The sequence below is a fragment of the Leiobunum rupestre genome, chromosome 1, assembly GCF_980474605.1.
Source record: "Leiobunum rupestre chromosome 1, qqLeiRupe1.1.hap1, whole genome shotgun sequence".
Taxonomy (NCBI): domain Eukaryota; kingdom Metazoa; phylum Arthropoda; class Arachnida; order Opiliones; family Sclerosomatidae; genus Leiobunum; species Leiobunum rupestre.
The window spans coordinates 62,307,962-62,452,140 of NC_143384.1; the positions used below are offsets into that span (position 1 = coordinate 62,307,962).

The 144,179-nt window shown below is 35.7% G+C and overlaps 7 protein-coding genes across 23 annotated transcripts; 3 read left to right on the top strand and 4 right to left on the bottom strand.

Moving 5' to 3' along the window:
• The first annotated feature begins 9,929 nt into the window (after nt 1-9,929).
• Nucleotides 9,930-36,746, top strand: MICU3 (Mitochondrial calcium uptake 3). 4 transcript variants are annotated; one of them, XM_090180637.1, is made up of 13 exons: nt 9,930-10,247; nt 10,381-10,516; nt 13,269-13,379; nt 13,489-13,536; nt 18,340-18,422; nt 18,879-18,959; nt 24,332-24,412; nt 26,914-26,943; nt 31,994-32,097; nt 32,721-32,898; nt 34,494-34,602; nt 34,795-34,952; nt 35,916-36,746. In XM_090180637.1, the coding sequence occupies exons 1-13, from the start codon at nt 10,020-10,022 to the stop codon at nt 35,982-35,984; spliced, it is 1,416 nt and encodes a 471-aa protein (XP_090036763.1). In that variant the 5' UTR covers nt 9,930-10,019; the 3' UTR covers nt 35,985-36,746. The 4 variants fall into 4 exon arrangements, with proteins under 4 accessions (XP_090036763.1, XP_090036776.1, XP_090036768.1 ...); XM_090180650.1 differs by lacking the exon at nt 18,879-18,959; XM_090180642.1 differs by lacking the exon at nt 26,914-26,943 and having other exon boundaries at nt 35,916-36,745.
• A 279-nt stretch (nt 36,747-37,025) lies between these two features.
• Ctr9 (RNA polymerase-associated protein Ctr9) lies at nt 37,026-50,564 on the bottom strand. 3 transcript variants are annotated; one of them, XM_090180671.1, is made up of 19 exons: nt 50,415-50,563; nt 47,576-47,674; nt 46,220-46,459; nt 45,678-45,767; nt 45,242-45,616; nt 43,941-44,168; nt 43,770-43,886; nt 42,934-43,699; nt 41,797-41,945; nt 41,620-41,736; nt 41,409-41,554; nt 41,083-41,154; nt 40,786-40,921; nt 40,602-40,727; nt 40,384-40,532; nt 39,671-39,880; nt 38,775-38,903; nt 37,988-38,715; nt 37,026-37,148 (listed from the first exon to the last, which is right to left on the bottom strand). In XM_090180671.1, the coding sequence occupies exons 1-19, from the start codon at nt 50,454-50,456 to the stop codon at nt 37,084-37,086; spliced, it is 3,984 nt and encodes a 1,327-aa protein (XP_090036797.1). In that variant the 5' UTR covers nt 50,457-50,563; the 3' UTR covers nt 37,026-37,083. The 3 variants fall into 3 exon arrangements, with proteins under 3 accessions (XP_090036797.1, XP_090036804.1, XP_090036809.1); XM_090180678.1 differs by lacking the exon at nt 43,941-44,168; XM_090180683.1 differs by lacking the exon at nt 37,026-37,148 and having other exon boundaries at nt 38,594-38,712; nt 38,771-38,903; nt 50,415-50,564.
• A 772-nt stretch (nt 50,565-51,336) lies between these two features.
• Nucleotides 51,337-68,955, top strand: LOC149964374 (uncharacterized). Its single transcript, XM_090170782.1, has 7 exons — nt 51,337-51,357; nt 51,722-51,819; nt 60,665-60,848; nt 65,161-65,286; nt 65,981-66,037; nt 68,489-68,644; nt 68,737-68,955. Exons 2-7 carry the CDS (start codon nt 51,734-51,736, stop codon nt 68,947-68,949), a joined length of 822 nt encoding a protein of 273 aa, XP_090026908.1. The 5' UTR covers nt 51,337-51,357; nt 51,722-51,733; the 3' UTR covers nt 68,950-68,955.
• LOC149964375 (uncharacterized) lies at nt 55,535-57,427 on the bottom strand. The gene is made up of 4 exons (XM_090155950.1): nt 57,379-57,427; nt 56,675-56,778; nt 56,215-56,266; nt 55,535-55,731 (listed from the first exon to the last, which is right to left on the bottom strand). Exons 1-4 carry the CDS (start codon nt 57,425-57,427, stop codon nt 55,535-55,537), a joined length of 402 nt encoding a protein of 133 aa, XP_090012076.1.
• A 1,350-nt stretch (nt 68,956-70,305) lies between the features above and the next one.
• On the bottom strand, nt 70,306-77,515 carry LOC149964376 (damage-control phosphatase 1-like). 4 transcript variants are annotated; one of them, XM_090170793.1, is made up of 7 exons: nt 77,420-77,515; nt 77,099-77,272; nt 73,927-74,000; nt 73,051-73,156; nt 72,755-72,990; nt 72,270-72,447; nt 70,306-71,130 (listed from the first exon to the last, which is right to left on the bottom strand). In XM_090170793.1, exons 3-7 carry the CDS (start codon nt 73,965-73,967, stop codon nt 70,375-70,377), a joined length of 1,317 nt encoding a protein of 438 aa, XP_090026919.1. In that variant the 5' UTR covers nt 73,968-74,000; nt 77,099-77,272; nt 77,420-77,515; the 3' UTR covers nt 70,306-70,374. The 4 variants fall into 4 exon arrangements, with proteins under 4 accessions (XP_090026919.1, XP_090026913.1, XP_090026923.1 ...); XM_090170787.1 differs by lacking the exon at nt 77,099-77,272; XM_090170797.1 differs by lacking the exon at nt 77,099-77,272 and having other exon boundaries at nt 73,867-74,000; nt 77,420-77,510.
• A 14,304-nt stretch (nt 77,516-91,819) lies between these two features.
• Mocs1 (Molybdenum cofactor synthesis 1) lies at nt 91,820-110,980 on the top strand. Of its 9 annotated transcripts, none has more exons than XM_090180728.1 (12): nt 91,820-92,388; nt 92,472-92,617; nt 92,873-92,975; nt 96,174-96,341; nt 97,241-97,467; nt 97,872-97,943; nt 98,014-98,166; nt 104,328-104,438; nt 104,504-104,624; nt 110,349-110,497; nt 110,588-110,660; nt 110,728-110,922. In XM_090180728.1, exons 2-12 carry the CDS (start codon nt 92,501-92,503, stop codon nt 110,799-110,801), a joined length of 1,368 nt encoding a protein of 455 aa, XP_090036854.1. In that variant the 5' UTR covers nt 91,820-92,388; nt 92,472-92,500; the 3' UTR covers nt 110,802-110,922. The 9 variants fall into 9 exon arrangements, with proteins under 9 accessions (XP_090036854.1, XP_090036870.1, XP_090036861.1 ...); XM_090180744.1 differs by having other exon boundaries at nt 110,562-110,660; nt 110,728-110,850; XM_090180735.1 differs by having other exon boundaries at nt 110,562-110,759.
• A 30,914-nt stretch (nt 110,981-141,894) lies between these two features.
• On the bottom strand, nt 141,895-142,398 carry LOC149964378 (uncharacterized). Its single transcript, XM_090167057.1, has one exon. The coding sequence runs from the start codon at nt 142,396-142,398 to the stop codon at nt 141,895-141,897; it is 504 nt and encodes a 167-aa protein (XP_090023183.1).
• Between the last annotated feature and the right edge of the window lie 1,781 nt (nt 142,399-144,179).

Here is a 144,179-nt window from a genome sequence, read left to right on the forward strand (position 1 = left end):
AACCTGACGCCAAGACATTTTGTAGCAACGAATAATGATTATATAGTCTTTGCTTAAGCTTCAGCCAATCAGCAGCCATTCATTAATTACGGCAAGCCGCTAGCGCCATAACATGGCGGTTAAAAATAGTAGAAGCTCAGACGATTTTTACAGGATCCATCCGATCCAAGCTCGCAGAATTCCCATAGGTTTTTGCTGGAATTTTTTCTCATGAATCACTTCAACGTTTTTGGATTTTTATTTAATAATAGTGGAAAGATTTTTTTTACTTTTTGTTTTGTTTCATATTTACTTATTATAAGGAATATTTAAATGCCATCGTGATGAAGATAAATTTAAATTTCGTTTAGGTTCACTTTGAAAATATTTAAGTCTAGGCCTGACATGGGCCTAAATTTAAGTAAAGAAACAGTCTACCATATCACGGCCCGCTGCATGCGCTCACGTGAGCGCGTGCAGGGGGCCGTGACTCGATTGACGTGGGCCAATCACATGCGGGTTCTTAAGGTGACGTAATCTAAAATCGAATTATTATTTTCAGTAACTCAAACTAGATGGCAACGAGTCGTTGCCGTAATAACTCTTTCAATCGTGATTGGCTGATAATGACGAAACCTCCGAAAATGTAATTGGCCCATTTTGTATTTAAACGGAATCATTCTATGTTATAAGATTTCTATGGTTCGCGCTATAACAGGCTTTAACAGCGCTCTGTTCCCCGCGCGCGCGCTTGCTCCGTGTGCGGTCTGCGGAGGGAAGGCGAAAGAAAATGGCAGCTCGCTTGGCGGTAAATTTCGCTCGTTTAAAAATTAATTTCTCGTCATTAAAAAAAGATAAAATTTTGCGACTGATATTTTTTAGTATATTTAAACATGATCTTTCAAACAGACCCAAGTTTTACCCAACCTGGACTTTTCCTTTAAGTCCTAGCAGTACCAGTGGTACACTCCACTGGTAATTTTGTTTTCTATCTTGTGTAAAGATAAAATAAAATAAAATATTATTATTAGTATTGATGAATGATGATGCTGTGAGGTTTATTTAACGCTTTGATTAGCTTTTGAAACACACTAGTGTATTATTTCACAGAAATATTAGTGTTATCTTAATATTTACATGCGCTTAAAAATAGTTGGTGCAATCGGAGCCGACTCCTGGCTCGGGCTCCGGCTTCGGCTCTAGGATTTTGCATCCGGCTACGTATGGCTTTTTAGGGGAGCCGAGTTTTGGCTTCGGCTCCGTCTCCGACACCTCCTCGGAGCCGATAACGGCTCCGACTCCGACCTTGGATCCGGATCTGCGGAGCACAACTAACATATAAAAAAGCTAATTGTTTAAAAGGGAACACTTGTTGCATACCGTACAAGGGAAAAGTTTCCATTATTCAAACGAGCACTATACAGGGTGTTTCCTCAATGGTGGTAGGGCCGAGCGTCTACGGGTTCGACAGATTACTTTAAGACGAAAATGTTCTATGGCATTTTTCCGAATTAAGGGCTTTAAAAGACACTATATGACTTAGGCCTAAGGTGGTGCCTTGGGTATTAGCCTAGCTGATTATCATTATTATTATTTGAAGTTACGAAACAATTGATGTATGGACGAGCCCTTAATTTAACAGAACATTTTAATACCTTAACTTAAATCGGCACGTGACCGAAATAAAAAAAATCTCACTACAAAATCATTTTGTTATAACGCGAACACGCTATTTTTTCGTTACCATGGAGATTCTCTGTTTGGATTTTTTAATAGGTTAGTAAAGTTTACTTTCCTAAAAGAAAGAAATAATCGTCATGGTAACGAAAAAATTGCACGTTCGCGTTCCAACAAGATAATTCGGTAGTGAGCGCGTGAATATTTTATTCTTTCATAAAAAGTTACATTCGCCGAGAAAGATTTTTTTATTTCGGCCGCGTGCCGATGCCAGGAATGAAACAGATAATTTACGTTAAGGTATTATAATGTTATGTTAAATTAAGGGGCCATCCATACATCAATTGTTTCGTAACTTCGAAATGGTGGCCTAAATCGGAAAAATGTCACAGAACATTTTCGTCTTAAAATAATCTGTCGAACCCGTAGACCCTCGGCCCTACCACCATTGAGGGAACACCCTGTATAAATCATAGAAATAGAAATGAGACTAGAAGCACCATTAGATTGTGGTGAGATGTACGAGTTATAACGCTGCCATGAGAGTGGAATCACCAGTATTCTTTGTGAGAGCACGCCATCTATTTTATAAAATTTAAAGTTTAATTTATTTTAATAGATGGCGCACTCCTGCGTGGATTAGTAGCGATTCCACTCTCACGGCAGTCTTCAAGTTTGCTCGTTTTCCTTGAGATTACCGGATAGCGCAGTCGTTCTAGTCTCATTTCTATTTCTATGATATGAATAGTACTTTGCAGGTCCTGGCTCTCGGAAATATAACTTCTTGGCAATTTCCTTGATGATGTTTTATTGAAGTTATCCCGCATACTCATGGTTCACAGTGACCGTTTCCCTTAAAAAGCCGTATGTGGTGACAAAACAGCTTTACTTACCTTCAATGTCCAATGAATGAATGTCCATTCCTTTGAACAGGTTTGCCGGTAGGAATTTGAGTGTTACATTGATGATTTCTAAAAGCTCTATCGGCATTTCAGCGTATTCTGTCAGCTCCGATATTAGTGAGCTCGAATTAACGATATCTTGACAAAATATCTTGAAACGGCCGACAATAAGGCTCTCTTTGCAATAGCACGTGCTATTTCCGTTATCTGGGATGCATTTAGCATTTTCGCTTATACTACTTTTCACATTAATAAAAAACAAAATTGCAAGTGCCTGTAAAAGAAAAATATGAAAAAGTATTACCAGGAAAGTATACACTTGGAATGAATTATCGAAGACATAATGGTGGTCATGATGATTCTCATAGAAACGGGCGTGGCTGACAACGGAGATTTCGCTCGTGTCTTGCTAAGCTAGACCATGGATTAACAATAACTCACATCCATGGCTAGACTCGGCGAAGACTCAGCATATCCCTTACGAAAATGGTGGATCAAAACTTGATCCAAATTTCATCAAAAATTGGACAGATCAAACGGGGATCCAATAACAGACTTCTCTGGATTAAATTTTGGATCCAACTGTTATCTATTTGGGATCCAAGGGTCTTGATCCAATGAGATTCGGATCAGCTCTTAATCCAATGATAATTGGATCCAGTTGGGATCCAATTAGATTTGGATCCGGTCTTGATCCAATGAGATTTGTATCAGCTTTTGATCCAATGAGACTTGGATCCCGTCGGGATCCAACGAGATTTGGATACCGACTAGGACCAGCGTTATAAGTACAGAATCTAAGTGGTAATCAACACTTCGAAAAACGAGAATTTTAATGGCATGAATTATATTTCAATAACATTAACAGCAGATACTACACTTCACTTAACCGTGAGAGTAATTCACAGTGGAACATATTTGACAATTAATCATAGCCAAAGGACGTAAGCGACGCCAAACTCTGTGGAAAAATTTGTTACATACATAACAAATCATGCCAAGAAACGATCAGGTACTATATTGAAAAGCTAATTTTTAGGCCAAAAACCTAGGAAACCTACGATATCTGCCATACGTCGTCTACTTTGGCCTAAAATAAAGAAACTGGTCAAAAATCGGCACGTGCATCACGTGCTCCAAGTGCTCAAAACGCGGTAAACGAAAATAATTGAGGTAAATATAACATAAAAATTAACAAAAACAATGAATTATATCCCCACCCAAATCCCTTATTTTTACCCCTGGTTCCGCTTAGATGGTAGATTAAATAAAACAAACCAATGTAATTGGCCAGAACCGAGTGACGTCACTGCAACTTTGAGAAGGATAACTATTAGAGAACCGACTAGAGTGTAGAAGACAGGGAACCAACTTAAAATGAGACGACGCGTAAACCAAAACCACCCAAACGAGGCTACCTTTTATAGCCTTTTTTACCAACCTTGGGCGAAATATCAATTGGATCCAAATTTGATTCAATTTTATTTGATCAAATTAATTTGGATGAAACTTGGATCCAATTCTTAGTTAAAAGATTTTTTTGGATTTAAATATGATACAATTTTATTTGATCAAATTAATTTAGATCAAACTTGGATCCAATTCTTAGTTAAAAGATTTTTTGGATTCAAATTTGATATAGTTTTATTTCGTCAAATTAATTTGGATGAAACTTGGATCCTACTTGGATTCAATTCTTAGTAAAAGATTTTTTTGTATCCAAATTTGATACAATTTTATTTGATCAAATTAATTGGGATCAAACTTGGATTCAATTTTTAGTTAAAAGATTTTTTGGATCCAAATTTGATACAATTTTATTTGATCAAATTAATTGGGATCAAACTTGGATTCAGTTTTTAGTTAAAAGATTTTTTGGATCCAAATTTGATACAATTTTATTTGATCAAATTAATTTGGATCCTATTTGGATCCTACTTGGATCCAATTCTTAGTTAAGATTTTTTTGGATATAAAATTGATACAAATTAATTTGGATCCAAATTTTATCCAATGCTATTTGATCAAAACAATTTAGATCAAACTTGGATCCAAATTTTATCCAATGCTATTTGATCAAAACAATTTAGATCAAACTTGGATACAAATTTTATCCAATGCTATTTGATCAAAACAATTTAGATCAAACTTGGATCCAATTCTTAGTTAAAAGATTTTTTGGATCCAAATTTGATGCAGATTTATTTGATAAAATTAATTTGAACTTGGATTCAATTTTTATTTAAAAGATTTTTTTTGGATCTAAATTTGATACAATTTTATTTGATCAAATTAATTTGGATCCAAATTTGGATCCAATGCTATTGGTTGGATCAAACCAATTTTGATCAAACTTGGATCCAGTTCTTAGTTAAAAGATTTTTTTGGATCCAAATTTGATAAAGATTATTTGATCAAGAAATAGTTGATCCTTATTTGATCCCTTCAGGATATAGCTTGATACAAATTGGATCCAATATCCAAAATTGGATCAAGTCATTTTCGTAAGGGATTAAGCTTTGTCTTCAATAGAAGTTAACTTATCTTCCGCACTTTTTATAAACCGTCAAAATACGTGATTTTACTAGGAACTAGATCAGTTTCTTGAAGGACGTGACCAATTCTCCAAGATCTTCAAGTGTGTGAAAAAATCGCGGTTTTTGAGATTCATTTTTTGCTTAGTCTATATTCCGAGTGAGTGCCCTTCATTTTCAGCCAATTAATTTGAAAAAAAAAAAATGTAGTCTAAGTGTATACATACATATCACAATAGGTATTTATTCCATGGGTGGTCTTGACAACGAGTATTGTTTCCATTGGTAGTCTTGACAATGGGTAATTATTCCATGTGCGGTCTTGGCAACGAGGATAGTTTCCATTGGTAGTCTTGACAATTAGTATTTCTTCCATGGGTGGTCTTGACAACCAGGATTGTTTCCATTGGTTATCTGGACAATTAGTATATATTCCATGGGTGGTCTTGACAACGAGTATTGTTTCCCTTGGTAGTCTTGACAATGGGTAATTATTCCTAGTGTGGTCTTGGCAACGAGGATTGTTTCCATTGGTAGTCTTGACAATTAGTATTTATTCCATGGGTGGTCTTGACAACGAGGATTGTTTCCATTGGTAGTCTTGACAATTAGTATTTATTCCATGGGTGGTCTTGACAACGAGGATTGTTTCCATTTGTAGTCTTGACAATTAGTATTTATTCCATGGGTGGTCTTGACAACGGGGATTGTTTACATTGGTAGTCTTGACAATTAGTATTTATTCCATGGGTGGTCTTGACAACGAGGATTGTTTCCATTTGTAGTCTTGACAATTAGTATTTATTCCATGGGTGGTCTTGACAACGGGGATTGTTTACATTGGTAGTCTTGACAATGGGTATTTATTAAATGGGTGCCATTGGGTGGTCCATTGGAAGTCTTAATTACGTTGGTTTTTTAAAAATAAAACCCGCACCGTCTGCGAAAGTGTCTTAAATTTCATTGGTTATTTACATTGAGTAAAGATAGAGCGTAATTTGAATTAAATATTTACAGAAAATATTTATTTGCTTAGTTATAAAAGTAAATAAATTCTATTAATTTATTTACATAATTCATTGACCCCACCATTGTTTTCTTATATTATTCACGAGCAACTATTTATCTGCAATAGAAGGCACTGATAAGAAATCAATCCCCGTACTTCACCCAGGCGGGGTATGAGAAAGTCTGACTTATTGTGGCACACGCGATCGTTTTCCAACCTGCTAATGTTGAATAACCCTGGTATTATCATAGTGATGCCAGAAGTATTAGTGCATAGTTTAAATTTTGACAACCGAGTTTTAAATTGAATCTATGAAAGCTGTCTACTTGTTAAAGTGTCTTTGTAAAGCACCTGAAAGTTTCAACCTAGAAATATTTAAATCCAAAATTCTTTCGCTATTTAATAAAATAATAATAATCAGCTAGGCCAATACCCAAGGCCCCACCTTAGACCCAAGTCATCTAGCGACTTATAATACCTTTAAACAGGTGGCCGGGTTACAATGCGTAGTAGGGTGGTGGCAAGCCCTTCATGCCACGCGAGTCCACAGCTCCCTACACTAACTATTACCATTAACCTCAACAAGTTTTTATGGAAAGAGGAAACCGAAGAACTCGTGAGAGAACCCCTTTAACCAGCGGGGAGATAACTTACAAATTCAACGCAGAAGGCGTTTTTCCGAGTTTTCACCATCGAACCCAGCTCCTCTTGCTGCGAGGCGAAAGCGCTAACCAGTCCGCTAACCCACTTTCATCTTATGTATAAACTAATATATAATCCTCAATGTTTGTGTGTTTGTGGCCCCCTGTCCGCCGTCTGTCCGTGGACCGATGTTTTCTCCTATTCCCTCTCGGTCTGCGAACGGGCGTTCGTCCCCCTAAGATTTCTCCCCCCTCGCTCTCTCTTGAACCCGTTCCGGTTATCCCTTACGTTTTCGCCCTCCCGCAGCCGCTAATTAATCCCCGACCAGCGTTGCCAGACGTACGATAATTATCGCACAGTGCGATAATTTAATAAAAATTTTTAGGGCGTACTATAATTTTCATGGCGTACGATATCGTACCTTTATTTCGATAATTCTGCCTCAACGTACTATAATGTACGATAATCTTTAGATTTTTTTAAAAACCTACGAACGATTTATATTTTATTATTAATTTATATAACTTTTCTACTTAAAAATGAATGATATACATTTTCTGTACGCGTAGTCCAGAGTGTGAGTTTATTACTCCTAGCTATTACCGCATTTTTTAAAACATTTTTAAACATATTAAGTTCAGTTAATAATGATAATAGACATTTTGTTTATTTCCCTGAAATAAAACTCCTGTAGTGCTTTAAAAAATCATCTAAATTCAACGCATTTATGTATGAATTAAAATTTATCGCCAAAAAGAAATGTACGATAATTTTCCAGGAAAATCGATAATTTTTTGGCCTAGATACGATAATTTCAGATTTTCGATCTGGCAACGCTGTCCCCGACCAACAATTATAAAGGCTCCAAAGATAACAAAGTTAGCGGGGAAAACCGCGTATGGAAAGTTAGCAAGTTTTGCTTTTCACGTACCGTATTATTTCTCGGTAGTCTTTCGCGTTTTGAAAGTTAGCGAGTTTTGCTTTTCGCCCGTATTCTTAACTGTATTATTTTTCGGTATTCTTTCGAGTTTTACTTTTCGCGTACCGTATTATTTTTCAGTATTCTTTCGCGTATTGAAAGTTAGCGAATTTTGTTTTTCACCCGTATTCTTTGCCGTATTATTTTTCGGTATTCTTTCGCGTATTGAAAGTTAGCGAATTTTGTTTTTCACCCGTATTCTTTACCGTATTATTTTTCGGTATTCTTTCAAGTATTGCTTTTCGCGTACCATATTATTTTTCGGTATTCTGTCAAGTATTGCTTTTCGCGTACCATATTATTTTTCGGTATTCTTTCAAGTATTGCTTTTCGCGTACCATATTATTTTTCGGTATTCTTTCAAGTATTGCTTTTCCCGTACCATATTATTTTTCGGTATTCTTTTGCGTATTGAAAGTTAGCGGGTTTTGCTGGGTTTTTAAATCTTAGTTAGCATTTCAGTCGGCTAATTAAAGAACAAACTCAAAGTTAGCTCTCCCAAAAGTTATTAGGAAGAATCGTCAGAAGGAAATAAAAATACGAAGTCTTCTGAAGACGGTTTTGTTATGGTGCCGTACTTCTATTACGTACAAATCAAAAAGACCCCGGGCGAAGCCGGGTATTAAAGCTAGTAAATATATAAATCTGCATTCCGTTAATAGGACTAAATAACCCTCAGTGACGCTGCTCAGGGGGGGGGGGGGTGTTTGATCGTAACGTATGTCACCTAGTGACCGAACTGAAAAAAGGTAATTCATAACCGGATATAAAAAAAGAGATTAACCTATTAGGTTTCGCGTCTCATTTCAATTTTCGCTCGCTAGTAAAGTCGATTTTTCGAAGAATCGAATAGATTCATTGCCATCTCTAGTTACAACAGTGGCATAGCCAGGGGGGCACAGGGGGCACATGTCCCCCCCCCGAAACGTATGGTCGTACGTACAACTATTTTTATTTTTTTACTTTTTTTTCAATGGTGTGACTCCCCCCCCCCGAAACAAAATCCTGGCTACGCCACTGAGTTACAAAGGTCTTATCAATGATAAAGCTGAATGTTGCTCTAAGATCTGGGCGTAAGACAAGCGTCCCTAGTTAAATAGTATATATTTTAACCAAGTCTTCGCCGAGTCCTAAGTAATGAATATCTTTAAAAAATTGTAATGACTCACATAATTTTTCATTTCGTTTTAAGAAATAGGAAACAACTATCAAATACTACCTTCAAAAAGAAATGGACCCCACATCCGCACATGACCCGCTATTACGGAAAGTATATTCCGTGTTAGATGCTCATTTTCAAAGCCGATTAGGAAAGATGCTAGACATCGAAAAGATTTACTGATGATTATGTTGCGCATTAGAAGCCTTTACTCGAAGCTGAATAAATAGGCATACGTCACTAAACAAAATTATAGTAGGACTACCGGTGCACAGAATAATCGAGGTTTATAATTAAAAATAAAGAAAAGGCTTCGAGATTATAAAATATACACGAGCCATCTGTTCAGTGGCGTAGCCAGAAAACTATGTAAAATACCTAAGAGGCGTCGAGAAGGGGTTAATTTTTGGTCTACAGCCCCATTTTCATGCTCGCTGGTAGCAGATAAAAATCGTCAAAATTCGCTTCCGCCACTCGCAAGCGTGAAAATAAAGCTAAAATATCTGTTTGAAACAGATCGACGCGGAAAGTGGAAAAAGTCTATAGCTGAAGCGGATTTTGTCGATTTTTACCCGCTACCAGCGAGCATGAAAATGGGGCTTAAGTCCCTGCATTTGTTGCAGATAAGATAACCACTTTTTGGAAAGATTGAAAAGCTTCCTCTCCGCACGTTCTTTGAAGAAATCGAAAAGAAGTAATATTTCCGAGAGCCAGGACCTGCAATAACTGTTTATATAGTGCTTGTTGAAATAATGGAATCCTAACACCTTTCTAACTTCAATGATTGCGGCGAGATTTGAAGTCATCTCCCTCAAAACACTCAAAAGTAGCTCAAAACTCAATATTGAAAATTTTGCGTCTAATGCTTTTCAAGCAAAAGGATTGTGATAAGCTAACGGCCAATTTCGGGCTAAATGTTTATTTGAACTAAATGTAAAAAGTTTTTGTAGTTGCTTAGCTCCGGACAGCTTATGGTACGCCCTCTTTATGAATTAACGAATGGTAAAAATGAAAAAATTGTCGTCTGCTTAACGTTGGCAATCTTGACATCTTCGGATTCTTCGCAATAGTGTTTTCTTGAAGAAGCTTGTTAAAATGTTTACAAACATTTAGTTTATTTCCATTAAATTTTATAACCATGGGGTTATCTAGACCTACAATTTTCAACATCATTAATAGGTATAGGTCATCTTTTCGTTTTATTAAACCAAGTCACAAGGAAGGCTTAATATCCAGTAAAATAGCCAGACAAACTATAATATCTCTCGGTGCTGCTGGAACTATCGGGGTTACAGGACTAATCGTTTGGAATAATTTTATATCTACCGGCAGTTTTGGAACCATATATGCAAGGCAGCGGCCCACTGTAAGTAGCGTTAGATGGGATAATTTAAAATACTCTTAGTGCCCTTTTGGAATGCCCTACCTTCAAACCCCACCCAAGCAAGAACCTTCGCATAATGGTCAACCTATAGGCGTTTTAATGTTTTCCTTCTTAGATTGAAGAACAGCAAATTACACAACTTACCCCTCGAGAACGCAGGTTTATCAGGTTTGCGTCTGTCGAGCATGAAGGACAGCTTTATATGACTCCCCAAGATTTCTTAGAATCTGTCACAGATTCTGAGCCTAGACGTGAGTTTTGGTCACAGGAGCATTTTTAGTTTTTTGTGTTTGTTGGAGAAGAAAGGCTTGATTAAAAGTATATATAGCTCTTGATTAAAAGCAGTGTTCCTGGGTGGTAAATACCACCTGCCATTTCTTGTGGCAAATAGTGGCAAAAAGTGACATGGCAAATAATGATTTTTAGTGACAAATTGACATATATTGGCAAATATTAGAAAAAGTAAAAATACTAATAAATGTTTCGTATGAAATACCATAAAAGCATTTTAGGCTATTTTTGTAATTATCCTACGCGGGGTTGCCAAGAATTGGGCTATTTTTTATATTTATTTTATTTTATTCATTGCTAAAAGTCATAGCAAATAAAGTGTTCTAAGAGTACAAAATTTTTTGTTTCCCCTATTTGTCATTATATGCCATTATTTGTCAAATTTGTAATTATTTGTCACTATTTAAGAGTGACATGGCCTATATTCGAAAAAAGTGACATTTTAGGAACACTGATTAAAAGTATATATAGCTCTTGATTAAAAGTACTAATAGTGCTTGATTAAAAATATTTATAGCGCTTGATTAAAAATATTTATAGCGCTTGATTAAAAGTATTTATAGCGCTTGATTAAAAGTATTTATAGCGCTTGATTAAAAGTATTTATAGCGCTTGATTAAAAGTATTTATAGCGCTTGATTAAAAGTATTTATAGCGCTTGATTAAAAGTATTTATAGCGCTTGATTAAAAGTATTTATAGCGCTTGATTAAAAGTATTTATAGCGCTTGATTAAAAGTATTTATAGCGCTTGATTAAAAGTATTTATAGCGCTTGATTAAAAGTATTTATAGCGCTTGATTAAAAGTATTTATAGCGCTTGATTAAAAGTATTTATAGCGCTTGATTAAAAGTATTTATAGCGCTTGATTAAAAGTATTTATAGCGCTTCATTAAAAGTATTTGGCAAACTTAAAATACAGCTGCTTTTTTTCCTTATAAGTTTGACGTGGAGATTATGAGGGGTTTTTTTTGGCTGCAGATGAAGATTTCATTTTTTAATTTAATTTAAACATTTCACAATTTTAGGTTTTTTGTTTCAATTATTTTTGTTGTGTATTCGCTGACACCACACTCTTTTTAAAAATGTTGTTTTTGAACAGTTTTTAGGGGTAGTAAGTATTGACGCCTGACAGTGCTGCACGTTCGCTACGCTCTCGCGCCACCCCAGCCCCATACTTATATTACACTGATGGGCCATCTCGAATCGTACCTACTAACATCTTAACTATTGAAATTGTAAAGAAAAACCTTTATTCGTAATACCTAAGATTTCAATAAATCGCAAGACCAGGGCAACGTGGGGTATGCAACGGGTAAAAATAATAATTTTAGTTTTAAACTGTGATGCCACAAGAGCTTCTTAGTCGCCTTAGTGCAATAATTAATTAAATTAAAAAATTAAATCTTCATTTGCGGCCATAAAAATAAATACCCACGCTATCTATGTGACAAGGTCTACCAGCCGCAAACCAAAAAAATTAAAAAGCAATAAGGCCGCTGTAGTTTACTTCACCCAAAATATTTATTATAGTGCTTGATTAAAAGTTGTTATTATAGCTCTTGATTAAAAGTTGTTATTATAGCTCTTGATTAAAAGTATTTATAGTCCTTAATTAAAAGTATTTATAGTCCTTAATTAAAAATATTTATAGTCCTTAATTAAAAGTATTTATAGTCCTTAATTAAAAGTATTTATAGTCTTTGAATTAAGTGGTGGCTCCGGTCTAGTTGTATTCACTCACTATATGTTGTTAGTGTAATAATCAAAACAAGTTGAGTAAGCATCAAAATCTATCCTAAAAGGTGTGGCTAATTGCGAGCTTCTCGTGTTGATTGGCTTTTCGGAATCATGTGATTATTAAGTATTTTTGGGAAGCCAATAGATGGCAGACAATTTGGCTCTCGCTGTAAGTCCCTGAAGGTGCTGCCACTGAGAAGCGCCTTAAAAAGCATTTTTCTAAACTTTTTTGTAACTTTTTTTGATAGAGCCTCCGCTTGCTTAAAAGTATTAAAATCTAGCCAAAACCTATAAGACATTTGTAGTTGTTGGAAAGGACAATTTCTGTTGAAAAACTAGTTACCTTAAAGGCACTATATCACCGGAAAAAAATTGGTATTGACCTAACTTGTTTTCTAAAAAGTGATTCCATATTTACGTTCTGCATAGTGGCGACCTCGTATTTTTGCGGGAGTTTTCAAAATTACTTTCAAGGTTAGGCAGGGTGGGAAGATTGGCCGGTTTTGAAAAGGGACAGCATTTCTTGAAGATACCGGAACCGAGATATCGAGAAGTGTTCCATCCAAAGGGGGATGAACTGCTGGAGGGTAGAAACGAAAATTGGGCTATGAAAGTTTTCGACGGTCGCGCAGACCCGAGCGAAGAGGGACCCCTAGAGAGATAATCCTTTTCTTAGTTCCCTGGACCGAACAACGAGTAACTCTTCCCTCGTCTAAATTCATTTCGGGGAATTTTTAAAACTAGCTTATCCCCTATAGAGTCAAATACGAACAAAACTATAGGAGGTCCGTTTCTACCCTGACGCCATCTAAAAATGGAACTACAAGAAAGTTTTTTTTTAAATAGGTCGTGATATAGTGCCTTTAATGAGCTACAGATTTATAAGTTTTAATTTTGTACCCTAATTTAACTAATGTGTGCCAAGTTGTATGACCAACTTATTTTACATAATTCTTAAAATTCTTTCATTAGCAAGGGTGAAAAGGAAAAAGTTAACGAAAAAGGATCTGGATCATATTCATGATAAAACACCAGCCCGAAAGAAGGGCAGCATTAAGCTCTTCCGTTCTCTTCATGACATAGGTATCTACAATTTGACTATACTCTGAATTCCTCCAAATGTTTCTACGCTATTTTTTTTTTTGGTTTTTAAAGAATTGCATTAAACTGCTAATTTATTATTTTCTAACAGGTATAATTTCGTATACGGAGTACTTATTTCTACTGTCAGTCTTAACAAGTAAGATAAATTTAATTTTTTTGTAGTCTTAATTGTTTATTTTTTATATCCCTATTGGGGTGAAGTGAATTACAGCGGCCTCATTGAATTTTATATTAATTTTGGTTGCGCCTGATAGATCTTGTCACGTAGATGCCGAGGGTATTTTTTATTTTGGCCGCAAATGATTATTAAATTTTTTTTAATTTTAAAAATTTCTCATTTTCATTAAATTTTACATTAATTTTTGTTGAGCCTGATAGACCTTGTCACGTAGATGACGAGGCTATTTTTTATTTTCGCCGCAAATGATTATTTAAATTTTTAATGTAATTTGAAATTTTTTTCATTTTTGGGCATTTTCACATGTTTCATTGTACTTATTTCCGTCGTGTGTTCGCCGACACCACAGTTTCGGTGTCCTAATAATTTCCACGTGATATTCCCGTACTTTATAAAATAAATTACAGTTTTTGTTCATTTTCTAGGTGTTTTGTATTTTTGGGCCACAAACGCTTTTTTCTTGTTGATATTAAAAGTATATACTTGATGCGTAAGGCTTGGTACTGTCCTCTAGGTTGCTTTATAGATGGCCCATCGCTTTTTTGAGCGAAGTGAGTGCGCGGCGCCGTAGGCGCCAATACGGGGAATTTAGTAACGTCTTTTTCGGGTTTTGGAAGCAAACCTGTACTCATTTTTGTTACTATTTAAGTTGATACGATTTCACTAATTACGATGCCACTAGGTACGATTACAGAAGGCCTACTGTCAATGCTCGGAATGGGGCTGGGGCGTGTCAAAAAAGTGGTGTCGACGGATACACGACGGAACTATTTTTTAGAAAAACGTTACTAATCCCCTAAAATGACTACTTTTTAAAAATTAAGTTAATCAAAAAATAATCATTTGCGGCCCAAAAGCAGTTTCGTAATCTACGCGTCAAGTGCTACATTCTCCGTTAAAAAAATAAAAAACGGTAATTCCATAAAATTACTACTTTTTTAAAATTAAGTTAATTAAAAAAATTATCATTTGCAGCCCAAAAAAATTAGTTTTGTAATCTACGCGTCAAGTACTACATTCTCCACCAAAAAAAAAAAACAAATTACATGAGGCCGCTGTAGTTCAATTTTGCCTAATATTGTATAGGCTGCTAAAAGTTAAGAAAATGTACTGTAAAAACAAGTTGGCAAGCCTAAATATACCTCTCCTCGGAAGAATGGTCCCTAGTGGTATTAATTTCTAGAGACGACCCTTAAAGATATCTCTGCAATTCAGAGTTATTTACTAAAAACGTAATCTCGGTTCAATCCCTGCCCGGTATAAAATTTTTATTTTTATTTAAATAATTGAGACGAAACAACCGAGTTTAATTTATTCAGAATATTATAAATTAAGTAGTTACAACAGCGAGTTAGACTTACTAAAACAATGCACAATTGAATTTAACCCTATTTACAGAACAAGTTTATCAGTTAAATATAATACGAAGCAAATTTTAATGAAAGAAATATCTACAGAGGGTATTTGTATTTTTCTCGCTTATGAAATACTTGCCGCATCTTTAACGCTCATTTTATTTCAACACTCGCCCTTGATGAAGATACCGCAGAATAGCTATATTCGATATCTGGTAGTGGACGACTCAAAGATTTCCTGTTGACGTTGTGACACATACCGCATGAAAAAGACCAATACCATCCAATTTCCAATATCATATAATGACTCGCACACCCAGGAAATCAATGACTGCATTAGGAATCTTAGATGTCCAAATATCTACACCAATAAAAAATTTATTAACAAGAAGCGAAAAACTTACCATCTCAAAGCACAGAAAGCCACTTGACTAAACCACAGCTCATTTATCAATAAATGACCGTAGACGGAATAGTTAGTGCGACACCTTACCATTAACAAACGGGAATTTTCGATGTTATTATCATGAAATCGGATAAGCTAAACAACACGACCTACACACTATAAAGTCTCCTCCAAAACTGGACGTTTTAGTGGAAACAAAATAATCTCAAAAAACCAAAGATAAAAATATAAGATCAAAGAATAGACAAAAAACTACATTATCTCGATTAGTAAAAATAACATACGACCCTTCCTTTGCCTAAAACCAAGATACATATTATATTACAAAAAAAAAGAGTATCCGAAAAAACTAAACCTACTGACAATTAAAGAGTTTAACAACGTCATTGAATAATATATTACAGATTTATAACACAACGTAAAAGGAATAACACAGCGGCAACGAATCGAAGTCCTAAAACCGCGCTCCCGGTTCAATTCCCAATGAAATAAAAACAAGTTGACAAAAATTAAAAAACAAAGTTCAATAAAATATATCCACAGATATTGTATTCATCCGTTTAGTAACAAAACCCGCCTTATCATAATGGTTCCTTTACTTTAATATGTTCCCTAAGGAAGTCAATGACTCGGCGGTGAACTATTAGCATGGTAACAATGCGACCCGAGTTCAATTCCTGATCACGATCAAATTTTACATTTAAATATTTAATTAAATATAAGATTAATATAATTTATAAATATTTAATTAAATATAAGATTAATATAATTTATAAATATTTAATTAAATATAAGATTAATATAATTTATTAATATTTAATTAAATAAAAGATTAATATAATTTATAAATATTTAATTAAATATAAGATAAATATAATTTATAAATATTTAATTAAATATAAGATAAATATAATTTATAAATATTTAATTAAATATACGATTAATATAATTTATAAATATTTAATTAAATATAAGATTAATATAATTTATAAATATTTAATTAATATAATTTATAAATATTTAATTAATATAATTTATAAATATTTAATTAAAATAATTTATAAATATTTAATTAATAAATTAAAATAATTTATAAATATTTAATTAAAATAATTTATAAATATTTAATATAATTTATAAATTAAAATAATTTATAAATATTTAATATAATTTATAAATTAAAATAATTTATAAATATTTAATTAAATATAAGATTAATATAATTTATAAATATTTAATTAAAATAATTTATAAATATTTAATTAAAATAATTTATAAATATTTAATTAATATAATTTATAAATATTTAATTAATATAATTTATAAATATTTAATTAATATAATTTATAAATATTTAACTAAATATAAGATTAATATAATTTATAAATATTTAACTAAATATAAGATTAATATAATTTATAAATATTTAATTAAATATAAGATTAATATAATTTATAAATATTTAATTAAATATAAGATTAATATAATTTATAAATATTTAATTAAATATAAGATTAATATAATTTATAAATATTTAATTAAATATAAGATTAATATAATTTATAAATATTTAATTAAATATAAGATTAATATAATTTATAAATATGTAATTAAATATAAGATTAATATAATTTATAAATATTTAATTAAATATAAGATTAAAATAATTTATAAATATTTAATTAAATATAAGATTAAAATAATTTATAAATATTTAATTAAATATAAGATTAAAATAATTTATAAATATTTAAAATGATGTAGAATAAATTATAGTACCTAACGTTATAACTTTGTAAAGGACATTCGCCAAAGCTGTTTTTTAGAAAAACACCGTAACTTAACAAGCGTTGGTGGCTGAGTGGTTAGAGTAAATCTCTTGCACGAGGGAGACCCGGGTTCGATTCCCGGCCGGCGCCAATAAATCGCAAATTGATACTAAGACGAATACCGTGTACAATTGGTGGAAACCCTGCCATTGGAAGTTGAGAGGTTGCATAACACTCAGCACTCGGTCCGTCCCAAAGTCATTAAGAAGAAGTTGAAGAGAAAACGCCCATACAAACCAACAAACGCAACACAACAAGCACAACAGACTCAACAAAAACAAACTCAACAGACTCAACACCCACAACCGTCATAACATAAACTCAACATTCACACCCTACACATAAACATTACAATAACGAAATTTCCAATCAAACTGAGTTAAAACCGTCACAACGGTGAGCGTTAACGAAAAAACACCATCCAAACCAAACCCAACCGCAAATTTATCCGTTAACGCACGGTGGTTTTGCCAACCCTTCGAGAATCCTAGCAAATGCGAAAGCAGAAATTTCGAGAAACGGCATACGCAATGATTAACATTTGCATGGAAAATGCGAACGCATTCGCAGGACAGACACACTGACACACAGACAGACAGACACGGTGATTGTATAACCCCTCCGAGGGGACTTTGCCTTTGAACATGCACAATATAGATATGGATAAGAACCGGTAGCCACATGTTGGAGCAGAATACATTTCCTCAGATAATTTTTATGGAAGTGAAAGAATTTATAATAATAATAAATTTGGCTTTATTTAACTATCATCAGAATTATAATTAAATACATTCTGGATAATGTACAGAATTATACCCATAAAAAATTATTTTAAATAATTTAAAAAAAATGAAGATGGAAAATTTTTAGTCTAGTCAGAGCCAGGATTTGTATCAGCTACCTGCCAATTCTCAAAAGCACTTTCTATAAGTAGATCATTACAAAAAATTACAATGCCTAAAGAAAGCGATTCTAAAGCAGTTATAAAATTCTACAGTGCAACTCTGTTGTTACTCTATTTGCTTTCATATTTATTATACAAAACTGAAATCTCCAGCTATTAGTGAGGTAGTGAAACAAATAAATATGTGATTTTGAAAATACTACTCCAACTCTAACAATTTTTTTAAAGGAGTCTTTGTAATGTAATGTTCTTTGGTTTTAATTTTAGAGCCCCACTCTGGTTTCCACATTGCGTTTAACATGTTCGACACAGATGGTAATCAGCGGGTTGATAAAAGAGAATTTCTCGTCGTAAGTTTTTTCTGCCTTTTAAAATTAAACAGTACTGATGGTACCTGAAACTGCAGGTAAATTTAATCTCATGAAGTAAAATATATTGGTGAAAATGGAAGTTAAGAGCCTTTATTAACATGCTAATTAATCCAATATTGTTGGTGGAGGAACTATCTCTTTGCAAAATTGGGCGTTTTAACATGCACTTTTTATTCACTGATCCAGTCATCCACATTTTTTGTTTATTTTTTTTATTTGTATTTTCAAACACCAGCTTAAAAGTTAAGGTCCCCTGTATTTACAACCACGGATTGCCACTACACCTAGCCTAAACCTGTACCTGTATTATGGAAACACCCTTGAAGAATAGGCTAGATAGATTCTATTATTATTATTATTATTTTGGTTTTTATTATTTTGAAATTTCATTCCCATTTTAATTTTTTTTGCATGAATTTTCAATTTGCACTTTAGGTTCTGCATGTTTTAGCATCTTCTTTCTTTAGAAAAAGTTCTGCTAAGATGGGACAGTACGCTGGAGTACCAAGTGAATTAGTAAGTTGGTCGTCATATAGTGAAAGTTTCCCTTAAATCCCTTAAACAATTCTCATCTCTGAGTTTTTCACCCATAACAGGATCATAAAAATAAATTTCGTTGACTACACCAAGAATTGATCTATTTATATAAAGAGAGAATGTTTATATTCCGTCAGTCGCGACCCATCATGAACAAGGGGAATCAACTATAGGGGGGAGGAAATGTAAAAGGAGGTGTTCTTATTTAATGCGTCACTCACGCGGATATTCGTATATTACGTCAATCGCGTCAAGAGGACGTAATAATTAGGGTGCCATGATGTGCCGCCTGGAATTGATTGAATTTTAAGGGGAGGGGCCAGGTTCTTATCCTAGCTGCAATGGGAGCGAAGGTAAAAATTGACGGAATATAAACATTTTCTCTATATATAAATAGATAAATTCTTGACTACACTTTGGTAATTTATTGTATAAACCTCGATCATCAAGTACACAATAAAAACTTTCTAAAATAGTCATTCCCAAAAGTGTCAATCTTTGAATTAGACCAAGGGTGCTTCGGTTTGCAGAAAATGGCTGACCACTCTTTTTTCAATATATCTGAAAATTATTAAATAGAATTTAAAATGATACATTTGTTCTGGTCAAAGCTGGCAATACCCAACACATGCTTTTATTGCAAATAACGAAATCGTAACTAGACCCCATTACATTATTCATCATCGTTTCAACTAAAACTAACTATTGATAATCCTGACTTAGGCTCATGGTGGGATTAAACTTATGGTCAAAGCACATGTATATGAGAAAATTATGGTTTAACTTGTAGTACTATCTGGGCATACCCAGAAATTTCTGAATTGCCTTCTCATTTGTTGGATGACGAAACTCATTGTGTCAACAACTTTAACCAGGTCGATGGTAGATAATTCCCATTTGTGTTGCAATTAAAATACTAAAAGACCATTATTAGTTTATCTTACCTAATAAGGCAACAAAGGTTGACCTATGAAATTGTATAAAAAGCCGAAGCGTGCATTGTGGGCAGTTAGTTGTTCAATGCCGTTCCAGTAGAGTGTTCTATTAATTGATGTTTTTAAACTGTAATAAACAAAGTTATTTTAATCCGAACCGGTCATTCTTTATGCGATGTCGCCGAACTAACATTACATGGTTTCAGAAGTAGTTGGTAATTTCGGGTCGAAGTAGTTCCGGCCTCGTTGAGAGGATTTTCATGGTTGACAATTGTCTGTGTACACGTCTTCCAATGACGACGGCAGAGACTGCTACTACTCTCTATCACATAACACCGGAGGCGTTCAATTTCAACAACCCATCTGAAGGGTGTCCCTGGAAGAGGAGATTTGAGCGATTCCGCCTTGCTTATGGTTTAACAATCCCGGGAGGAGCAAGTAAATTCGTTGTTATACATCATGGGTGAAAAGTCAGAAGGCATTTTCGATGCGTTCAAGTTGAGGAGAGAGGGTCAGCTGGATTACGTCAAAGTGATGGAGCAGTTGGATGCCCATTTTGTTGGCCAGTGGAATATCCCCTATGAGCGGGCGAGGTTTAACAATAGAGTACAAGCTGATGGCGGCGAAGGGGTGGAAGCATTTGTCACGGAGTTACATGCCCTTGCACGTTACTGTGAATTTGGAGCTTTGGAAGCTGATTTAATCAGATCGTTTTGTAGTGGGAATTCGAGATAAAGCGCTGTCCCAGAGGTTGCAGTAAGACACGGAGCTAACGTTTGAGAAAGTGGTCAACAAAGCCCAGCAGGTTGAAACGGTGAAGAAACAGCAAAATGAGATAGATTCAAAGTAATCCGGTTCAGCTTCAAGTACGATCAATAAGCTTCAATTCTCGTATAGCACACGTCAAAAGGGTTCACGGCGTAACCGATGACGGTCCCGTCTCGCCACCGATTCAATGAAGGGACAACCATCTTCGATTTGCACACGTTGTGGACGAAACGAGTCGCACAGTGCCCAACAATGTCCTACCATCTACGCAATTTGTCAAAAGAAAGTCCACTACCAGAGCGCATGTCGCACAAAACTACTAACTTGAAAGGGGTTACTGGAAGAGGTGGACGATCACAGAGACAAGACGATGCGTTCCTTGGTGGGATGACTGAAGGGTCTGTTGACAATCAGTGGTTGGTCGACGTAAAAGTCAATGGTGTAGGTGTCCGGTTCAAAGTAGATACTGGAGCCGAGGTAAATGCTGTTCCAGAAGTGCAGGTCTGGGCGTTCAGAACCAAGATTCAACCTATGGATAGAAGGTTGTATGGTCCAGGCCAGGTTGTTGTGGTCACGATGGTGTACGAGAAAACGGTGATTGAGGACAGACTACGTTTTGAAAAACTTAAAAGATCCTCTTTTAGGACTACAAGCCAGTCTAAACCTAAAGGTGGTCCAGAGACGTCCGAGTAGCCGGTTGGATCAGTTGACAGAGGTTAGTCCTGAGCAGGAGTTCACCAGTCTTTTCAGGGGTCTTGGAAAATTCCTCAAGAGTACCGTATTAAGTTGAAACCTGGAGCTGTAGCGTATGCGTTGGCAACTCCAAGAAGGGTGGCCATTCCTTTGATGGGGAAACTGAAAGAACAACTAGATAAGATGGTCAGCGACCCAAAAAGTATCCCCCCATCAGGCACAGACGGCCCTGGGCCAAGACTAGGAGCCCACAAATGAGAAAAAGGATTCCCAACTGAACCCCGACCCCCCCCCAAAGATGAGCACGGAAGAAATGGATTATGTCCATTCAGCTCCGGCCGAGGAATCCTACTGGACAACCCCTGTACCAACTCAGTCAACACCCGGCAAAGATCAGCTACCGACCCACTCTCGCCCTGATGACCGTGAGATATGGAAGACCCAGACCGCCCCACTCCAATATTGTCAGAAACAGCACCCACCGAAAAAGTTTCCGAGGACTCAACCACATCCGCCGGCCGACCGTCGTCAACAGGTTTAGGAAAGATTGGAACTGGTCGTTTTTGATGTGATGTCACTGAACGAACATTACAACTGATTCGCTTTGTGTTAATTTACATTTCTAAAGTCATTGGTCATACCTGCTTCATTTAAGAAATTAATAGAGGTGTGCAAATACCATTTTTTGGGGGCCGAAGCGAGTATCAAATATTATTTTTTAAAGCACTTCAAATACCAAATTGAATAATTATAACGTCAAATAATTTGGTCGAATATTTTTACAGCAAAATTTTAAGCCAGTTAACTGATCAAATACCAAATAGTATTTCGAATACCAAATAGTTGGATGTATTTGGTTTTGAAATAACCAAATAGTTTGCATATTTGTCCAAAAAATAAAGTAATTGAAATCACTGTTCATTTTACTTGCAATAGTAAAATACTAAACCAAATGTATAATTTATGTTTTATTTTATTTAATAAATTTAAACTATAACACTAAACTTTTTCAAAATTTAAAATACACATTTTTGAAGTTTAACTACCCCAGGTCCAAGTCAGCTAGCGATTTTTATTTTTTACTAACTACTAACTACAATTAAAATCAAAGGATCTGCTGTATTTTTCATGCTTTGCAAACACTTCATTAAAATCTCGAATTTTTAAATAAATGTCAAACATGAAGGAGCAGATCTTATATTACAAATAAAAATATTTAATTTAATTTATAATAATTTTAAACCAATAATTTAGTGAACTCAAAAATTCCAAGACCGAAAAATCCAAAAAGTTACTTACTTCTAACTTTCTCCCAGTTATTAGTTTTGTTTTGAACTTGGTTTACGTTTAAGTTTTACTTTGCTATCCTAGAAAATTCCATAACAAAGAACACGCGAATAATCTAGCCAATAGGCGCTAGAATAAACAGCTTCTGCCTTTCGCTTAGAAGTTTTAATACATACGGTATGAATAGTGGACGCGCAAGTTACTCTTTATATGGTCCTTGCTGCTGTGGCCTAAAGAGAGGTGCCAGAAATAAGCACTAGTTCGGAAATTTCACAGCGTTCTCCTCTGATGGCCTTGAAACTCAACCAATTAGAAAAAAGACCCGCGGTTATTCGACCAGTTTGCAAACTATTTGAAAATACCAAATACTTTTTTCCTATCTTTTCGAATATTCGACTATTTGATCAAGAAAAACTAAGTGCTATTCGATTTGACGAATCGAATATTCGATTTGGTATTCAATCGAATTCTTTGGTCTAACCAAATATTTTGCACACCCCTAGAAATTAAGTTATCATATAAGTTAATGCAAATTGAGAACATCAGCTGAATGTGACTGGGGCATTCAAGAGACCAAATGGGTTTAATTAGTTCTACCCATCATGATTCATAAAGTTACAGCATTTAACTGTCTGTAATATATACTCAACCCCGTTTAGTTCCATTTTTGTTCCATCAATATACTTTGGTGGTAGAACGTGGTAATAAGTTAATTGAAGAATTAATCCATCCCAGAATATCTCAAGGATTTGTTCGATTATCTTCCTTTTTTCTTGCCTGAGATCAAATGGGGAATTGAGCACAATTCACCTTCAATTTGTTTTTTGGGAAGTACATTATCAGATTATTCTTTACATAAGCCCAGTTCAAAGTCAATTTTCAGTATAGGCTTCTATGTGGCCATATAAATTGAGGAAGTAATGGTATGGCCTCGTGGTCTGATAAAGTGATGTACTTCCACACAAAAACTTGCCAATGGTTTCCCCAGAATTACTCAAGAAAAGTAAATCTGCGAGTGCATGGGATCTCTTTGGTGACTACTGCTACAGCAAGAAATTAAACAACTAAGCTTATTGTTTTATAATCCCGATTCACAAGCGTCAACGCGAACTTCAGAAGAAACATCTCGGTTTCATCTCAATTTGTGACTCACTCATCTTAAAAATAAAGAGGAAGGTAGATACAAAAATTTTCGACGGTCAGATACCACTGATATAGTAAAACTAAAAACATGTTTTTGTGACACCAGTGCCAACTATTCTTGCATACACTGCCGGTGTTCTTAAATCTTTCAATCTATTTAATGATATCTGTGCTTTTATGTTGTTACTTTTAGTAATATAAACTTGGTTGTCATAATACTAAAAATAATATTTACTTCCTCTATACTGCCTATTAATAAATTTCCGAACAATAACAGCATGCTAAAATGAAAAGATATTAGTGTTTTTAAAGTGAGAATTTTTATGGTTCTGGAATCACTGAAACGGAGAAAATTTAATAGAAGATTTTGTTAAGATCATTGTTTAGTTGTGACCTAACTTTTTGTATAGAAGACAAAATCATGACATTTTAATTATGTTTGGAATTTTGTCTGTAATTCACACTTTTAAGAGCACTACTTCAATATCTAATATAAAGTGGATGCTTAGATTTTTTTATTTTCAGCTTGAAAAAATATTTTCAACTGTGGCTAGGAAAGGAAACATTCTTAGAGGGTCAACAACATCATCTGAAGGCAAAGAACTTGTATGTATTATTACTGTTCAAAATAATTTGAAAGGCGCTACATATTGAGTTAATATAAATATGAGTTTATAATATATATAACATCAAGAACTCATTATGGTTATTATGATTGTATGGGTCTACCTTCCAGGCCCACTAGCATGTACTATCTAAGCTCCTCTCTCAAGTAGAAACCCTTCGATTTTCCCAATTAATAATATCAGTTGTCACCAAGTTTTCTTTTAAAGGAAAAGTCCAGGTTTGGTAAAACTTGGGTCTATTTGAAAGATCATGTTTAAATAAACTCAAAAATATCAGTCGTAAAATTGTATCTTTTTTTAATGACGAGAAATTAATTTTTAAACGAGCGAAATTTACCGCCAAGCGATCTGCCATTTTTTGTTTCGGGGTGACGTTTTAGGACTTTAATCACGCGCTGTTCGTGCTATAACAGGCTTTAACAGCGCTCTGTTCCCCGCGTGCTTGCTCCGCGTGCGGTCCGTGGAGGGAAGGCGAAAGAAAATGGCAGCTCGCTTGGCGGTAAATTTCGCTCGTTTAAAAATTAATTTCTCGTCATTAAAAAAAGATAAAATTTTACAACTGATTTTTTTAGTATATTTAAACAAGATCTTTCAAATAGACCCAAGTTTTACCCAACCTGGACTTTTCCTTTAACTTTCGAGAACGCAAGTCAGTTATGGAAAAGTACGTGACCTTTTAATTAATTTTTTCAATTTAAATAAAAACTGAATTAAGTTAATTAATTAATCATATCAATTATTGTCTCAAGGAAAAATATTCGCTGACAGATGGCATTATTGTTTTACTCTGAATTGCAAATTTCAGACTGGATTAAGTAGAACTTCTTAAATGGGGGTCAACAAGTACATTCTAAGTAACCTAAATAAGTTCTGGATTTCATGTTGGATCAACAGTTTAAAAAGCACTGATGGGTACTGACAAGAAAAAGTGGAAGTCAGATATTTTTACCTTAAACCCTTGAATGGCTGACACAAAGAAAATAGAGCAAATTTACATAAGTGGGAGATCTTAACATTTTCTTGGTTTTCCCCTATAAGATTTAATCCTAATATTACACTATAACATCTCCTATACTAAATATTAACCCCTGAATTAAATCTTACATAGTTTGAATTGTCCCTTAAAGAATTTCTGTCTATGCCATTGTCAGAAACTACACTAATAATGTGTTTTCCATTTATGAAATGGCTCTTCTTTTGAGACTAATAACTGAAATTGTCCAAGTAGAAATGCTGAATGGGGTATACTGCATTGTATACATTTTCATTTGTGCGCGAGCAATGGAAAGCGTAACTTAAAATCGTGTGCTTATTTACTTTACAATCTTTTGACATGGAGATGTAAAGAAGTAAAAAGAGTTAAATTTGAGATAAAAATTGAGTTACACCCTCCCTGCGGCGCCACCTATGCATGAAAAGTTGAAAAATTTACAACAAATAATCTGAATGTAATTTTAACTAAAAAAATTCAAATTTTGTTTCACAGGTGATTCATTCTTCCAAAAGCATACAGATACTATTCAAAACAGTTTTTCTTCACACTTTTAAAAACCAAAATGTGCATATCCGTTAGGAGACAGAAATTAAAAATTAATATTTCAAAAATAAGAAATTAATAGTTTCAATCCTCTATTCCGAAGTTTTTTCAAAGATTTCATTATACCTGTATCCTTTGTTTTAAAATAGAACAGAAGTTATAGTTACCGAATAAGATTAAAGGCCTCTAGATGAATTATGGGTTTTTGATTTTTTACCTTTTTGAAGTGTTTTAGTCTACTAAATTTTGTTTGTGGTTTTTGTAGCGTGTTTTGATATTATTTGCTATCATGCTTTTATTTTAAAATAGTTTAATGATGTTATTGACAAAACGAATATCCATAGTACATTTTGCTAACTCGTATGGCGGTGCTGCTAGCTTGCATTGCGACAATTGCCTGAATTTTTGAGCCAAGGAAAATTAAGATATATAACTATCTTACTTAATTCTATCTGGACTATTAAATATATTTACTAAAAGAAATTATTATTTAAATCTATTTAAATTTAAGTTTATGGTAAGTAAGGTTTGTGTGATGAATTTATATTTTTTTAATTTTAGTAAAGTCTTTGAAATAAACAAATTAATTTCAAATTTCTTAAATATTAATGTATAAACATGTATAAACTCATGTTTTTAAAAGTGTAAAGCAAAATTAAGTTTTTGAATATTGAGGCTCTTCATCTTGTAAATAGAATATTTCTAGAGTGAAATTGTTTCTCCCAACAATATATTTGTACCAGTATGTGTGTTTTCTTTAGTAACGAGTGATCCTGTTGTTTATTTTTGGTTTGGCTACATGCCTTGGATTTCATCTAGTGTTCAGATGATAATATGGTGGTATTATTTACTTAACGGAACTTTTGTCCCTTTCAACTTATTTTTCTCCTTCTCACATTCACTTTGTTCTTATCTTTGCACCCTTTCCTTCCATTTATGTACAGGTTTTGTATTCAAGACAGGCCATGGCATCAGTAAGACAATGTTTTCACAACATATTTTCCTGCACACAATTTTTCTAATGCATGGTTACTCTTAAAACACGTTTATGAACTTCTATTCTTGGCACTCTAATTTGCTTTGGAATTGACTTGATATGTAAGCTATATTTATTTAAAAAATAACCGTAGGTACTTCCTTCCCTTTATTTTTTGTTAAAATCTAAACGAAACTAATTATTTTAACGGTATGCTTTTTCTCCTCCTTTACCTTTACTGCTGTATTTATAACAAGGTTTTTATAACAATGTTTTCGATTTGCTAGGAATTAAAAATAAATGCTGCCTTTTGTGCCAACTGAATTTGCTAAACATTAATTTTTCATATTAATGAGAGTATTTGATATCAATTTAAAAGAATAATTTTACCCAACAGTTCTGTTTTGGAATTTTCTACACACTTATTGGTGATTACCCTTACCAAAAAATAAGTGGTCTTGTAACTTTTTAAGTTGGTTTTAAGTTGGTATTTGGAACAAATGCCAACTAAATACCAACTAAAAACCTACTTAAAAACCACTTTACACCAACTTAAAACCAACTAAAAGCTTTCTTAATAAAGACCACTTAAAACCAACTTAAAACTTACTTAAAAAGACCTCTTAATAAAGACCACTTATAGCCAACTTAAAACCAACTTAAAAATTATAAGTAATTATCTGACCACTAAAAACCAACTTAAAACCAACTTCAAAAAATGAATATTTTCCAGCCAACTTAAAAACAACTTATTACCTCTTCAAATAGTTTATTAAAATATGCTGGCAACTTGAACCTACTTAAAACCAACTTAAAACCAACTTAAATGTGAAAACCTACTAAATACCAACTAAAAACCAACTTAAAACCAACATAAATGTGAAAACCAACTAAATACCAACTAAAAACCAACTTATTTTTTGGTAAGGGATACTTAGTTATTAATAAGGAAATTTTTAAATGAAAATTTTGTAAGTTGTTAAAAATTAAACTTTTCATTTAAATTGAAATTTAATAAATCAAAACTAAGTATTGATACACTTGTTTACAAAACAAAATCATGCAGCAATTGACCATGTCAATTATACTACCATTTAGAGGTATTTGCCATGTTTACCAGTGTATTCATAAGAACAATATTTTGATCGACCAACTGACACAAAATGAGTCGATAATATCAGTGGATGGTAACATTGGTTAAAACAATTGTTATTAAATGTTCGCATTACAATCCACAAATTCCTTACTTAAATTTCAACTAATAATATGTACGATAAAATTAAACACTAATTGAAAAGTGTTTGATCTAACCTCAAGTTTTCAATACGACCAATTATGCATAATGTGTTGTCTAATTTGTGGTTTTAAAATTAAGGTATGCTACAAATCTCTTGTTTCAGCTATAAGGGGAAAGAGTACCGAGAGTAATTGAAAAATTAGACTTTCTAATTCGAGTCAACTTCTATTTATTTATAGGAATTCTTTCGAAATGAATTTTTCTGTATAAATCAAACTGTTCTCTAGTGCTTAATATCATTTTGGTAATTTTTAGACCTATAGCTTAAATGTAGACCAAGAAATTAATAGAGTTGTTTAACTTAATTTTCTGAAAATTAGAAGTACCCAGGAGATGGCGTTGGGTATGTTTTTCCTCTTGGAGTTCGGGGTCAGGAGTATGTCGAAAGAGTGGATCGACTGACTTTGGAAAATACGACATTTTTTAAAACATCGTTCCAATCCAACTTAAGACTACCTAAGTAATATCTTATACCGCGGCATAAATATTAATTCTTACAAGCAATTTTATTTTAAAATGTAGACTATTTTAAATTTAATTTAAGGGAAAACTACTCTAAAATCAGCTTTTGATTTAATATTTACACCTAAAACTATATTTCCATAGACCAAACATACTGCTAGAGCTTAAGAAATAAATAAGGTTTTTGGTTGATTGGTTAAGTAGACAAAAAAAAACTCAACTCCTAGGGTTTTATAGCTAAGTAACTATTGAATTTAATATTGGCCAATCTATTTTGCGCATGAGATAAGGTATTAAAATTGATAAAATTAGCTCAGTCAACTTTGAATTAAAGCGAAAAAACATCCTTCATGTGCTAAATTTGACTCTTTTCTGATTTGATCAAAATCTAGTTGAATGTGTCTTGATTCTAGTTGGATCCGACTTTGGATCTAGTCATTTTCGTCAGGGATATAGTTATCACGGGAGGTAAGGTGTTACACTTCAACAAATCAAATTAAGAGTTAAATGTAAGTCAAGAAAACGTTAATGGTATCGCTGAATACACTTTTGAAATAAGCAAATAAAGTACAAAGGCTTGTTATATTACGGATTATTATAGCCTCGTAGCGAAAGCGACGGTACAAATTTTGTTATTTGTGACTAGTGACGCGAGTTGAATGTGGGATTCAACAAAACTGTTAATCATATACATTCTGATTTCTTTAGTATTTCTTTTATGTTATCCCTTACCAAAAAATAAGTTGGTTTTTAGTTGGTATTTAGTTGGTTTTCACATTTAAGTTGGTTTTTAGTTGGTATTTAGTAGGTTTTCACATTTAAGTTGGTTTTAAGTAGGTTCAAGTTGCCAGCATATTTTAATAAACTATTTAAAGAGGTAATAAGTTGTTTTTAAGTTGTTTTTAAGTTGGCTGGAAAATACTCATTTTTTGAAGTTGGTTTTAAGTTGGTTTTTAGTGGTCAGATAATTACTTATAATTTTTAAGTAGGTTATAAGGTGGCTTTAAGTGGTCTGTATTAAGAGGTCTTTTTAAGTAAGTTTTAAGTTGGTTTTAAGTGGTCTTTATTAAGAAAGCTTTTAGTTGGTTTTAAGTTGGTGTAAAGTGGTTTTTAAGTAGGTTTTTAGTTGGTATTTAGTTGGCATTTGTTCCAAATACCAACTTAAAACCAACTTAAAAAGTTACAAGACCACTTATTTTTTGGTAAGGGATGTTTTATTTTATTATTTCTCATAAAATATTGAATAATAAATAATTCCCCATACGAACCCTTACCAAAAAATAAGTTAGATTTCAGTTTGTATTTAGTTTGTATACACATTATTAGTTGATATTGAGTTGGTATTAAGTAGGCTCAAGTTGTCAGCATATTTCAAGTTACTATTAAAGGGGTAATAAGTTGTTATTCAGTTGTTAGGAAAATACTGCTTTTGCTAAGTTTATAATTAGTTGGTTTTTAGTAGTCAGGAAATTACATATTTTTAAGTTGATTTTTAGATTATTCCCTAGTAGGATTTAAGTTGCTTTTAAGTAGTTAAATGTAAATGTTGATTCTGGTTTAGTTGGAAATAAGTTGATTAATAAAGAGGATTTAAGTTATTTTTAAGTAGGCATTTGTCCCAAATACAAACTGAAAACCAAGTTGAAATACAAGTTGTCCTAAGTGGTTTTTAGCCAACTTATTTTTTGGTAAGGGAAAATTCATCGAATAATAAGTTGTGAGAAAAGAAATAATGAAGTAGAGGTGTAAAAATCTTGGCAAGAAAACTCTAAATTGATAGTGAGCCTGGACTAGCGACGCGCAAACGTAGAACGCTAATTGATGGGCTGTGACTCCTTTTATCAAATAAACTATACTAAGTTTTGTCCACTTTTGACCGCTGATACTGGACAAACTATAGAAACTAGGGATAAATGGCAATGGATAATTTTGCTCCTTTGATCAAGCTTAACAACATGGTTCAATTTGAAAAACAAATCCCATAGAAGAAGTGTGATGTCCTTTAATTTGCACTCTGTAGTCATTTAACCCTGACTAACGTGAGACCACTAGTAATGCAACGGTCAATTGTCCAGCGAAGAGGGAAGGTTTGAGGGTGGGTGAGCGGTAATCGTCCTTTGAAAATCAGAGGTGTGCCTATTGGCAGTGGCAGAAAAAGAGAGGGATAATCCTTTAGCATAAACCATGGAGGAGATCTTTGTGGTTGCTGCTGTACCACGTTGAAAAGAATGTAGCTGCTAGGGCTTTACCCACTTGAATAAAATTTACTTCAAATTTACGCCTTTGATGAGTGTACTAGCTGCCTTTTTGTATTTGAACCATCCTTGGAATATACCAAACATGGTATTTTAGAGGAAATATCCTAAATAAGCTACTACAATTTTTTTAGGGAGCAGGAACAAGGTGTCTGTCTTACTGACCTCTAGTGTCAAAGATTTGAAATTCATCAAGGTACTCTTCCCCCTTAATGAATGTACTTTTTTAGTAAATTAAGGTTACACTTCTTTAAATACTACCTCTATTTAGAACAAATACTTTTTCTTATCCATCATGAGGTAAAAATTTCATCGTACATTGAAAGATTTTATATTTCAAACTTTTTATATTTTCTGCTACACTTTTCTAAATTGCTGTAGGAAAAACGACCTTTGATAATAAAGTTAATTGATGCCATTTTATTTTTTTCTGTTTTTATCTTTCATAACAATGAGTTGCATGTAGTTTTTATTTTTTAAAAATTACAAAGTGACGAAAATGACGTAATTATGAAAGGGTCGATAGTTATTTGCAAATGAAATTAAAAATAGATATAGTGGCCTCTGGTGTGAATAATGATCAAGAACTTAGTAGGTACTGGACAAGGCCTCGTGCTCATTGAATTTTAGCCACTCTGAGGAAATGTGTGTCAGTATCCCATCAACAAAAGCTAGAGAGCATAAGTCTTGATAGGATCATTCAGTAGATCCTTAGCAATGGACATGAACTGACACACTTTCTCTAAATTTCACTTTTGCTATTGCGAAATTCTATTCATTGTGAATCTTGGCATGTGTTGTATTTTACACTTTTACTTATTCTTCAAAGTATTCCGTAAATAATTGTATCGAGTAAAATTATGACAATACGTTCAAAATGTTAAGGATCATAATAATTACTGTAGCATGTATTACAAATACATTTCACTCAGATTTGCTAATGCATTAAATCTTAAAAAAAATTTACATTTGCATGAATTTCTAAAGCTAAATTTTGTACATAAAGTAATAAAACTTCCTTTTTTATTTACTAGGATGCCAATGCTCTTATTCCAATGAATCCTGTAGACACAACTTTACTTATTCACTTGTTTGGTCGAAAAGGAAATGAGGATTTAAATTACAAAGACTTTTACAAGTATGTTATTTTTTAAGAAAATTTGTTTCTGGTGCATGCAGTTATTTATAAAGAGTAAAAATTGGGCAGATCACTCTCTATTATTATTAAATCTCATTAAAATCAAATCAGTAGCTATGGTTATAGTGAGATTAAAAATGATAAGTTTTAATCTTGGTTATTAGGATCTGTAAATAAAAATATGTAATATCCTGCCTAAATTTTCAGCAAAAGCAGTATGGTAAATTGATTGCATCTATATCCAGAATACTGGTAATCATGGACAAAAGGGCTTACTAAAGTTAATTGTTTATGGAAATCAATCAAACCCTAGGTTTTTTTTTCAATAAAGCCTAACAATATACTTTTAATTAGTGATTGATTTCTAAGGTCACTTTAAAACTTCTTTTTTCCAAACTTTTTTTTTCTGGTAATAGTATTTAATGAGAATTTAAGGCTAGAACTCCAAAATAAAATGATAAAATATTTAACATACTATACAGCACAACTCTTGCGATTTTGGACCAGATAATGTGGTAGCTTTTTAAAATGTTCAAGATTCATATTTGGTCATGAATTGGTATTTGGTGGTGAATTTACACAGATATAAACAAAAGGTACAATAAATTTTTATTTTTATTTAGGTTTATGGACAACTTACAAACTGAAGTACTTGAGTTAGAGTTCACCGAATTTTCTAGGGGGATGCCCACTATATCTGAAGTAGATTTTGCAAGAATTCTACTTCGTTACACTTACGTCCACAGCGATGATTATGAAGCGTATATCCAAAGAGTAGAGGAACGAATTCCAGATGAAAAGGTATTTTAATTTACATGAACAAATAAACTATGTTCTGTTAAAATATTTTGAAGATTTGTGATCAACACATGTAATTTCTTTGTATTCCTAAAACTTTTGCTTTGGTATAAAGGAATTTCAGGTATGGGAGACTTTGTAATGTAATTATGAGTTTAGTTAGGTTTATGTTTAGGTGTGTACTGACTTCATATGATCCAGTAGCACTTTTTTTCAGTCTCTCAAGGTAAAATATGGTATTTAAATGAAACCCATGATTGGGGATGTAAATCAAGATATTGGTCACTAACAAGGAGACTACCCGACGTGTTTATCTCCAATTTTGTTCGGGTGGTAAGTAGACCTTCATGTAACTTGAAAAGCCCTAAAAGGGTGAACAAGAATGGGCTTTCGTTTTGCCATGGCAACCAAAAATGTTTTTCACAACTTAAAAACTGATTACTCGTATTTACCCAATATATGTATATTTACTCATATTTACCAAAATTGACGTATATTGGTCCAAATGTACCAGATTTAGCCATGATCAGAATTATGTATCTAATTGATGAACCTTTTTTAATTTTTTGAAAACTATTGTTAGGGGGGGGGACCCTTAAAATCTTCGATTTTCCCATGTTAATTTTTATAGAGAAAATCAGTTTTTAAGTTGTGAAAAACATTTTTGGTTGCCATGGCAAAATGAAAACCCATTCTTGTCGATCCACCCTTTTAGGGATTTTCAAGTTACATGGTCTATTTACCACCAGAGTTTGAACCAAATCGGAGATAACCACCTCGGGTAGTCTCCTTGTAAGGGTTACATAGCTTTAGTCATTCTCTATTGGCCTAGTCACAAAAGCCAACATATTTTACAAAACATTATTTACCAACGCAGGTGCTAAACTGAGTTGCTCTTTATGAATGAAGAAAATATTTTCTGTCTTGGGCACGCAATTGCTTTTGTTGGCCCAATATTTTTTGACAAAGGCTTAGTTTCAGTTTTCGATTTAATTTTCATGCAACTTAATGAATATTAAATAACTATATGTAAATTGTAGTAGAGATTTTTTGAGTTATGAGTAATTTTTTTGTGGTTATCATGAAACATCTGAAAAACTTTCCATGGAGTATGTGAAAAAAATGCAATGTCTTTCAACAAACAATTTTTAATCTAAGTGGTGTGAAAATGTTGGCTGACGTGGACAGGGTGTTTTCAGACATTGCTCAAGAGTCATGACTTGAGAATATATGGGTTAAGGCTACGCTAGAAAACTAGTAGGTTGAATGTTTAGGGATAAATCTATGCACAAGTTAGACTACATCTACGATCCAAATTTTATATTGTATTTCCTTTTTATGCATTTTTTGTGTAAATCTAATCTGGAAAACATTGTAGAAATTTTTATAGCAATTTTTATTATAAGATTTTATAGAATTAGGTAAAATAATGGTTTTAATTTTTATCTTGCCACGCATTTCAAATACGTTTGTCTTTATAAAATTATTATTTATTGGCATTATAAAAGGTTTCTGAATCCACAAGGTGACATTGGTTTCATTCATACTAACTCATATCTGCCTGTAATTCAAATATTAATACTATTTATTTAAATTAGGGCATAACATTTGAACAATTCAAGGCATTTTGCCAGTTTTTAAACAATTTGGAAGATTTCGCAATTGCTATGAGGATGTTTACTTTTGCCAATCAACCAATATCACAAGGTAATGTTTTATGTGTAAATACTAGCTGGGTCTGAGAACTTGTTCGAGTATCAAGGCGAAAACTAAAAAAAATTTACACAACTTGATACTCAAATTTAGGGCACTCTAGACTCAACTTGAAAACCCAAAATCAAGACTTGTACATGACTAGTATATACCTAGTTGTAAACACAATAATTACATATTTTTCAGAGGAATTTCATCGAGCAGTAAGAATATGTACAGGTCACAGCTTAGATACCAACCTCGTGAACACAGTATTTCAAATATTTGATGAAGATGGTGATGGCCATTTGTCGTACAAGGAATTCATTGCTATTATGAGAGATCGTATTCACCGTGGATTTAGGGTAATTTTTCAAATATCTAATGTCGAGTCTATTTAGTTGGGTAATTAATTAATTTTAGAGTTGTTAATTTTACAGAAAATTAAGTGCAGCAAAATAAATATTGAAACATTATCTTTTAAGGGGAACATAGTTCTACAGTCACTACTGCACCCTTGGAAATAAGCCTCCGACACTATACTTGTGCTTTATTTACGCACTGTGAAAAAGACTTGACCTTGAAATGTCTAGACTCTAGACCAGTCTAGTGGTTTAGTTTTACTTTTGAATTTAACAAATGAGGCAAAAATGCTGTGAAATTTAAATTTGAACAATATTAGGCTAATTTTTAGGAAAATATGGAAACTTCCCTTACCAAAAAATAAGTGGTCTTGTAACTTTTTAAGTTGGTTTTAAGTTGGTATTTGGAACAAATGCCAACTAAATACCAACTAAAAACCTACTTAAAAACCACTTTACACCAACTTAAAACCAACTAAAAGCTTTCTTAATAAAGACCACTTAAAACCAACTTAAAACTTACTTAAAAAGACCTCTTAATACAGACCACTTAAAGCCACCTTATAACCTACTTAAAAATTATAAGTAATTATCTGACCACTAAAAACCAACTTCAAAAAATGAGTATTTTCCAGCCAACTTAAAAACAACTTAAAAACAACTTATTACCTCTTTAAATAGTTTATTAAAATATGCTGGCAACTTGAACCTACTTAAAACCAACTTAAATGTGAAAACCTACTAAATACCAACTAAAAACCAACTTAAATGTGAAAACCAACTAAATACCAACTAAAAACCAACTTATTTTTTGGTAAGGGTTTTCTGGAAAAAATTAGTCTAATTTTCTAGCTTACAATTCTTATTAATTTTCATAAAAGTAACAATCTTGAAAATGTATTCATACAAACTTATATTGATTTAGTAAAATTAAAATAACCAAATGGATTTTTTTCTACTTTACAGTCGCATCTTGTCAAAACTGAAGGCTGGGATGCCTTCAAATCATGTGTAAAAACTGAAATGAGAAACTAATGTTTTTAAGATTTTGTGTATAGTTTGGTCTTATCCAACACTTTATATGACCTTATTGTGTAGTTAAACATTTATTTAAAGCTAATCATACCAATTGTCAAGGCTATTAAATAGAAGTTTTAAGTCTCATTTCATTTAAGGCTATTAAACTCAATTCAATAAAATTTGCTTAAACAAGGTCACGAGAAAAAAACTGGTGCTTACCAGTTAAAGGACATAAAAATGGTGTTTGTGAAAGTTAATATTGCGATGGTGTAAACAAGTTGCCCCAATTTACCCCTTAAAAGGAAAATTTAATTGTTGCATGTTAGGCTACCCTGATTTGAATATATTTTTTTTCAATGCAAATTTTAAGTAGTAATCCTTTATTTGCTACAAGAAAAAAGGTGTTTCTATAATATAAAAAATAAAATGTTTTATCTGCGTCATGAGCTTAAGCTGTTTAGTACTATATTGATACATGCATTTTGTACGTAGACTCTAAATCCCTATCAACTAGAGGGAGTGTTCTATCTTCAATAACGATAGAAAAAACATTTACCCTCGGTATTTTATAGAAACACCAATTTGTCAGAAAATGTTTTAAAAGCCACTAAGACAATAGGTGCAAGTGCTTATTTGAAAGCAAAATGTTTTATTGAGAGTTTAAATGGAAATATGTGCTTGTGCCTACCTTGGGGAAGTTTTTAGTTCTATTAGTATAATATCCAATTTGAAATGAATTTACAAAACCATACTTTTTTGTTCTTAAAAAGTACCATTAAAAACAACTTTTAAAAATTGTAATTATCTGATTGTATAAATAAAATTGTTTATTTGTAGATGTCTTTTGAATTATTTTTCTTAACTTTGTTCTTTTGAAATGGTTTGTCATGCTTAACTATTGGTTACATTAAAGATGGCCATTATACTACTCCAAGATGTACAAAAAATGGCTTACGTATTGATATTTCTAGTTTCCACCCCTTAGCTGGTGAAATATTTAAATACTCATTTTATGTCAGGATCTTGTCACTGAATAGGTTAAATGAAATAAAAATCTGACAATTCAAACAATTTATTTCAATCATTTAAAATTAAAAAAAAAATATAATCCTATTTAGTCACTGTTTGAGTCTTCACCAGCTTGTTCATTTTCTGAACCATCCTTCTTTACCTCGATTCCTATACAAAAAAAATAAACAATTTAATGGAAATCAAAGCAAAAACAGGTAAATGAACTTCCACCATTACCAAAAACAGTGCCAATTTATTTGCAAAAATGGCATTTTCATATTTTTATAAAGTATTGCACGATATTATTTTTAATATAAAAATTACTTTGATTTGGATTATTCACCATCTGATCCTTAGTGTTTGAAAATTGGGGAGCAGAAACCATTTTAAATCCTCATTTAATGCTCCTCCAAATCTGCACATCTGTATATTACCATTTTGTTGCCCAAGTTTATCATGTTTATGCTATGAGCTTTGACATATCTTTGAACAAATTGACTAAGTTACGAAAAACGACTGATCGAAAAGACCAAATTTTGCATATCAACAGTGGCAAAAACAAAATGTGTTGATCCGAAATCAAAGATCCTTTAAATGAACTGAATATTTAAAGGAACTGTTAGCTCTATCATTGCCACTTGTATTATGATATGGCAATAAATATCAGATTCATCAAGACTACGACTTAACTAGAGCATGGTGCCATCTATTAATGGCAATTAAAATTAGCGAAACAATAACATAGAAAAAACGATTAATAATTATTATAATTAGACAACTTATACTCTACATTGTGGATTTTAACCTAATTCTATATCCCAGATGAACTATATTGTTAACAATTTCTATAATTTAAGATATTAAAAATTAAACGAGCCAATAAACATGAAAGGTACTTTTAAATCCTGACTTTAGGGTCAATATGTAGCTTAAGTAACTGGTTTTCACGCTAGCAACATCTGTTGAAAAAAAGAGCTACTTCACGACACAATACCCAACATTCTTACCTGATTCAGCACCAGACTCCTCAGATGCAGAATCTGCAGAACCATCAGGAGAAGCTGAACCAACTGGTGATCTTGCCTCTGAACCAGTTGCAGCTGGAGACCCAGGAGCAGAAGTTGATCTAGCTGGAGATGCTGATCCAGCTGGCGAACCTGGAGCTGAAGCAGAATGAGCAGACTCAGCTGGAGATCCCGAGCCTGCAGGTGATCCTGGAGCAGATCCAGATCCACTTGGTGATCTAGATCTTGATCTAGAAGGAGAAGCTTGTCTGGAACCAGCAGGAGATCCCCCCGATTCTGATGCAGACTTGGAATGGCTTCTACTTCTAGATTTCTTCCCCTTTTCACTACCACCGTCACTTTCATATCCACTTCCTCTTGGTCCTCTTTCGCTACCTGAACCACCACTTTTGGATTCAGAATTGCTTCGAGATCTTTTAGGAGAAGGACTTTTAGATCCACTTCTACTACGTGAGCGACTTTTTCTTTCTTGTCCACTTTCATCTCCACTACTTGCTTTCTTAGAACCTGCATCGCTTCCAGATTCTGAACTGCTACGAACCTTTCTTGTATTTTTCTTGCTCTTTTTCTTAGTATCAGATCCAGATTCACTCCCAGAGTTCTTCTTTTCAGCATTACTTCCAGAACCACTTTTTTCTTCATCACTATCGGAAGCAATTCTCCTACGCTTCATCTTCTTATCGCCTCCACTTTCTTCATCACTGCCACTGCTAAAATATTGAACAAGGTAATATATAAGCTGTACTTAATTTAATATGAGTAAACCTACTTCTCTTTTTTCGATTCAGCATCTGAACCAGATGCACTACTAATTTGCTTTCGTTTAGACTTTGTCTTCTTCCTAGAACCACTTTCTGATCCACTGTCATTACTGTTCTTATCTCCACTTTCACCACCACTATTAGAAATTTTACAAGATTGCCTAATTACTAAATTGATTAATTACCAATAGTAAATTTTTAAAACTTTTTGGTTTAATAGAGGTACCACGGTTTATACCATTACTAAAATTGTGTCTAACTAGGAAATGAACTGGAAACAATAGTTAAATTTGACTTATTTTGTGGCCTTTAAAATTATCTAAAACCAAATATTTTGAATATCATGACCCAGCCACCTGTTTATAGGCAATAAAAGTTGCTAGACGACTTGTGCCTAAGGTGGTGCCTTGGGTATTAGCCTAGCTGATTTATAATTATACAAAATAATTGCTGTGTCTAGAATACCTATCTTGCTAGAAAAACAGATTGCAGATTAACTATAAGCTGGGCTCTTGGATTGATCTTTATTAGGGTCCCCTAGTTTCCTAACCTTGCTCAAGCCTAGTCTGCTGCCCATGACCTTTCTTGGTCCCTAGGCTTAAACCAATTTAAACTATTGGTTAATCCACAAGTGGATTGCAATGTCACATCTGGCTCACTGAAGTAAGATTTTTAATAACTTAAAAATTAGTAAGTTAAGGAACATGAATTATGGCCTCCTATAGAAATTCAACAACCCTAATTATGAAACCTGGTTTGAATCTTTAAAATTCCATCAGATATTTGGCAAGTTTTTCACACTAAAATGTAACATACTTTCTACCAACGCTCAACTCTTCCAAATATTAAATTATTTCATCACATATACACTTTTGTACAGAAATTAAAAGAAAATACAATTCACCTTTTAGCATCACTTTTCTTGTCACTTTCAGAATCATCACTGGTTGAGATTGTTTCTTTAGATATTACCCTAAGCCTTTGTTTCGCATTCAGACCACTATCTTTTCCAGGTTTTTTGGCTATTTTAGTCTTCTTTTTCTTTCTTTTCAGATTTCTTTCATTTCCTTCCTCATCAGAACTTCCTTCATTTGATTTGGTAGATTTGCTTCTCCTATATAAATGCAAAAAAATTTAAATTGATATGATATATCACACAGTTAAAATAGTCTAGCTAAATTTAAACATTTGGGAAAATCTATTTTTGTCGCTGAATGATCTGCACTACCTAACTTCTAAGTTAGAAATCCAGATATTAAAGGTTATTGAAAGAACCCTAATCATTGACCCTCACCACACACTATTCTCGGTATAAGCTAATTCCTTATCAACAATATCTCTGCCTTTATATTTAATAATATAGAATGAAGCTAGTTGTAAGTAAAATGAAGTCCAGTTTCATTGTGAATGTTTGCCATTTTTCTTCACGGTCTCAACATAAATATCTCCTTTTAGTAAATCAGTATTATACCATTAGCATTTTAATGCCTCAATGTTTGGACTGAAACAAGTATCAGAAATCTGTTACAGTAAAAACTTCTAATATTATGTTAACTTTCACTAAATTAGTAAGATTCAAAAAAAGGTGCCACACAGAAAAATGAACTTTTCCCGAACCTTTTCTTCTTCTTTTTCTTTCTCTCTCCATCTTCGCCACCATCTGATCCACTGCCCTTTCGTCGTTTCTTTTTTTTTGGTTCTGCATTTTCATCACCAGACTCACTAGAGTCATCGTTAATGATATCATCATATTTCCCACTTCGACCCTACAATTCATTCGTATTTTTAACATGTAAAAGACAACCAATATTAAAATGATTCACAACAATTATTACTTTTTTACGGGGCTTTTCATCTGGTACATCTTGAAATAGTAGTTTTGTTTTACTCTTTTCAACATATTCTTGTCGTTTTTGAACAAGTTCCATTTCTTGCTTTTGTTTCAACTCTTCTTCCAACCTCTACGTTAAATTGTTAAGAGAAAGTGAGTCTTAATTTAATTAGTACTAAAAAACGTACCTGTTGCTCCAAAATTTGTTGCCTTATGGCCTCTCTCTCTTCTTCTTGTTTCCGTCTTATTTCTCTTTCTTCATCATCTAACCTTCTAGCACGAGCCACGTGGTACTGCGCTTGGCTCAACAAATCTTGGCATTGACTACAGAAAATATGTTATTGTATAAATTGTTTTTACAAAATTGCCTAACGCTTTTTAAGGAAATGTAGTTAAGATAATCAAGGACTGCCAAAAGTACTGAAGAGGCAATTTAAGTTAGAATAATTCACCACAATACATTTGTTGTACAAAAAAATATTTACCGAGCTTCTGCATTTGCCATAGCTAAATCATATTTCATCCTATCACCATGAACACTAAGGTACTTGAAGTAGCTAAATGATAAAATTGAATCATTTAATGAAATGTTAACATTTTCTCAGTAAATTTAAATTTTAAAATTCTGTTCCATGGTGAATATAGATTTAAAATCAATAATAAAAGATACTGCTACTTCATGGATTAAAAATATGACAAGTGGTCCTCCATTTTAAATAAACTTATCATATTTTTAATCCATCTTTTATTATTGATTTTTAAATAGAGCAATACACAATGGCACAAATAGGAATCAAACACAGAAACTTACTGATGCGCTAAACCAAGTTCATGCACCGCATTCAGCACCGTCTTTAAATTGCTTTTCTCATCTTTAAGTACTTGTGTAGCTAGTCGCTGTAACACAAGAGCAATGTTATAAAGCAGCGTTGTATCTTGAGGGGCAACCCTACGAGCCTGCAAAAAGTTCAATAATGTATCAAGTTATTGTAGTAATTATTAACCATAAATTCATAAAATACCTTAAGTAGCACTTGTTTACAGTCTCTAAGCCTACCACATCTAAAGTAGGCACGAGCTAAATATATCAAAATATCCAGATTGTGATATTTGAAAAACTTCTTTAAACAATTCTCATACTGAAACGAACAAGTTCTTTGTTATTTATCAAGCTAAGTTTTTATTCTATTTAATATTACCATTTGAATAGCAGCAACATACTGCTTTTGTTCCACATATATATGAGCTATATTTAGCCAAACATCACAAAAATCCGCAGTAGCTTCCCTAACTTGGGCAAAAACATCTCTGGCTTCAGATATGAAACCTTTGTGGGCTAAAACAGATCCTAAATTGTAAAACAAGTTATTAATAAACACCTCAAATTTCAATTATTTAAACACTTCCCTTACCAAAAATTAAGTTGGATTTCAGTTTGTATTTAGTTTGTATACAAATTATTAGTTGATATTGAGTTGGTATTAAGTAGGCTCAAGTTGTCAGCATATTTCAAGTTACTATTAAAGGGGTAATAAGTTGTTATTCAGTTGTTAGGAAAATACTGCTTTTGCTAAGTTTATAATTAGTTGGTTTTTAGTAGTCAGGAAATTACATAATATTTTTAAGTTGCTTTTAAGTAGTTAAATGTAAATGTTGATTCTGGTTTAGTTGGAAATAAGTTGATTAATAAAGAGGATTTAAGTTATTTTTAAGTAGGCATTTGTCCCAAATACAAACTGAAAACCAAGTTGAAATACAAGTTGTCCTAAGTGGTTTTTAGCCAACTTATTTTTTGGTAAGGGTTAGCTAATGTCAATTTCCACAAATAAGACCTAAGAGCTCACAGAAATTGCTCAAAACTCCCATGAGGTAAAATTAGTAAGTAAGTCAGTGATGGTTGATAACATTTAGTTTCTTTCCAAATACACGCCCTGTACTATACTAAATAAATTTCATTTTAGCTTTCCTGGTCTGCTTCAATGGTGTAGACAAGTGTCATTGAACCCCCTAAGGCAAAACTGAACTAAAATTTAAAACCTTGTTGAGCCCCTCTGTAATTTTAAAGGTCTCATACTTTAAGGGAGTATGAACTTAATAAAAAATTGTCTGCTGACACGCTTTGACAGGTTTAAAGTAATTAGCACCATTCATCCCAAACTTCTGTTAAACCTAGTGGCAGAAATATGAAATTCATTGATCCACCATAAACATGGAAGTTCATACTCCCTTTAATGAATTTCTGGCTATGAAACTGGTCTCTTCAAAATTAGCTAGTTTGGAGAAGCTAGCTAGTGGGAAAAAACTTTCTCAAGGTAAAACAACAAATCAAATTTTACCAATTCCATTTGCAGCCCAAATATTTCTTGGATCAAATCGTAACACTTGTTTATACATGGCCAAGGCTCTGTCTTGATGACGCTTTTCTTTTTCTTTATCTCTGGTTGGTTGATGAAGTGTCTGAAGCCAGACATTACCCAAAGCAACAAGAGAGTAAGTATCATTAGCTGTTGATGGTTGTTTCAAAATTCGCTCAAATTTCTTTTGCCCTGGACCCCATTCCTGTTTAGATAAATGTAAATTTCCAATTAAGGACCATGCATCTGGATGATCTTGATTGACTTGGAGGGCTTCCTTAAACCAATCTGATGCGTCATAAATTTGCCCTCTATCTCTAGCCATGCAACCCAGGCGTAAGTAGCAATCAACATAGTTGGGATGTTCTCTCAATATATCTTTGTATAATTTCTCGGCTTTGTCAAATAAGTGAAGAGACTCATAGAGTCTTGCTAAATTATAATTCGTTGTTACTGATATGGCACTATAGTAATGTTCATCGTGTCGCGCCTCTTCTCGAGACCTTTTTAAAGAAGCTTCATAATACTTTTTGGCTTCTTGCAAGTTATTCAAACGAAAATGTAAAGCTGCTACATTGTTCAAAATTTCTGGTGGAATGTCCGCTTCAACCTTTTCCTTTAAAATCCTGGTTGCTGTACCATACGCCGATAAGGCTCCTTGAATATCAGATTGTTCAAGAATTTGGGCGAGTTCAATCCAAGCTTCAACATCATCTGGAAACTGTTCCGTAACCTTCTTCAAATGAGTCTGCGAAAAATAAATTTTTACATTTTTAGATAATGTACCAATATAATAATGTTGGGTAGGTTGAAATTACCTTGGCTTGGTCTCTTTTTGACTGAGATGAAGAGTATGCATATAGGGATCCCAAGATTTTCATGGTTTCATAATTTCCTGGTTGTGATTTCAATACTTTCTCAAAACATTGAGCAGCCTACAACAAATGAAATTAAGTATCTTTCATAAAGAATTTCATTTATTTTCCTACATTTTCAGTATCACCACGATAGATGTACATCTGACCCAAACCAAAGTGAGCCAAAATAAATGACGGTGAAGCAAATTGAGTTGCTTGATAGTAGTACTGAAAACCTTGATCATAATCGCCTTGAGTGTGAAAAGCTCTAGCTAGTTGGTAACAACTTTCTGCTCTCATTGCTTCATTCTCTGTATTATGAAAAGCGTGTAATGCCAAATGTCTAACTTTTTCATAATCCTAAAAAATTTAAAATTAATAATTTTTTATTGATAGTCAGTGTATTGAAATAAATCAATAGACAGTAAAAATAATTCCAACAGCTCCCCAGCCTCATGACCACTTTGCAACTTCAATAGTCAATGAGGTTATTTTTATGGATACTAATGTCTATCATGATTCGTTTTAAATAATAATCGAAATTAATTAAATGAGCTAAATTTATAGTAAATGCCAATTTTTTCAAGCCTTAATTTGAATAAATTGAGCGGGCAGTCAAGTTATGCTGTGCAACATATGGCACAAGAGATCAAATTTATGTCTAGCTGCCATAGAAAAATGGTCTATGCGCATGTGCAAATATCAACCAATCCAGTGTTCCCTTCTACCTTAAGTCACGCTTTCAAGTAACAGCAATGGTTAAAAATTCTAGTCTCATTTATTTATTGCCTATTAAGTTAAAATTATCTACATGTCAAGTATCAAATAAGATTTGCTTGCATTATAATATCATTATTTTAAATTCCCTATAATTTTGTATATTTTTATAATACATAGTGATTACATAATTTTGGTCTATAAAATCTTAGGCAACATCTTTCTATGGTAATTGTAAAACATTTTAAACTTAAGCCTAAATTTTATTATGTATGGATTTCTGATGGTTGTTTAAATAAATTTTCAACATACAAGGTGATAAAGCTCGTTTTTATTTAACTATATACACCAAATCTGCAAGGTGAATTAATTATTAATAACATGAACTCCAGTAGCACCACCTGGATTTTTTATACACGTAAGAAATTTTTTTATGTGACCCCATAGATCTTATTTTGTACTTCAGAACCAAAAATAAACCAGTTCTGTTTTTTTTTTTAATTATTAACATAAATTTCCTTTTAAAGAAATCTGTGGCCCTTTCAGAAAATTCTGGCAAGCTACCTCAACTGACCCTTAGTGATGCTAAAGATACAGTGTAAATAATGCTCCAACAGGGCTCATAGCGTATTGAGGATTGGACATGGTGTATAAGAATACATATTTATGACTCATCCTCAGTGACCTTACTGATATAAACAAACAAAAATACATACCTTTTTAAAAAAGAAATGATTTGCTAAATGGTTTAGCACCATTGGGTTTGTTGAATCTATAGTGTAAGCTTTGGAAAGCATCTGAACTCCATTTCTGATAGACTCTTGCGTTTTAAGATTCAATTCCAATACAGCCAAGCCAACAAGTGCTCCAACACACTGGCTGTCCAAATGCAAAGCCCTCTCAAATGCCATACGGGCTTTTTCTATTTTATTCAATTTGTAAAAACAGTGGCCCATGCCAAGTCTAACTGCGGCTGGGCATTTTGGGTTAGTCCTTAATGCTTTCTTATAAAATGCTAAGGCTCCTCGATAATCTTTCTTATTGAAGGCAATGCAAGCCTTTCCCAATAGTGACGGAATGTTATTTGGTGCCTGAAATAGATATATAGAACTAAGAATATAGTTTAAAAAATAAAAATAATTTGTTTCATACCTGATTGAGTACAAAATTGAATTGGGCATCTGCTTGGTCCATTTTATCACCTTCCAACAAGCAAAAATATGCTCGACCCAATAAATGGTTCTAAAAAATATAATTTAATAGGTAGGGAAAAAAATTCTAAATTAGACACTTAACGTAGATTTTACTTGTCATATTAAAAATAATAATAATGGATAACATTCGCTATGAAAGATTTCTACAGTGGATGTTCTATTAGTTTATTATGTGGTGTTGTGAATTGAAACTGGGGAAAAATAAATATACTTGACAAAGTTAGATGCATTCTCAGTATTAATTTATTGTTAAAGAAAAAGTGGTAAGTTTAACTAGCATTTAAATGTATTGCTAGTTAAATGTAAGCATTGTAAATTTTAATTGTAAGTCCTGCTCAAATTTTCAAAATTCAAGCAAAGTTATGTTTGTCAATGCATTTCCTAAATTTAAATTTATAAACATTAAAATACAATTAAAAAAATGTATCCGAAGTTTTATACATTACAACTAGGAGAATTGCTTTAAAAAAAGACCTTTACCTGATCGTACATAATAATTTTGTCAGCTGTTGTGTACAATAAAGTCGCCTTTGTAAAAAGATCTCTTTTCTTATCCTTGTCTTTTTCCTTATTAGCGCTTTGGACATAATAAGCAGCTAACGTATCTAGTGCCTTCATTTGATCTCTCTCGAAATCTTGGTAAGTCAAATTTGCATCCGATCGTGACGTTTCGAGTATTTTCACAAAATCTTCGACTTTACCTTGCCGGTAATATTCAAGCTATAGGAAAGATATGTAAAAATTTACAGTAAATACAGTTGAATTCATAACATTTCAAAATGATCAAATATTCGAAAATGAAGTTACGTTAAAATTCTCAGATACATCTTTGCAATGATATAAATTAAAATAAAGATACATTAAACAGAAAGACATATTAGCTGCAACGCCATCTATTGGCTTTAAAAATAGCCATTAGGGTGGTACTTTACATAAAAAAAAGGGAAACCTAAACTGACATTATAGGGTATGGCATAAAAGTAGCACCCCATCAGCTTCTTTGCATAGTGCTATCTTGCAGGCAATGCTAGAAGTTGCTAAGTTACTGAACTTTCAAGCAGACAAGTGTTGTTTTAAAGCACAAACTGAACTTCTGACATTGGTCACTATATTGCACTATGGGGAGAAACAATTTACAACCAGAGTGATCAGCGAAAGACTGAAAATTTTAGAGGAAAAATAGGAATTTTAGATGTAAATTATAGTAAAATATAGGATACTCAATAGGAAAATATAGGGAAAAAAATATTACAATTATTGCACATCTATATGCTTTGACTCGAAAGAACTAATATATTGATAATTTTTCGTACACTGCTTTCTTGCATTATTGGATCACTTAGCGGATTTACATTTCAAGATTTTGTAAGTGGCAGTGTTTTCACTAGATGTCTTTCATTTTTAAAAGACCGTGAAATTATAGGAATCTATAGGAAAATCGGTGAAAATAAAGTACTGAATTTAAAGGAATTTAAAACAGTACAAAGAGAGATCTCAGAAACTCTTCCACTCAATTAATGGTTAATCACGATGTCTAGGATACAACAAAAAAATTTAACAGATGATCCCCATTTCCGAATGAACAGTGATGGGCACTGCTAATCTCAATTGAAAGGTTTTTTTTAACATTGTGCAAAATTGAGGGGGAAAATAAATTTTCAGCTCTCAAAATTGTGCGGAAATCACGAGTGCCTATTCTGGCTCTCTGAAAGGTTAATTTGTGAGAGATCATGAGCGGTTAGCACGCAAGAGACCACAAGCGGTGTGCAAGCTGAGCATTCGCTACCGTAAGTGCCCATCAGCCATCACTGTGAATGAAGATAAAAAAAAACTTACAGCCAAAGTGACCCAGACTGAGAGAGGTACTTGTTCATGACGCAAAATTTCGAGGACTTCATTTCCCTCTGGTAGTTGATCTAAGCTTAGCTCAATCACCTAAGAAAAGTGAAAAAAGAAGTAATCCTTAAAATAAAAATTAGCAACACTTAAAATTAGTATGAATTTATATCACACCATGAAAATTCAGCTAAACCATTAAATAGGTAGAGCCAAATTTGTACCACACTCCAGTAAAAATGAATTTGAAAATGTCATTTTTAGAGCCAGCCATAATTAAGGTTTTTTTTCCAGTGTCAACTGCTTCTTATACAAATTAAATTTAGTGACTTAACTTATTAGCAAGAAAAATAATGAGGATTGGAAAGGCTTTTCCCATACTGAAAACCAAGAATGCACTGCATGATTACTGTTGTATAAAATATTACTTTTACCATTGTTTATATAATTCAAGCATACTTAATAAGAAACCATCTATGTAACAATGCAAAATTTATTTATCAGGCTAGCTGATAAATTAATGTTTAACAAAAATACTGATAGAAAGAATTGAAAAACTCGAATTAAATTAATATTCATATGATATAAATTGTTAATATCTGCCCCTTCTTAGCCGTAATATTTATTTAATTAATATTCATATAATATCAATTGTTAATATCTGCCCCTTCTTAGCCGTAATATTTAAAGGAATAAACTCCGTTTTTTTTTTCAGTTTAAAAAAACTGTTTTTTTTATAATATATGTCCCTTTTTATTTTGTCTAAATTTTTGATATTAATGTTGAATAATAGTTAATTGATTCATTCGTAGTTACGTAAATGCTGCACGGGGCGGACCACCGCGTTCCACCCCCTCTAGGTACGCCACTGTATTTAACCTAGTCTAATAAGTGTAAGCATAAAAGTATGCCAAGCAATTTACGCAGTTTACGGTAGCCGTTTCCAAAATATTTGCTTTAGTTTAACTACCAAAATAAGCTCCATCTAAAGTATTATGTTATTTCTTTGCAATTTGACTCAGGCCTTTTTAATTCTATAACAATTGTACCAAGGGTTAACATTCCAACGTCATTTTTGTAAAATAAATATTATAAATACCTGGAACGTTTGTCTAACTACCAATATAAGCTCAATCAAGAGTCCTACTTTACCTACTCTTTGCCATATCCAAAATAAGCGCTATCTAGAGCAGCGGTTCCCAAAAGGTGTTCCGCGGAACCCTGGGGTTCCGTAAAACCCTTACCAAAAAATAAGTTGGTATTTAGTTGGTTTTTAGTTGGTATTTAGTAGGCTTTCACATTTAAGTTGGTTATAAGTAGGTTCAAGTTGCCAGCATATTTTAATAAACTATTTAAAGAGGTAATAAGTTGTTTTTAAGTTGGCTGGAAAATACTCATTTTTTGAAGTTGGTTTTAAGTTGGTTTTTAGTGGTCAGATAATTACTTATAATTTTTAAGTAGGTTATAAGGTGGCTTTAAGTGGTCTGTATTAAGAGGTCTTTTTAAGTAAGTTTTAAGTTGGTTTTAAGTGGTCTTTATTAAGAAAGCTTTTAGTTGGTTTTAAGTTGGTGTAAAGTGGTTTTTAAGTAGGTTTTTAGTTGTTATTTAGTTGGCATTTGTTCCAAATACCAACTTAAAACCAACTTAAAAAGTTACAAGACCACTTATTTTTTGGTAAGGGAAGGGTCACAGGGGTTCCGAGAATTCGCAGCGTGGCCATCTTTGTTTGTGTCAAGAGTTTAAGATGAGTAAAAAAAATGAGTTGGGGTTCCGCCAGAATTAGGTGGATAATTTAGGGTTCCATAGCAAAATAAAATTGGGAACCACTGATCTAGAGTACCATTTACGATAGCCATTTTCAAAATAATATTTAATAAAGTCTATATTTATTCTAGTCTTAACTACCAAAATAGAAAAATGCTAAAAGTGAAAGGGCCAATCATCGCCCGAGTGGGCGATATTTTTCTCTATTAGACAAGTCTTCCCTTTTCTCCCGTCCCGAAAAGCTCCGTCACTCTCGAGCCGGTTGTTTTTAAAGCGAAGAAATTATTAACTGAATTTGTATTCGATGATTTACTAATTAAAATTAACTGAAATTGATTTGATACATAGAAAAGGGCGAGGAATGAAATGTCAGGAATCGAATGGTGTTTTCCAATTTCACCTACGATAAGTAGTTTGTTCTCTAGACAAAAGTGTCGAAATCCGATCTTCTTGCAAATTTGAAGTGTAAAATCGGGTCTTAGCTATCTAATATAGCCCAATGCTACACGATAGGGTACGGGATAAACAGCCAAACGGGGATGGAGTGGAAGGCAGGAGTCAAGGGTAAGAATAAACGAATTTATATAATTTAATTTATAATCAAAAACTTAATTGTCACAAAGTCATTAAAATGTGAGATAAAGTTTGTACCAAAAATTGGGGTGAAAAGAAGACTCAAAAATTGGGAACAACCATTGATGGTGCAAAACTATTAATTGGTGCCATGGCCATAGAAGGTGCAGTGTTCATTTCAGTTCCCATGACCCTGACCCTGCTGATACAGCTCTGCAATGTTGTTGATTTCCTGGGCGGTGATTTGACCATTGACTATACCTACAGACTTGGCACGATTTAGTTTTCATACTGCATAAAGCAGCAGTTAGGCTGCAGCTTTCCTCATTAAATTCCACAAAATAAAAACTAGTCACGTTAATAGGAAATAGAACCAATAGTTGCAGAAGACATGTAGCAGACGATGTTTTGGTACAAAAGTGTAATCTTACGTTAGGCCTAACCACAGTGTATTAATTGGGATTACAGAAGAGAGGATAAGAAAACATGAGCTATTATTTACTTCATCGTTCCCACGAAGTGGAATCTCAATAGATTCCGCCATAGCAACAAATTTAGATAATTTTTTTAACTCTTTAGTTAAAATGCGATGTAGTATCTCTTCACTGTAGCATATACCATCTTGAAACCTGGGTACGCGACGGCTTGTTCACTTTCTCATCGAAACGCGGCCAACTTTGATTATAAGTAAAGTTGGATTGGATATTTTCTACTTTTGATAAAATATTTTACAGAATTCTGCTAGTGCTACTATTTTTATTACCACGATTTTTATAAAGAGCAGCCTTATTAAAATGTACTTATTTAGCAACACCATTCTGTAAAGCACAACAGTATTCAAAATGTTTGGATAATTTCTTATGACCCGCCCATCTTTAATTCGTCCGTCTGCTAGGAATGTTTCTGCTCGAATTTTAAACTTTAAATAACTTATTTTTTGTAAACTGTGAAAATAAAAACACAAAAGGTAAAATGTATATGAAAATATTTTTCGTAACGTCATATGATGGGCTACAGGGAAAGCCGAAAATATTTATCAATGTTTGCTTTTTCGGGTAATGCTGCCAATTTCATTATTTGGTTTTGCAACCAACTGAAGTGTAGAACCAACTGTTAAGTGGATAAGGTAGTTCAATCAATGTAATATACAAATATCTTCCTGGCATCAAAGAATTGCAAATCTTCATTGGCCTTCTTTGGTTAATCAGCCCTCTCCTCATGACCTACATGTATTGAATTTCTACGAAATCCTGAAAACTTCTCATGAGACCTTTTCCTACTTTCTTTTTCCTTTCTGAAATGACATAACAGCCCCTATTATCAAGTTAAATTACAAGGTGGTCATGTAATGTAAGTTTAAATTGACTAAGCGTATGTTATGTTTGCTGGTAGCACATTCCATTATGGTGCAGTTGATCTAAAGAAGAAGTATTTTGAAGAGTCAGGTGAATCAGTCGGTATTTTGAAATTGAACTTGTCATTATAATATCCCTTAAAAACTGCCAGTGAGTGGATGTTAAATAGTTTGGTTCAATAATTAGCGTCGCCTTGTATCTGAATCTTAAGAGAAACGCTTCTCAATCTATGTTCAATTTTGTATTGCCAAAACTTTGTTTACTGTGAACTATAGGGACTTGGCAGTACTACGTCACAGTTTTTTTTCAATAGTTTTTAGCGTGGGGAGAAAAATGTTACCACAATGGCGGCCATGGCCAAAGTAACGGAGTGCCAAGTCTTTATGCTCACTTTTTCATTTTACTTCGCTATGTTGGGCGTAATTATCATATTTATAGTTTTTATTCTTCACAGAGCTTCCCAGAAATGGTTAAATCATGTGCAATAGTCAGTTGTAAAAACTATAAAAGATTTGCAAATACTAATTCGGAAAAAATTGTTTCCTTCCACAGGTTAGTACTAATTCATATTGATTTTATTATTTTGTGTGACTAAAAAACCAGGGGGGTCGCTTCAATGTTACCCTACATATCAAAGTTTAATACCATAACCTAAATTATCAGTTATTTTAAATTATATTTGCAATTAAGTACTTGTTTTTTTTAACATATGATTAATTTTCAGGCGTAAAACAATAAACAAATAAATAAAATTTTAAAAGAAATTTACTAATTTTAAGGTTTTTGGTGCTATTATAATTGAATATAATATACAATTTGAGTATTTGTTACGTAATTTAGGGTGTAGGGTGTTGTGTTCTGTATAATGCTAACAATAAACAACTCCTAAGACTAATTTACGATCTTTATTGATACACATTTAAATTATATTACTATTTCAAACAGTTATGAAAAAACCCCATTGGTTTCAAATATTCATCTTTTTAATATCAAATAGAAAATAATTATTACTAATTTTGTATATTTCTAATATCATAACTAACATAATAACATTATGACAATTAACGAGATTTACAACCAAACTGATTTTCATAGCTATTGCGTAATCAAGATGTTTTCTTAGCACAGAGCCCTCTAGTGTCTAAAATATGTGAGACTTCCGCTAAGCCGAAATATCTGTTTTCCGATAGATAGGCAGAATATTAGGCTAAAATGATAAAAATTAAAAAGGAACTGTCCTAAGATCAAAAAAACCATTATGAAAATTCGAAACTATAAAAACACTAATTTTAACAATCTAGCGAGAGATGTTCAACTATTCCTAAATACTATAGACTATACCACCGTGGATACTGCGGTAAATGATTTTAACAATGTTATCATTGGGCAATTAGATAAGCATGCACCTATAGGTACTAAGAGGAAATCACTAAATGATCCTCCATGGTTAACAAATGAAGTTAAATATGCAATGTTTATGCGAGACAAGTTCAAAAGAAAGTCTACTAAAAATCAGGGGGGGGGACATGTGCCCCCCCCCCCCCCCGAAACAAAATCCTGGCTACGCCACTGTTAAAAATATAAACATTATAGAAATGTGGCTAGTAAAATGGTTAACGATGCCAAGAGCAATTATATTAAGAACATCTCTAATAAATCATCTAAAGACTTCTGGAAAATCATTAAAAAAAACTCTGGATCAGCTCCAAAAATAAATAGCACCCTGACCTTAAATGTAAACAATGTACGTATAAACGAACCATTTGACATTGCTGAAGCACTAAACCACCACTTTATAAATAATCAATCACAAATTAATTGCGCTTTTCTCGACAACGATAACAAAGAGAATGATCCTCCAACAGTCCCTCAATTTAACTTTGAAAAAGTTGACGAGAAGATTGTTATGTCTTATATCAAAAAGCTAAAAAACACTAAAGCAACAGGTACTGATGGTATCTCTATAAAAATAATAAAGGGTCTAGCGATTCTTATATCAAAAGCTCTGGCCTCAATCATAAATTTATCATTTGGAAATAATCGCTTCCCATCTATATGGAAAGAAGCCAAAGTAATCCCTATATTCAAGTCTGGGAATGAAGAAGATCCTAATTCATACAGAGGTATCTCCGTCCTGCAATGTTTATCAAAAATTCTGGGAAAAATAGTAAATGACCAACTACTAAATCATGTGATACAAAATGATATGCTCCATAGTAATCAATCTGGTTTTATTCCAAAACATTCAACCATAACATGTATAACAAACTTATACGAGAATTTACAAAAAGAACTCAATAGGAATAGATTTGTTGGTATTATTTTTTTTGGACCTATCAAAGGCTTTTGATTGTGTGAATCACAAGAAATTAATACGCCTAATAAATGAATGTAATGTATCTCCTGATGTCTTAAATTGGTTTGTATCATACCTGACAAATAGAAAACAAGCTGTAACTGTAAATGGAACTAAATCAAAAACCACAAGGGAGTATTCTCGGCCCTCTACTCTTCGACATTTACACTAAAAATTTACATAAATGCTTAAATTCTTCAATATCCTTCGAGTTTGCAGATGATAATTCTCTGCTTGTTTCTGATGAATCAATTAACAATGTTTTGATGAAATTACAAAATGACTTTATGATTTTCAATAATGAGCTAAGCCAATTAGGTTTAAATTTAAACTTAACAAAAACTGTATTTATGTTATTCTCCCCGAACAAAAATACTAACCAACTAAACAGCATCACTGAACTGGGAACCACTAATATCAAAAGGGTCGACAAAATTAAATATCTTGGTATATACCTAGATGAAAACATGACCTGGAAACATCACGTTGAATACACCATCGCTAAATTAAATAAAAGAATTTGGACTCTATATCAACTTTTACATAACCTTAAACTTGAATCAGCGATTCAACTAATACCCTTATCCAACCAGTTTTCGACTATGGATCAATTATATATAATATAAAATAATCCTACACGAAAGCAAATATGACTCAGCAACAGAATCAATTATTGAATTGGGATGGTTAACTCTAAGACAAAGATATCACTTCAACTTACTCATATTTATGTACAAGGTTATACCAATGGGAATTTCAGACCATGACCTTATTTTGTGTATCAATAAAAAAAGCTGCCCTAAAACTATAAAGAAAGTCAGAAAAGTCCGAAACTATCGTAAATCCACTGCAGATGTTATTATAAAAGATATTCTTCAAGAACTTAATGTAGAAATGCCAAACATCATTGATGTTGATACTGGAGTAAAAACTCTTAAACTGCACTATACCTCAAGCCCTACATATACATGCCCCTTTCATATCTAAGAGAACTAGTGTATCAGATCCACCATGGTTAAGTTACGAAATTAAGCATTTAATGCATCTACGTGACGTTTACTACAAGAAGAGCAGGATACCAGGCTCACGATTTCTGGAAGAACAATATAAAAAATATTGAAATCAGGTAACTGAGAAAATACGAAGCGAGAAACTTAACTATTTCAAAAAGAACATTCATTCTGAGAGCAGTAACAGATGTGATGTTTGGAGAACTTTAAAACCATTTTTGAAAGCTAAAAAGTCTAATATCGATATAATTGATCGTAATGGTAAGGTAATTACCACACCTAAAGACATTGCCACGGAATTCAGTAACTACTTTGCGTCAGGGGAACACAATATAGCAGGGATAATAGATCCCTTTCCCCCATTGGTTCAGCAGGAAAGTAAAGAAAAATTTAAATTTAACTTGGTAAGTGAGGATACAGTTTTTCGCTACTTAAAGAATACGCCGATAAAGAAAGCTACTGGTTTGGATAACATACCACCAAAGTTTATACGATGCCTTGCAGGAATAGTAACCCCGTTTCTTACCAAAATTATAAATATCTCTTATCCCTTACCGAAAAACGTTAGCCTAATAATCGTTAAAAAGTTGTTGCATTAAATCTTCCAAAAATTGCCTTCAAAGGTTGTTAAAAAGTTACCGAAATATTGCTCCACAGTTGCGCAACGGTTGCCTGATTTTAAGTTGTGTAAAAATTGTTTCCAAAAGTAGCTTGAAAATAGCGTTAAAATCAATGGGAAATTGCTTATGAATGTCAAAAAGTTGCCCAACCATTGTGCGTATATTGTCAAAACGTTGCTCAACCATTGTGCGTATTGAACCACTAATTAGTAGTAATTGTAGTAAAATAATTAAAAAATGATATACAACCAAAATTAACTTTAATTAAAATTAAACAAACTTTACAAGAGACTAGAATATTCGGACATGTCACTGTCACTAGTTTTTTCTCCTTGCAATGGGTTCATTTCACCACCACACTTTTCCTTGGCTTTTATCTTCCTCATTTGCCTCACGGCCACAGTCACTTTGTTGTTAATCTTTTTCACTAAATAGTTCTCCTTAAATTTAGAAGTCTTGAAATACTTTCCAATGAATGCTAAAAGATATAAATGTATAGTAACAGCAAACTTAATTTTGATCTTTAAAATAAAATATTCAAAATAAAAAAAAACTTTTGCGGGCCGGGTTTAATAATAATAATAATAATAATCAGCTAGGCTAATACCCAAGGCACCACCTTAGGCCTAAGTCATCAAGCGACTTTTGAAGCCTTTAATTCAGGTGGCAAAATAAAACAAATTTGCGGGTCGGGTTTAAAATTTGTAATTTTTAATCGGGTCGGGTTGATCTTTAAAAATAGTCGGCCCGACTCATCTCTAGCAAATGCCTATATTGCCCAGGCGCGGCCCTGTAAACAACTCCTCAAACTACCTCGTGCCAACTAAAGTTAAATACTTTTCTCGTATGAGATGTAATATCAAGAATGTATTTATTTATACTCAGGGAGAATGAATATGTCGAGATTATTTTTAGCGTTTCTCCAATTCCACCCGTTGGGCCCCCCGGTATGCTTACTTACTTTGCCTCTGTGGTTCCAAATAAAGCTTCTCGGAGAAGTTTGTTTTCCAGCTCTAACCGTTCATTATTGCTTTCTAAAACTAATCACATGCGAAAATTAAATGTTTGATTCGAGAAAAATAAGTAAATTATGTGATTTATGATAATTACTTTCGTATTTCCTTTTCAAATCGTCCAAAATGGCATCGTTCTCCATGATATAAGTGAAAGAGCCCCACCGGTGTTTGGAAAATTCACCCAGAAAATCAGGTAGTGGATGACGCGTTGTAGCTTTCTCTATGTCTTCAATTCGCGCGGGAAACTGACGAAATTCAAACGCCATCTATTGCGCGCGAAGCCACTGATTTCTTATATTAATAGTCTTTGGCAACGTTTTGATATTTTTGTGGCAATTTTTGAAACTCGTCTTGTGTCACCCTGAGTAGTCCTTTTGCATATCCTATACCTTTTTTATCATTTACTATATTTTTTGCTGAATATTCAGCCTGCAATGTTTTAACAGCAACTTTAAGGCAATCTTTAGGAGACAACAGTTGAGGTGATTTTTGACAAACATTATAGCAACCTTTAAACCATTAATTTTCTTTATAAGTACTAGAAAGTCTCAACAAATAAAGTTGTGTTTGGTTGCCTATTAGTTGCCCCCAAAAAGTCGAAGTTTCTCTATAGTTGACAAAATATTGCCAATTGGTTGTGTGAAATTTTTGTAAGGGATGAGACTTCAGAATTTCCTACTGACTGGAAAATAGCCAAAGTAGCACCCATATATAAAAAAGGAGACCGGACTAAAATGGAAAATTATAGACGTGTTTCTATCTTACCATGCTTTTCGAAGTCTATTGAGTACTTTTCTCTCAAACAACTACACGACTTTCTTGAACAAAATAATTATTTATACCGACTACAATCCGGCTTTCGACCAGGCTATTCCACGACGACAAGTATATTCTACTTGTTGGAATCCATAGTGGACAGATTGAGTAATGGTCACTATGTAAGTGTCCTGTTTTCTGACCTGAGTAAGGCCTTTGATACTGTGGATCACGACATTCTTTTAACTATACTTAAGAACAAGAATTTATCTACGGAGGCACTGAAATGGTTCAAGTCCTACTTTACTAATAGAAAACAGGCTGTGGTAGTCAGTGGGGAAATCTCAGATTACCAGAATGTCCAGCAAGGTGTTCTCCAGGGAAGCATTCTCGGACCGACATTATTTAATGTATATACCAGTGATATAAATCAATCTCTGGCTACAAGTCTCTCTAAGGAGTACGCGGATGATAATGCTCTTATAAATTCGGCGGCAACAATTGATGAGTTAATGAGGGAATTGGAGAAAGAAACACAAAATTTTAAATCCACTTTGAAATCTAGGCGCTTAGTACTAAACGAGGGGAAAACTGAATTTATGATTTTTTGCCCCAATGGAAAATCATTATAACCAGATGACCATAACACGATCGTAGGTACTGAAATCAAGAGGGTATCGTCCTACAAATATCTTGGGGTCATAATAGACGATACACTAACATGGAAACATTACATCGATTACGTCATTAAAAAGACTAACAGTCGGTTTGGTATACTAAGACCGCTACAAGCATCTCTTGACACAGACACCCTAAATATATTATACAAAGCCCTTATACAGCCAATTTTCACCTATGGTGATATTTTTTATAACTCGGCTAGTCAATCCAATTTAAAGAAAATACAAATTGCTCATAATAACGGTGCACGTTTTGTGGCCAGAAAGAAGAAAGGAACCTCAGCTACATATACACGAGACCAATTAAACTGGCTCACACTGAAACAGCTTTATGTTAAAAATATCTTGATACTTAAGTGTCAAAAAATCGCTGTCCAGAATATCTTTTTGACTTTTTTAGAAAACCTGCTGAAGTTCATAAACACCAAACCCGCGGTTCTAAACTAGACTTTTATTCTGACCATCTAAAAACATCCTTACGTAATAAGAGTTCTAAACATCGTGGTATAAGTTTGTGGAACAATATGAAAAGCGAATTAAAACAAATAGACCATTTTAAACAATTCAGGGAAGATGTGACAAAATATATTATTAGCATGGACATATAATTGTATTGAGACTATATTTCAGAGTTTAAATTCCTTATTTTATTTTTATTTTATTTTTTAAATTAATACTCGGGACCTCTTTGTAAATCAGATTTTTTTCTGAAATAGACATCCAATAAAGCCTTTTATTATTAAGGTGCATAACAATATATTTCCCAAATATATCTTAACTATTTTTAATGATAAATGTCCACACGACCACATGACAAGAACCGTCCCTTACCAAAAAATAAGTTGGCTAAAAACCACTTACGGCAACTTGTTTTTCAACTTGGTTTTCAGTTTGTATTTGGGACAAATGCCTACTTAAAAATAACTTAAATCCTCTTAAATAATCAACTTATTTCCAACTAAACCAGAATCAACATTTACATTTAACTACTTAAAAGCAACTTAAATCCTACTAGGGAAACATCTAAAAACAAACTTAAAAATAATATGTAACTTCCTGACTACTAAAAACCAACTAATTACAAACTTAGCAAAAGAAGTATTTTCCTACCAACTGAATAACAACTTATTACTCCTTCAACTAGTAACTTGAAATATGCTGACAACTTGAGCCTACTTAATACCAAGTTAATATCAACTAATAATGTGTATGCAAACTAAATACAAACTGAAATCCAACTTAATTTTTGGTAAGGGGACAAAAGTAAAGCCGGAAAACAATGGGTTATTTAAGCGACAACCATTTCTGACGGATTATTAGAATAGACTTCTGAGATAGATAGCTTCACGTTTAGTTGCGAGTGTTTGGTTAGACATTAAATATTGATAAGAAATGCAAAATGTTCGTAAATAACATGGCATATATAGTCCTATAAAATCCCGAGGGGCTAACCACTCTTAGAAAGTCTGTACACCGGATTACGCTTAGATTAGCACTGCCAAAGACAGGGACTTAAAGATTACACGTAATCGCATTAGTACAGTCAAAGGTACGGCTCTGTACACCGATTACGCGGAGTGATCAGCCGCTCGTAAAATCCTATAATTTTGAAAAATATTCCTATAAAGTCCTATATTTTTAGAATTATATTTTTTTCCTATAAAAAAAACAAATTTGAGTGGGGGCCCTGGTATATTCTCATAGGTCACAATGCAAAATATGGAAGCTTCTCCATGATGAACCTCAAAACTAATAAAATAATAACTTTCCAGTTAGTTCAGGTGATAAAATATTCATTACGAACTAACATTTAGAAGACTAATGTAACTAAGTATTTTTAGTCTAACGAAGTGTCAAATTCCAATTCAGTTTGTATTTAGTTTGTTAACACATTATTAGTTGATATTGAGTTGGTATTAAGTAGGCTCAAGTTGTCAGCATATTTCAAGTTACTATTAAAGGGGTAATAAGTTGTTATTCAGTTGGTAGGAAAATACTGCTTTTGCTAAGTTTATAATTAGTTGGTTTTTAGTAGTCAGGAAATTACATAATATTTTTAAGTTGGTTTTAAGATGTTTCCCTAGTAGGATTTAAGTTGCTTTTAAGTAGTTAAATGTAAATGTTGATTCTGGTTTAGTTGGAAATAAGTGGATTAATAAAGAGGATTTAAGTTATTTTTAAGTAGGCATTTGTCCCAAATACAAACTGAAAACCAAGTTGATATACAAGTTGTCCTGAGTGGTTTTTAGCCAACTTATTTTTTGGTAAGGGATTTCAAGCAGTTTCTGTAATTAAGTGTAATAATTGTGAAACTAATAGTGTAGGATGCCAAAAGGCAAGCGGGCGGGCATCATAGTGGAGGAAGGAAAATTGATCCAGTATGGACCAATTTGAGAAATAGATTAGGATACGAAAAAGCAGAAAAACTTGTGAAGATAAACAGGTATCTTAATACTCAAAACACTGAAAAATGAGTATTGATTAGTATTTAGTCATAACTGACACAATTTGGGATAGTTCCATAGTATTGTTTTCACCAATAAAAAGCTCGTTTTTGGCTAAGTATAGAAACGTTTCTTAGTGATTTTTTTTAAAACAAATGAGTTTTTCAAAAATCCGGATTTTTTCATGGATTTTTCAACGTGGATTAATCCAGTTTAATCCACGTGCCAACCCTGTATTATTATGTTTTTCTCGGCGCCACGAGCTCATGTTTTTTTATACCGCATGATTCACACGCAGGCTTCAAAACAAAGCCAAAGCCCCTTGCGATTCCAGAACGTGCGCTCCGATATTAGGCTTAAATTATTATCAAAACATAGTCATCCAAAACGGTAATTCGAGAGTCCAAGAGAGTATCAGTGCCGAAAAAAGGTTCGGTTAGAAAATTAGCATTAAAGCAATAGGAAGTGTCATACTTATTGTTATTATGTTACTTATGCTAATATGTATATGTTAGATTTCCTTTAAAGAAGAAAAATCTTTTGGAGCAATGGGTGGCAGCTACTGGAAGATCTGGATGGACTGCAACTAGTTCACATTCTATTTGCAGTGATCATTTTGCTAGAAGGGATTTCTTAACTTTTGATTCAAAGAAACGATATCTTTTTCCTTATTCAGTTCCAACTCTTAATTTGGATCCAGTAAGTTGTGTGTAGGTCAAAACAATTGAACAGGAAATATTTTATTACATTTCCAATGAAACCTAGAGATTTTTCTTTCCTTGGCCAATGGGTTACAATATTGGCAGCTCCTATATGGCTTTTGATATTTTGGTGCCTGCTTAGCGGTTTTTTGCAGAATTAATCCCTAAACTGGTGGACATATTACGTTAAAAATATTTTGAAGGTTATTTTGAATATTAAACGGGCTCCACCAGCAACATACGAGGAGAAACACAACTCTCTCTCTCTCTATTCCCGATCGCTGCCCAAGGAGACTGCATATGATCATTATTTCACACTTCTGCCATTGTGTTTTGAATAAATATCAAAACTACAAAGTGGGAAATTATCAGTTAAATGCTAAATTTGAACTATTTTGGGTGAAATTCATGTTGGGTAAAACTGAGAAAATTTCAATGAATTTCATAAATAAAAGAATATTTGCAAATTTTACCTAAATAGAGTAAAGTCAAATATATATTTTTTAAATTGACAAAAATTGGATAAATTTACCAAAATAGGGTAAAATTTCCTAAAATGTTTAAAATTGGATAAAATTGTGTTAAACAAACTAATATCGTCTAAAATGGGGTAAAATGATAAAATTAAGTAAAACAGCCAAAAATTAATAAAATTTAATAAAATTGTGTTGGCTAAAATTGGGTAAAATGATAAAACTTGGGTAAAATAATCTAAATTCGTCCAAATGACAAAATTGGGTAAAATGGTTTTAAAACAACTAATATCGGCTATAATTGGGTAAAATGATAAAAGTTGGGTAAAACAGCCGAACACGTGGCTAAAAATGATTATAGACTTGAATAAAATGAATGAAATTTGGTTAACAACTGGAACTCAAACGACAATTGATCACATCTTTTCAAATATTCATGAAAGATTGACGGAGGTAGAAATTCATCCAATCAGTTTCTCAGATCATGAGCTAATCACTGTAATTAGGAAAAAGGCTTGTCCTAAATTAAAAAAATCTAGCCAAATGGTTCGTAACTATAGGAAATTGAACCCTGAAGTATTTGTGAAGAATATTCAAAGTGCCTTAAATACAACCACAAACTTCCTGTATCCTGATCAAGGGGTTAAAATACTTCAAAAAGTGATTAAGAAGGAACTTGATTTTCATGTGCCGTACATCCCTTACCAAAAAATAAGTTGGCTTTTAGTTTGTACCCTTACCAAAAAATAAGTTGGTTTTTAGTTGGTATTTAGTTGGTTTTCACATTTAAGTTGGTTTTTAGTTGGTATTTAGTAGGTTTTCACATTTAAGTTGGTTTTAAGTAGGTTCAAGTTGCCAGCATATTTTAATAAACTATTTAAAGAGGTAATAAGTTGTTTTTAAGTTGGCTGGAAAATACTCATTTTTTGAAGTTGGTTTTAAGTTGGTTTTTAGTGGTCAGATAATTACTTATAATTTTTAAGTAGGTTATAAGGTGGCTTTATTAAGAGGTCTTTTTAAGTAAGTTTTAAGTTGGTTTTAAGTGGTCTTTATTAAGAAAGCTTTTAGTTGGTTTTAAGTTGGTGTAAAGTGGTTTTTAAGTAGGTTTTTAGTTGGTATTTAGTTGGCATTTGTTCCAAATACCAACTTAAAAAGTTACAAGACCACTTATTTTTTGGTAAGGGTATTCAGTTGGTATACACATTTTAGTTGGTATTAAGTTGGTTTTAAGTTGCCACATCTTTCAAAAAACTAGTTAAAGGGGTAATAAGTGGTTATTAAGTTGGCAGTATGGTTTTAGTTGGTAATAAGTTGTTTTTATGTATGGTTTTAGTTAGTATTTGTCCCAAATACAAACTTAAAACCAAGTTCCTAGACCACTTAATTTTTGGTAAGGGATCCGCAAATATTCCCCAATCCAACCTACTCCATGGCTGACCCCTCTTATAAATCAATAAAATTGGGTAAAGTATGTTTTTTCAAAATTGGGGTATTTTGTATGTGAATGAAAAAATCTAAGTTATAGTAGTTTTCGTTATTTATTAGTGTTAAGGAAAATACAACGAAAGAGATAACTTATTAATTTTTACTTCACCTTATTTTATAGGTTTCCTTCAGTGTATCTACTTTTGGTCCTTCATCACTTTTGGTAGTTTGACAGATTTATTTTAGACAATTTCAATTGCTTTAAGACGATTGTAGTCGAAACTTATTTATTTTACGAAAATACTGCTCTTTTTATCCAATTTTGTTCATTTTATAGTCAATACAAATAATTCAACGCGGTTCTAGTAATTTTCATTCATTTAACCCAAATTTAATTGAATTTTAATCATTTTAGCCACATTTTTGGCTGTTTTACCCAAATTTTGTCTTCTTAACAATTTTTTTTCATTTTACCCAATTGTAGCCGATATTAGTTGGTTTAACACGATTTTATCCAATTTTAAACATTATAGGTCTTTTACCCAATTTTGGTCTTTTTTACCCAATTTTTGTCGATTTCCAAAAAATGTATATATTTGACTTTACCGTATTTAGGTAAAATTTGCAAATATTCCTTTATTTAACAAATTCATTGAAATTTTCTCAGTTTTACCCAAACATGATGAATTTCACCCGAAATAGTTCAAATTTAGCATTTTAGTTAAAATTTGAAAATTTTATTTTTTTTGATTTTTTGAAAAATTTCACAGTAAGTACCCTGTGAAACCGAGAAAATGCCATGCTTTTCTAAATGTAGATTTTTTCATTTTAAGTTGTCAAAAACATTTTCAGTTGCCATGGCAAAACGGAACAACAGCGTAACTTTTCCCTTGGCAAAAATTCATGTTACCCGAAGGTCTACATACCCCCCCCCCCCCCCCCGAGTGTCATCAAAATCGGTGATTAACACCTCGGGTACACTCCTCGTTAGTTATCTATTATTATTTGATTGAGGACTACCATGATTAACAATAAAGGTTTTATTATATTTCAGTACCTTTGAATAGTACATTACTTAGTTGATCAAGCCATTTTAGCTTGTTGCATGCCAAAATGGAAGTGTTACTTTTAAAACCAAAAGGAGAGGTCAGCGACCCTAAAGAGCGGGGCATAAGCTCTAGGATAGAAACGCTTTTGCAATCATGAAAAATCATACTGCTCATATTGAAAGTTCTAGAGTTGGAAGATGGTCAAATATCAATGGAAGATGGTCAAATATCAATGGGACTCTAGTAATTAGCTATGGCAAACTTTCATAATGTCAGAAGTGGAGGTGTTACCTGAAATTAAATCAAAATTTTTAACACCATTTGCGAGGGGTCATTGCTTTACGGGAAAAATGACAAATGAAATATATTTTTGTTGCTGGAAGTCCTTGAAAAATTTATCATTTGGGAGCAATGGCTAATTAAATATATTTTTGTTGGTTTGAAAATCTTATAATTTTATCAGTTGGGTTTTAACTGAATATGCTAAAGTTATAAATGTGAAAATAAAAAATAGGATTTTATAAAACCATTTCAAAATTATAGGAGCCCTGCACTATGTATAATAATAATAATCCAATTCATTTTAAAATGTTGAATACTTCTATTGAGAAAGAAGTAGCCCCAATTTTTAGTGGCACAACCATACATTTGATTTAGTTATACCCATCGAAAGGGAAACAGTTGTTGGCCATTGTAGTGTATGATATTTGAGTTTAATACACATTCCTACCACCAGGGGAATGCGGGGGTGTAGGAGGGCTAGCTAGCTAACCGGCACTTCCTATTGGGCAACGATCATGTAACTATGTTAATATTTCAGTTCCTCATTATTAAACCTTTGATTGCTTAGCGAGTTATTAATCAACCTACAACAAATAAACATACCAGCCATTGCTTTAAAAGCTCTACTAATCTATCCCACCTGCTATGAACATATATTGGTGTCTCATGCACCAAGTATTACCTACTATTTTATTTAATATATGAACACCTGAGGAGTAACAATGTAAGATGTAATGGGAATCAGTTGGAGGATTTAGTTTTATGAGAGTACAGCCATGGTTTTAGCCCACTATATGGTGAAAGTGAGCATTTCAGCTTCATTATGCAGATTCTGTCACTTCATTTTCCCCATTCCCAAAAAAACCTTTATTGTATTTTCAGGGGGGTGTTTATATATATATATATATATATATATATATATATATATATATATATATATATATATATATAAAACACAACAAAAATTTTCATTAAGAACTTTTTTGTTGTGTTTTCCCCCTCACAGACAAAAGAGTTTGATAGTACATGGCTTCAAACAGTGATTTAACTACAAATATTTTTGAAATTTTCCTCTTTTAAGGCAAATACCCTCCAAAAACCTCTAGTACTTGATATATCAAGTGATGACTCTGATTCAAATGATGAGTCTCTCTCATTTGACTGTCAACCAGAACCAATTTCAACAGATAAATCTAATGATGCTCATGTATGTTAATGTTCTTATTTCGTATAAACGCAATTCATCTATAATGTTATCATTAGCAAATTTCTTGTTAGATTATAAATATTTCATCAAAGCTTATGGTACTAGTGTACATGTATAACAATCTAGGGCAGGATAATTGTAATTTTATTGAGATAAAGGGGTAAACTTATTTTTTAGTTGAGTGTTTTATGATGGGAAATAACTTTTTTTCATCAAATTAATATTGATTTTACTATTACCATATGTAACAAATTACTTGTATGCTTCTTTATAACTTGAAAACCAATTCGATGACACCTTGTTTCACATGGAACATATTAATGGACCCTTAATGGAACATTTAAAAATTCATTATGCTTTTAGTAAAGGTTACCATGTAAAAAAAATCTACTGATTGCAAGCCACAGCTAATAACTATAGATTGTCAAAGCTAAAAGATGAGCGAAAGGAACTTGGTACAATTTTCAAAAATAACTTCACTAACTGCCATTTCTCATTTGTAAAGCTGATGATACATTATTGTCACAGAGTTGGAAGTGAAGTTATTTAGTTTACATACCTTTAACAGGGTTTTATTCAAGAAAATACCTTTATGGCATACTTTAATGTAATTATGTTACATATGCTATTAGAAATAGTATGTACTGTAATAAAAATATATTCTTAAGTTTTTAAAATTAATTTTTAATTGTAGAAAAATGTTCAAGAAAATTCTTCATTACCCCAGCACATTTGTGAATCACCACCAGTGGTAATTTTTTGTTGTGCATAAAACTTTTAATAGATGATTTTACAGGTAAACAAAGGACATCGCACTTCTTCTATAGGATTTGGCTTTCGACAGATTTTTTTCAAAATGAAACATGTTGCTCAGCTTGATCAACGGAGCAAAATTGCCTATTGCCATTTTTCCCTAGCTCCTATAGTTTGTCCAGTATCAGCGGTCAAAAGTGGACAAAACTTAGTATAGTCTATTTGTTAAAAGGAGTCACAGCCCATCGGTTAGCGCTCTACGCTCGCGCGTCGCTAGTCCGGGCTCTCTATCAATAGAGTTTTCTTGCCAAGATTTTTACAATACTTCATTATTTCTTTTCTCGCAACTTATTAGTCGATGAATTTTCGTACGTGGAATTATTAATTATTCAATATTTTATGAGCAATAATAAAATAAAAGAAATACTAAAGAAATCAGAATATATATGATTAACCGTTTCGTTGAATCCCACATTCAACACTCGCTCATAGCTAGGTAAGAAACAGTCACTCAACAACAGATCAAACACTTATTTATCGATACAGCACATAGTCGGTTAAAGTCACGGTCACACTACAGTTAAGACTCAATACTTAACTATTTATCTACTGAGTTCGTTCATCGTGCGATCAGAACGTCGTACGAACAGAACGAAACCAAATACGAAGCTCGGTTTTGGGAAGCATCCGGAATTTAGGCAAGAAACCTCTATTGATAGTGAGCCCGGACTAGCGACGCGCAAACATAGAGCGCTAAGCGATGGGCCAAGACTTCTTTTAACAAATAGACTACACTAATTTTCGTCCACTTTTGACCGCTGCTACTGGCCAAACTATAGGAGTTATTAAAAAATGGCAATGGACAATTTTGCTCCTTTGATCAAGCCCAACAACATGTTTCACATTTTATTTATGATGGTTGCAATGGTGCCGGACAAGAAAATACTAGCTGGTCATTGTTTTGGAAAATTTCAGTAGAGAACAGAGATGTTGCTTTCACCTCACTAAATTCAAACTTCAGAATTTAATTAGAAAATATAACTTTAATATTTTAAACAAATATTTTCCGCCATTCGAGAAAACATTTAATAGTACTTCCATTAAATATAAAACTTTAAGATTAATGGAGGTCCTTCAAATGTACCTAGTATTTTTTGCAATTCAATTTAATAATTCTTAATTGGACTAGAACTAGTACAAAAGCTTTAATGAGTTACAGCTTGTACAGGTTTAATTCCAGTACAAAATACTTTCTTTAAAAATATTAAATGAATCTTGGTATCAAATTGTTAGTGTTCAAATGTTTATTTTTTGCTAAATTTTAAAGCTGCTGTGTGTTTTTTCTCAGGGTGGTCTACACAGTTAAGAAAATTAGATCAACATTATTAATTAGTTCAATTTTAACTGAGAATGTGCGAGAAACACTTTTATTAATTGGAATCAATGTATGTTTGCATTCACATAATTAGCTTGATTTTTTTACTTGATGGACCAAAAACCTGATAGATTTTCCATACCAAAAAATAAGTTGGCTTTTAGTTTGTATTTAGTTGGTATACACATTTTAGTTGGTATTAAGTTGTCAGCATTTTTCAATAAACTAGTTAAAGGGGTAATAAGTGGATATTAAGTTGGCAGATATGGTTTTAGTTGGTAATAAGTTGTTTTTATGTATGGTTTTAGTTGTTATTTGTTCCAAATACAAACTTAAATTCAAGTTCCTAGACCACTTAATTTTTGGTAAGGGATTACCCTAAATATAACATGAAATTCGCTATATTTTAAATTTTCAAAATCATTTTGTTTGAAATGACTGAAGAACAGGATTTTGTGTTTTCCTAACTACATACTATAGAAGACAGATAACACAAAAATACTGTCTGTATGAACCATCCTTTTAAGGCATTGCAATAGTCATAAAAATCACCCTTACCAAAAAATAAGTTGGCTAAAACCCACTTAGGACAACTTGTATTTCAGTTTGTATTTGGGAGAAATGCCTACTTAAAAATAACTTAAATCCTCTTTTTAATCAACTTATTTCCAACTAAACCAGAATCAACATTTACATTTAACTACTTAAAAGCAACTTAAATCCTACTAGGGAAACATCTAAAAACCAACTTAAAAATATTGTGTAATTTCCTGACTACTAAAAACCAACTAATTATAAACTTAGCAAAAGCAGTATTTTCCTACCAACTGAATAACAACTTATTACCCCTTTAATAGTAACTTGAAATATGCTGACAACTTGAGCCTACTTAATACCAACTCAATATCAACTAATAATGTGTATACAAACTAAATACAAACTGAAATCCAACTTATTTTTTGGTAAGGGCAAAGATGTTACAATTTCCATTAGCTAATTTTTGTTATGGTTAATATACTTTAAATACAACATTTCAAAAGTTTCAATTCATGAACCATGTCACTGTGTTTGTAGGAATGTGAAACTGGCCCCGTTGTTGAAGTTGTATCAGATAATGTTTTTGTTGAAGAGTTAAATTGGACCCCACAATTACCTGCTGAAAATGATGTGCCTTCCATAGAACTTCATTCAGATGATTCTATTACTTACGATCAACCACCTAAAACTAATGTGAGTTCACAAATTACTTAAAAAGCCAGTGTAATTGTATTGAAATAGAACTGAGCTAAAAGCCAACACTATTAATTTATTAAATGTTACAGGAGCCAAGGCCAATTAATGAAAGTTTAGTCGTAATAAGTTTGAAGTGTAAATTACAAACTCAGATCAAAAGAAATATTTTAATGCGTAAGAAATACAAGGCAGTGCAGTCGATAAATATTCGTCAAAACAGAAAAATTTGTGCTTTAGAAGAAAAGATTCTTTGCCTAAAAAAGGCATTATCAAAAGACAACCATAATTTTCAATTTGATTAGCTCTTGGTATTGTATTATGTATATTAATATTACTTTGAATAAAATACAAGTAATTATCAAATAGTAGATATTTCTAGTAGATCTGTGTGAAAATTATATGTAGGTATTTTAACCAAGGAATATATATACCAGATAATGTAGCTGCCTCTAGTGCAAATTATCTCTTATTTTCCAAAGCAATTAGGTAGTGTTGTCTTGCAGTATCTGGTGAATAGAAGTAAACATGGAAGTTTGGTTTAGTTAAAAGGTTATTTAAACTGCTGTTTTGAAACAACAGTTAAAATCGGATTTGTTAAGTGTGTTTGCAACTCCAAACTAAAGAATTTTAACAAGAAAAAAGAAGGAAGAGTAAAAGAATAACTATACATGTTTAATTTAGTTTTAATCTTTATTTATATTCCATTTCCTATTTGTTACCAGTAGAAACTTACAGGTATCAGAAAACTTAACAACTATTAAGTTATTAACTAAGAAACTCAGGCCATCGTAATGGATACTAAGGTTTGACAGATTCATTTAAAAATTGTATTGTATATATTTCGGTAATGAACTATAAGTAAAATTATAAATCTATCCGTTAACTGCCAAGACCCCTATGCGCACTCTAGAAAATAAAGTGCCAAACTGACGACCAAAACCAAAACATAAACAGTCGTACGAAAAACCATCGAGCGGCCGCACTAGAGAACCTGCATTTTAAGTGTTGCTTCAATCTCTCAAGATGATTGAAATAGGAGTGTAGCAGCACAGTTCATTCGGCAACCTGCTTCGACCTCTAAATATACCCGCCAAGTTGTTGGGTGCCCAAATATGACAGGAAAAAATAATTACAGTATGAGGTGAGCATGCATCTTAATCGATTATTGACAATACTTGATAATCAACAAGTATTTACAAATTTACCCAACTTCTAAGACGAGGTTGATTACTAGATGATTACTCGCACAGCCCTTTTGTTTTCAATATTGGACCCTATATAGCCCAGAATTCCTGAGCTACTAGGCATTGAGAACTTTTTCTTGTGATCAGCTACAACCAGTAACAAATTACCTGAGGACACCAAGGGGAATGACGCTGAGTAACCTTCCCTCATTTTTATAATTTGGTTTCTCAATTTCTTTTAAATGTTTGGCTTATTCAAAATTCTTTAGCATTTTATTTCTCTAATTTCATAATTTCAATTATTTGGAACTTTTGTAGTCCTGATATGCCTCAGTGGTTCCCAGCAAAATAAATACTCTTAAGAATATTCTTCTCATTTTTTGAGGCCAGAGATGAATAGTAATTTTTAAAAGTTTAGGGAATATTAAGTTATTGAATAAATTCAAGGATAGGTATGTAATAATCAAAATCAAATAGTAACTGACATAAATTTAATTTCATAATTAACAAATCTTAAATGACAAATGCATAAATTAATACAAACTACTCTGAATATTGAATGACAGCAAATTCACCCGAATACATCCAATTTGAATGCTTAGATGATATTTCCTTAACAGTTTCTTCATTTAAGCCAACAACCACCTCTGCTTTAATAGTTCTTAAGGTACACAGTGGTGCGGGGCAAAAACCTCTCAAACTGTGTTTAAATGTTGTAGTATGGTTCCACATAAGATCACCCGTTAACTTTCGGTAGTTTAAATCTCCCTTGAATATTATCAAATTCGCCTCACTAAGCAAGTTGTAGAGGTTCGGGTCAGTAGTTTTCATTAAACTATAATCATGAGGTAATGTCCAGAATATTTCAGTGACTAATTGCCAAATTTTAGAAGCAAGATAACCTTGCCACTTTACTCCTATTTTCCTCAAGTCTTCTTTCTCATTCGATTCTAAATATTTCAGAAGCCATTTGAAATCATAAACAAGAGTATCAGACACAAACCATGGCATTACTTTAACATGAAAATACACTCTCTCAATGAGATTAACTCTGATTAAAAAATCAACTAAACATAAATCAGAAAAAAGTTCAAAGCCAGCATTGTCAAGTACGATATGAATTGTTAATTTTTTTGATTTTTCTATATACTTTGAATGAACTAGATCGTAAATTTTGGAAGAATCATTAGCCAGAATATTATCTCTTAGAGCTTCAGTTTCACGTAGAGGATTTTCAGATGGCGTCACTTGCTCTCCAGATGATAATGATAAATCACATTTGTTTCCCCAAAGAGAAAGCTGAAAGTACCATTATTGCAATTACACAAAGGAAAAATTTTACTTCGCAACAATAATAGAAAAGCATTAATTGGCATTTGAGGCCTAAATATGCCAAGATTGTATTTCTTTCAGGTCCATATTTTTAAAAATTGTTTTTCTTCAATATAAAAACATTGAAGGGATTCATTATATTTCCACATTAAAACGTCTAATACAAACTACTAGGCTTAAAAATTTTATCCTACTGGTTTCGTACAAATTAGCGAGAACCTCAATAACTACATCAAAAAATAGAAGTACCATAGTCTGTAAATTTAACTGATTTAGTAGGGTCTCTACATTTCTAATTCAAAAAATAAGTATCACACCACAATTGAATGCCCCTATAGCGTAACTACACCAGGCATCTATTATTGCACTGGTCCTGTGGCAAAGGTGGCTTTAATAGAGATGCACAAGTGAGTTAGGATTTTTTATTGCAATTTTTTGGCGGTGTTCAATTAAGGAACACATTTTTCTGTTTAGAAAACTCATTTTTTATCCTAGCTCTCAATAAAAGGCACCAATTGTTCAGCAATACTTTTTGAAAGGTGATCCAAAAGAAGCATATTATTTTGAAAAGTTTATTTCTTAAATAAAAGTACACGCTGTTGAGTAGAAAGATCACCAAAAATAAATAGTTATAATATGAATTTTGGCTCTATCAATAATACCCAAAAATCTAAAAGACGTTTGAAAAGAAAAATTAGGGGCCCCAAAAAATTTAAAAAATGGTACACTCGCATAATTAGTAGGGGATCTAAAATGTGTTTGATGGGTAGGCTTCAGAGACTTTAGTTACACCAGTAACGGAAAAGCAATTTTAAGTCCTTGTGTAGATCTCTGCTGGAGCAAGGTCCTCACTTTTCTGGTGACCTTGTCACATAGGCACCGTGTGTTTTTTCCATGATATTTCTCTAAAATGTAGAGAAGTAACACTCTTCCCTTAGACCTAACGTAGCATTACATGTATATTGGTATTCTAACAGTTTTTATCTTTTATTAAAACTGTATTTGTTTCAATAATTATTATGAAAACCACTTCTTTTCTCAAGGTGTAATTTTCCCTTAAGCTTAAACCATATAGTGCATATGATAATAAAAGCAAAGTTTTGTACTTCAATGAAGTTGAGGAAATAATCTCGAAGAACTGTTTCTCGGTGCGTAGTATCATTTCCATCTACTGGAAACTGCATTTGTAAGAGGTAAGTGCATAATGGAGCAACAACATTTAGAGACTTCAAGAAAGCATTTTCCTTTTGCCCACGAAATGGATCGAAAGATGTTATTAGTGTTCTAAAGATAAAAGATATTTTTATCACAAAAATCTTAAAAATGCACGGTTTAGTTGATCGCGTAACAAAAATACACTAAATATTGAAACTGGAGAAGATCACACGGTATAAATTTATTATTTGGAGACGTTTCGTTTTAAAGTGGATTGATAAAGGGCCACAGCTCGAAATGTCTCCAATAATAAATTTATACCGTGTGATCTTCTCCAGTTTCATTGTTTTTTTAAATATACTCTAATTCTAAAATTTATTCCACTCAACAAATTTCTTCCCGAATCATTATTTAAAAGGTAAAATTTTAAACGTACGTTAGTTCAAATGCTTCTTTAATTCGTCTGTACATGTAGCATTCCACCAGGAGCCAAGGAGAAGTAAACCAAGAAGGTTCACAACCATAGTTTTGGATATATTGAGTTATAAACTGGTTCCAAAATGTAGTATCTTTTGAAGTTGATTGCAAATGATATATAACTTTGTCTGTTTGCATCTCATTTCTTAACTTGGATAAGCGACCAATAACGGCTTTCGTTTCTTCATGAGCGCTCTGGGGAAAAAGAAAAACTCATTAAATTTAAAAAAAATTGTATTAAATACAACTACTTACCTGACCATATCTTTTTGCTATTTCATTCCTATCTCGGAAAAGGAGATCGATAACCCTAGTTAGAATTACAGGAAGACGATCTTTCACTGTTCTGTATGCAAATGATCTAAGGAGAAATTTTAGTAAAATATTATATTTTTTCCACAGTATTTGAAATTGATGAATTAAGCCAAAAGCATAACAGCTCCAAAGTAACTACTATAAAAAAAAGACAAACAGAAAGTCTTGCATTGTAATCCTAGAAACTACTTAATCCCCTTTCTTCAATGCCGACCCCTTTATATAAATCATAAATTTTAATAAATAACAATTGAGCTGGGGTTTTTTCCGAGCCATCTAGAAAAGAAAATTAAGTGGCCGACAGAAAGAGCTTGTACGAAATCCCGCCAGGGTGTTTAGCATCACGAAACACAACGAAATTTCTTACCAAAATTTTCAAATACTAAAGGCGATCTGATTGGGTGGCACTCTAAGGGTGGGAAGCATTGTGGGTTTACACCTTAGATTTCAAGGAAACCAAAGGGATAGGTACAGAATACCGCTAATGCAAGACTTTCTGTTTGTCTATTTATTTTGGCTACTATCTATTTTTTATTTTTTTTTAAATTATGCAATAGATTAAAGCAATAATGAATTTGTTTTAAAAATATTAAATGTTAATACTGTATTATTGAAATTGATAATTTAAAAATTTGTTCATTGTAAGTTTAGACACACTATGCCATCCAATTTATTAAAAAAAACTATTACAAAAAAAATTGGTGTTTAAAACCTCTAATTTATTAAAAATATTAAAAAGAAACCATGAAACTTAACTATTCTTTGGAGTGGTTGCCCTATAAAAATATGGCAGAACTGTGCATTTCTCATAATTACCCAACAATATTCGCGGAAAGTGGTGGTGGCAGTTCTTCCATACTCAGTCTCAATATTCGAAATCAATCCAACACCTATTCACAAAAAGGAATTGCTTGTTTAACATTATTCCATCATTAATAAAATACTTTTTATTGTAAATCCTTTTAAAGAAAAACTTCATTTACAAAAAGGTCCTGTCATTAAATTAAATGGTCACACTGGCGTTTGAGTTTTACTACTTTCCCATGTGTGCTTGAAAAATTCCAAAATATATTTCGTTGAGTTAACCCTGATACGGTATGTGGTAAATCAATTGTGTGCTGTCATTGTAACACAACCCGAAACCCCATTGGGTCGGCCTAAACTGGGGATGCACCGATATATCGGCCTATTTTTCTAATATTGGTATTAAAAAAATATATTCAGGAAAAACTTTTAAAAATAAGAAAATTCTTGATTAACTAATGATAATATTTAATTGCCACAACTTCAAATTTCCCGGCAAAAGTAGGGTACAGCAACCTCATCTTGTTTTTTAATTATTTTAGGCGGATACGATAGAGTTTGTCACGTAGATAGCGTGGGTATTTTTTATTTTGGCCGCAAATGATTATTTAATTTTTTAATTTAATTAAAAAATTTAATTTTTTTTGGGTATTTTCACGTTTTTTATCTTGTTTTTTAAATTATTTTAGGCGGATACGATAGTTTGTCACGTAAATAGCGTGGGTATTTTTATTTTGGCCGCAAATGATTATTTAATTTTTTAATTTAATTTAAAAAATTGAACCTCTTTGGGTATTTTAAATTTTTTTGTGGTTATTATTTTCGTCTTGTGTTCGACGACACCACGTGTTTTTCAGCCCTTGGTATTCCGGTAGTTTGTTAAAACAAAGTCTTTCCAATTGGAACGCCGGTAGTTTGAAGAAAAAAATTACATGTGGTATTCCGGTTGTTTGTTCAATAAATTACAAGTTTTCTTAATTTTGGGAATTTTGGGCTATTTCTAGCTGTGCTGCCTTTTTATGGGCGCAACTGCTTGGGCCTTTTCACGATTTTTGTTATTATTTTCGTCGTGTGTTCGTATAAGTATTGGCGCCTGACGGCGCCGCACATTCGCTACACTCTCATGCTGGGGGCGCGCGGCGCCACCCCAGCCCCCTAGTAAAAGAAACGATGGGCCTTCTATAACGCAACCTAGACAGTACCTAGGCATACCCTACCAAGTATTGTCGGGCGTGAAAAAAAAATGGAGCGTATATCGCAAGACCAAGGGCAAAGTGGGGTTGCAGCCATAAAAAGGCAGCACAGCTAGAAATAGCCCAAAATTAAGAAAACTTGTAATTTATTGAACAAACAACCGGAATACCACGTGGAAATAGTTTGTTTTAACAAACTACCGGAATACCAAGGGCTGAAAAACCGGTGGTGTCGTCGAACACAAGACGAAAATGTAAAATACCCAAAGAGGTTCAATTTTTAAAATTAAATAAAAAAATTAAATAATCATTTGCCGCCAAAATAAAAAATACCCACGCTATCTACGTGACAAACTCTATCGTATCCGCTTAAAATAATTAAAAAACAAGGTAAAAAACGTGAAAATACCCAAAAAAAATTAAATTTTTAAATTAAATAAAAAAATTCAATAATCATTTGCAGCCAAAATAAAAAATACCCACGCTATCTACGTGACAAACTCTAACGTATCCGCCTAAAATAATTAAAAAACAAGATGAGGTTGCTCTACGCTACTTCACCCGATAACTATTATTATCAGTCACGAATGGCCCATATCGGTGCATCCCTAGGTTAAACATGACCCAAAATAATAATTGGCTGGATCTCTTATCACAAGGCTCTTTATTAAATTCCATAATCGATTTGTACAAATACATAACGATTTGCTGTCTAAACGAATTACGAGCTAACCAACTTAAGTTAGTTTGGGAGATGGTACTAGAGTTCTAAACCATTAAATTTAAAATCTTTTTCTCTCTTAAACTTTTACAATTTCAACATTTTTATCAACCCTATAATTGTACCCTGATTAGGCACATTAAACCATCTTATAATGTAGTGTTTCCCAACCCCAGGGTTACGCAAGTTGGTTCTAGGGCTTCCACGGATTTGTTTTGAATGTATTGTAAGGGACTCGATAGAGGGCGCCGTTAGAAAGAGTAAATCCCCTGGTGCCGAAAGTATAATAAAAAAAAAGGAAAACATATATGTAAGAGACGTGTGGCAGAACAGAGCAGAGAGAGAGAGGGCTAGGGGATCCGTTTAAAGTAGATGAAAGGATTGCTTGAAGGAGGAATTGTGAGTCTGAAATAAAATTACCTTTGTTAACCTAAACTGAAGTGTCCCTCATTTTAATAATGATAAAACAGTAGTGTAATATCTCTAACGTGAAGAGTGTTCATTACAGTATTAATAAACTGTTGGGTTCCGCATATTTTTTAGCTAGAAAAGGGTTCCGCGAGGAAAAAAGTTTGGAGACCACTGTTATAATGTAAGATGTACGTGACATACCACTGCTTAACCAGCTTAAGTTTATCCAGTTTAGATTACACTAGACACTTTTTCCCACCGATGATTGTCAGCTATGCTTATGTGGTCTGATCATAATTCAACTGCATTTTATTTTCACTATAAATGCGAGGATGATAACAGAGGCTAATGTTATTCTCCTGTAGTCTCGAGTATCTGAATGCATTATTAATAAGACATTCAGACAATGAGAGGTCATTAAATTTAAATTGAGAACCAGCAGTCACAATTTTATTACAACTAGCTTTTCTGTTCGGTGGTGTAGACAAGGGTGTTTTCCGTACCTTCCAATGTACAAAATTTTCATCTCCTCTTCGAACCTCCTTAAATTTTACATAATATAGCCCCTAATTGTTAAATTTTTACCATTACTTTGGTCTACATTGATTGATTTTAATTAACAGCTGGTATTTTAATTATAAAATATAATTACAACTTCATAGTTATCACTAAATTTTCAGTTATATCATTTTGTTAGACCTTTAAGCTTAAAAAACACATTTCCTGACACTTTGTTAAATGGTACCAGGTGTTGCAGGGTTTTATAAAGCATCAAATCAATGGATATTCTAAGCAGATGCAGCGACCAAATGTAATTTTGATTCTATGTAATTCATTTCTTTGACAGTAGTTCACTTACACATCTGAACATCGCACTACAAGTTTTAATGTTAATTGTCATGTGAATAATTAAATAAAAAGCTGGACACAGAGACATATTTTCTGTCTCAGAATGTGAAACTCTAAATCACATTAGATTTACAGTTGCGATCACTCTCAACAAAAGCACTGGATCTGTATCCTTTAAATGTGCCTATGGAAGAGATGTGTTACTCTGAGTCACACTCTAAAAATTAGGGGAGTATAATAAATTTAGAAAAATATTAATAAAAGTTGAAACCAACTAGTTTAAAGTGTAAATTTAATTTTTTTTCAGTCAGTTAAAAACAAAAACACTTACAGGTGCTACAAATTTTCCATTCTTTATTTATCCTTACAACATTTTCTAAAAGGTTGGAGGTAAAGAGCCGACAGAATTGCAGACGTCATACTACTTCATGAATTTTAAGGCTGTGGCTATTGACACACCAAGTGTGGCCCCTACTAAAAAGCATACCGGCATACCGGGCATACCGGGCATACCATTAGCCAAGATAGAAGCGAACTTGGCCAGAAATTTTCCCAGCTTATACAAATCGGCCTAGTTCGCTCTTATCTTAGCTATTGGTATGCTCCATAGATAAAATAACTTCGTATATAGATAGGAAACTTCATGTTGTAGAAGTGACGCCAGAATTTTGGCCGACATCTGGTGGCCGCGGTGGCGGCACCCGAATAATATTATTTGGTGAAGTTCGCACTACTCGAAGTACGTACTGGAGCCTTGGTGTAACGAAAGGCTTAAGCGAGCTATATGTATTAAAAGTACTTTTTCTTGAACTGAGAGCAAATTTAAAAAATAGCACTAAAGAAATAGCATTCAGTAAAGATATCAAGTTTGTTTTAAACGCTATTTCTGGTATATTTGAAGACATTTACCTTGAAAAATACGTTTATTCCCAAAACTCCGACCTCAAATTTCTCAATACGTTCTACGCTCTTGAGAACACAGCCAACTGGTGCAGTCACTAGATATCAGGGCTATCTCGTGAGAGTCAGTTTGCCCCATTGAAGTTTCCTATATATATACTAAGTTATTTTATCTATGGTATGCCCATGCCCATTGGTATGCCCATGCTTTACAGCACGGGCATACCATTAGCTAAGATAAGAGCGAACTTGGCCAGCTTATACGAATCGTTTTAGCTTCATTTTCGCGCAAGGCTTTGAATGTTTATCCATTTGCCCGACATTTTTATTCAGTTTAAATTGATTTTAACTTCTTTTTTGCCGAAAGGTTTGGAAAGCTTATCCATTTTATCGACATTTTTATTCAGTATAAATTACTTAAAAATGATTTAATTTAATTTCAATAATAAAACTTGACATTAAATTGTTTTTACTTCATTTCCGACTACTTTCCAATGGGCATACCTGCGCTTAGAGGGGGCATACTTGCGCCAAAGGGGTGGATTTCATGCAAACGTAATATTTAAATGTTTTTCCTTCATTTCCGACTACTTTCCAATGGGCATACCTGCGCTTAGAGGGGGCATACTTGCGCCAAAGGGGTGGATTTCATGCAATCGTAATATTTAAATGTTTTTCCTTCATTTCCGACTACTTTCCAATGGGCATACCTGCGCTTAGAGGGGCATACTTGCACCAAAGGGGTGGATTTTCATGCAAACGTAATATTTAAATGTTTTTCCTTCATTTCCGACTACTTTCCAATGGGCATACCTGCGCTTAGAGGGGGAATACTTGCGCCAAAGGGATGGAACTTCATGCAAACGTCATATTTAAATGTTTTTTCTTCATTTCCCACTACTTTTCAATGGGCATACCTGCGCTTAGAGGGGGCATACTTGCGGCAAAGGGATGGATTTTCATCCAAACGTCCTATTTAAAGGGGCTCCAAAGTTCAGTGGCAAAAAAAGAAAATTTAGCATGCTTTTCATCTCCCCCAAACCCCTCACTTGGCCTTGGCAGAGGCGGGCAGAGTCAACCGTAAATTTCGCACTTTACTGACTTTACACACATTTTGCCACCGAACTTTGGAGCCCCTTTAAGGGGAACCATTGTGAAATTTAAAAAAACGCGACGTATTTGCGCCTGTGTATCTAGAGTTCGATAGCTCAAATTGTTAAACACTTTTCAGTTTGGTAGTCACGAGGTCTTGTGCTAAAAGCCCTGCGAACTAAATCTTGATAGCGCTAACTGGTATTAAGATAATTGTACCTAAATATGGCTGAAATTCCCATATAAGCTCACACATAACACTGCTTGTCTAGCAAATGGCTAAAATGTACTTGACGCGAAAAATTCGAATAGCTTACCTGCCGAGGGAAATCGCATACCAAAAAGCCGTCGCGTGGAACACGTCTCAAAGTGATCCCATCTAATGTTAACTTTATTTCGTATCGTTTTCACAAGGTTAGGGACAATTTTAGAAATCGCATACCAAAAAGCCGTCACGTGGAACTCGTCTCCAAATGTGGCCAGCCAATTTTTAATAATTTATAACATTAATTAATTTTATTAAATAATTTTTTTTAAATAAATTGATAAAATACCTAATATTTTTTCTATTTTGAAGCCACCGACTCTTCTCTCGATCAATGCCAGATATTAAAGGGGCTCCAAAGTTCGGTGGCAAAGTGTGTGTAAAGTCAGTAAAGTGCGAAATTTACGGTTGACTCTGCCCGCCTCTGCCAAGGCCGAGTGAGGGGTTGGGGGGGAAGAAAAGCATGCTCAATTTTCTTTTTTTTGCCACCGAACTTTGGAGCCCCTTTAAAGTGACCCCTTCACACTTTTGTTACCTGACATACTTCATGCATACACCTGACTTACTTTATGCATAAATCTGGCATAGTTCATGCATCCACCTGACATACTTTCTGCATACACGTGGCATGCTTTATGCATAAATCTAGCATACTTCACGCATACATCTGACATACTTCACGCATACACCTGACATACTTCATGCATACACCTGACTTACTGTATGCATAAATCTGGCATAGTTCATGCATCCACCTGACATACTTTCTGCATACACGTGGCATGCTTTATGCATAAATCTAGCATACTTCACGCATACATCTGACATACTTCACGCATACACCTGACATACCTCATGTATACACCTGACATAGTTCATGCATACACCTGACATACTTTATGCATACACCTGACATACTTTATGCATAAATCTGGCATACTTCATGTATACACCTGACATACTTCATGTATACACTTGACATAGTTCTTGTATACACCTGACATACTTTCTGCATACACGTGACATACTTCGTCCATACCTAAAATATGCGTTTTAATAGATGACATGTGGTGACTATTTATGACATGTGGTGAATATATAGGACATATATGGTGCATAAGTGTGTCATACCTGATGTTTAATTGTGTCACAACAGGCGCATAACTGTGTCACACATGGTGCCTTATAATTCATTTGTTTGTGGTCACATGCATGTTTGTTTGGAAACCGGATGATTTCTAGGGTTAGTAACGGATTTAATTTATTTGGCAACGTCTCGATCATACGAGGATTGATTGTTTATTCGTTCCATAACGAGTGCTAATGTATTAAGGGTTGTTTTAGCCGATTTCTACGGCCAGTAGGGAAACAAGAAAATATAATCGCTTAAGTAATAGTAAGTGTAGGGAGCTGATAGATCGCGTGGCTTGAAGGGCTTTCCCCCGACCTTATACGCAATTTAACCAAGCCACATTAATTATTGCCATTAAAAGTAGCTAGATGATGTAGCGCGGGTGTCGGAGATCAGATCTTTACAATCGACTTAAGCGAACCCCTAAGGTACCCGTCTACAATTAAAGAAAAAAGACCAAAAGGAGATAATAATAAATGATTACGCTCCGGACTACTCGCTTAACTTGATATGGTGGAGTTAGCGAGGGTCCTCAGTAATAAATTGGTATCTAAGAGAAATTTGTAATTAAATGTATCAAGCCAGTTGTTAGATTACCTAACACTAAATGATTTAATTTAACCTCAATATCCTAACCAAACATTAAAGCTAACTCAAAACTACTTAAATACTAATTTAACTTAATAAATGAAATATTATATGATACTAAACTTGGATATCCAGTTCTCATTCCCAGTGATTGCCTCAACCTACAGAGCGACTTTGATCAGCTGCACCTTTGGTCATCCAATCTAGGTTTGAATTTCAACCCATCGAAAACTTTGGCTCTTCACCTTGAAAGAACCAATCCGCAACACTCCTACAAGCTTTACGGTTCACCTATTAAGACAACTTCGATGGTTCGTGATCTTGGAATTTTTACCGATGATCGTTTGATATACTCTTCAAATTTTTTATTTTCGCTCGAATACATTTATGATAACTATATATTGTTCGTTAATTCTTCCTAACATCGACTTCGCGTCTGTTGTGTTATCTCTAGCCCTTGAGGCTGATAAATTTGTACTCACTAAAGTACATAATCGATTAAATAAGGTAACTCACAAACTGAACAAATCGTCCCCAGTAGACCGAAACAATGCCCTCAGAATTGTGGATTTGTATTCGCGTTCACTGAAATTGCCAAGTTGCCATCCTTTTCGAGAGCTATTCGTATTGTCACCCATTACCCATACTAGAGGTCACTCTGCTAAATTAGTTACACATCTAGTTAAAGCTCTGTTCGTCAACGTCATTTAGAATGTAGAGTTATTAACTATTGGAATGCTTTGCCACTGGAGATTCTACAATCGCCGTCAAAAACGGTTTTTAGAAAGGCTGTTACCAATTGGATTTGCAAATTTGATCACATTCATTCTGTTCCTCTTCATTATTTTCAAAATTAATTCTTGTTTATCTACTTGACTGTTTGTTCTATATTATGTTTTTTTTTCTGTTTCCTTCTTTATGCATATATACTATCGATCCCCCACCCCATTTTTCGGACCGCACATAAGTCGCTTGGGGCTTAGTGGTCTTTGTATATAAATAAATAAATAAATAAGCAACTGGCCAGTCCTCGCGACATTGAAATTTTAAAAATATGTTTTTAAACAAATGTACAGATGGTGTATATCGTTGGAAAGGGCATACATAGCTGAGTAAAATGACACTAATCGCAATTCTGATATGGGGATTAGAAAATATACTAGTCAAGTGAGTTTCACAATTTTTTTAATTTTAAACAGCCGTATTTTGAAAACCGTTTAAGATAATGCAGTAAACTGTGCATTTGCCTTGAGCTCCCTAAACACTATATATATGCAACATTTCGTCAAAATCCGAGATGGTACGGTTTTTGAGTGTGTTGATTTCACATGGAATGCCCACTTAGGCCCAAGTCATAGGGCTAATTTTAGTGGCAACAATTCATGTAGCTTGGTTAAACTGCGTATAAGGTCGGTGGCAAGCCCTTCAAGCAACGCGATCCATCAGCTCTTTACACTTACTATTACTTAAACGATTATATTTTCTTGTTTCCCTACGGGCCGTAGAAATCAGCTATAACGATCCTTAATACATTGGCACTCGTTACGGAACGAATAAACAATCAATCCTCGCATGATCGAGACGTTGCCAAGTAATTTAATTCCGTTACTAAACCTAGAAATCATCCGGTTTCCAAACAAACATGCATGTAAACATCAGGTATGACACACTTTTGCGCCATATATGTCATATATATTCACCACGTGTCATATATATTCACCACGCGTCATATATATTCACCACGCGTCATATATATTCACCACGCGTCATATATATTCACCACGCGTCATATATATTCACCACGCGTCATATATATTCACCACGCGTCATATATATTCACCACGCGTCATATATATTCACCACGCGTCATATATATTCACCACGCGTCATATATATTCACCACGCGTCATATATATTCACCACGCGTCATATATATTCACCACGCGTCATATATATTCACCACGCGTCATATATATTCACCACGCGTCATATATATTAACCACGCGTCATATATATTCACCACGCGTCATATATATTCACCACGCGTCATATATATTCACCACGCGTCATATATATTCACCACGCGTCATATATATTCACCACGCGTCATATATATTCACCACGCGTTATATATATTCACCACGCGTCATATATATTCACCACGCGTCATATATATTCACCACGCGTCATATATATTCACCACGCGTCATATATATTCACCACGCGTCATATATATTCACCACGTGTCATATATATTCACCACGCGTCATATATATTCACCACGCGTCATATATATTCACCACGTGTCATATATATTCGCCACGTGTCATATATATTCACCACCGTGTCATATATATTCGCCACGTGTCATATATATTCACCACGTGTCATATATATTCGCCACGTGTCATATATATTCGCCACGTGTCATATATATTCACCACGTGTCATATATATTCACCACGTGTCATATATATTCGCCACGTGTCATATATATTCACCACGTGTCATATATATTCACCACGTGTCATATATATTCGCCACGTGTCATATATATTCACCACATGACATATATATTTACCAGAAAGTATGCAGAAAGTATGTCAGGTGTATGCATACAGTATGCCAGATTTATGCATATAGTATGCCACGTGTATTCATGAACTCTGCCAGATTTATGCATAAAGTATGTCAGGTGTATGCATGAAGTATACCAGATTTATGCATATAGTATGCCACGTGTATGAAGTAAGTCAGGTATGTGCATGAAGTATGTCGCGTGGCGCCGCACAGTGGGGCAATCTGAGCCCAAACCTGGCCAAAAGTCAAAAAAATAAAACGCGCGTATGATTTTTATTTTAATTTTTATTATTTGTTTATAAACCACCGCACATTTACCGGTGTTTGATTTTTGACTACAAAATTGTATTCTCCACCAGGCTCCTTAGAAGTAGTACATTTTATTTGGAAATTTTAAGTTGAAGGTTTTTCATAGTTTTTGATATACATTCAGGCTTGATTTAAAAGGTAAAGATATTTTTTTGCAGACTTTAGTTTTGAAAATATCAATACCAAGTAGATATCGATATTTTAGAGTTATGAAACTTTATACAAAGCCGCGTAATTCAAATAGTGTGAATTCTGGAAAACGACGTTAAAGGTCTTAAACTAATATATTCCTTTTAGAATTAATGTGACTTTTAGTTATGAATTCAGGTAGATTAAGTTTCAATTTTTAAGGTCATGAATGTTCATTATTTATCACAATCTCGATTAAAAAGTTTGCCAATATTTGCCTATTTTCTATTTTTTGTACAGATTTTTAAAAGATATATGAAATTAAAAAGGGTGTCCAATTTAAAAACGATCCATGGCGATAACATCGCTAATTTAAAATATTTGTGGCACTTAACACGTGTTGGGGGACAATTAAATATGGTCATTGAAAAATTATGTGCCATTAGATTTAGAAACTCACTTGATGACCAACTTGTTTTTAGACTTTCAATTGATCAAACGAATTCGGTCCAACATTATTTAGACATAAAATATGATGAGGAACAACTTTCTAATTGGAACGAAGTTTCTAAATCTAACGATTCTCGAGATGATTTTTCAATGACCTTGAAGGGGGATTGGTGGACGTTCATGAAACATGAACAATACTAAAGGGAATTTATTCAATGGGCATTGGGCAACCGTTTTGCCATGGCAACGAAAAATGTTTTGACAATACAAAATATTAAATTTTCCCATTGAAAATAACATGGGATTTTGACCTCAAATTGATCAAAAGTTGATGTGTGAAAATGTATTATTATATAAGGAGATAAAAATAACTATTATAAACAGTAAACATTAGCTAGTTATTTTCGAATTTAAAACATGGGTTTTCGCTGGTATGAATAACCATCTGAAATGATACTACTACAATAACTAACAAAGTTACTTGGTCAAGTTATATACAGGGTGATTCAATAGTCAGTACAGAAATTTCTGGTGGTTGTAGGGGATAAGCTGAGAAGTATGCAGGTTTTTGTCGCGTTTCTCTGCGACGAGTTTAAAGAGCGCTAGAGGGCTTCATAGTTTGACTTACTACCCCCTGGAAGTAGGCTGCTGTAAGCACGCACCCACGAAGCAGGAAAAATGTTTTTTTTCAGGGCTTTTAACCTACTCATTCGAAACTATAACGAGATTGAACGGCATCGTCATTATAGTGGACTCAAAATATCGTTTAATAGATCCAGATTGGCTTTTAATTAGAGTCTCTTCCATTTTGCGTTTTCTCCGCTTTTGGAAACCAGACGGGGTTTTTTTCAAACTCATTTTAAACTAGGTTATCTCAAACGAGGTCTCAAAATTAATTTAATCCTACACTATTTTACAATATTTATATGTACATAATTCAACTATGATCGCGAGTTCTAAATTGCTGCTTTATCGCACGAAAACAGACTGGAAAATGAAGATATATGAAAATGGTTAAGGGTTTTTTTTAAATAGGCTCTACAAACCTAAAAACCGACTGTTAACAAAAAAGAGAAAGTGAGTCACCATTTTTTTCTTTGAAATAATACGCTACATACATACTCTGCCACTGACGGCCATTTCAAAATAGTCGTCAAAATATAGCGAAGAGAACTATATACAAGCCTTAAATCTAGTCACAAGTGCGATTTCCTGTTTCGTCTAGCCACGCGCGTAACTCCCCCTCAGCGGGAGGAGAAGTGACAGCCGCGTAAGGCACCCGTTGCGTTTTTGCTTACGCCCTTACCCCCTGGTATTACACAATGCGTATTATCCTTTTTCAATGGAGTAAATATAAACCCATAAAATATGTAAATTAGTTGATAGTCACAAGTTTGATATTTTTCAGCAATTAATCTATTAATTCGGCTACGGAAAATTTACCAATACGAAAAAATAGGGCCCCCCCCCTTTTTTTTAATAAATTTTAGGCCGCCTCTAGGTTTCCACGTAGGCATGTGCCTACTCGTGCCTATTGCTGGCGGCGCCACTGAGTATGTCAGGTGCTTACCAAAAGTGTGAAGGGGTCTCTTGAATATCTGGGCATTGATAGAGAGAAGAGTCGATGGCTTCAAAATAGACTAACATATTAGGTAATTTACCAATGAAAAAAAAAGATTTTATTTAATAAAAATTTACAATGCATATTTAATGTTATAAACATTAAAAATTGGGTGGCCGCATTTGGAGACGAGTTCCACGCTACGGCTTGTTGGTATGCGATTTCGAAAGTTGTCCCTAACCTTGTGAAAACGATACGAAATAAGTTAACATTGGATGGGATCACTTTGAGACGTGTTCCACGCGACGGCTTGTTGGTATGCGATTTCCCTCGGCAGGTATGCTATTCGAATTTTTCGCGTCAAGTACATTTTAGCCATTTGCGAGATAAACAGTGTTATGTGTGAGCTTGTATGGGAATTTCGGCCATATTTAGGTACAATTATCTTGATACCCGTTAGCTATATCAAGATTTAGTTCGCAGGAATTTTAGAACAAGACCTCGTGAATACCAAACCGAAAAGTGCTTAACAATTTGAGCTATCGAACTCTAGATACACAGGTGCAAATACTTCGAGTTTTTTTAAAATTCACAATGGTTCCCCTTACCTTGTGAAAGCGATACGATGACGTTTGCATGAAGTTACATCCCTTTGGCGCAAGTATGCCCCTTCTAAGCGCAGTCATGCCCATTGAAAAGGAGTCGGAAATGAAGGAAAAACATTTAAACATAACGTTTGCATAAAGTTCCATCCCTTTGGCGCAAGTATGCCCCCTCTAAGCGCAAGTATGCCCATTGTAAAGTAGTCGGAAATGAAGGAAAAACATTTAAATATAACGTTTGCATAAAGTTCCATCCCTTTGGCACAAGCATGCCCCCTCTAAGCGCAGGTCTGCCCATTGAAAACTACTCGAAAATGAAGTAAAAACAATTTAATATAAAGTTTTATTATTTAAATTAAATTAAATCATTTCAAAACCTTGCGCGAAAATGAAGTTAAAATTAATTTAAACTGAAAAAAAAGCCGGTAAAATGGATAAACAAGCTTGCTCGAAAATGAAGGTAAAACGATTCGTATAAGCTGGTCAAGTTCGCTCCTATCTTGGCTAATGGTATGCCCGTGCTGTAAAGCATGGGCATACCAATAGCTAAGATAAGAGCAAACTAGGCCGATTTGTAGAAGCTGGGAAAATTTCTGGCCAAGTTCGCTTCTATCTTGGCTAATGGTATGCCCGGTATGCCCGGTATGCCGGTATGCTTTTTAGTAGGGGCCCAAAGGGGCCGGCAATAGCTCAGTGACTATTGAAACACACGCGAAGTGTGTCCATACTCCATAGCGGATTGACTATTGACAAACACTCTCGAAGTGTGGCAATTAGCCTTTTCAGATTACATAGAGCCAAAGATAATTTAAACTCGCACCCTAGATTCGAATACTGAGAGCTTTCCCATTGACGGTTTTGTTACGAAGCGTTTACCCTTTTCCGCCACGTGACCTCAGAAAAATCGGGCTCCATCGGTTGCGGTAAGGCGCAAACCATAGAGCGAATTTTTTCTGAGTTCCAGCGGGAAGTGGGTAAACGCTATCGGCAACGCGCGAGAGAGTGATTTCGAATCTAGGGTACGAGTTTAAAATATCTTTGATAGAGCCACGTAGGGGCAAATGCGAGAAGCTCATAAACTGCTGGATTTTCGTCTGCTAAGCAGACGATTTTTCAATAAAGCGGTTTATGAGCTTCTTGCATTTGCCACTACGTGGCTCTATGTAAACTGAAAAGGCTAATAGTCTCTTAACTATTGATACATTTATTGTGTCAATAGTCACTTGACTACAACGACATGGTATACCATTAGGGAACAAAGTGTTTAATTATTTTCGCGGGAGATGAAATATCGGTTCTTAAAACATCTTTTATTCTTGTTGTATTTAAAGGGCCACTTTGGCATTGAAATTTTACTAGATCCCGCGCAAATTCCAGAAAATCTTAAAGGGATCAGCAGCCTGCCTGTATTGCAGAAATTTGTGAAAAGTTGGTTGGGTATAGTGAGAATACTAAGTAGGCGCGAAGCTATGTAAAAGAAATGATTAGCATAATTTAAGGACCTCTAAATCCAAATATGCAACGTAGGTTGCGAGTGACAATAACGAACCTGGAGCGAAGGGAAAACCTTAGAAATCGGATAACAAACTAGAACGATTTTTGAAATTTTGTCGTGGGGTCCGATTAGAACTTTTTAAACCTTGCCTTTGGCCCATGCTTTTCGTTTGGCTGGCAACGAAAGTTACGCCATCGGTGCCAAACTGGTGAACTAACACTCTATTTCGCCTAAAATTAAATGGCCAACTTTATCTCGACACTAAAGCTGTTTTTTTAAATCTTTAAAGTAACTTATGTTTAATTAAAGTTGAAGAATGGCTTAAAACTGCGCAATCAAATCGTGTAAGAGTACATACTCAAACAAAAACATATCTTTTCACAAGTTACTGTTAGAAATAGTTGTTTTACGAGCAATGGTTATGGGGTGCACAGTAATGGTTTATCGCGAATATCTACGTTAGTATTGTATGTACGGCTATAAACCCAATTATGAACATTAGGGTCCGGCTATTTCCCACAAATTCTAAAGGGTAAATTCCAAAAAAAAAGGTCCACGGAGTCTAGTGGCTGGTGGGCCCAAAATCTGAAACTACGTCACTACTGAGAACATTACATTTTTTAACCTCGTTTTCGGGTCCTGTGTGGCCTTACCGGTGGCAGCTGCCTATTTATGTGCGGTAATGGCTCTAGGCGCGGGGCCTCCAGAAACGCGGGGCCTGTAGCATTTGCTACTTCTGCTATATGGCTAATCCGGCACTGCAAATATTAAAACTCAACTTTGTTCAACGGTCGTGATAGGAAACTGGGAACATTAAAGTTTTTCTCAAAAATGCCTCAATGTTTACTCTTTCTTAAAGGGCAACGCAAGTGAGCTGGCATTTGTGTGACTATGTATGCAAAGTGCGAAATTTACGGAAAACTCTGCGTGGTCTCGCTAGCAGCCTTGGAAATAACGGTGGTCAGGTGGTCAAAGACCAATTAATTAATTGCTCAGACCAGTTTATTTATTCAAAATTTGAGGGGGCCACTGGTCACCGTGTCCAGTTTATTAATTCGAAATAATAACAAAAAACAGAAGGTGACCAGTTTAATAATTCCAAAAAATGGGAGATGACCTATTAATCCAAGGTTTATATCAATTTCTATGTATAGCGACTCCGCTTACGACCGCCGCGGCCACACGTCGAGTTTTTATGCAGAGTCCATTCGCTCGCATCCCTCGAACGAGTCGAACTGTCTAACCCCCATCTGGCCTCAAACCCTCAATCATGGACTCTAAATTAAATGCCTCAATCCTCTAGTCTCACTTTCCCCCGAGTACGGTATACTACCTGGCTACGCGGTAACGGACCGGGGACTCTGGAGTTACGGGGCCTAGAGAAAGCGAGATAATAGAGTGTTGTCGTCTTATACGATTTTGAAATCTTGTAACGTCACAGCTGTAGTGTTAATAGTGGCCGCCATGACAGTTACCGTTTTTTATCAATAGGCAAATTACAACGGTGACGTCACAGGGTTTCAGACGACAACAATCTATACGGTAAATTACGAGGGTCTTCTAGGCTATGGTAGTAGTGGTACTCATAAAATAAAGTTAACTATTTTGAATACGTGTAAAGTTAATGTTACCAACAGCCTTGGAAATAAGGTATTTTATTTAACTGGTCCTTATGACCAGTGACCCCTTTGATTATGAATTATTAAACTGGTCATTATGTCCAGTGTCCCCCTAGCTTATGAATTATTAAACTGGTCTCATATAAAATGTTCTAATCAGCCTTGGAAATAAGATTTTATTTTAAACTGGTCCTTATGACCAGTGACCCCCTAGTATATGAATCATTAAACTGGTCCTTATGACCAGTGACCACCTAGCTTATGAATTATTAAACTGGTCATATATAAAATGTTCTAATGTCATTTATAAGCCTAAAAAAACCTATACTACATATTTAGAAGTTAGATTAGGTTGGTAACATTAACTTTACACGTATTCAATATAGTTAACTTCATTTTATGAGTACCAAAAGAATAGTACAATATAGTACTATCTCACCTAAGACTACTACCATAGCCTAGAAGACCATCGTAATTTACCGTATTATCTCTCTTTCTCTAGGCCCCGTAACTCCAGAGTCCCCGGTCCGCTTGTAAGAACCTTGCGCGTAGCCAGGTAGCCTACCGTACTCCAGGGAAACTAGAGGATTGAGGGTTTGGGGCCAGAGGGGGGTTAGACAGTTCGACTCGTTCGAGAGAAGCGAGTGAAGGGACTCTACATAAAACCTCGACGTGCGGCCGCGGCGGTAGTAAGCGGAGTCGCTGTACATAGAAATCCAGTGAATAGGGAAATCAAAATTGATATAAACCTTAAATTAATAGGTCATCTCCTATTTTTTGGAATTATTAAAATGGTCACCTTCTGTTTTTTTGTTATTATTTCAAATTAATAAACTGGACACGGCGACCAGTGACCCCCCAAATTTTGAATAAATAAGCTGGTCTGAGCAATTAATTAACTGGTCTTTGACCACCTGACCACCGTTATTTCCAAGGCTGGTTACCAACATAATCTAACTTCTAAACATGTAGTATAGGTTTTTTTAGGCTTATAAATGACATTGGAACATTTTATATAAGACCAGTTTAATCTTGGAGGAATAAAACAAGTATACAGGAGTTGCGGAGAGCTGCGAAATCGGTTTCGTCAGTGACCGTGATCTTGCGCGATTCGGAGGGGTTCAAACGCGACTAGCGCCAACTGCATTCGGGATTTTGTAACTATTCTCATTTTATAGCATTGTTTTCGCGTCGTCTGGTTTGTTTTATTCCTCCAAACAAATACGAGTCGTTTTGGAAAAAGGTGCAAAGAATTTAGAAATGTTTCAAAACAAACCAGACGACGCGAAAACAATGATATAAAATGAGAATAGTTGCAAAATTCCGTATGCAGCTGGCGCTAGTCGCGTTTGAACCCCTCCGTCTCGCGCGAGTTCACAGTCACTGACGAAACATGATTTCGCAGCTCTCCGCAACTCCTGTATATTTGTTTTATTCCTCCAAGGTTTAATAATTCATAAGCTAGGGGGTCACTGGTCATAAGGACCAGTTTAATAATTCATATGCTAGGGGGTCACTGGTCATAAGGACCAGTTTAAAAAAATCCTTATTTCCAAGGCTGCTCGCTAGTACCGAGTGGGGGTGTAGGGGGTTAAAAAGCACGGTGCTTTTTCTTTTTTTGCCACAGAGCTTGCGTTGTCCTTTAAATACTTAATATATATTCCATGTTCAATTGTAGTCTTTATAAAACGAAGGTATTTTACATTCTATTAAAATATTTATAAAATAAGTAAAATAACCTAATATATTTGAAAAATATTGAGGAGCAAGTTTGAAAAGTACAAAAAGTCGTTTTTATAAAATGGAACTTTTTTAGATATCTGGTTTTGGAACTCAGGTAACGAAATAAATAAATATTTTTTTTTTGTATTTTGTCGCACTAATGGTGCCTGCCAAAAGCCTTGAACACCAAAGCGAGGGTTCTAATTTTTTATTTGTTTCTGGTACTTAGAGATAGAAAAGAAATAGAGGCACTATGGTTTCTGGCAAAGTTGACCGTGAGTGCCGACCCCCTTTTCGCCAAAGTAGGAAGCCATGAGATGGGCAGATTACGTGGCGCCATCGACGCGCGGTGAAATGAAATACATTATGCCTTTTTAAAATCAACTGTCATTAATTTTTGATGTAAACAAAGGAAGGATAGAAGACGTTGCATATTCTGTCCCTCTCCACTTTCAGACATACGCCGGGGGGGGGGGGTTGAATTTTCCCGGTCAAAAACAGGGGTGCCTTAACGCGGTAATCTTCCCTCTATTTCTTCTCTATCTCTATGGTCTGGTACTATTCATGTCAAGTTTCTTTAGAGAACGACCCTCAAACTCGCGCAATATTCGAAATATGGTACAAGTTTTAGGGGTGGCCTTTAACTTTCAGGTCGATTTTTTATTTCTTGTTGGGTGTCTAATTTCTTCTTCTGAAACCTAAGTGTATTTCAAATATAATAAAGGTATTGGCTTTGGAAAATTCTAACAACATTAGTTGCATTATTAGAGAATTGAATAGTTTTTTCTCTACTTTGACGCGGGATCACAGTGTGTTACTTTGTGGTGACGTCCTATACAGCCATGAACTAATTAAGGTTATTTTATGTTTTCCTTTTTTAAAGTTTTGTAATATCTACTTGGATGTACACTTTTCTTAATATGCATTTTTTCTTTACAGCTTCATTACCACCTTTAATTCCGGGAATAATGCTTTTCCATTTGACTAAAGTTTTCCTTCAGAAACCATGCCTGATAAATCAATTTTCTTTGAGAACAATTAATTCATCATTTCTGACTGGTTCAGTTACTCCAACAGAAACAAAAGTATCTTACATGATTTCAATGATTAAACTTAGGTTAAAGCTAGTTAACACATGCTAAGAGCTAAGTTTACTTTAGATTTAGCTAACATTTGTGATATCAGTTGAAAATTTATATCAACAATTCCTTTTTTAATGCGTTTTAGAATGGGATCGATATCTAATAGACATTAGCACTTCAGGAAGGCATTGAAGAAATTTTAGTTTTGCATATTAATTTGTTACATTCTATTTATTATAATTAACTGTTTTATTTCAGGTTACTGGTGATAATAGTTATGTATCACCATCCCTCACTGATTCTTTTGGAAGAAAGCATAGCTATTTAAGAATTTCATTAACAGAAAGATGTAACTTGAGATGTATGTAACTTATTTTGAACATTATAAGACTAACTGGGTACTATCAGTTTTAAAAATTTTTCCACCTGTTTCTTATATATTTAATACTTATGATATTAGGTTATGATGTAGTTACCGTTAATAGCGTTTTCCATTGGGCTGCTATGAGTTCTTGCAGGAATCCATAACGCTACTTGAAATGAATAACGGCTTTGATTCCCCTCCGTTGTGGTGGAACAAAGTAGTCTTGAGCTTATAAGCCGAGTGTTAGCTCCTCCACTTAAAACGGGTGATTGGTGTGTGGTTTGCTCTGTCATCTGCTTCCTAATAAGGGTCTATGGTGGAGTTGATTATATTGTTATTAAGTAATAAACGAAGGTGGATCTTCATGCTGATGATAATAGAAATACATTTTCAGACACTTTCATTATATGCATGAATAAATTTCTTTACATACACTTTAAAAATTATATATACAAATTCTCGACTAGTTTCGGAACGACCGTCTTTCCATTATCAAGAGAATAATAAAAGGTTAATTTCGAAGTCCCGCCCATTATATATACAATCCAAAAAATGAACACAAACAAAAATATTAAATAAAAAATATATTTCTAAACCGGGTCGAGATAAGGACATTTGTCGTTGTTCATAACTTTGTTAGATTTTTTAGGAATTTCCAGTGTTTCACGCGTATTACTTTCGTAGTAGTATTTTGTTTGGGCTAATAAGTCTGTATTTTCCCAATCAATACAATGTGTGGGGTTATTTCTTAAATGTAAGGCGACAGCGGACTTTTCGTAATTTGCATTTTTGCAGAAGTTTTTATGCTCAGACAAGCAATTTTTTTATTATTTAGCTTTTGTGTTCCCTCTAGTTACTTTATGTTTGATGATCAAATATATCGTCAAGTGTTGGGACTGAGTATGGGCAACTCATTGAGCCCTCTATTGTGTAACATATTTATGCATTATATTGAAACTTCAGTGCTGGAGTTCAATATTTTTTCCTTTAAATTGTACAAAAGGTATGTCGACGACATTTTTGTTATAGCGGCTAATGATGAAAATTACAGTCCAAATTTTAGTAAAGATAAATTTAATAAAATTAATCCAGCAATACAATTCACCTTGGAGGTGGAGGACGAGGGGCTGATCACTCCGCGTAATCGGTGTACAGAGCCGTACCTTTGACTGTACTAATGGGATTATGCGTAATCTTTGAAGTCCCTGCCTTTGGCAGTGCTAATCTAAGAGTAATCCGGTGTACAGACTTTCTAATAAACTGGCTGTTTTAGATGTTCTGGTTAAGCGCAACACGTTCAGTGGTATTTCAACCGAAGTCTATAGGGAACCAAATACTGTCAATTTATTTCCCCACGCAAAATGTAGTGTTCCTTATAATAAAAAAATATTGGTGTTTATAAAACAATGCTGTGGCGTATGAAAAATATATGTTCCGATGATTTAGCAACCAAGAAAGAATGACATTATATTAAGTCTATCGCATACCACCGGGGGTTTGACCCGTGTATAATAATAGTCCAAATTAAAAATAAAACCTTAAGTGGAAAGTAAAATTGCTACGTTTACCTATGCTGCACAGGTCTCTTATAAAAATGAAAAATTGTTTAAAAACAAATTTGAATCTTCAAAATTAAATTGCGTATAGACAAACAAAATAGAGGATAACTTTAATAAAGGGAAGCATAGTTTTGATAAACTGGAAAAAGTGTTATATATGAAATACCCTGTCAACAATGCGATAAAGTGTACATTGGGCAAACTAAACGTTCATTAAAAAAAAACGCTTGTCTGAGCATAAAAACTTCTGCAAAAATGCAAATTACGAAAAGTCCGCTGTCGCCTTACATTTAAGAAATAACCCCATACATTGTATTGATTGGGAAAATACGGACTTTTTAGCCCAACCAAAAAACTACTACGAACGTAATACGCGTGAAACACTGGAAATTCTTAAATAATCTAACAAAGTTATGAACAACGGCAACGGTTCTTATCTCGACCCGGTTTGGAAACATATTTTTAATTTAATAATTTTTTGTTTGTGTTCATTTTTTGGATTGTATATATAATGGGCGGGACTTCAAATTTTTTTGGATTGGATATATAATGGGCAGGACTTCGAAATTAACCTTTTATTATTATCTTGATAATGGAACGACACTCTTTCCGACACTATTCGAAAATTTGTATGTATAATTTTTAAAGTGTATGTAAAGAAATTTATTCATGCATATAATGAAAGTGTCTGAAAATTTATTTCTATTATAATGTTATTAAGTTCTGATAGACCAAAATATGAATAAGAAAAAAGTTATAAAATAACTTAAAAAATGGTTCAAAGCAATCACCATATTTTTAGAGAACATCATTTTTAATATTCCTTCCGCCTCAGTTTAAAGACTATTGAGTTCATGCAAGGAAAAGACCCAATGGTTTTAACACTCCGTGCCAAGCACTATGAAATACATGTTTGAAATCCTATCATGATAGGATTGCCTTTAATTTGTTGGATGTTATGATAACTCTCACATGATTTTGATAGCAATTCGCTTCACTCTATGCTTCTAAATCTGAGTTGTTTGGCCTTGTTCAGGATTTGGAGGAAAATAGACAGATGAGAATCTGGTCTGTAAAAAATTTTTATTTATTAAAAGTGGCTTTATCAAACACCCATGTCATTTCTGAGCTAGAGCATTGAAGCTGCTGTCAAATTAAAATTTTGGGCTAAATCTAGAGCTGTTTGATAATTGACAATACTCATGTTGTTCTTCAAGTTACAATACTTTTAATAAATATGTTATCGCTACCTGAGTTTCAAAGTGAAGCATAACCAAAAACCTGATTTGAGAAAAACAGGTTTTTCATTTAAATCGACAATTATGACCATAGTAAACTAAAAATTAAAATACACCAAAAAACGTTAAAATTCCTGGAAAGTAAAGGTAAGTAATGCACCATCTTAATGCAAACCACTCAGTACTTATTTTGAATATCTTTTAAAAGTCACGTTATTCGACTTGCTTTATTCTTGCTCTCAGGTAGCGTTATGCTATTTGGTTGTATTTATGTGTCACATTGTGTGGAATTAAGGCAGTTGTTTTTGTTACTAAAAATGTTCTACTGTAGACTTTTTCATTTATGAAATTTTTCATTGAGGCACATTTCTTTAATTCTAAAATGGTCCTCTTTTTAGGTCATTATTGTATGCCTTCTGAAGGAGTTCAATTAACTCCAAATACAAACCTTCTTACCACAAGCGAAATTGTTCATCTTGCAAAATTGTTTGTCAGCCAAGGCGTTAAGAAAATTAGATTTACAGGAGGAGAACCCCTCATCCGGAAAGATTTATGTAAAATTATTAGTGAGTTTTTATATTTTTTTCTTCTGTATACTTTCTTTTTAGAGTACCAGACAAAATACAAGTAGTAACTGAAAAGAAATAAAATCTGCGAAAAGACGATCTTTTTTCTGTTATAAATAAGCTTAAAACTGGAAAGGTTATTTATTAGGGTAAAAAATCTTTTATGCAAAGTTTTCATGCTCTGTAAATATTAAAAGATTTTAACGTATCCATGGAAATTTTTAGTTATGCTCTGTAAATCATTTTATCTCCATCTCCTTGGTCCAAAGTGTGGCTAGAATGGAATTTTGGCAAGTTCTACGTCAAAATCTCAAATTTCCTGGAATCTCTATCTTAAGATCTAGTTGTTTAAAATTGAAAAAGCAGACCACCCTTCTCGAGTGTAACTTCAACTGATTATTATTTTAACTTAACCATCTAGATTAATATAAACTTCAATAAAGAAGGACATGCGAGGACAAAATCTGTCTTTGGACAGTAGTACAGCAGATAAGCTGAATAGACCTTGTCTTTGTCAAAATGATTGTGATGTATAATATACATATGGCGTTCCAAAAGTTATTTGCTAAATGATTTGGGCCAAACTTTTGTTAAGTAGTCTAATAAGGAGAGTCAACTTATCTAAATTCTCTAGATATGGCTGATAGTACAGCTATTACAAATTTATGCTGAAGATAATGACATGATGCTATTTCTTTTTGTCTGTTCATTCTTATTCCAGTCAATGTAAACAAATAAGACTTTTAAAAAATTGCTGTACATGTTTTAAATGTTAAGTTGACTCTCTTTATTTCCTCCATGGTAAAAGTTGACTGATTGTCGCACAAATAAGATGGGCAAAAAGGTTGCTATTGAAAAATAAGAGTAAACCAATGACATATTTAATAATTTTTTCATAGGCAATGTAAGTGGCCTTACAGGAGTGGAAACAGTTGGTGTTACAACCAATGGAATACTGCTGAAGAAGAAATTGGAAAAATTAAAAGAATCCGGATTAAATGCCTTGAACATAAGTTTAGATACACTAATTGAACCTAAATTTGAGTTTATTACAAGAAGGAAAGGCTTTCAAAAAGTTATGGAAGCAATTGACTTTGCACTAAATCAAGGTTTTAGACCTTTAAAGGTAATTAAATATTTTATTTATGGCAGAGTAGTTAGTAATTCCGCCTTCCAGCAAATGAAATCTCGGAAGAACTCCACCTTCAGTACTTTCCCCATGGGTTAAAGGGATTTTGCCCCACTTTATTTGGTTTCCCTGTTTCCATAAAAACTTCAAAGTTAATGGTAATAGTAAGTGAGCTGTTAGCATGAAGGGCTTGCTGTCACCTTCCTTTTGCAATATAACCTGGAATAATTGAATTTAAAGTTGCTCACTGGCTTGGGCTTGTGGTGGTTGCCTTTGGTGACAAAAATTTATATCAAACTATTACGATTCACTAACTATATACATTATCAACGTTCTTCCGAAATTTCTTGGTCAATGAGGATCCAAATCCAATAGGTGTTAATACATTTTATTATTATTAGGTAAACTGTGTGATCATGAGAGGGTTTAATGAAGATGAGCTTATAAATTTTGTGAAGCTGACTCAAGATATGGTATTTTTTTTAATTGGAACCCAAAGTTAGCACACAGTGAAAATAACAATCATACTTTTTTTAAATATAGGAAATAGATGTTCGTTTTATTGAATACATGCCATTTGATGGAAATAAATGGAAAAAAAGTAAATTTTTCAGCTATTTTGAGATGATATCAATGATAAGGAATACTTGGCCAGATTTCTATAAGATAAAAGACAAAGCTAACGACACCTCAAAGGTAAGTTATAACTATTGGTGTCACCCGAGGGTGTCCCATCAACCTTTTTCCAGAATCCCACGCTGGACGGTGCCCATTTCCTTATCTATGATGAGGTTGTTCGGCAAGCCATCTTTTACAATGGCCATCTTAAGCAACCCTACAGCGTCACTATAGGACATAGGAGGCAGACCTTCCTTAGCTTTTTTGGCCATGGATTGGGAAGACCCGGCGAGGGTTTGGAGTCCTCCGACCTGAGTCTCTTAAGTGAAGGGGTTTCTTGTCACCCAAGTATGACTGAATCTCCTTCGTAAGCAAGCCTTGCGGCGTGCATAGCGTTGCAATGTTTTTGAGGGTTGGGTAACACCCAAAGATAACCCAGACTCCCCATACAGCCGGGTATTGCAGGAAGTAGACCCTTGCTTATTTTGTAATTATCCCACGAGTCAGGAGAAAAGTAAAAGGTTACCACCTGTGGTAGTCCTCCTCCTGGGTGGAAGGCTAGTTACAATGGGGTTTAGTAATGTGACTCACAGCCATTATAGAACCACCATTCGCCATATTGAATTAGGCTTCTTTTCAGAGATAATGGAATGCTGTGCTAAAGGAGATGTGATTCTTTCAAAACCCTTAACAGATAAAAAGGGGGAAGTGAAGTACGCGAGAGCAGCGCTAGTCTCCGCTTTGCGTTGGTAAAGGAAACGATTTTATTTTGCTGTTGAGCAGGGGAGTAGTCGATTCCGCGCAGGCAGTCTGACCTCACGGAATTAATAATATAATAATAATAAAAGCTTTGTTGTAATTTGATTTGTTTATTTCGAATATCCCACCATTAATATCAAAGTTTAACAGCCAATGAAATGCGAGGTGTATATCTATTATATTGCGTCATCGATAGAGACGTCACACTTTTTACCGGTGATTGAAAGATTTTGGCTGTTAGTTTTTTTGCTTGCTGATTCTCCCACGGAATGTCACGCTGTTCACGAGTGTTATAAATAATGTAGTTATGTGTTTATCTTAGTTATATTAAATCAGTTATTTTGTTTAATGCGCTATGATTGTTTTATTGCCAAAATTCATAACAAGTGGAAGCAGAACGTGGTTTAGTGGTGGCGATGCAAGACGATTTAGGAGTCGTGTCTCCAAAGCTTAATTTACGTTGATCGCGGCAGTAAAGGATTGAACATCGTCTGCTCATGAATCAAGATGGCTGAAGGTTATGTTGGATACCCAATTTTGAAATTGAATTTTAAAAATTATAAAGACTGGAGTTACGAAACAAAGCTACGATTAGAAGAAAGAGATTTATGGGGTATAGTGGAAGGTACCGAAGCAGTTCTGACAGGGTCAGGAGTTACTAGGGATGATGTTAAGAAGTTTGAGCTGAGGGAGAAGAAGGCCTATACATTTATAGCCTTATCATTGTCAGAAGATGTGGGAAGTATAATTGGTGAGACGAGTACTTCTGGTAAGGCCTGGGAAGTTTTGAAGGACGCTTTTTGCCCTAGATCCAGAGCACGCATTGCAGCTTTAAGAGAAACTTTTTATACGATTGGTTGTCAGTCTGGAGAAAGTATACCAGCATTTATTGGGCGAGTTCATGAGGTTAAGAGACAACTTATTGAGGCTGGGGAAAGCGTCGAAGATAAAGATGTATCATACCAGCTGATAAATAGATTGCCAAAGAGTTATGATAACTTGGTTCAGAGAATATATCATTATGCTGATTCGGAATTTACATCATTAAATATACAGAATACTTTATTGGCAGAGTCTAGTAGACAGCAGCAGCGTGTAGAATCAATGGAGCACAGTGATGCATTTGCAGTCCAGAGAGAGGAAGAGGTAGAGAAAGGAGGTCTGGTGGCAATAACCGAGGTTCAAGATTTTCTGGAGGTTGCTATAATTGCCAAAGACTAGGACATAAGGCAAGCGACTGTAGGAAGGCCAGAAGGGATCTTCACCGAGAAAACGTCGGAGAGGATAGAAGATATAAATCGGCTTTTCTAGTCTCAGCTCAATGTTCGTCACTGGACAAAAAGGATTGGATTATTGATACTCCGGCAGAGCACCATTTCTGCAACAACCGTGAGTTGTTTTCGACTTATTTCCCTTATGCTGCTAAAGCGACATGCGGTGAGGGAAAGTCTAAAATTTTGGGAAAAGGAGACATCTATATCCAGATTGGTGGAGAACATGGCGAGACTTACCTGTTTAGAGATGTACTACACACAGCGAAGATTAGTCGAAATTTAATATCAGGCAGACTCATTGACCAGGGCGGCTATAAAGGGGTGATTGCCGGTTCTAAATACACTGCATATGATGGAATAGGAAAATATGCATTTGAAGCCCGGTTATCTAAAGAGAACTTTTATACGCTGAAGGATGCCACACTGATATAAATAGAAGCGGAAGAAGCTCATTCGGTAACTCAGGATACTTTGAAAGAAATCGACAGATGGCACCAGAGGTTAGGCCATATTAATGAGGCCGACCTGAAATATATGGCTAAGCATGAGATTTTGCAAGGTGACTTGTCGACTTGTATTCCTTGCAGACTTAGTAAAAGTACCCGTTCAGTCCACAAATCATCTGAGGGGATACGTAGCGGAAGTGTATTGGATTTGATACATTCGGACGTTTGGGGACCGTCGCCAGTTACCTCACTGAAAGGAGGGAGATATTATGTAACATTCATAGACGATCATAGTCGTAGATCTTGGGTTTACATTATGGCAAAGAAGAATGAAGTTTTTCACTTTTTTGAAGTATTTAAGAATCTTGTAGAGACACAGACGGGCAAAAGAATTAAAGCCATAAGAACTGACAATGGGCTAGAATATTGCAATGAAGAATTTAATTCACTTTGCGAGAAGGTTGGCATACGTCATGAACGTACTAACGTCTATTCGCCGCCAATGAATGGAGTCGCTGAGAGGGTGAACAGAACTTAATTAGATACCACAAGAACATTGATCGAGGATGCAAAGTTGCCATTAAATATGTGGGCGGAGTTATTGATGTTGGCAGTCTATTTGAAGAATCGTACGATACATTCTATACTTGGAGACAAAGTTCCTATGGATTTCTGGTCTGAAAGGAAATTGAGCGCCAGGCATATTAAGCGAATTGGTAGTTTGGCATTCACCCATCTACCTAAGCAGAGCGAGAATGGGAGTCTTAATTGGATATGCCATAAAAACACAAGGCTATCGTATCTACTATCCTTTGGAGAGGGAAGTGAGGGATACCAAACATGTAAGATTCGACGAATCTATTATGGGGCTGGAATACATAATGAAGTCCAAAAGAGAAGAATGTTTAATTTTTGTATGGCCTAAAGATGATGCTGTTGATACAAATTCCAACCTATCTGAGGGCAATCGGCCAGGGGTAAATCCTGAAAAACCTGATGAGGATCCGTCTGAGATGACACAAGGTGGAGCTGATGCACAAACCTCAGTCCCGGAGTTGCCAGTAAATGATACTCGAATTCATGATACTCCGAACAAGCTTGACCAGTCTGTCATTGAGGGCCAACATCCCAAGCTTCCTGAGGGATGGCGGAGAGATGTCGTATTTAGGAAAACTGGGGCAACGGCAAGAACGCCGGACATTTATTATTTTAGCCCGGAAGGTGGGAAGTTTAGATCTATAGTGAGGTTCAGAAGTACCTGCAAAATGTTGGATCTACACACTACATTACTGCTTGGGATTTCTCAAGGAAAAGCGTTCCGACGTCTATGTTATCAACGATCACCCAAACTGATATAGATGAGGTTTTTGAAGTACATTGCACTGAAGTGCGAATACCAAGAATGTATCAGGAGGCCTTGAATTCCGCACAGAAGGAGGAATGGCAGTCAGCGATGAAAGCTGAAATGGAGGTTTTGAAAGAGAGGGAGGTTACAAAGGTGGTCGAACGTCCGAAGGGAAGAGTAATTGGTTGCAAGTGGCTATATACGATCAAGAGAGCCTGATGGAAGCATTTTGAGATACAAGGCTCGTATCGTAACGCAGGGTTTCAGCCAGATTGAGGGCTTGGATTACGACAGTACCTTCTCACCAGTCGTGAGTTTCACACTAATATGGTTCTTCATTTCACTTTTTGTGATGGCCATATGATGGGTCCATGGTCATTTTGACGTAACGAATGAATATCTTTACTGAACATTGGAACATGAAATTTATATGAAGCAAATTCCCGGATACGAAGAGGGAGATAATAATACCCATTGCTTAATATTATTAAAGGCATTGTACGGACTGCATCAGAGCGGTCGATATTGGTACCAGGAATGTGATAGAACCTTTAGTGGCCTTGGTTTCACTCTGGATAATTAAGAAGCCCAGTGTGAGGTTTCCGAGACTTATTAGATGTCTGGGATTTGCTCATTTCCCACAACGGTAGATCGCGCTGCCTGTGTTGGAATATATGAATACATGTAGGAATAGATAAGTCTACCTCGACATACCCCTCGTTTCTACATCCCCCTTTACGCGATTTCTGAAGAGGAACGTCAGTGCTTAGCCCAATCAGAACTATCAATACCACTCCAGGGCTATTCCTCTATGGTTTTACCTATGTCAAAGTAAGTGGGAGTTGGTTTGAAATAGTTTTATACTTTGTATAGTATAAATACTTATGTCATGTCCTGTGTAGCAATTCCCTTTAATCTGTCGTCATCTAAAAATATAGTTTTAGTTTTACTTTCGTTTTTTTTAGCTGTTCATGTGTGCAAGTTATTTTGGTCATAAGAAATGATACTAAGCTTTATAACTACTTAATAAATTGAGTTTTATATGATATAGAGTTTTAAATCACCTTGCCACACACTAGATCTAACACTAATCCTTGTATGGTGAACATCACGCAGTTGTAGTTCATTTATTTATTTCAAGGTCCAGGAAATTTCAACCACGCTCTGCAACCATTTGTTAAACTAATATTATGGTACAATAAAACAACTACTTAATAATAAATGTAGTAGTTAATTTAAATGAAGAGAAATAGATAAATTGAACAACAAAAATATTTTCATGTTAACTCGCCTGGTTGCTATAACCTAAACTATATAAGACCAAATTGATCATAAATTCATAAATAACTTTTCACACATTAATGATAAATTTTGCAAGGATCTCTTCGCGATCCCTACTTTATTCCTTAAGACTGATGAAATCTCTAACATGTATGCTGCAACCATGGCTATTTCTCAGCCCTTAATGGGTCACGGTGTGCAATAACTGGTGGCTTTAACTTGGAGTTGGGGTTTGGCTCTTTTAACCCATATAAGGGCGGTGGTGCACTGAGAAATGTTAGCCGTGATCAAATAGTCCTAACTTCACTTCCGACTTCGGTCAGGTAGGGGCTGGAATCTGAGTTTCAGCTTTGGCTAACGGAGAGGCGCCACACATTTATGGCAGAATTGGTTTCCAGCTGTGCAGTGGCAGGACTCCATATGAGGCGATGCTGTTAATGTGGTATTCTAGATGAATTACACGTCCAATAAATTTAAAAACTTTTTTATTAAAAGTTAATTTCGATTATTGCTTACAAAATATTAATTAGTTTAAAGCACATTTAACAGCCATTATTGAGAGCTACTGGCCACAACCAAATCTAAAGAGCAACTAACTAGATTATAGAAATTCTGCCTTATCTTACACCTCATATGTCCCTAGCTACAGGCGCCATCTGGCGTTTATAACCTACACTTTATATATTCAGGTAAAGTTAGTTTCCTAATAACAAATGCGCCTATTGCTTTTCTTCCTTTTGGAAGCACCCCGGGATATCCAGTGTTAATTATATCCCAGTTGCACCAATATATAAATCCTGACCTAATGCTGCTGTTTCTTGGGGTAATTAAGACTGGTTTGATACTCCCTAAAAATGAAATCAGCCTAGTACTTCATTTGTTTTCAAAAGTTTGTTTTCTGGTGCAATTTAAGCATGTGCCAGTGATGTTTTCATAGGCCTCTTGTCACGCTGATAAAGAATTTGACCATGATGCTTTATTGCTGATTTTCCTGACATGATATTTATTCATACTGAAAATGACTTTCTTGATAGCATACATCGTATTTTCACTGAACTTATTCATTTACGAAGACATTTTATAGTAAATTTAAGTGGAAGCTACTTCAATCTAATAAACACTTATGTTTTGTAGGGATACAAAGTTCCTGGTTTCACAGGTCAAGTTGGATTTATCACATCAATGTCTGAAAATTTCTGTTCTTCCTGTAACAGGATAAGGCTCACTGCAGATGGAAATATAAAAGTAAATTTTATAAAATGTTATCTTACTGTATAGTACATTTAAAATTGAAATATTATAAATGGCAGGTTTGTCTCTTTGATAATTCTGAAGTGTCATTAAGGGATATGATACGTTCTGGTGCATCAGAAGAAGACTTAGTGAATGTTATTTCACTTGCTGTTCATGGCAAGAAAAAACAACATGCTGGTCAGTAGTGAAAGCTTGTTCATTAATTAAGTTAAAAGTAAAGTAAAACCCTATTCAGACGAGGTTTATGAAACTAGGTTTAGACTACATTTAATAAGCCACAATTGTTTTATGCTTTTTCATACTTTTTTTACTTAACAATATATGAAAAATAAACTTTGGTTTAATAAATCAAGTTTTATACGCCTCATCTAAGCCATTTCATTCGCTATGTTGAGTTTTTAAGTTAAACCACTGGCAGAAATACATGAACCAAAATTATCAGCGTCCTATTCCTCTAACACGGGAGGCAAGTTCCCCGTTTTCACCCACCTTAGTGGCCACGTGCCACCTTCCCCTCCTCGAAAAGAGAACCTCCCCACCTCCGCGGCGAAGGTTTGAATACGCTACCTGGCGATGGCCGAGCGAAACTTTCACGAAAAACAAATAAATAAATAAAATATGCTGCTGGGGAAAAATTACAAGTGCATCATGTGTCACAGTGTCAGTGGAAGAAAGGCTGTCACCATTAGAAGCAACGTCCAAGGAAAAAATAGTTCAAACAAATATCATCGTAATCAGTTATTATTAATTAATGAAGCCCAGTTAACGACTAATAAAAACTAGACTAACTTGACTACGTTAAGAATTATAAACAATAAATATTTCTATTATTTTGTTAAAATAATTGTACTTGTTTTATTTGAAATATAAAGCTGAATAGCAACGTAAAGGTAGCCTTACTCGTAAACGAAATCATCATTTTTATTTCTTATTTCTACTAGCTCATTTATCGTGGTTTATTTCGGTTTCTTCTTTTTCCGTAGCCTTCTGTTTCTTTGGTCTACCCATATTCTTTGCTACTGCAGGCCTAAATATTTTTATCTGGGTTTCATATATCTTAAGTAGCTCCATTAAGTAATTTGTATATTTTCTAATTCTAATAAAACTAAGTATGTCTATGTTCTTTCAGACATAAATGGTCTGGTAAGAATAGTTAAAAGGTTTTAATTTATCTACTTTTAGCTGCAGCTACCGCGTTCCACAGTTCCACTGACCTCTATCAAAAACAAAACACGGCAAAGCCTAGGTTTGCAGACCACGTTTCTCACGATTTTCTTCGATTAAATAATTTCTCTTAGCCTCACTAGATGGCGGTCTAGTTACCCGTGGTGCATTCGAAATTTTCTCTGGAGTCGCGGGAGGCGGAAAATTAACAAGGCCTCCCTATTTAACCCTCCCCTGTCGCACGGGGAAATTGCCGCCCGAGAAAAATTTGTTCGCTGATAATTTCGGTTCATGTATTTCTGCCACTGGTTAAAGGGATTTTACTCCTAGTTCTTTGGTTTGTCTTTTCTGTAAAAAACTTATGGAGGTTAACAGTAATAAATCCTCTACACATTGTAACCCGGCCACCTGAGTTAATGGCATTAAAAGTTGCTAGATTACTTGGGTCGAAGTTGGTGCCTAGGGTATTAGTCTAGGATATTAAGGTGCTTCATTACCATGGCCATTGGGCATGGGTATTAAAAATCAATGTTAATTAAAGTATAAAAATATATTACAATATTGAAATCTTTGTTACATAAATATTAGAATTCAATCATACTTTTGATAATATATTGTGATCAATATATAAAAGGTTTGGGTATCATTTGCAGGGATGGTCAATATTTCTCAATCCAAAAATCGACCAATGATTCTAATTGGTGGGTGAAGATGACAGCTATAGGCCATATAAATGTAAGAAACCAATTACATTAAGCCAAAACAAAAACAAATTAAATATAGCTAAAATGGCACAAGAAGAGCATTTAATAATTTGTATTTCTCAATGTATTATTGAAAGTTACCTTTTATCTCAAACCTAGAAACATTTTGGTATGACAATATTTTATTCATATGACCAGGGCACATATTTCGATTTTCTAGTGATAAACAGAGGGAAGAATTAAACTATTAAGAGGCAATTTACTGGCTTTAAAAGCCAACTTTTAGGATAATCTTAAGGTTGGTCGGTTTTAAAACATATGATAGACCCAGGTTCAAATTCTGGGTTAAAATTTTTTATGAATTTTTGAAAGTTTTATATTTTCTGTAAATGTGCATAAATTAATCTCTCTACACAATAAAATTTTAAGAGTTATACCCAAGTATTCAAGAAACAAAATAATGAAGCTTTTTAAACTACACAAAACGTAAGTTGAACACTTTTGATATATATATTATATATTTATACAGTAAATATAATTCATTTAAAAATTATTAATAATTTATAATGGGGGATTCGAAATTTGAACCTGGGATATTCAATAACAAATATCCAAGTTTTACAAACTTAATATGCATGGGTCATTCCACGACAAATCAACCAAATTTTTTGAAATTTTCACCCTACCTTTTTAGATTTTGATAAAAATTTGCCTTAAGGGTTATTCTAGTCGAAAAAGCCGATTTCCAAATTATTTTTAATGTGCAATAAGCGGTTTTTGAGATATTCGCTATAGAACTTTACCAAAAAAGGCCAAGACACCAAAACTTGGAAATTGATATCTCCGTCAATAAAAGTCCGATTTTAGTGGGATGAAGCTTATTTTACAGCATTTTTGTTATAAAAACCAGAATAAAATTTAAAAAATTCTATATTGAATTTCTCAGTCTCAAAAAAGAAATTGTTTGACCTTTGACCTTTACCTGTTACCCCAATTTTAGTGAAATAGAAATATATTTTTTTCGAATTCCCCGTCTATGATTTAGTCTAAAAGATCAAAATCCCAAAGTAGTATTATTAGTTCTTTAGAAATAAATTTTTTTGTACAACCCCTCTTGCAGTTTTAGAGGTACGGAACTTTGTAAGTCCAGTCGATTTAAATTAAAAATTGCTTGTAACTAGAAAATTTTTTGATAAAATTTTTCTCTTTTGCAATGTGTTGCTAAAATCGGTCTGAACAGCCCATGAAAAATTTCCATAAATCCCACCATGGGAAAGTGGTCGAAAGTGGTCACAGGTTGTCAAGCTAGATTTATTTGGAAAAATATGGTCGGGAAAGTTTAAAAAGTTGTCCTGACTAAATGCTTTGAGATAAAAGGCTGAAATTTGGTGAATATACTTCACAGCTATAGGGGATAATTATAGGCCAAAGTGTTTTACCGCCGCCATCTTGGATTCAATATGGTGGACGCAAGTTCAGTGTAAATCTCGGAATATCTTATCAAAAAAACTTATAACGTATGCAAATACTCTTGATATTGTATATTTCTGGCTTATCATGGGCTTGCGCGGTAATATTTTCCCGCCATTCTTAAAATACAATATGGCGGCCGTTTCCCCCAACAAGAGTGAGAATCACAATTGTTACTGGGACGATTTAGGCCAAGTTTTGGCTTATGCTAAAGGAAACTGCATTCCCGTCAAAATAAACACCATTTAAAAAAAACATGAAATTAACCTAAATAATTGTTGGAAAACCTACTATATTAACTTTGTCATACTAACGTTCAGCTCCTTTACTTCTGAGCATACATTGTTTACGTTTTTGTTACGCGTTGCGGCCACAGGGCGGCACTACAGTCGCCGATCACAGGTATATAAACCGCTGCAGAAGAGTTATTATGTTCGCCCGACTACTACCGTCACTAGCGATGTTTGCCACGCTCCGTAATGTTTGTTATTTATACTAGTCTCTTACAAGTGGCTTAACATTGCCCTTGTTTGTATTGTAAATATAATTTAAACCAGTTTTTATTAAACCTAACGTTTTTCATGACTTTTGACCACCTTTATTTATCGTCGATAAAATCCACACAACAATAATTTATTTTAAAAATATTAAACCTTATTTTCAGTATCAGAGTTCAATATCCAGTTTCAATGAGTTTTCGCAAATAGCTAATTGGCAAGGTCCGCAGGCGGACGAACAATTAAGGCTTTGGCTTTTGCATCGACAACTCATATCGGAGCACCCCTTGGTACATTTGTAGCGTACTAATTTTAGTAAGGAAGTTGTAGCTGCTGTTAAGTCCATCGTTTTTGAAAGATACAGACCACCCTCTAATATTCATCCCCGATCACGTGGGTTCAGATTTTTGTTGTTTTATTTCCATACAAATACAAATAGTTGGGGGAAGTCTCTCGGGTTTCACAAGTGAACTCTTAGATGCAACTTTTGAAACAAAAGGCTATGTAATGGCTGTTAAAGTACCAGTTGATTTACCACCAAACAGATAAACCCTGTTCCTTTAGAATAAGTCCAAACTCGGCAATAAATTGTCTCAGTAACAATTGTGATTCTCACTCTTGTATGGTGAAAAGGCCGCCATACTGTATTTTATGAATGGCGGGAAAATATTATTACCTCGCAAGCCCATGATAAGCCAGAAATATAGATAATATACAATATCAAGAGTATTTGCATACGTTATAAGGTTTTTTGATAAGATATTCCGAGATTTACACCGAACATGCGTCTGCCATATTGAATCCCAGATAGCGGCGGTAAAAAGCTTTGGCCTATAATTATCCCCTATAGCTGTGAAGTATATTCACAAAATTTCAGCCTTTTATCTCAAAGCATGAAGTCAGGATAACTTTTTAAACTTTCCCCGACCGTATTTTTCCAAATAAATCTAGCTTGACCACCTGTGACCACTTTCCCATGGTGGCCGGGATTTATGGAAATTTCTCAGGGGCTGTTCAGACCGATTTTGGGAACACATTGCAAAAGAGAAAAATTCTATCAAAAAATTTTCTACTTACACCCCTATTTTAATTTAAATCGACTGGACTTACAAAGTTCCATATCTCTAAAACTGCATGAGGGGTTGTACAAAACAATTTATTTCTAAAGAACTAAAAATACTACTTTGGGATTTTGATCTTTTCGACTAAATCATAGACGGGGAATTCGAAAAATAATATTTATATTTCACTAAAATTGGGGTAACAGGTAAAGGTCAAAGGTCAAACAATTTAAACTCTTTTTTTAAGACTGAGAAATTCAATCTAGAATTTTTAAATTTTATTCTGGTTTTTATAACAAAAATGGGGTGTAGTTAACTACAGCAACCTCATCTTGTTTTATAATTATATCAGGCGGAGACGATAGAGTTTGCACGTAGATAGCGTGGGTATTTTTTTTATTTGGCGCAAATGATTATTTAATTTTTTATTTTAATTTAAATTTTTTTAACTTTTTATGTAATTTTCACGTTTTTGTTGTTATTATTTTGTCGTGTGATAGACCTTGTCACGTAGATGGCGTGGGTATTTTTTATTTTGCGCCTAAAATAAAAAATACCCACGCTATCTACGTGACAAACTCTATCGTATCCCCCTAAAAAAAATATAAAACAAGATGAGGTTGCTGTAGTTAACTTTTGCCCAAAAATGCTTCAAAATAAGCTTATCCCATTAAAATCAGACTTTTATTGACGGAGGTATCAATTTCCAAGTTTTCGGTGTCGAGGCCTTTTTGGCCTTTTTTGGTAAAGTTCTATAGCGAATATTTCAAAAACCGCTTATCGCACATTAAAAATAATTTGGAAATCTGCTTATTCGACCCGAATAACCCTTAAGACAAATTTTTATCCAATTCTAAAAAGGTAGGGTTGATACCTTTGGACGATTTGTCATGGAATGACCCACAGGTTATCATTCTGAAAGGGATAAGACAATGGGGTAGTATTGCCTTAGTTCTCGCTTAAACTCACCTCCATTATCATGGTTAAACATAATTTTTTCTACAGGTGCTCAGAAGACAAGAAGTAACTGGAATATGCCTACTCATCCAATGTTTATTGTAAAAGCTTTTAATAATAATGCGCAAATTATATTATCAAACCAAAAATACTCAACACAGCCCACTCATTTTGATGAATCAGGAAACATAATTATGGTAGATGTGACGGAGAAACAAACTTCCATTAGAATAGCAATAGCTCAAGCTACAATATATTTAGGAGCTGATGTGTTTAAACTTGTTCAGGAAAATGGAATCAAAAAAGGAAATGTCTTAACTGTAGCTCAAATTGCTGGAATATCTGCTGCCAAAATAACTAGTACAATTATTCCATTGTGCCATAATATAAATATATCGAATGTAAATATAAAATTCTTTCTTAATAGTAATACCAATTGCCTTGAAATTAAATCAATTGTCAAAACCAAAAGTGAAACAGGAGTTGAGATGGAAGCCTTAACATCTGTAACTGTCGCTTCATTGACAGTTTATGATATGTGTAAAGCTATTAGTAAAGATATGGTGATAAAAGAAGTGAAATTATTAATGAAATCTGGAGGAAGAAGTGATTACTCTATGTAATATATTTTATAGAATAAAAGTAAAAATAAATGATATTTTTTCCAATTTTAATTTTGTATTAAATCTATTATTATAAACTAATTATGATGGCATATGGTGAATTTTAATTGTCATGCACTGTTATTATAAGTAGCACTTCGACCAGAGGTTCATTGTGCAGCCCAGTCTTTTAGACATGCACATGGTATTAGAATAGCAGGTTTAGCAACCAAGAATCTAGCCTCTGCAACCTCCTTGGCCAGAGTTGAACCCTATTATTGGTGCCCAGTTCTGAAAGGAGATTCAAGCAGCTAAGAACGAGCTTAGAAGTAATATTAAACGGATTTATAGCCTTAAGGTTAGCATGGCTGTCAGAGAAAATCTGAACAGTCTTGCTCCGATACTTCTTCTTAAGACAGAAGTCTACACTTGGAAAGTAATCACCAAACAGCTTTTCAAAGTGAAACTTTGCAGCCATGTTGTCAGAACCCAACAATAAGATCGGTAAATGACCAGAATATTATTGAAACAATTTGGTGTGGCTAAATTCCCAACTAGCAGATTTCCACCAACCATTATGTAGTAACCGATATGCACTCATAATTGCAACCTCTTTATATAAAGAGAATATTCAGAATCTCCTGTAATGCTGACAGGCCAGCCTTTGCACAGTGTGTAATTCAGCCTGAACTGACTTGATCGTCTGCCACGGCCCACGGCTGTTTCGCTATTTTTCAGTTACGCGGCAGCATTTTCGGTACCTATGATATTTCTATGTGCACAACAGCTGAAAGCTTCAACTGAGAAACATTGAAATTCAAAAGTCGTCTGCTATTTCTTCACATAATTAGTTGACTGATATTGAGGCAGATGGCGCTATATTTCCTAAGCTTGAAGCCTATATATCCAATAAACAACCTTCGGGCTAAGACCCCAAGACTTGCTTATGGTACCCCTTACTCTCCAGAATAACATTTTAGCTTTCCTGATACTAAGATCTAGATGAGGCTTGAATTCCACATTAGCTTACTGTCTAAAATGGTCCTAAAGTATGAAATATCGTTGAACATGTCCTGTACCTTCCTCCGAGTGAAGGAAACCATGCTAGTCTTATCAGGATTTACAGTGAGGCCAACCTCCCTGCACCAGCATTCCACAAAGATGAGAGCTTTTCTCATCATAGTCGAAATGGTTCCTGGGAATTTCCCAGTAATAATCATTGCAACATTGTCGGTGTAACCCAAGCCGCGACAGCCGTCCATGTTCGTCCACGACCAGGCACCACACCAGGAGTAAGAGAACACCCCCTTGGGGGCAGCCCCAGCTAGTGGTGTCCCTCAGTGATATGCCAAGCAAAGAGGTGGTCGTGACCAAATCAGTCCACATAGAATAGATCCATAGACACCAGGTATCATTGATACCGAAACGCTTAGCAGCTTTATGAATGATAGCCTTAGAGACTATCAAAAGCCCCCTCGTTGTCCCGAAAAACAGCTCATGCTATTTCTTTGAACTCAATAGTTCTTTTTATAAAGTAATGTGGCCTACTTGTTTAAATGTTGCTCCTACGTCACAGTCTCTTGCTTTTACAAGTCTACGAGCGCGCTACAGTCGCCAGAGGAATATAGCTTTTTCTAGCGCGCATGCAAATAGCTCGTGCGAAGAATATACTAATAAAGCTGGGTCCTGTGACGTAAGAGCAACATTTTAACAAGTTGGGCGAGACCACTTTTTATTTTATAAAATCAACTATTGCACATTCAAGGCAATTAATTATGCCATGAAGGGTAGTATCAGTCGATTTGCATCATGAATGGTTAAATAATACTTAAATAACCAACCAAAGGATATTCTTTTCTGATGGAATAGCTAGAGGAATCTTATTGGCCTAAACCATTCCTACACCCAAGTGTTCTCTTATCTACTTTGCTACAACATTTAAATCCCCTGAGCCCTTGTGCTTTAATTTTTACTCCTTGACGACAACCTTATATCTCGTCCCTTCTATCGAATATTCAAGGCTTCAGTGTGTACAAGTTATCCGAACTTAAAAACATTTGTGCTGATTATACCGTTAATATAGTTGCTCTAACTGAAACCTGGCTTCAATCAGACATATAAGATAGTTAAATATCACTATTGTAGGGAACTTTGACCAAATGACATCACAACTAAATTAGTAACCTTGACCCATTGTTTTCATCATGTGATACTGATAAAGGCAAAAACTGGAATTTCATTTCCGGGTTCCTTCAAAACTTTTTAAATTACAACAGCTCCCTACACAAACTATTACCGTTAACCTCAACAAGTTTTTATGTGTGATAACTTAAATTAACCAGTTGATATTGAAAAAAAGCCTGATTATTATCCCATACTTTCCAGCGCCTATAAATTCAAACAATGGACTCACTTTGTACATCTTAAACAACGTGGCGCTAATCCTATTGTCATAAAAAGTACAAGCAAGCTTGAAATGCACTCACCGAGTCATTGAGGAACATTAAAAGGAAAATGGAGTTAACAATCACTAAACAAATATCATCTAATCCAAAGGTTTTCTATAGCCACATCAACAAACTCCGCAAGAGTTAATTTACAAATAACCTAACTTGTCAGTTAGACGATTTTGGGGAGAATAGCCTATAATCAACTGTACATAAATCAGCCTTCTATTCTGTACTGCATTTGAATATGCTGGAGATAACTCATTGATGTTGAACGCAAATAATGAATTAGACATAATATATCAAATAGCAACAGATATCTCGAACCTAAAAGAAAAACTAACATGTCCAGAAAACTTATATAAAATAAAAGAAAACAAAGTTCATGATATTGTGCCGCAGTATTTTCAGAGCTGAAAGTCTTACAAAAACCCCAAGTTGAAAGAGTTGATGAAAAATTATTATGGAATGAACAAACAATGGCTATTGAGACCGATACAAAGATGCCTTGATACAATAAGTTTAAATGTGTTGTACAAAAAATTTATACTGCCTATACTAACATATGGCATCAACGCCTACTTTTCATCAAAATTGAAGCAGACAAAAAAACTTGAATCCATTTACCATTACAGTGTAAGATTTGTAAATAAGGTAACAGGGCATCATAGCCAAGATGTACTTGAAAACCTGAACTGGCTATGATTGGAGAAACTATATTCACCGGCATTACTATAATTTAGTATTAATAAATAAAGTTAGCCTATCAAAACAATTAATATTCTCAATTTCTTTCAAAGAGGAAGGTCAATACACGCCTACAATACAAGGGGCTGGACATGCATCATATTTATAGCCCGGTCTACCGGTAAGATTGAAACCACACCACCGGAGGTCCATCATCAAATGACCTACGCCAGCGTCCACACGCCCGGACAGGTGACAAAACCAGCATGGGTAGCAGAACCCTACTACTGATGGTCGCACCTTCGACGCAAGCCGCTCAACCCAGCAGAAGGTGCAGCAATGGGCCGACCAACTCGCCACTTCGCACACAGCAGTGGAAATAAGAGCGGATGCTCTGGCAACGCCAGCCGACACCCTACCTAGAAAGGTACAGAGCCAAGCCCTTTGGAAAGAGCGCCTAAAGGGGAACGGCGAGCACACAGCAGACCGCATAACCCGGCACAGCTGGCACCGGATATCCCGGTGAAACTCCAAAAGGAGATGGGCCGCTGTGTCCTCATACGGAGGCCCGTAGCCCCACAGCAGGCAACTCAATCCGCCAAGACGGCCAGTTTGCCCGGCCCCTCTCCATCAGCCTGGGCCGAAGCCCAGTTACCAGCCCACACCGCACCGAAGTCGGAGGTGGAGATAGGACCATTTGGACAGAGCTAACATCTCCCAGTGTGCCACCGCCTGTGCTGGGTTACAAGAGCTGGACCCCGACTCCCCGGTAAAGCCACCAGTTATTGCACACTCCGACCCCTCGTGGGCCAATACAAGGGGCTGTAACAAACTTTTTCAGACACGCCGAAAATTCAACTATACAAAAAACGCATTTAAGAAAATGGAATTAAATTATGGCATTATTATTATTATTATTGATGAAGGGGTGAAGGGCTTTGGAAATGCCCGTTCACGCACGTCGACCAGAGGTCCATTGTGCAAAACCCGAACCTTAAGACTTAAAAAGTCCAATATCCGAAATATTATAGAAATCAGAAGTTTCCAGTTGATGCATACCAAGATGCTCGAATCTTTGGGCCGCGTAGTAATCGCACCTACAAAGCACATGAGAGGCGGTTTCCTCCTCAGCCTGACATGCCCTACAGATTGGATCATCACTGATTCCAATCAGGTGAAGATGTCTGTTAAGGAGACAGTGACCTGTTAGTAGGCCAATGACCAACCTGATATTAGATTTGGAAAGCGAGAGCAGCTCCTTAGCTCTCTGCCTAGAGGGGCCCGAGATAAACTCTTTAGCCTGCCTTTGGCCATCCATCTCAAGCCAAAGCTTGAGTTGACGGTCAGTCATGGAGTTAGAGATAAGGCCGCGAACTATGCTAGAGGGGATAGGAACGGCAGGTTCAGGACCAAAGAACCCAGCCTCTGCCACCTTCTTGGCTAAGACATCGGCCCTCTCATTACCATAGTACCCCCGATGGCCAGGAACCCAATAGAGCTGAACTTTATTATTGGTGCCTAGCTCCGAGAGGAGGTTCAAACAGCTGTAAACCAGTTTTGAAGAGACCTGAAACTGGTTGAGAGCCTTGAGGGCTGCTTGACTATCCGAATAAATTTGGATAACCTTGCCATGAAGCTTCTTCTTAAGACAAAAATCAACACAGAAGCAGATAGCGGCAATTTCCGCCTGGAAAACACTAGCATAGACACCAAGGCTTTCAAAGAAGCCGAGATTGCTAGTAAGACAATACATCCCCGAACCTGAGCCAGAGCGGGTCTTAGACCCATCGGTAAACCAGACGATTTCTCCTCTGGCCCCGAGGGTACTATGATTGGCCCACTCTGTACGGCTTGGAAAATAAGTATTGAAGGACTTACTAAAATGCAGCTTCGTAGTCATCAAATCAGAACCCATGAGATATACAGGTAACTGACATGAAATTTCCCGAAAGATCTTGCTGTGGCTATTATCCCAAGTATTCGCCTTCCACCAACCATTCTGGTTGAGCCTATAGGCTCCCATAGCAGCAGCTTCCTCTATAAAAAGATGAAGAGGAAGAATGTTCAGGAGAATTTCTAGAGAAGCACTTGGGGCTGTTCTCATAGCTCCTGTGATGCTGACACAAGCCAGCCTTTGTAGGGTGCGCAGATCGCTCTGCACAGTCTTAATTCGGACTCTTGGCCACCAGACCACTGCAGCATAGGAGAGCAGTGGTCTGATGATCATGGTGTACAGCCAGAAGGCCACTTTAGGGCTAAGCCCCCATGACCTGCTAACTGCACTCCTAGTCCTACAAAGTAACATCTTGGCCTTCTTAACTACACAGTCAAGGTGAGGCTTCCACGTTAGTTTGTTGTCAAGAATAACACCAAGGTACTTCACCTCCGTGCTTTCCCTCAAAATAGTCCCAAATAAGGAGATATCATTAAAAGAGTTTTGCAGCCTTTTACGTGTAAAAGGAACAAGTACCGTTTTACTAGGATTAACCGTAAGACCAACTTCCCTGCACCATTTTTGCACTGATGCAAGAGCCCTTCTCACTAAATCGCTAGTAGTGTTGGGGAATTTTCCCGTAAAGATGATGGCGATATCGTCGGCATAGCCGAAGCAGCGGCACCCATCCCTGTCTAGCCTCACCAAAAGCTCATCCACAACCAGGCACCACAGCAGAGGTGATAGAACACCACCTTGCGGGCAACCACGGCTGGTGGAGATCATAAGGGATTCACCGAGCAGGGAGGATACCACCGCACGATTCGTCAGCATAGCTTTGAGCCAGAGACACAGTGTCATTAATGCCAAAGCGCTTAGCAGCCTTCATGATGACTGCGCTGGACACCTTATCAAAGGCGCCCTCAATATCAAGGAACACAGCTAATGCTATTTCCTTAAAGTTAATAGCCCTTTCAATGCAATTGGTTATGCCATGAAGGGCAGTCTCAGTAGATTTGCCTTTTTGGTAGGCATACTGAGCCGTCGAGAGAGGTGTATGAGAAATAACCTCTCCCCTAATATAGTTGTCTACCAATTTCTCCAAAATCTTTAGAAAAAAAGAAGTCAAACTGATTGGTCTAAAAGCCTTAGCCTCGAGATAGTTAGATTTCCCTGGCTTCGGAATAAAGTTCACCCTAAAAAACTTCAAGGTGCTAGGAATATATCCAAGGGCAATACAAGCCCTATAGATTCTACTCAGCATTGGGCAGACAATGTCAATGCCCTCCTGCAACAGAATGGGAAGTATCCCATCCGGCCCTGGAGACTTATAGGGCTTAAAAGACTTTATAGCCCAAATAAGTCGCAAGTGCGTGACAATTTTGTTCGCCACCGCCCAGTCCTCCCTTTTGGTACGTGCAATCCTAATAGGAAGGGGGTCAGAATCAGTACTGTTTGTAATTCTGGAGTCGGGAAAGTGTACATCTAACATATGAGTTAGTCTCCTTACCCGACGAAGAATGACTGCCATCTTTCAACTTGATAGTGTCAAGATGTTTAGTCTTATCGTTGGCCATAATTTTCATTAACTTTGCTGTACTAGGAATATCAGAGATATTCTCACAGAAATTCCTCCACGAGTCCCTCTTGGCCTCGCGGATGGCCTTATGGTACGCAGTGAGGGTTTGCTTGTAGGCAACCCAGTCACCCAACCTCTTAGCTTTGTTAAAGAGCCTCCTAGACTCTCTGCGAAGCCTGCCAATCTCAAGGTTCCACCAAGGAACTAGCCTTGGCTGGTTGGCAGACTTCACCGGACAGTTACGGTGGTAGGAGTCGATAATGGCATGTTGCATGCGATCAACAGCCAAATCAAATTCCAGCACCGATGACAGCCTAGGCTTATCATCCTTCAGATGAAGATTTAGATCATCCCTAAAACCAGGCCAATTAGTTCGCCTGGGATTACGAAGTTCGGTACAAACCTGAACCACTTTCATCCTGACTGTATAGCAAATGTGTCTGTGATCCGACAGTGATGGTTCACTAGACACATGCCAGTCATTAATAAGAGCTGCAACATTTTCTGTGCACAGCGTGAGATCAATGACCTCACTTCTGTTACGAGTTACAAAAGTTGGTTCATTGTTCCTATTAAGAATATGGAGTTTCGTACTAACCACATATTCCATTAGTTTATCACCACGATCGTTGCAGTTACTGCTGCCCCAGATAACATGGTGAGCGTTTGCATCACAACCTATAATGAGTTTCTTTCCCGACCGCTCACAGTGGTTGACCAGATTGGTCACCTCCTGTGATGGTGGGGGCAGAGCATCATCGTAGGGAAAGTAAGCAGAAGCCAGCGTGAGTTCATCATTCCCATCAGCAGAAGGGGAAATGATTTTAACCACAAAATTATGGCATACCCTGCCAGAGACCATAAAAGAATGTACAACCTTAAACAATTTTAATATCTCTGTCTTAAATTATTGGAATTCAAATAGATAACATGATGTAAAGGAGTAAATATAAATATTCAGCTAGGATAATCACGATTATAACAACTGAATTTAACTTAAATTAAAACAAAAGCCTTACGTAAAACAGTTTTGTACTGAATAGGATATCTCAATTAAAAAAAGATTTTATTATTATTATATTGAGATGATCCATGGGCATCGTGTTAATATTTTCCTCTAGCACTAAATAGGCGAAACTACAAAGGCGAAGGGGAATGTAGTCCATGAGCCAGCCAAGTTACCGGTACCAAATGATCACATTTTCAAATAAGCCTACAACCAAGGGTCATGGGAAAAATTGGTGGATGAAATTAGCGAAATTTGCTAGACAATCTCATCATGGTGGGAGATTTAAATATTCGGAACCATGTCTTCAAGGTCATACTAAAATTATCTCGAGAATCATTAGGTTTGGAGCAAAAATGCCAATTAGAAAGATAATGGTATTGAGACTAAGAACAACGTTTTTATTGGAATTTTTCAATTTTAGTGGATTCAAATTCTCGAAATCAGCCTAAAAACCAGAAATCAACAAGAAAATTGTGTTCTGAAATCACTTAAGATTCAAAATCCCATACGCAAAATTTGTTATTGTGTTCAGGACAACCAGAAATCAGGTATTTAGACTCGTTTTTTTGTGGAGCAGTTCGTTAAATAAAATATACAATTATATTTAAAATACATATTTTGACTTTTTATGTTTCTGTGCTTTATAAAATAAATTGTATCATTCCTACGATAGACGCCAATGTCTTTGAAATAGCGTGAAACTTAGAGCCTGAGATTCCTTGATCCGTTTTGACAAGGCTGCTAGGAAACTTGTAAAAGTAAAGCTATGAGGTAGAGCTCAACATTTTTTCACTATCCCATCACCCCCTTTATAACATGAACTATTGCAATACCATGGCCAACTGTGGTTTACTTTATATAATATATAAAAACCTATAAAATCCAGGTGAAACTAATTGTAATCTGTAGAAAATAATTTTAATTTTAAGAAAAGTACAGTACACAATTCTATATTAAATCTAACAAATCATCACTATTGTAACTACCATCACTTGAAGATATTTCATGAGTTTTTTGTGAATTTGTAACACTTAAATTTGATGTAGGCCTTGTGGATGTACTTCTATTCTTTGGGACTTTCCGTTTCACTTTGGACGGTTCTGGAATATCATCAGGGTCATCTGAATCAACATAGGAAATTCCTTTCACAGCTTGGCCTGTCTTACGTGCTTTTCCATCTTTTAAATGACTAGTTGAAGGAATTGGACTATCACTGCCCTTGGCTGAAGAATCCTCTTTTACCTTGAGCTTCTTATATTTATCTTTCATATTATTAATAACTAAAACAAATTTTTGGTACATTTCTTTTTCAAATTGTTCTTTAGAAATTTTAAGGTTTTCCAAACAGATAAGCTGCTGGTTAACTCTCTCTTTTAAATCACTCTGTTCTTTAAGTAATTGATTATTTTGTTTCTGAAGATCTTTCATTTGCAAACCAATATATTGCATTATAGAAAATGAATCATTTTCATGATTTTTCTTCAACATGATGGAACCAAGATTAATTGTAATGTCAGCAGAATGCAAATGCTTCCACGTAAATTTTAAATCACATTCGCTGTTCTCTGGCTCTAGTATATCATAGATAAAATTTCCTGTTTGTTTATTGTCAATCAATACCTGTCGGGTCAAATCCATGTATTCTTTTAGAGGAACATTTGTAGTAGGTTGAAGTTTGACAATGTGTTCCTTATCCAAATCACTAGAGAAAACACTGTTGTTATGACAAACAAATAATGAAAGATTCATAGGTAAAAAGTTTTCATGACTTTCGAATTCGGCAAGCAAAATATATTTAATTTTAGTATTATGATCCAAAACTTGTGTAATTTCTAACATTTTGATAACATAAAATTTACAAGGGAAAATAGAAGAAACTAAGAATCCCGCCAATCCACGTTACTAATTACTATACTCTCGAGAAATATACTACGGCGAACTTTGACACTCGCGCAATAGCGGGCAACCCATTCGTTGAAGCACGGCCAACTTTGATCACGCGCTGTTCGCGCTACTACGGCCAACACATTCGTCGAAATTCCGCGAGCAAGGATTTTCCCCCTATAAACTGTACTATAATGTGTAGGAGTTCAGCGCCACGCTCGGTGGTTATATTGTCCCCAATGTAAAAACTATACTAAAAATAATAATCCGCTAGGGGCGCTGACGTCATACACATCTTTTGCTCATAGGTTAACACAGAAACGTCAACGAATGAGATGGCCGCTGTAGCGCGAGAGATGCGCGAGAAATCAAAGTTGGCCGTGGTTGAAGCAAAGATAATTTAAACTCGTACCGTTGCCAATAGCGTTTACCCACTTCCCGCGGCACGGCCAACTTTGATTTCTCGCGCATCTCTCGCGCTACAGCGGCCATCTCATTCGTTGACGTTTCTGTGTTAACCTATGAGCAAAAGATGTGTATGACGTCAGCGCCCCTAGCGGATTATTATTTTTAGTATAGTTTTTACATTGGGGACAATATAACCACCGAGCGTGGCGCTGAACTCCTACACATTATAGTACAGTTTATAGGGTGAAAATCCTTGCTCGCGGAATTTCGACGAATGTGTTGGCCGTAGTAGCGCGAACAGCGCGTGATCAAAGTTGGCCGTGCCCGCGGGCACTCAGAAAAAATTCGCTCCATGATTTACGCCTTACCGCAACCGATGGAGCCTGATTTTTCTGAGGTCACGTGCCGAAAAAGGGTCAACGTTTCGTAACAAAACCGTCAATGAGTCTAGGGTACGAGTTTAAATTATCTTTGATTGAAGTTTCTATGTTAACCAAAGACTATATATATGCTTCGCTTACTAGACAGGCGTCTGCAAACTCTGCCTACCAAAAAACTGTTAACACTTTCGAAACACGGGAGAAGCCTTTGACCAGCCGTTAAAGGCGTCTGCTATCGTATGCAAATTGAGGCATTGAACACGCCAGTCTATTTAGCGAAGCGTATATATATTCTTTGATGTTAACCTACGAACAAAAATATATCTCGGCTTTGAGCACTCCTAGCGGAAAATTATTTTTAGAATAGTTTTTGAATTGAAGCCAATATAAAACGAGCGTGGCGCTTAACGCCATAGAAATCGGATAACAAACTAGAACGCTTAATCGAATGGCAGACAAGGCACCGATTAGATTCTTGGCTAAAACGACAGTAACGCCATCTGTGCTGCCTCTAGAGGCGTGCTCGCGCGTAACTTGGTTAAAAGTTTTCCCCCACTCCATTGAAATTAATGTAAAGTTGGCGATAATTAAACGTTAATTAACCTTCCAAATGATATAAGAAATATTCCACTGACAATTTTTCCGTTTAATATATGAACTTAAATGTAATATAAAATCGTCTTGAAAAATCGTTTATCGCTTAATAACATTCAAAAATAATATTTTTCCCGCACCATGTAGATAACCGAACATCTGCTCGTCTAGGTAAAGTTTGTGTTGTCAACGCGCGTATTAGAAAGAAAAATGAGATTTTAGAAAGTAGGTTGTAATTCGGAACGATATTAATACTTTTCACGAATTTTGTCATCAGTGAATTATAAATATGACTTGAAATAAGTTTCAAGGTTTATTTAAAAGCTAGTTTCATAACTTTTCATCCATTGGTTCGTTCAGAATGTATCTTTAAAGCAGAGGTGGGCAAAAATTGTGAGCGCTCGTTTTGGAAAATCACCTCGAAACGAGTGAGCAGTTAAAATTCGAAGGTCAGCTGCTCTTTTCAGTGCGAGAGAGAAACTGAACAAGCTCTCGACGAGAACCGAAAGTTTCTCTCACCCGGTGAGTTTTCACGACGCGGTGAACAAGATCCGCCGATAGTCGCGCTAGCCTGCTCACTTTTAAGCTTTCCCCCCTCTAGCCACGAAGTTGTCTGTTCAATACAAAGCGCTGAATGCCCGCTGAGATACTTTTTCTCGAGCGACTAAATGGGCTGTTCATTTTTGAGAACCGGCGGGGCGCGACCTTTTTCACGTCGAGCTACGGTATAGTGTGTTCGCCGAGAGCTGCTCACGGGATGGCGAGCCAATTTTGAAAATAGTATTTATTTAGGCTATAATACAACAAAAATTCCAAATTACAATTATTATGAATGAATAAATAAATTTCGTGTAAACAGCGCCGATGTTGTTTATAGTTGTCACAAATTACCTAACACGGGGAGGGGGTTTCTATAATTACATGATATTAATCATCTTTAAGTTTAAAGGGCCACAAAATCAAGATTATTATGAATTAATATCTAAATTTCTTGTAACCCGCGCCGATGTTGTTAATTGTTGTGATAAAAATTACCTAATAATTACATAATAATAATCTTTAAGTTTAAAAAACCACACCGGCGTTCAGGGCCGTAACCAGGGGGGGGGGGGGGCGGTCGGGCCGTGCCCACCCTGAACCGTATGGTTGTATGTACAATTTTTAATTTTTTTTTAATTTTTTCCATTGCGTGCCCACCCTGAAATTAAATCCTGGTTACAGTGCTGCCGGCGTTCGAATTTAATAATAATGATAAAAATCAGCTAGGCTAGCTAATACCCAAGGCACCACCTAAGTCATCAAGCGACTTTTGAACCCTATTTTATGTTTGATCAGAAGTAACAATTATGTGTGATCAGAAATAACAAATAAGTGTGACCACCGAAGTAACAAAGAAGTGTAAGTAAAAATAAGTATGGCTGTGGATATATATTGGTTATGTCACCGTCACCGGCGTTGTAGGTTTTGTATATCTCAAACAAACTTAACACATCAGGAGGATTGTGTGTATTCACTATTCAGACCGTCGTACGTAATGTTATTACTTGGCTAGGGGCGGGAAATACGATGTCACAGTGTACCTTAGAAGTTATAACGTCTTACAATGATACTTTAAACCTGGGCACTTTTTGCCTCATTGCTTAAAACCTAAGTCTGTAATATTCATCAAAAAGTATGATTCTTTGGGAAATATTTTAGTAAGAGCTATGCACGGAGCCACGGAGTAACGAAAATGGGCCCGTGCATTGGTAGCTAGTTAAATGATAAGTAACATAATATCGCAGGTATGAATGTTTTACTACATCCTTTCAGTGACGTAAAAAATTTCGAAATAGCACCATTCGGTAGCGGCGGCGTGAACTAATCTAACTCAACTTCCGGGACCGTGATATTAAGGCGTATTTATAATAAGTTCGTTTTCGCCACCGAAACTTTAACAAAATAACAATGGAAGAAATTCAAAAATTGTTTGTATTTTCTCGAACATTAAATCTTTTCATTTGGGCAAATGGAGTGAAATTACAAATTAACCAACAACTCGAAATATGTGGATTACTAATGCAGTATATTGAGAAGATCAATCTCATTCATGTTTATCAATCTTATAAACCAAATGCTACAGCCATTAAAAAGCTTTCAGTTTTTTTGCGTTTTAATAGATCTTAAAAGAAATTGATTTGAAAAAATTCAACGGTTATATTGTGTAAATTGGCGCGTGCTTGCTCGGAAGGGATAATCTTATTGGCTAAGACAAATGCGGATAAATATTGCTAAGCCCACGTGATTCTATTTTATTATCAGAATAAATAATTACACGTGCGACGAAAAAATGGGCGATATCATCGAGATTCACGCGTTTTTAATTTAAAAACCCTTCCTTTTGACGGTTTTTATTTTGGAGCGAATAATTTCTTTTAGCGTCTATTGGCGGATTTTGAAATGACGTTTTAGCGCGCGACACTACAGGTACATGTCTTGGGCACACAGCCTTCTTTGGGTGCTTTTTTGACCATAACATGGAGAGGTATTTTCACGCGCAAAATGAATTTTAAAAGCCGTCAATTGGCAAAATCGCCGTGACGCCGTGACGGCGGGCGCTAACTTATGAAATCCTCGTTAGGCCTAATACAATTTCTTTCCGAGTTTCCGTTAACGCCTGCAGTTGAGATAAAAACAGTGGCGTAACAAGACTTTAAGCCGCCCGGGGCGGGACAAAACATTGGCGCCCCCTCCCAGGTAGAATTTCAATTTCAATAATTAAATTTGCCTGATTTAAATACTCAATATGAAAAATTGGTGAATAAGTAGATAAGTCCATAATGAAAAGGGATAATAAAGCTAAACCCTAAACAAATTTGTTTAGGGTTTAGCTTTATTATCCCTTTTCATTATGGACTTATCTACTTATTCACCAATTTTTCATCCTGTACAATGCAGTCCATAGGTGGTTCCTTTTAACTTAAATACTCAATAGTCGTTTAAATTAATTAATTAATTCAGCAGTGTTACTCTAGCCGCTGGTCAAAGTATTACTCAAGTTTCTATCGTGGTTCAAAGGTGAGTCTTTGGGAAGAGCCGGTACAGTTAGGAGACAAACTGTGGAGGTATCTCCTATGAGATGCGTGAATCAAACCATTTGGCTACGTTGCGCTGGAGCCAGGGAAGGTGCTTTCCGTAACATAAAAACTATTGCCGAATGTTTAGCTGATGAACTAATCAACGCTGCAATACCAATAGATACGCTATTAAGAAGAAAGATGAATTGGAAAGAGTAGCCAAATTTAACCAATAAAGAAATATTTATTGCGACATATTATAATATCAATACAAAATTATCAGAATAATTTGTTGCCCATTAAGAAATCCCCAAAACGCACCCCTCTAAAAATGCGCGCCCGAGGCAGTCACCCGCTTCGCCCCTGTAGGTACGCCACTGGATGACAATTTAACTTAAGCCTATTATTTATATTTATTATGATCAACTTCTTAGCTCTTATCTGAACTTATTGCTAGACATATTAGCAACGTTTCGCTGAATGTTTAAAGCTGGTTTCACACTCGACGGAAAATTAGCAGCGTAAAGTTGAACGTTAGCGGTATATCGAATGAGAATCAATTTTCAGCTCGGCGTTTATTATCGTCTTTCCGGCATATTTTCCGTCGAGTGTGAAACCAGCTTAAGCGTTTACGACCACGGGGAAGGAGGCTTTGTTGTCATTTTTGAGGGCCGTCGCGAGACGTTCCGAGTTGCCGACACCAAAATATTTCCGTGCACTTTCTATAGCAGAAATTAAAGAAATTGTTTGGTGTCATAAAATGTAACTATTTAAATGTCTTGGCGCGAAAATAAAATACATACTAAGTACGGGAAGCTTATTTTAAAGCTTATATTATTAACATGTTGACGTACTAATAAATCGTAAGCCTTTTTTTAGTTTTTTTACTATTAAAAATGTTGACATATCAGATTAATGTAAGCTTATTTGTTTGTGTGTCATCTTCGGGGCAATTCTCCTGTTCCGGAGTCACGCCTTCCTCTCCATGTATAACGTACAAAATTTAAATCGAATATTTTAAGTTAATATCTTGTCGTCTATGTATATTACTTTTGACGCCACCAATGATTTTGTTACCTTATTACCGACGCTTCATCAAGAATAATACTGATGTACCTCTCCAACGTATATGTAAGCTTATTTCTACTATTTTAGTAAACCTACTCCTTTACTGCCCAATACATTATAAGTTAAACCTTTGTTTCAAAATGAGAGTGGCCCTAAAAAGGGCCGTTTTTTTACTTGATTAATTATCAAGCTTTAAGCGCTTCGTTGGCGAAGAACTCGGGCTGCGGTCCAGCTTTCGCATTTTTAGGGGCCGTCTCCTTTTCGACACCAATTTAACGTTTACGGCGGCAGGGCTGGGATCACCCAAGGTGTTGAGGTCCCAATACCGCGGTGGAGTTGTCGGAGTCACGAGAGAGTGACGCGCCCGGTGTTTGGACATTTCATTCATCCGCTCCCTTCTCTTCTCCTCTGGTAAATCTTTAGGGAAACAATGCTTAGTTAAAACTGCGCCATGATATAAAATTCCGACCGAGGAAGGTCGTCCTCTATCTCTAAAGCGCTGTAATCCCCCCCCCCCCCTGCTTAACATTGAGAGAGGCAAAGAAAAAAAAGATAAATCTACCCCTTTACAAAATATCCCTAATCCCTTTCACCACTATCTCCAGCTGGGGTCCAGACGCGAAGACGCCTCTTGATTTTAGAAGCTGAGATTTTCAAAACCAGACCGGAAAGCGTCAAAATCATATCCAGTCTATTGTAATCATAAGAGGAGTTTAGGAGCCAGCCCCGTTTCGAAACGGGGCGAGAGCGTATTTTTGGCAAGCGGGTTGCTTGACCAAATACACGGAGGAGGCGATCCCAACAATTAAGTTACCTAAACGTACGAGTGGAATGTTGGAAAATGGGGGAGTAGCACGGATCTTGCACGAATAGGGACACTAGCCACAAATTGACAGTTTCTTAACTAAGCTTATTTAACCTCAAAAGATATCCTAGTAAATATCTTATGCTAGCTTATTTAAATGTTTTAAACTGAAGCTTATTTACGTGTTTCTCGTCCTAAGTTTTAAACGTAAGCTAATTTAAATTTTTATCGTTCTCTATTTAAACTTAAGCTTATTTAATTGTTTATCATCCTGAGTTTTAAACGCAAGCTTATTTAAATATTTATCGTTTAAAAAAAGGGAAAATAGGTCTGCAAAGAGCATTTTCGATTTTAAACACACTATTAGAGATGAGTATGGCCGGCAATTTTAAAGCCCGACCCGATCCGCCAAAAACTTTGATATCGAAAACTCGGCCCGGCTCGGGTCGGGTCAGCCCACCTTTAGCGGGCCCAAGACTCATCTCAAACTACTATTTAAAGCGAAAAGCATTGAAAAGGTCGTAATTGCAATATAACGTAGTCATGCTTTATGACAAATTTTTACCAAATTTTATACGGGGTTGAAAACGGGACAAGAACCGGGCGGGTGTGGAAAGGGCTTAAGAAAAGCGAAAGTTTCGTCCACAGGTGATAGACAGACTTCGCGTCTCCTGGCGCATTACAAATAAGAAAGGGGAACTGGGCATTGGGATGGTCTATTATTGTTAATATCCCGATATTTGTGCAATTTTTATTATATGCACTGACGCCCCAATATTTCTAAATATAGAAAAGGAAGTTTTTAAGCTTATAATATTTATATTAATTTAGGTTATGTGAATTTCGAGGGGCTAACCACTCCCCGTAATCGGTGTACAAGCCTGTACCTTTGACTGCACTAAAATGATTACGTAAATGAGTACATATTTAGCACTACCAAAGGCTGTAGTCATTGGTAATCGGTGTACAGATTTTCATAGAGTGGTTAGCCCCTCGGTGAATTTTATTTTAACTTCGCAATGAAATTAAATTCTTTTAAGTGACAGGAAGCTCTGAAGAGTGGAACATTTGATTATTTTGCAAGGAAGATTATTTACAGGTACGAGTAGTGATGTTAGTCGGGTAAATACCCAGTGGGTAGGGTATTTGTAAATAGGTATTTACCTGGGTATTTACCCCATGCCTTGGTAAATACCCAAAACTAGGGTTTTTATGATTTTTTTTTATTATTACGGCATTTTTGTGTATTTTACCAAACTTTCCTTTACATGTAATATCGGAATAAGTGGCATAATATCCCTAACTTCCCTAAGTGTGCCAATAAGAGCCTTTCCCATAGAAAATATTCAATGATAGCTTGTTCTACACAGACCAAAAAAAACGTAGGATTTGCGAATTCCGTTTTAGTACCATATATCGTTTTTGTAGTGTTCTCACCGCAGATGCCGCTTCACGAACTCAGTCATAAAATAAATTTCATCACTAAAAAAGTTACGTCATTTACGTCATTTCCGTTAAAAAAGGTGTCATTGTAAAGTTTATCTTATTGACACACTTAGGATAATTATGCCAATTATGGTATCGGTCGAGTGGAGCCATATCTGTTACCTTCCTTGTCTACGTTATTGCTACTTTGTAAAATTTAATGAGCATAATTTGACGTGTTTGCGGGTTGTTTTTATTACCGTACTCTTAATTGAACAAATTAAAAACAAATCAAATAAATTAATGGTGTTTATAAATACCTGGGTATTTATGTATTTTGGGTATTTACCCGGGTAAGTACCTAAGGTATTTACCCTGCGTTATAAATACCCGGGTATTTTACATCACTAGGTACGAGCAAAGAGTTCAAGATTTATTTAATTATTAAATGAACCATTATTTTCGTGGATGTAAATAGAAATAAATAACAATAATGAAATGCAACCGTATTGTTTTTGTTTTCGAATAGCCTACAATTTTAAGTTAAAACCGATTATTACCTTCCACCAGAAGTAAATAGAAGTAATGGCCCTTTTTACCTATCGTTAGTGCAAGTGGTCCCTTGACCACAAACTCATTTTTGGCGGGAAATCGCGGATTAATACATTGTTTAATTTCCATTTAAATAGTAATATCATTATTTATCACGTCGAAACGATGGTAATAGTATTGAATTTAATTAGGCTTAAGTTAAACTGATGTGTCAACATTTTGCTACCGCGAAATATTGCTACTGTTGTTTAAATAAGCTTAGGTGTATATAAAAAAAGCTAAACCGCATCAAGTTGCCTTAATACTCGGCTACGTATTTATTTTTCTTTAATACCCGGCTTCGCCCGGGGTCTTTTTGATTTGTACGTAATAAAAGTACCGCACCATAACAAAACCGTCTTCAGAAAACTTCGTATTTTTATTTCCTTCTGACGATTCTTCCTAATAACTTTTGGAAGAGCTAACTTTGAATTTGTTCTTTAATTAGCCGACTGAAAAGCTAACTAACATTTAAACCTACGACTACATTTAAAGAGACCTATTTTGTACTCCTTAACCAAACTTTATTTTATTTCTCCATTTGGGAGCGACCTAAATTTTTGAGCCCTTTCACTTGGCCTTTTCGAGTTTTAATTTCCACAAATGTTGAGTCCGTTGAAGAGCCCCCAAATTCGACCCCTTCTACCTGTCCGTCAATGTAGAGCCTACGGGCGACGATAAGCCCTTCCCGTCAAAACCTCCAGCAAAGAGGCGAAAGTCCAAAGTCGAGTAAAATAAAACTGAATTAGATTAATAACCATGTCACGTATTTGGAATTAGGTGCGTTTAGTTGCAAATCAGGCCCTGAACATTGAGTTAAAATTTCAAAGCTCTAGAGCTAACCATTCTCGAGTTTTTATGAACATAACATTTACAAATAACTAAATAAATAAATTTATATACAAAAAATCTGATGTTTGTATATATCTATATCAGGAATTCATACCTCGAGGTATGAATTCCTGTCTATATATATTGGTTTGTTACCTTCTATGCACGCCCAAGATAATGTCCGATTCGCACAAAATTTGGCCTGTGGCATTGTGGCCCGGCCCTGCCGTCAGGTTTTAGGGGTGTCTTGAGATTGCTTACCTTTGTAGTTTTTGAACACGGGACCAATAACCGGTGACCGCAAGACCGAAACCCGTGACCTCACGCTGTCAAGAGACGCGGGTATTAAGAGACACGGGAGTTTATCTCTCTGGCTCTAATTGCCTCACTTAGCATGGCACGACCTTCGACCCTTTTCGCTTGCGTTCGTTCTCTTTTCTCAGCCCCCCACCCCTCCCCATCTGTGTCACGCAGACACCTTTGCCCGGGCCGTATTCATTCCATGCATACCCATAATTCCAACCGACATGCCATTTGATTTTAAACGCCTGCAATTTCCAATCAATCTTAGCTTCGCAAGGACAGTCACTTAAAACTGCGGGAATTAATTTAGAAAACCCATGCTTTATGTGGCGTGCTCAAGAGTTGGAGCTGCAAATAACGTGTACATACTTACTCCAAACGGAGAAACTAAAAATATTGTGTACAAAAACGCTTTATCATAATTACATCTTAAACTAATCAAAGAAATCAAATATATGTTAATATTACAAGATATGATATTTTGCACTATTAAACGTTTTCAATTTAAAAAAATGCCTATTTACTATTTAAAAATAATTTAATTTGCATATTTAAAGTAAAGTGCATTTTGTTTCCGTTTTCTAAACCCCAATTTACTCAACTAGTTGAAAGCACGGCCGGAGGCCGGGCTTCTCAGCTATTAAATAAATAAATAAAAGGACAAACTTTAAGACTTATAGTTATAGATTGATTATATCACCGGCGTTGTGGGTTGCTCTGTATACTAAACAAACTTAACACATCAGGAGGATTGTGTGTATTCATGTTTACGGCGCCAAATGATCATTAAATTATACATACTATATTTTGAAAGCTTATATTTCAATCTACAATATGGAAAATTTAAAAAAGTGAGTATTAAGCCTGATTCCCACTTAGCGCGAAATTTAGTTTTCGTGAGACGAATTGACGGTCGCGAATAAAATTTACTAAAGTGCAAAGCTACGGCAAAAATTTAATTCGTCGCGAAAATATCGAAAAGTCGTTAGTTTTCTTCATAGACAACATTTAAAAACTACAAAGAATTTGGAGCTAAAAATTTAGTTTTCTCACTAAAATTATATATGTTAATAACCTGTAAATTTTCATCAAAATTGGTTATGGTGCCGAGGGGGACTTTTTCCAAAAACGGACGATTTGACGTGGAATTACCCAATTCCAAAATTCGATGGTTTAGTAAAATAGTATAAACATGAAATTATCATTGTTTGTTTATACATAAATGTTTCCGGTGAAATCGGAACAATGAAACCATAAAGATCAAGTGAAAGTGTGAAACAACCATAGCGTTACTGGAACAAGGGGAGGGCTAACAGTACAAATAAATCACACTTTTACATACCACCATATATAACATAATAAAAATATGTATGATTATTATAAAAAGCATACTAAACTGATTTCCAGAGTTTTGCCCTAATTCAGGTTTCTTTCAACACCGAGACCCATAGTGCCTAAAATATGTTCAGGCCGAAATATATATTACAACTACTACCCAATGTTCTGTCAGGAAATTCGTATTAACATTTTAGAAAGTGTCATACTGGTTATGTTACTTATGATACCTCTGTAGCTAATCACTATACAACGATGAATATTAAAAATATAAATATAACAATAATGTATCTACATCTGCCTAGATATTTTTAATGTTAGAGTATACAAATCGTTGTGAAAATAATACGTAAAATAATTAGTCGAGTAGAAACTGATTAAAAAAAGAATAGACAAATCGATGAGAAAAATAAAATATTTTCAATGTAGGCTCGCCACCCGGTGAGCGATTTTTGAAGAAAAAACCAGCCCATTGCTCAACGTGATCAAATCCGTGGTCTACGAGCTTTCAAAATTGAAAAAGCTGCCACGCCGCTAGAGGCAGTATCGCGTAAAAGTGAGCAGGCTAGCCCGTCGATCGGCTGATCTTGCTCACCGCGTCGTGAGAGCTTTCATCTGAACAAACCGCGACGCCGCTAGAGGGAGTATCGCTTAAAAGTGAAAAGACTAGCCCGTCGATCGGCGGATCTCTCTCACCGCGTCGTGAACATTCAGCCGCTGAAAAGAAAATTCCGCGCTCGCCTTGAGCTTGCTCAGTTGAAGAGAGATAACATATTATCGCCTGCGTTGAGATCAGGTTCACTTGAATGCTCGCGGAAAAAATTTCTGAGCGTTCACTTTGGAAAGCTGCTCAACATTTTTGCCCACCTCTGCGCCATTGTATTGGAGAGAACGGGGAAACCGAGAAATGGAAATTTTTTGAAATATTGTAACGAGAAAGCCCGTGACGTACGAGGTTTTTACGAACAGAAGAAAAATTTAGCGGTCAAGGAAGAGACCAGGCGGTTACTAGTTAATGCTTCTATTCCTCAGTTAGACAGAACTCGTAACGAAAATCGGTCGCCATAGAGACCACCTCTCCAGTTTAATTTACACGAAGTGTAGCGTCTTGGATTTGTTGATTAGGAGTTGTAATAAAGTTGTTTGTTTAATCATCGCCTCGTCATAACATAAATTTAGTCGCGCCTAGTACCAAGCAATTTCAGGTGTTTTTCAGTCGGAATCTGGAATAAATAGCAGCTCTCCCAACTTCGAAACCCCCTATACCACCCGATAACGTCGACAGCCTTTTCTTTACACCCAGGTCTGGGAAAAATGAAGGGCATCAAGGCTCACCTTTACATGGTCGAGAACGCAGTTCCGAAGTACTGCAACGACCGTACCATTCCGTACGTCCGCCGTGAGTTGGTAGAGGATGAGCACCACCATATGGAAAGCGACGGAATCATTGAGCGGGTGAACTACGATTGCCACTGTGACGAAACCAAACGGCGGCATACGCACATGTGCCGACTACAAAGAAACAATCAACAAACAGCTCAAAATCGACAAATACCCCATTCCAAGGACTGAGGATATCTTCGCGCGACTTGCCGGATGCAAGTTTTCTCTAAACTGTACCTCCGGGATGCCTACAATCAGATTGAGCTGGATGAGGTTACTCGTGGTTTGGCTTTAGCATCGGCCATCTTCCAACGATTAATGGAAGTGGTCCTTGTCGACGTGAAGATCGTCACACCCTTTCAAAACGACACCCTAGTCGACGGGAAGTCAAAGGAAGAACACCTGAAAAAGTTCAGCGCTTACGGATTGAAGCTCAAAAGAGAAAAATGCAGATTCCTACAAACAGAGGTCGAGTTCCTTGGCCATAAACTGGACCGTCACGGAATCCACCCACTGGAACACAAGATGAGGGCAATCGTTGATGCCCCTGAGCCAGACAACGTTGACACGCTACGATCATTCCTCGGTTTGTTGAGCTATTACGCGAGGTTTCTCCCAAATAACTCGAGCGACTCGCACCGCTCTACCACTTGTTCATGAGGCCCCGACCAAAAGCTTACCTTCCAAGAAGCAAAATGTACCCTACAAACATCAAATCTCCTGGTCCACTTTGATATCGACCAAGAGGTCACACTTGCGTGTGACGCTTCGCCAGTGGGGATCGGCGCCGTGATTTCGCACATCGTTGACGGCACCGAGAAGCAAATCGCTTTTGCGTCCCACAGCCTCACTCCCGCGGAAAAGAACTACTCTCAATTGGACACGAAGGGGCTCGCCAGAGTATACGGCGTGAAGAAATTCAAGGACTACCTGTTGAAGTTTTTAACAGCAACACTGAGCAGAGCGCCGATACCGAAATAAATCCAGTGATGTCAGATAAAAGTAATGAACGGTTTATTTACAACTTGGTTAAAAATATATGAAACGATGGTAGTACAACAGAAAACTGACTAGTACTGTTGAATGGCATTACCAGCTATACGCAAGTTTTTATATATAGGGGAAGTCTTATCTCTTAAAGATAACGGAAAAATAAGACTTTGTTTACAAAAAATATCTTCATTGTTTTTTTTCTTCAACACTCACCCTCAATGAAGATATCGCAGGAGTGGTAGAGACAGAGGTTCTGGCAGTGTTGTTTGAAGGTTTTTTTCAGGTAGTGGCTTTGTGAGGATATCTGCGACTTGATCTTCGCTAGAAACGTAGGCTATGTTCAGGATACCCTCATGGACCAGTTCTCGAACGTAGAACTGCCGGACCTCGATATGTTTCGTGCGGCGATGAAATTATGGATTGTGGATTAGTTTGATTGCTCCGGCGTTGTCGATTTGCAGGACTGGAATCTGGTCTTGATCGTGGGTGCCCAGGCTTGATGTATACTTTTAACCCAGACAACGTCCTTGGCACCTTCGGTGGCAGCAATCTACTCTGCTGGTTTTGTCACAGCCTGCATAATCTGCATCACGGTAAGGGACCAGAATTGAAGTATCGTTAGACCGGAAAAAGAAGCCCATCGTCTTTGTTCCTCGTAAATACCGGAAAATACGTTTGAAGGGATTCGAGTCAGTCTTCGTTGGGTTAGCCATTGCTTGCGAGGCACGATTGACGGCGAACTCGATATCGGGACGTGTGCTCATAGCAGCATAACGAAGGCTCATTATGGCGGAAGAATAGACTGCTAGAGTTTCAAATCTATCTCGACTCACTTCTTTCAGGTTTGAAGTGACAGCAGGGGTCTTGACGGGTTTACAGTCACTCATATTGAACCGCTCCAAGATTCTCTCGAGATAGGCTTTCTGGTGAAGGAAAATTGATCCGTCATTAGTAAAATCAATTATCAGCCCTAGATACGTTGCGGCGTCTCCTGCAGTGATCTCGAACTCATCAGCGAAATGGTCGAGGAAATTATCAACGGCCTTAGTTGAATTTCCGGCAACTAAACCGTCATCTACATACAAAATGAGTATCAAGTATACGTCACCATCGGTGTATGTGTACAGACAAGGATCGCCGTCAGCCAACACCTTCGCGACTGTTTTAGACCATATAGACTTTTCTGAAGTCTCCAGACTCTCTCGGTTCCATCATCAAAACCCTCTGGTTAGCGTAGGAAGATTTCTTCTGTGAGATGACCATGGAGAAACGCTGTCTTCACATCGAACTGCTTCATATGCAATTTCTTCTGGGCTTTCCACTGTCCCTATCTAGTGGTGTGATGGGGTCACTGGAACCTGTGGGGGGCTCCATACCCGGCTCTCAAGGTCATGTGATCGGGGCGCTGGGTCACTGGAACCTGTTGGGTGTTCCACACTCGTCATTCTGTGACCTACTAAGGAGGGTAGTTTGCAGTGGAAGAGGAAGCCACTCTAGTCCTCAGCTGTGCGAGGGTCGGTCTCGGGCAGCCCATGGTGTCGCCTTTTGTTGGGCCATGATGAGGGCGTTTGTTTGCTATATGTGGGGCAGTCAAGATGGCTGTCTGACTGGCCGAACGTTGTTTCGCAAAGCGCACTTTTGTCCGGGGCTGGTTGTTTTAGGTGGCCGCTGTAGTGCTTAAGGCGGAGCAGCGGAGTACTAATACATATACTTATGTATGTATACAACTTACGGTACGGGGGTATAAAAATAAAGATAACGAATGTACTGAGAAAAAGTCTCAGCGTCTCAAAACAGGCCACTGGAGCAAACGTTTCTTCAAAGTCAATGCCTTCCCGCTGGGAATAGCCCTTTGCGACGAGTCTGGCCTTGTGTCGTAGTACCGTACCATCTTCGTTGTTTTTAGTCTTGAAAATCCAACGGTTCCCGATGTTTTTCTTCCTTGTGGTAAGTTGACCACTTCAAACACCTTATGTTTCTTCATTGAAGCTAGTTCGTCTAGCATCGCAGCCTCCCATTTGACAGAGTCGTGACTAGAGCGCGCCTCCGCTGCAGTTTCGGAAGATCATCGCAGATAAGGAAGACCTTGTCGACTGGTGTGCATGTGCAGCAAATGTTTTTCCTTGACCTCAGTGTCGATCGATCTCGAAGGACAGGACCTGTGGCTTCGGTGGGCAAGTCTCGGGATGCATCGACGGATCTGGGTGTCTCGTCTTTCGGGAGGCATTGACGGATCTGGTTGTCTCGTCTTTCGGGAGGCATCGACGGATCTGGGTGTCTCGTCTCTCGGGATGCATCGACGGCTCTGGGTGTCTCGTCTCTCGGGATGCATTGACGGATCTGGGTGTCTCGTCTTTCGGGATGCATCGACGGCTCTGGATGGCTCGTCTTTCGGGATGCATCGACGGCTCTGGATGGCTCGTCTCTCGGCATGCATCGACGGCTCTGGATGGCTCGTCTCTCGGGATTGCATCGACGGCTCTGGATGGCTCGTCTCTCGGGATGCATCGACGGCTCTGGATGGCTCGTCTCTCGGGATGCATCGACGGCTCTGGATGGCTCGTCTCTCGGGATGCATCGACGGCTCTGGATGGCTCGTCTCTCGGGATGCATCGACGGCTCTGGATGGCTCGTCTCTCGGGATGCATCGACGGCTCTGGATGGCTCGTCTCTCGGGATGCATCGACGGCTCTGGATGGCTCGTCTCTCGGGATGCATCGACGGCTCTGGATGGCTCGTCTCTCGGGATGCATCGACGGCTCTGGATGGCTCGTCTCTCGGGATGCATCGACGGCTCTGGATGGCTCGTCTCTCGGGATGCATCGACGGCTCTGGATGGCTCGTCTCTCGGGATGCATCGACGGCTCTGGATGGCTCGTCTCTCGGGATGCATCGACGGCTCTGGATGGCTCGTCTCTCGGGATGCATCGACGGCTCTGGATGGCTCGTCTCTCGGGATGCATCGACGGCTCTGGATGGCTCGTCTCTCGGGATGCATCGACGGCTCTGGATGGCTCGTCTCTCGGGATGCATCGACGGCTCTGGATGGCTCGTCTCTCGGGATGCATCGACGGCTCTGGATGGCTCGTCTCTCGGGATGCATCGACGGCTCTGGATGGCTCGTCTCTCGGGATGCATCGACGGCTCTGGATGGCTCGTCTCTCGGGATGCATCGACGGCTCTGGATGGCTCGTCTCTCGGGATGCATCGACGGCTCTGGATGGCTCGTCTCTCGGGATGCATCGACGGCTCTGGATGGCTCGTCTCTCGGGATGCATCGACGGCTCTGGATGGCTCGTCTCTCGGGATGCATCGACGGCTCTGGATGGCTCGTCTCTCGGGATGCATCGACGGTTCTGGATGGCTCGTCTCTCGGGATGCATCGACGGCTCTGGATGGCTCGTCTCTCGGGATGCATCGACGGCTCTGGATGGCTCGTCTCTCGGGATGCCGATGGCTCTGGATGGCTCGTCTCTGGGGATGCATCGACGGCTGTGGATGGCTCGTCTCTGGGGATGCATCGACGGCTGTGGATGGCTCGTCTCTGGGGATGCATCGACGGCTCTGGATGGCTCGTCTCTGGGGATGCATCGACGGCTCTGGATGGCTCGTCTCTCGGGATGCATCGACGGCTCTGGATGGCTCCTCTCTCGAGTTGTCAACTGCTCTGGATGTCTCGTCTTGGCTGCTGGACTCTGGTATCAGCTCGCCCTGTCTGGTGACATCATCATGAGCAGGGATAGGAGTTTCAAAGGAACATCGCTCGGGATCGGATTTTACATCTCGGGACCGAAGAACTTTGTCTCGCTTGTACTTTGAAACGGCGGCAAGATGGACAGGGTTTGAAGGTTGGACCACCTGCATATCCACACGGCATAGAGACTCGACTTTTCCTAGAAGACGTAGTCGAACCTTGCCGTTATACTTCTCGTACAGTCCGCAGAACGTTGCCGTAGCTAGAAACTCCAACTTTCGGTTCCGCTTCATGGCGCTCCTGAGGGAGAGAACATCGCAGGCGAAGTCTCTGATGTACCAGACATTGTGGATGACTATGTGTTCAACTACCTTGCCGACGCGGACTTTAATGTCCCCTTCTCCATCTGCAGTCATTTGAGCTTTATTTCCGACTTGTAACGTGGCCGGACTTATTGTTATAATATTTATATACCCCCAGTCCCGCTAGGCACTACTGGGGGTACCACAAACTATACAACAAAGTTGCATAAAAAGTCCCACAATTTTTTTTTCAATAAAAAGTAAAAACAAAAACATGTATAAAACCCAAAAGTCGGGTACTATGCTAAAATTAATTAAAACGGCAGATAAAAATAAAATCGATAAAAAAGCCAGCAATCAACCTAGACATATGTCTTCGAAGTTGCTGGTTATAAAGCACATGATTTTTTCGAATACAACCATCTTTTCTGTAAGTTCCATATCCCTAAGGTTGTCTCTAGGGACCAGATGGAGGGTGAGTGGACAATTAACTAAGTAGTGCTCAGAATCGCCTATGTCTGACCCACAAACACAGACAGGACTGAGCACATGTCCTAAACTATGCAAGTAGCTAGGAAACTTGCCGTGACCACTGAGAACCTGCGTTGAGAAGTGGTTAGGGTTAATCGCATTGTCGCCCACGTTAGGAATAAAATTCCTCGTTACATTGCCTTTATTGCTGTCGCTCCAACTACTCTGCCAATGCCTCTTGGTAATGCCCCTCAAAATATTATTAATACTACCCTTATCGGGTTTTATAGAATGAATCACCTGATTTGTTAATGCGCCTTTAGCAAGCGCATCCGCTCTCTTTACCTAGAATACCACTGTGTGCTTTAACCCAGTTAAGGGTGATTCTAGCGCCGTGATTATTAATCAACTCCCTAATGCTAGCACACATTCCATTTAGGTTGGAAGGATTTCCAATGGCTCGTAGAGAAGATAAACTATCACTAAAGATAGATACCTCTTCATCATGGGGTCGCTCCCCAGCGAACCACTTAATGCTCTCCAATATGGAGTAAAGCTCAATATAATAAATACTAGGATTATAACTCATGTCTAGACGAAATGTCTTTGACACGAGTTCCAATCCATTTAAGAAGACCACAAATTCTGCACAAGCAGCATTCTCTGATAGCGAGCCATCAGAGAAGATCTCTAAACCTGCATTAGTGGGAAGAGCGTCTCCACTTGAAATCTCTACACGAGAGGCTGGATGCCTTGCCCAAGGGTCACCAGGGTAAAGAAAATTTCCACCTATTACATTGTAATCACAGTGTTTAGCGCACATCTGTTGGTTGAAAGACCTAAAGATGGTTGCTTCCTCACTTACAACGTTTTCTATTGGGGCTAAGTTGGTAATTACCAATAACGCATCGGTAGATATTGTACGGTAAGCACAGCAGACTCGAAGAGCCGCTATACCCGTTGGATTGACCTGAGCTTTCGAACCATTAAAGAGTTCTCCACCTCGCGCCACCATGCGCCAGCACCGTAGGTGACAATACGCTCAATACAACCTTTATATACCACTCTCAACGCTCTATAATCCAGACCCCACCCGACCTTTGCAAAGCAAGCAATGGACTGAACGAGACGAGTAACCTTATTCTTAACCTCCTCTAAGTGAGGCAAGAAACACAAAGTTTGATCCAAGGTAACGCCCAAAACCTTAACGGTTTTGACATTAAGGATTCTCTCATTACAAAGAGAAAAAATAGGAAGCCGATTCATCACCTTTGTTTTCGCAAAGGTGATTGCAACGGACTTCCCAGTGCAGAACTTCAATTTATAAATTGAACTGCACCTATAGAGAGTATCCAGAACATCGTTACCGAGGACCTCAAGGCCACGCCTCGAAAAACACCAGACCATCGCCTGTAGGTCATCCGCAAAGGCCTGAATAGCACTCGCCGCCGGGTAAACCCGACTGAGAGTGCCATCCATGACTAAGTTGAAAAGAAGAGACCCACTACAAGAACCCTGCGGACACCCCCTGGTAAGTGACTTACTAAGAAGACTACCGCCTACATCAATCGAAGCAATTCTGTTGCTCAGAAAGCTTTTGTATAAATAATACAAGTTTCTTGGACAAGCAACTTGCTGAAGTCTCGAAACGACACCCGGAACCCAGACATTGTCAAAGGCCCCCTCTATGTCTAGGGAGATTAAACTAGTGTGCAGACCACTCTCTTTGTTATGCTTAACGCATTCGACGATGTTATAAAGAGCATGCGTCGTAGAGCGGCCATATTTGAACAGTAGCGGCGCTAAGGGTGGGCTGAAGTGGGCTTTAGCCCCCCTGCATTTCTGAAAGGGGCCACATATTTATATTAAAAGGGCCACATATTTATAATTAAAAATTTAAGAGGCCACATATTTAAATTTATGAATTTTCGTTATCTCTAGAAATTTGTTTTATTGCCAACAAAGGTTTTTCTGGAAAAAACTTTCAAAATCAATTTGTTTAGTCAATAAGATAGTAGACCATAAACAGATAGATTCGGGAGGAAGGGAGCGGAAATTGAGAGAAAGTTGAATAGACAATAGAAAGAAAAGAAAGGGAATTTACGGAAATACCCCGGGCATGCAAGTGTCCCCTCCAGGTCGGATACAAGGTCATATGGGGTCCAGTAAACGCGACGAGAGCCGCACCAAGAAAACGACCTTGCTCTTCTCGCTTCCTGGAAAATTTATAAGGGGTCACTAAAGTTGTAAAGCCCACAAAATTCTTAGGGGCCACAAAATAATTAGCCCACCTGTGAAAAAACCTTAGCGCCGCTACTGTGTTTGAACCCATATTGGGTTGGATTCATGATCCCTCTTTTATGAAGAGAGTAGTACAGTCTTCTTGACAAGAGTTTGTCAAGAACCTTACCCACTACTGACAGTAGAGAGATCGGACGGTATGATCGAGCATTCCGCCTATCTCTCCCTTCCTTATAAATCAGAGCAATCCTTGCAACTTTCCAAAGTTTTGGAAAGTGGCCTAGACTCAAACATGCATTGTAGAGGCACTCGAAAACCAAGGGACAGACCAAAAACATAATCTTAAAGAATTCGATAGTAATGCCATCGAAACCCGGAGCTTTGCCCCTTTTGAAGGAATCAATGACATTAAGTACTTCATCTTCTTTAAACTCTACATCGTCCGACTCGACGTAAGGAGCTTCGACTGACTCTCTGATTTCCTTGTGTACTTCAAGGTCATCTTCCTGCGAGTCGTCTAAAAAAAGAAAATTAGGAATAGTTTCATATGTTTCGGTAAGTCCCTCTGTCAGCGTGCCATCCTCTCGTTCCACACCGGAGACTGCATACTTACGTTTGGCATTGCCTGTTGCCAATTTGTAAGGAAGAGAGTAAGGATCCTCCTTCGACACAGAAGAGCAAAAGTCCCGCCAAGACTCCAACTTATAGGAACTGATGAGGCTCTTTTACTCTCTTTAGAGAGACAAGAATTCATGTTTGTAGCGTTCCCTCACCAGGGGATCCCTAGCCACCTGCATACGTTTTCGCGCTTTACGTACCAAACTTCGCTTCCTGCCAAGACCTTCATTCCACCAGGGAGCCGAGTTATACGTCTTAGCATTGGCACTAAGTTTTCTACTAACCTCACCTGCATCTTTAAAAATTCCCTCAATAGAGGATGCAACATCATCAATCTGATCCCTAGAGCCAAGTGTTACCTCACAAAGAGCCTCCAAAGGCAAGGTAATCTGGTCGCAAAACGATCCAGATCCAGATCCTTTAAATTTATAAACCTTTCGCCATGGATAATGTCTTGCACGGATAAATTAAAGTAGATAAAATTATGGTCACTGTTGGTGATGTCGTCAGACACTTCCCAATCAGTGACCATATTAAAGACATTCATAGTTGTGAGAGTTAGATCAATCCAACTATTACCATTTGTGCTAGAAAAGGTAGGATCTGAATCAGGATCATTCAAGACGACCAGATTCCGGGACTCAACAAAGTCAACACAGGCAACACCTCTAGGACAATTGTCCCTTGAGCCCCAGAGAGTATGATGAGAATTGAAATCACCGCCAATTATTATACTACGACCAGCAAAGTTTCTAATTTTGTCGGAAATAAAGTTCAAGTGTTCATCCAAGACCTCCGACGGGGGAGGAAGTATATATATGGAGAACACTAGAAAAGATATATCCCCCGCCTTTATACCTACAATTGTAATGTAGTCATTATTAAGAAGATTAATGACAAGAAACTTCGTATTAAACGTGGCCGGACTGTCGAAAGTGCGAAAACTGGTGAAATTCTAGGCTTCGTTCGTCACGTGCTGAGTTGCGCACCAGAGCCTCTTTGCAGGTGAACGAGCCACGAAGCCGTTCGCAGCGAGGAGATCTGTCGGGATTTCATCGTCGGTGCCTTTGCTTCTTTTAGCATTTCTGCAGTGTTGGGTCAGATGCCCATATCGTTTGCAGTTGGAACACCTAGGGCGTTGCTTTCGGGAACTCTGCCTTGACGAGGATTGAATGCTACTATTGCCTTCTCGTCTAGCTACCAGCCCGGTTGATTCCGTGAAAGCATCTCCGTCTCGGGTCGCACGACCGATCAGTAGTCGTTGCAGTTCATCTACAGTTTGCTTTTCTTGGGGAAGCGTGTCCCACACCATACTGAATTCTCGATATTCATCATTCGGCAAGGATTCGAAGATGCAAACAACCCGGATGCAGTCATCAAAAGAGATATCTTTCTCTCTTTTAGCGGTAGTCAGTACGTCAGCCCATAAGGAACGTAATTGGGCGAGATGGGTTGCCATGTCGACATCTGGTGATTTTGTAGCTCGCATTAACCGATTTGACGACTTCTGTTCGAAAATCTCGAGGAGCTTAGGCCACATCTCTTGGGGGCGTCTCACAGCCTGCAATCATGTTCTGGACCTTGACGGAAAGTGCTGACCAAATGATGGTGTGGGCGGTAATGAACGCTACTTGATACTTCTTGAAAGCAGCCGGAAATGTCGCTTCTGACGTCGTGGTTCTCATCGGTTCTGTCCAGTCTCCCGTGATAATCTCATGAATGTCTCGAATAATCGGGACATCGTTGATCTGCCTCTTCCAGCTTCGCCAATTCTCGGGACCAGACAGTTTGTCTATGTCATGACGAAGGAGTCCATCCATTCTTCAGGATACAGTGGGTCAGGATCAGGTTGTTGATAATATCAGCAACTAGAATACTGGAACCAGGACTCAGCTGTTCATAGGCTTCTCAGCAACCTTTCACAGTCCTTACGTTCCTTATGGGCTGACGTACTGAATACCGCTAAAATAGAGAAAGATATATCTCAGAGTGGTGCAGTGGAGCGTGCTGGGCCCATAACCTGTTGAAGTTTACAACGTGAACGCAGGGCATAGCTTCTTAAGGGTTTAGGAGTGAACAAACTGAACGAGGTTATAAATAACTAACTAGTGATTTAGTAATGATGACATTTAAAGAATATTTACAAACTATACAATTAACAAACAATACTAGATTAGTACTGGAGCGACATTACTGCAAGGACTGCAGAAGCTAAATGACACACCTTAGTCAAATGACAGGCGGTTTTATATACGGTCGAAATCTTATCTCTAAAGGAGATAACGGAAAGATAAGATTTCGTTGATAAAAATATCTTCATTGCTCTTTTTCTTCAACAGAAACTCTAGCCAAAATGCATGATACTTCAAAAAATGATAACTTTTCAATTTTTTTAAATTAGCCCGCTAAACTCCAGGAGGCTTCATATTTAGGGTAAATAAACCAGGGAAAACATTTTGGGCGAAATCCATCACTATCGAGCAACAACGCTTGACGATTTCACGTGGAATGACCCATTGTAAATATTGGTATTCATTGAGAACTATTTATTATGTTGTTTAACAGTGGAATGTTGAATTTAAACAGAGTGCGAGACATTTATCTTGGCTAAGCTTCTAAGAGAAAAAGTATATTATTAAATAGAAGGTAAAGTTTTGAAAAATAAGACAAGGTAATTATCAGTACGATTGTTGCTGTTTAATTCAATGATGGTCGTCAATTCGTGATAAGTGTCATTCTTTAGTGTAATGTATTTTTTCTGGGATATAATTACTCTTCCATAAGGTTTTTGTTTATCTACGTTCCTACAAACATAATAATAAGTATGATATTACTTACTTTAAATGTGAAATAACCTTTAATAATACTAAGGACCTTCAGTCACTGCTTCTCCCAAAACTGCCATTTACATTGCCTGCTATTTTCAAAGTTGGGCCTATGTCAGGCCTAGGCTTAAATATTTTCAAAGCAAACCTAAACTAATAGCTTTTCCATTTGACTGCTCTCGACCACTCTAGATCGCTCTGATCAACATTTTATGTTCCATTAGCGTGCTCGGATCTGCTCCGATCAAGTTTCGCGTGTTCCATTTAGCGCTCTCGGAGCAGCCCCGAGATCGCCCAAAACCGATCTGACAATTTCGACAGATCAACGGATCGAGATCGAGATCGGAGCAAATTTTCCTTTTAGATTTTTTGGCAAAATCGTAGACCAAGACGCGAAAATACTAGCAGACGAAAA

Excerpts from the sequence above, each read along its gene's own strand:
- Ctr9 (XM_090180671.1), bottom strand. The coding sequence starts at position 50,456 with ATGGCGGAATCTATTGAGATTCCACTTCGTGGGAACGATGAA. Across the intron at positions 47,675-50,414 it reads CACTTCGTGGGAACGATGAA|GTGATTGAGCTAAGCTTAGA; the intron begins GTAAATAATAGC and ends CACTTTTCTTAG. Across the intron at positions 41,737-41,796 it reads ATGTTGCTGCTATTCAAATG|TATGAGAATTGTTTAAAGAA; the intron begins GTAATATTAAAT and ends TGTTCGTTTCAG.
- MICU3 (XM_090180637.1), top strand. The coding sequence starts at position 10,020 with ATGGGGTTATCTAGACCTACAATTTTCAACATCATTAATAGGTATAGG. Across the intron at positions 10,248-10,380 it reads ATGCAAGGCAGCGGCCCACT|ATTGAAGAACAGCAAATTAC; the intron begins GTAAGTAGCGTT and ends TTTCCTTCTTAG. Across the intron at positions 24,413-26,913 it reads CATCTGAAGGCAAAGAACTT|GTTTTGTATTCAAGACAGGC; the intron begins GTATGTATTATT and ends ATTTATGTACAG.
- LOC149964374 (XM_090170782.1), top strand. The coding sequence starts at position 51,734 with ATGGTTAAATCATGTGCAATAGTCAGTTGTAAAAACTATAAAAGATTT. Across the intron at positions 51,820-60,664 it reads AAAATTGTTTCCTTCCACAG|ATTTCCTTTAAAGAAGAAAA; the intron begins GTTAGTACTAAT and ends TGTATATGTTAG. Across the intron at positions 66,038-68,488 it reads TTTGTGAATCACCACCAGTG|GAATGTGAAACTGGCCCCGT; the intron begins GTAATTTTTTGT and ends CTGTGTTTGTAG.
- Mocs1 (XM_090180694.1), top strand. The coding sequence starts at position 92,501 with ATGCTTTTCCATTTGACTAAAGTTTTCCTTCAGAAACCATGCCTGATA. Across the intron at positions 97,468-97,871 it reads AAGGTTTTAGACCTTTAAAG|GTAAACTGTGTGATCATGAG; the intron begins GTAATTAAATAT and ends TATTATTATTAG. Across the intron at positions 104,439-104,503 it reads CTGCAGATGGAAATATAAAA|GTTTGTCTCTTTGATAATTC; the intron begins GTAAATTTTATA and ends TATAAATGGCAG.
- LOC149964376 (XM_090170787.1), bottom strand. The coding sequence starts at position 73,967 with ATGGAAGAACTGCCACCACCACTTTCCGCGAATATTGTTGG. Across the intron at positions 72,448-72,754 it reads AAAGAAGCATTTGAACTAAC|AACACTAATAACATCTTTCG; the intron begins GTACGTTTAAAA and ends TTTTATCTTTAG. Across the intron at positions 71,131-72,269 it reads ATTTCCTCAACTTCATTGAA|CTTTCTCTTTGGGGAAACAA; the intron begins GTACAAAACTTT and ends TGGTACTTTCAG.
- LOC149964375 (XM_090155950.1), bottom strand. The coding sequence starts at position 57,427 with ATGTCGGTCCGAGAATGCTTCCCTGGAGAACACCTTGCTGGACATTCT. Across the intron at positions 56,779-57,378 it reads ACACCTTGCTGGACATTCTG|GTTGCTATAATGTTTGTCAA; the intron begins GTAATCTGAGAT and ends AATGGTTTAAAG. Across the intron at positions 56,267-56,674 it reads AATATTCAGCAAAAAATATA|AGCTGGAAAACAAACTTCTC; the intron begins GTAAATGATAAA and ends ATGAACGGTTAG.
- LOC149964378 (XM_090167057.1), bottom strand. The coding sequence starts at position 142,398 with ATGGCAACCCATCTCGCCCAATTACGTTCCTTATGGGCTGACGTACTG.